At 43.9% G+C, this 116,387-nt stretch overlaps 4 protein-coding genes across 12 annotated transcripts; 1 reads left to right on the forward strand and 3 right to left on the reverse strand.

Annotated features, from left to right (window-relative positions):
• Positions 1-644: 644 nt before the first annotated feature.
• trappc6b (trafficking protein particle complex subunit 6B) lies at positions 645-4,950 on the reverse strand. Of its 2 annotated transcripts, XM_061220295.1 has the most exons (7): positions 4,745-4,950; positions 4,144-4,254; positions 3,798-3,865; positions 3,362-3,479; positions 3,122-3,205; positions 1,298-1,391; positions 645-938 (listed from the first exon to the last, which is right to left on the reverse strand). In XM_061220295.1, the coding sequence occupies exons 2-7, from the start codon at positions 4,222-4,224 to the stop codon at positions 907-909; spliced, it is 477 nt and encodes a 158-aa protein (XP_061076279.1). In that variant the 5' UTR covers positions 4,225-4,254; positions 4,745-4,950; the 3' UTR covers positions 645-906. The 2 variants fall into 2 exon arrangements, with proteins under 2 accessions (XP_061076279.1, XP_061076278.1); XM_061220294.1 differs by lacking the exon at positions 4,745-4,950 and having other exon boundaries at positions 4,144-4,589.
• Positions 4,951-11,634: 6,684 nt separating this feature from the next.
• Positions 11,635-32,549, reverse strand: LOC133109860 (nischarin-like). Of its 5 annotated transcripts, XM_061219564.1 has the most exons (21): positions 32,313-32,549; positions 31,560-31,643; positions 30,826-31,008; positions 30,093-30,141; positions 29,546-29,709; positions 28,961-29,056; positions 28,761-28,856; positions 28,125-28,277; positions 27,890-27,958; positions 27,567-27,752; positions 26,309-26,437; positions 25,630-25,746; positions 23,731-23,839; positions 21,205-21,320; positions 20,913-20,974; positions 19,204-20,454; positions 18,014-18,200; positions 15,994-16,144; positions 15,768-15,896; positions 14,827-14,988; positions 11,635-14,405 (listed from the first exon to the last, which is right to left on the reverse strand). In XM_061219564.1, the coding sequence occupies exons 1-21, from the start codon at positions 32,394-32,396 to the stop codon at positions 13,753-13,755; spliced, it is 4,230 nt and encodes a 1,409-aa protein (XP_061075548.1). In that variant the 5' UTR covers positions 32,397-32,549; the 3' UTR covers positions 11,635-13,752. The 5 variants fall into 5 exon arrangements, 2 of the variants coding, with proteins under 2 accessions (XP_061075548.1, XP_061075549.1); XR_009704796.1 differs by lacking the exons at positions 11,635-14,405; positions 14,827-14,988; positions 15,768-15,896; positions 15,994-16,144; positions 18,014-18,200 and having other exon boundaries at positions 20,340-20,454; positions 20,808-20,974; XR_009704797.1 differs by lacking the exons at positions 11,635-14,405; positions 14,827-14,988; positions 15,768-15,896; ... (2 more) ...; positions 19,204-20,454; positions 20,913-20,974 and adding an exon at positions 24,847-25,523 and having other exon boundaries at positions 21,298-21,320.
• Positions 32,550-34,991: 2,442 nt separating this feature from the next.
• Positions 34,992-36,161, forward strand: wu:fb55g09 (uncharacterized). Its single transcript, XM_061220014.1, has 2 exons — positions 34,992-35,012; positions 35,180-36,161. The coding sequence occupies exons 1-2, from the start codon at positions 34,992-34,994 to the stop codon at positions 35,861-35,863; spliced, it is 705 nt and encodes a 234-aa protein (XP_061075998.1). The 3' UTR covers positions 35,864-36,161.
• A 7,193-nt stretch (positions 36,162-43,354) lies between these two features.
• LOC133109662 (equilibrative nucleobase transporter 1-like) lies at positions 43,355-92,230 on the reverse strand. 4 transcript variants are annotated; one of them, XM_061219118.1, is made up of 17 exons: positions 80,095-83,001; positions 79,302-79,506; positions 78,651-78,780; positions 65,559-65,605; positions 65,348-65,424; positions 64,724-64,816; positions 63,840-63,979; positions 63,558-63,700; positions 60,056-60,196; positions 59,493-59,600; positions 58,812-58,998; positions 57,951-58,074; positions 51,958-54,626; positions 46,834-46,880; positions 46,104-46,166; positions 45,067-45,271; positions 43,355-43,423 (listed from the first exon to the last, which is right to left on the reverse strand). In XM_061219118.1, exons 2-13 carry the CDS (start codon positions 79,480-79,482, stop codon positions 54,447-54,449), a joined length of 1,551 nt encoding a protein of 516 aa, XP_061075102.1. In that variant the 5' UTR covers positions 79,483-79,506; positions 80,095-83,001; the 3' UTR covers positions 43,355-43,423; positions 45,067-45,271; positions 46,104-46,166; positions 46,834-46,880; positions 51,958-54,446. The 4 variants fall into 4 exon arrangements, with proteins under 4 accessions (XP_061075102.1, XP_061075100.1, XP_061075101.1 ...); XM_061219116.1 differs by lacking the exons at positions 43,355-43,423; positions 45,067-45,271; positions 46,104-46,166; positions 46,834-46,880; positions 80,095-83,001 and adding exons at positions 84,059-84,275; positions 92,018-92,230 and having other exon boundaries at positions 49,788-54,626; XM_061219117.1 differs by lacking the exons at positions 43,355-43,423; positions 45,067-45,271; positions 46,104-46,166; positions 46,834-46,880; positions 80,095-83,001 and adding exons at positions 84,059-84,275; positions 92,018-92,230 and having other exon boundaries at positions 54,494-54,626; positions 57,934-58,074.
• Positions 92,231-116,387: the final 24,157 nt, after the last annotated feature.

A 116,387-nucleotide genomic window follows, 5' to 3' on the forward strand; every position in this document is an offset into this window, starting at 1 on the left:
ATCAAAACATCCCAGTAAGAACAGAAAATCAGCAGGACATTTTAAATGAATTTTAAAACCTTGTTAAACCCTTCCATATGAAGTGGCTCTGATGGATTGGTGGAAAAGGTATACGGTCGAGAGTGCCCTATGACCATCTTGGGATTTTACGGTAGTTACGCTTGAGTGCTATATGGCCATAGACCATATAAAAACAAGCTGACACTCATGGGGTTTCGGTCAAGTAGCGTATTGCTGCCACAAGAGTGTGCTAGCCACCTGGGATTTGGGGGGATGGAGGTCTGTAGTGTACAGAAAACCCACCTCAACATTTCAGCTGGTAATTGTTTTGACTTTAATTGTTGCAGATGGGGCAGTTAACACAAATACAGTGCAGCTTGCTTGGTAGCCCTGATGAGTGCACAACTTATCTGGATAAGTTCTATACCAAGCATCCAGCTGTTCTCCGTACATTTTAAAATGGCCAGTTAATCTACCCCTAGTTAGAGGAATGATTTTGGCAGCTACAGATAGAAATAGTAGTGACTAATATCTGAAGGTCAACAACAGCCTTAGAAATGACAGCTGAATCAATGTGCTAAAATGCTTAGATATCAGATATTTCAGGGGTGATGTTACCATGGAGACAACAGGTCTAAAACAGGTAAATTATATTATAATTTAATAAAGGCTCAGTGCAAATCAATAGGCTTTTTTTTTACACAATATTCAAACGATTAAAGGCAAACATGGTCCACGTGGGAAATGATCATAATAATAATAATAATAACGAACATTAAATTAAATTAATACACAGTAGTCCACAACACAGTGTGCATGCAGGAACATTTCAAACACTTAAAAAGGCAGTAAAACTGAGACGTGATTTTTCAAGTGTTTCATGTTGAGTGGGGACTCCTCTGTTCCTCACATCTTCTGGATCATCACCTGGAATTTACCTGCAGAGACAGAGCGGAGTGTGAAGACCTCCTCCACCAGGCTGTGACACTGTAGCTACCTCAGGCCGAAGGGTCTGCCAATAGGCCCTGCACTCACACGCAGGTGAGCCACAACCACAACAAGCGAGCGAGTAAATGCGCAGTTTCAGCATTACAGCAATCATTCTTCCGTTTTCCAGAGGGGTTCATATTCATCGCAATCAGCATCTGCATACGTTATATTAATCTCCTGCATTTTGGGAGGAGGGGGTGGCTCAGGTTCCCATCCCAACCCCAACCCCAACCCCAACCCCCCCCCCCCTTAGCCATGTCTCTGTTTACAGTGGTGCCGTTGTTCTCTTAGATCAGGTGACACTTACAGGCTGGCATGACGGACACCTCTGCCGTGACTATGCTCTTCACACCCAGATTGGCCAGTCCACCCCTCACGAGCCCACAGGTGAATGCCAGGTACTGTGGGAAAAGCACAAACCAAGTGTTACTGCACAGCACACACAAGGCCTTCTCCAAAACATAAGAGGGCTTGTGGGCTTGCCTCAACCTTATCTGTCCGTCTATATGCCTGTATGTTTTTTTTTTTTTTTTTACCTATGTATACAAGTCTCATTTGAAAAAGAGATTCCCATCTCAATGTGACTACCTATTAAAATAAAGGATTAATAATAGATCCATAAAGCACCTCAAAGTAGCACTGAGATTACTGATCTAAGATCAGGTTTCCCTTGTCCATATACTGACTATTCATTATGAGTTAAATGGGTGAATTGATACTTGGTCGCCACTCCAGCTCAGAGACGTTTAATAAACATAAGCCCAGTTGTCACCGTGTAACGTAGACTCACTGAGTACTGAAGACCAAGTTAGCTCACGATGTTCCGAACAGTTCCGAACTTTCATGATGAATAAATCAGAAATGACTTCCAGGTCATCTTTGTTTTTGTGTGTGCGTAGTCTCATTCTTTCCCATTTTTATAAAAACTTGGTATGAGACACGTATTTGATCAGTCTCAGCACACAGTGACATGGTAATGGTGCTTCACAGAGACATTGTGGTGGGGAAGATGTTGCTAACGAGAGACTACGAACCAGGCTGGCTTATACGGCTCTGCCAAAAGTGTTCCTTGTAAGACTGTTCACACACGTGCACTCGCCGTTTTATTTAAATGCCATCAGTTTTTAACTGACGTTAAGATTACCCACATAATGATTTAATAGAGTTTTGCCTAAATAACAGACTTTAGTAGTTGTGCTTCAGGTGCTGTTCAGAAAATCATGAATAGGTGTTCAGAACATCGGGAACTTACGTGGTCTTCCAAACACGAGGAAGTTGTGCAGTTATTTGTTGTTTTCTCTATAATTATTTGTTCAATTCACATCAAAGTGTTTTAGCGTCTGGGATAGGCAATGGGCAACCGTAATCATAAACCACATTCCTTGATATGGTAACACATCTCCAAACTTCAGTGAAATGCTTCCGGGGGAGAAAAAAAACATCACTTGTATCTATTCAATGTTGGTTAACTAGGCCTATTAGTTTTGAAAAACACATTTCTCACATTTTCGCTCCTTATCCTCATGTCTTTATCTACCACATGGAAACAACATGGCCCTGTTGCTGTCATATCAACATTGAAAAGACACGAGTGACGTTTATTTCCCCCCCCCCGTAAGCATTTCGCACTTTGTGAAAAAAAAAAAAAAAAAAAAAAAAAAAAAGACTGAAAGAAATCCTTGCCGGAGATGGTTGCTACTGCGCTTACAAAAAAATTAATTGTTTGGGCTAAAAAAATAAATCATCCGCAATGGCTATATCACTCAGCCCTAGCCCAGATACGTCACATTCTCGCAAGGCAGAACACTACTGAGCCAATCAGAGGCTACTAGGTTGAGCGCGCACTCAATCAGAGGTTACTAGGTTGAGTGCGCACTCAATCAGAGGTTACTAGGTTGAGTGCGCACTGAAAATGCCAAGAGTGGTACAGTGACTAAAGCTGATCAATCTAAGCAATAAAATTTTACACGATTATACAGTAATGCACACAACATACAATATAGTGAATAACTATCAATATAATGCATGAAAAAGCACCATTGCACTGAAAGGCTTCATCCAGATTTTGAGGTGCTCAAGTAACATGGTGGTACTATTCTACCCTTCCCCCCCAATGAATATTTGAACTGACCTTTGGGGCATGTTCTAAATACTGTTTTCCTGTGGAGAGCTGTGTCAGCAAACGGAACTTGTTATCCTGTAGCACATAAATCCCCTGGGAAAAAAACAGAATACATAGTCTGGGTTTTGGGACTGAACAGCATAATGTACATAACTGGGTTTTCAATTTTGTCTTCAGTCAGTCAGTTATGTCATGAGTGCAAGCACACAAGGATTACAGACATGACAACACCAAGTTGGAAGAAATTACCTGGTGATTTGTTCGCAAGTTATCAATTTGCTTTTTGAAAACACTGGTCCAGAAATCTTTGCAGACAAACTTCATAACATCCAGCTCATCCTTGAACCGTGCAGTGTCTCGCGTGAACCTGACAGAGATAATTACACACCTCAGACCTGCAGCACACAATGAAACAGTACAAATCAAGCAACCATGGACACTCTACAGTAGGAGGTGCCATTTTAGGATGAGGTTCTGACTATCCCAGGTCACTAGCTCGCAACCCGACAATCTTGTTACTACTCCATTACCTGACATCACTCAAGCACATCTTACATGTAGGTTAACAGAACATTTCGAAACATGAATTTCTACGTTTAAAATAAATACACCGGTGACACTTCGTGAGCTTATGTGAAGACATTATCTAAATTTTAATTATCCGTTTTGTGTAATTAGGACAGACCTTTCAATTAGCCCTTGGCCAACGCGGAATCCCATGTTCTCCAGCTTTGTAATGCACCTCCCGTTTTCCTCAAGGGGGACGCAAAATTGCCAAAGTTAGTATATATAGTTTATTTAATAATATTATAACCCGCTATTATTTACTTAGCCATAAGACATACATATATATGCATAGAATTGACTGCTCCTGTCAATATCCTTCTAATTAACGTAGAAAAGTATAATAGCTATACCTAGTTACCAATTAAAATAGCGGCGTTAACGTTAAAAAAAAAACGACTGATATAGCTAAATTAGCTAGTCTAGCTAATTCGGCGACAGATCTGCTAGCAATAGCTCCAACTTACCATCTCGCCGTGCTCTGCTGATTTGTACACATACTGTATCAGTTCATTGTGAAGAAATTGAAAAAGTGCCTCGTCCGCCATTCTTGGCAAAATAAATGTCCGCCTCAGACCCTTTGGAAATATACATACATATGTTACCACACAATAATTAGAAAACGGATTATGTGTAGCTAGCTAACGTTGTATACACCGGTCCTAGCTAGCTAGTATGTTTTGGCACTTCTCCGTTGCTTTGATGGCAAAGATTAACTACAGAATGAAGTCACTTGGAGACCTAGCTCGCTGTCGTTTAAATGGCGCTTTAAATGACAAATGTCTGCCGATATGCTAACCCAACACAGAATTAGATTTACAGTTCATATTTATCCAGGTAACACACTAGTAGCTAGACTACTACCAGACAACTGCGGAGTGCGGACCCCGTACTACAGCCGGGTAACGTAGTTTCATAGTCGTAGAAAATGAGTTAGTTGCCTTCTAGTGCGCCTGCGTGTCATTTTATTTTCCCGGTATAAAATATAGCTTTCTAGCTCAATGATGTCTATGCAAAATTGTTCACTTTAACGTTTTATTGTTACACTGTAGAATATTTTGGGTTTACCTTTTCGTGGAGTCTATGTGCTATACCGGGCGGGTACACACACTGGACTATAAAGAAACCTCAGTCATATGACTGCTGGTTGAGGAAGTTGCATGGTCATTAAACTGTAACCATCGCGTATGGCTTTATGGCTCTGGATAGTGGCGTTATATGGAACCACGGAAAACACAGATAGCAAACTTTGCCAAAGAAATATCACACGTTGTGTCCCTTAGCAGATTTATTTGTGAGAGAGATCTCGTGCAGACTGGCGAACAATCGTCCTTCAGGTTAATTCAAACACGTCATCAGCGCACCTGGTTGGGTAACCGCCGTTTGCCGTTTCTAAATATAGCACATCGGGTTTGTACAATAAATATTTATTTTGAAAATAGAGAATAGAGAATTTCAAAATGTGAAACCCAATCTTGATAATTTCAAGGAAAGAAATGTAGGCCTACCAACTACCAACAACCAATGTAACCTTATCATGCCAATAAAAATAATTCATATAATACATACAGCACATCACACTTTTCACTGAACATCTGAATGCAAGCCTTATAAGTCGTTATTTGACCATTTTAGTTTGGAAATATAATGTGATGTAGATACATCACATTGGTGGGGATGATGGCACCAGATATGTTAGGATTGGACTGAACTACAAAGAGGTTCAGAGGTGCTTTGGTGATGGCAGCCAAGACGCAGGTCTAAATATTGTTTGCAGAAGACAAGAGGCTGACTGAGGTCCGCACCATAAACCACACCCTTGAGACACATTTAATAATCATCGCTGTAATATTGCAGTTATTAATCATGCGCACTGTGGCAAATTTAATTTTGACAGCATTTTTGTAATATTGCATAGTAGAAATGTCTGTATCCTCTCCTTGCTCTGCTACTTGTTAAGCCGAACAGGGCATAGCCGATGTGTGTATGGTGCAGTAAGACTTCGACCACGTGTTTGCCTACCCAACGGAAACCATAAGGAAGGTCAATAGATGGCATTTAACAATATTGGTCATATCCATAGATCAGAAAAGTAGGCCTTTTTTAATGCACTTTAACCAAACATACAATATTTACTCGTTTCATTGTGACGGTAGTTCTGGAATGCTGTAATTTTCTAGGTAGTTTCGTTCCAAAATAACTAGAGACACATGGATCTCTTCAAAATATCCCATTTTCGAATTCAGGCAGTCTAAAATATGCAGAACATAGTGTGGAATAGCAAATAATAATTTTCCTAAATAGTTATTCCTAGTAGGCCTAATATGTAGGCATACGGCTATTTAAACTATATGGCTACTGAACCAAAGAAGGTAGACACAGACGCGAAGCATATTTCTGAAAACAAACTTGAAGCCAAAAGTTGAATGTTTTTAAGAAGTAGTATTTTGACCCCTCGTGTTAAACGAAATAAACCTCCCATACCGGTCCTATCCAAAGTTATTTTGTCCGCGTGCAGGCCGGGGTGGGCTAACGGTTAGTTCTCGCTGCCTGCACGTGTGGAGGACGTTTAACGTCTGCCACTTTCATTCATCCAGAATTAATTCAATGACCATCTCTAGCTAGATAACTAATCAACATTAGGTGATTTAACTTTTGCTACCAAAACATAGCTGATGAGAGGAAACTCTAACGAAAAAATATTCAGGTATTAATAACATTTTTATATTCGCATTAACGAATTTATAATGTTTTACCTAAAAGGAAACGCTCGACTAGCTAACACCATCTCATTAGCTAACGTTAGTGGTTAACGTAAAAACTTGCCGTCGTTAGATAACTGGCAACTTTCGTCGGATTGCTAACCGATTCGCAATCTGGCCATTGTCCCTACTCTTTAGAGCCACTGCTGAATGTTTCTGTTTATAAATCCTGTATCCAGCAAATGATAAACAAAGCTTACCCACACAGCAAATTAATCAACAGTGCTTTTTTTCATCGAAACAGATCGAAACATGTATTCCAGCGTGTGGAATATTAAAGAGATTTTAAATGTATCGAATGGGTGAGTAACATTACATGAAAGATCTGCAACCCAGCCAGACTTGATGTTGCAGTTAACCATATTTTTGAAGATGTTACTAAAAATGTGACATTTTAGCTAAATTAGCTAAATTAATTAAATACTTATGATTAGCAATATGATGAATTGCTCTTTTAGCCAACTACTAATGTTCCAAAGTTATTTTTGTTATATTAAGCTTATGTAGGCCTAAAGTTGCTCTAGCTGTGTATAGTAATTCTCAGTGTTTTTGTAAAAACAAAATTTCACAGAGGGAGTAAATCCTCTGGCCGAAGTGGTGCGACCAGCGATTACTCCAGCCTGACAGACTCCCAGTTTTTGTTTGGGTCCCAGTTCTTGTCCGAACAAACTGGCCTGTCCCAGGAAATGAGTCTACAGGCCAGGAACTCCCTGCAAAACTCACAGGAGGTACATTACAGTCTCTGTCCCCTTCTGTACCCATCTGTTCGGTTCTAAAGCCCCTCTGTAGACTATACCCCAACTGAGCTGCACTGATCTCTACGCCACCATGTTCTGTATTTCACCATTTTTGGCTTTTCCCCTCATTTTCTCTGGCAAATGGCATACAGCCATGCTCACACTGCAGTCTCTGCAGCTCACGTTGGCAGAATGACGGAAAGCTTACACACTCCTTAGAACAGGCTCTTCTTGCAGGAGTCTTTTGGCAGAAATGATTATGTGTGAGGGCGGCACGGATGGTGCAGTGGGGTGGGGTGGGGTGGGGTGGGGTGGGGTGGGGGGCGGCACAGATGGCGCAGTGGGTAGCACTGCCGCCTCACAGCAAGGAGGTCCTGGGTTTGAATCCCGGTCGGCCGGGGCCTCTCTGTGTGGAGTTTGCATGTTCTCCCCGTGCCTGCGAGGGTTTCCTCCGGGTACTCCGGTTTCCTCCCAAAGTCCAAAGACATGCAGGTTAGGCTGATTGGAGAGTCTAAATTGCCCTTGGGTATGAGTGTGTGAGTGAATGGTGTGTGTGCCCTGTGATGGACTGGCGACCTGTCCAGGGTGTATTCCTGCCTTTCGCCCAATGTATGCTGGGATAGGCTCCAGCCCCCCTGCGACCCTGTTCAGGATAAGCGCGTTAGGATAATGAATGAATCAATGAATGATTATGTGTGAGTGATGTGTTATGTATGCGGTTGGAAAATAAAGTTTGACGTTTATGGTAAATGAGCCCAAAGTTTCGACAAACTACCGCACCAAGCCGTACTTGTTCGGCGGAGACTCGGCGGACAAGAGCAAGGTGCCTAATTTCACCGGCGGCAAAACCAGAGGAATCCTGGAGCAGTTTGAAGAGGAGAGGAAACAGGCGAAAGAGAAAACTGAAAGGTGACTGTTGTTTTTTAAAGGTACAATGGGCAAGATTTTTGTGTTAAAATATTGTTACAAGACCATTCTACAAGTCCCTTCCTATCATTGAAAAAGGCTCACTGACAAGTTGACTCAGCCTCTGCCTGTGTTTATAGTCCTTAAATTCGGGTTTCAAAATATACAGTTGACGGCCCGACACTGTATATGTACCAAAACATTCTATAACTGTACAATAATTCAAACTCATTGGTTAAAAATTGGTTCCAACTGCCACAGCCAATGGCATTTCAACGTCAGCGCATTTACAGAGAAGGGGGAGGGATAAACAGTGTTGTGGTTTGAAGGTGTTTTTTGGTGCTATTCCTCTCTTGACCGTTAGAAGTCCGAAATTACCTATTGTACCCTTAACATTAGTATGGCGATTGACATCCATCGGTGTACAATACCGGTGCAATGTGTAATCTTTTTTTTTTCTCTATTTTAGTGAGATGCTCATGAGTGAATTATCGCACCTCAAGGAATGCATGGAAAATGTAAGATGTGTAATTGGCATAGCAAAGTAAACTAACTGAATGCTCCACTTACTGTTTTATAAAATCAAGCCTTTAGATTTTCATGAAGTTGGTGAAAAGGTTAACGAGGAGAACGCGGGCTTGTTTCAGATGAAGACTTCTTTGAGCAGCATGGATGGAAACATAAATTCGACTGAAAGAGTTGTGGTGGAAGCCTTGGATGGTTTCATGAAAACATGTAAGTGGTATCGTCTGAACTATAATACAGCAACAAAGCAAGATCTTTGTATTGACACAATTTGTAAAAAGTTTTTTGTGGCTTTTATTCAAGGATAATGCACTTGAGGGTCTTAATATATGTTTTACATTTTGATTATCGTTCACACATGTTGAAATTGTAATCTGAAGGGAGGAGGAGCTAAACCCAGTTTAATATTCTCTCTGTTGCAGCAGTGTCCAAATAAATTAAAATGGTGGCATTGTCATACGTTATTACACAGTATGAGCAGTAGAGGGTGCTGCCTGGGAATATTAAATGAACATACCGGTCTGTGCATCCCACTGGGTGATTTTGGAATAGTAATAGAACTGTTTCAAATACGGTTTGTTTAAATTCTTTGAATTTCACAGTTTTTTTTTTTGTTATCATGTTTGATATGTTTAAAGCCCAAATCAATGACACTGTTCAAATTAAAATGGGAAGTGACATGGCTGCACTGTGTAAAGAGACTGAATGATGTAATTTGCTTTTGCTTTTAGTTCAGGGTGCTGTGGGCAGCACGCAGGAAGGCTTGGCAGAGCAGGTGGGGTCCGCGCTGAACAACCTCAACTGCCAGCTAGAAGCCCTACGAGACATGGAGGACAGGGGGTCCAAGGTGAGCAGGGCAAAATAATAAGCACACAGGGCGACATTGCCTCAGGAGGTAAGAGCAGTCGTCTGGCAGTCGGAGGGCTGCCAGTTCGATCCCGCCCTGGGTGTGTCGAAGTGTCCCTGAGCAAGACACCTAACCCACAAATGCTCCTGACGAGCTGGTTGGTGCCTTGCATGGCAGCCAATTGTCATTGGTGTGTGAGTGTGTGTGTGAATGGGCGAATGAGAAGCATCAATTGTATAGCACTTTGGATAAAGGCGCTATATAAAAAATGCCAACCACATTTGCACTTTGGAGCACCCTCAGATGGTCTCAGAGGTGTTTCTGTTTGCTGTGTCTCAGATGGTCTCAGAGGTGGCCACTCTGGCCACAGGTGTGCACGGCCTGCAGAGGGATCTGGAGAGCTTGAGGACGGAGCAGGCCAGGGGGCAGTGCATGATGGGAGAGATCCTCTCCGTGCTGCAGGCCCTCGCCTCCGCAAAGCCGCCGTCGGCGCCCGTGGCAGACAGCGGGGTACAGACGTCTCCCTGCGCCTGGGAGAGGCTCCGTCTGATCAGCGAGAAAACGCGCTACTTCCAGAGCCTGGAGCTGAGCGCCGGGCCCACACCACAGCCCCAGGGAGAGAGCGCGAACCCCGGGCCACTGCTGCCCGTCGAGCAGGAGCCCGGCCGAACCAGCGCTCCAAACCTCCGGGCAGCTGCCCGCACAGAGCTGGGCCGAACCAGCGCTCCAAACCTCCGGGCAGCAGCCCGCACAGAGCCGGGCCGAGCCGAGGCTCTGGCGGACAGAGCGCACGAGAAGCCCGGGCGGGGAGCGCGCTGCACCCGCTCCGCCACACGGATCCCGGGCGGTGCGGCCGGCACACGGACACCGGACACGCCCGCTTCCTGCAGCCAGCCCGGCGCCGAGCTGGAGAAGCTTGCGGTCCTCACCGAGGCTGGCGGGGGCGCCCCACGCCCTGGAGGAGCCCCGAAGCGCGCTGGCGGGCGGAAGAGAGCCGTCCCGAGAGGGCACAGGACCAGGGTCCCCAAGAGGAGGAGGAAGGCCCTGCCGCTGCCTGGGGGGCGTGGCAACGGCAACAGGGGCGGAGCTATAACGCCCTCCCGCCCCACTTCCTGCCAGATTCCGGCCAATCGTATGTCTGAGAATGCAGGGGCGCCCTTCAACCCCTGCGGTGGCTGGTCCCAGGACAGCAATGGCACACAGTTTGTCTCCGGGTGCGAGACCACCGCGGCATCGTGGGTAATGCCCCTCTCTGAGGTCAACGCTGGGGTCACACAGAAGGGGTTTTGGCAGCTGTTTGACTTCTGTGATGATTCTGACTAGATGCACCGTCTGTAAGCATGCTGATGTGTCTCATTTGAATAGGACCAGTTCATGCCTAGTTACTGGAGGTCAGTGATGGTGTCAAACCTATGTCCTGGAGGCCTGCAGCGTCTGCAGGTTTTTCTGGCTTTTTCCTTTCAATTAGTTCAGGCATTGCAACACGTTACATGGACTCTTTAGCGAATCAGTGTCTTAAATGAATCATTTGACTGCTGAAACATGGCAAAGTCCAGCAAACCCCGCGGCCTACCAGGACTGTTGTAGCTCCCAATAGATGCTGTGCACGGTTATTAGCACAATTTGCTGTCATATGCAAGCCTTACATTACTTGTTCTATGATGATGACTTCCAGGGATTGTTTATATAATATTTAAAAGTAAAATGTTTGGAACCGTAACACGTTCTGTCTTACCATTGCTGTCGTCTCCTTGAAGGCTTTGGGCAAACCACTTTACCTGTGGTAAGACTACTTTTTTATTTATAACGGTACGTTACTGCTTTAAAGGTAACGTTTTTCCTGTGACAGTTCATTTGGAATTCAAGACATGCAGACAGGCTTTTTTCCCCAAGGAATTCATTTGTGTTTGCAGCAGTGTCTGTGGAATTTTATTTCTTGATCAATAAAACTGACCGCATATTTCTCATCTTTGTGCTCAATTTGCTCTTATTGGCTAAACAAATTATACATTTGTGTTGCTGAATCACATACACTCAATAAGAATAATGAATAATGAATTTGTTTTTCATGTGAACAGTGTTACTTGCATCTCAAATGAAAACCTAGTTTATAGCTTGCAGAGATATCTGTATAAAGCCATTCTTATTCAAACCTTTTCTCACAAACATGGCTTTCTCAAGTTTTCAGTTTTGCACCAACTTTATTAGTTGTCGACATGTACAGTACATGGGTGAAAAAACTCCACATGACAAGAAATGGACGTACAATATTTCTGCATGACACCCAGCAATATTATAAAATAACTGCCATTACAATTATACATATGAATTCACCACTGCACTTCTGGAATTCCCACTCGCATTGGTTGAGAACGGATTTGAAAGCGATGCTCCCAAGATCTATGCCAATAGAGGACCGACCGTCCAGTAGATGGATGTGAGATGAGGAGCTTAAGATAGTGTTCCATGATAACAACGATAAGGTTAAGATAATACGCTATACCAATGAGAAGCATGAATCTGGCCTGAATCATATATACTGATGAACGATATACTGCTTTCAGTTCTTGGTGTTCCCAAGTTCACCTGCAACCCCACTGTCTTGGAGCAGGACACATTGCATTGGCTGGTTGGTATCAGGGTGGTGGTCGCCACTCTTTGAGAACTGGCAGTACCTCCGCAAACTCCCTCCTTGGAAAAGCCTCACCTGGCAAGCCAAGGAGATAGAGGCATGGGCCGATAATCACGGCTTGGCATTTCTTCCGAATCAGAATTCTTTCGCGGCCATTGCTTGGTGGTCTCTGGTACATCGGACATAAAATAGGCATACATTTTTTTTTACTTCAAACTTTTATCTTCAGAACCCGACGTATGCTACAAGGACTACTAAAAATGTGTAACGTCGTGTTTAAAGTAATCTAAATAAGTTAAGTTGGTTTTTCGGCAAGGGGAAACGCAAGCTTTTTTTTTCAGCTTTTGACTCAGCCCCGCTGCTGGTGGGTGAGAGGACTGAGAGACCTCCAGGCGTTCCCTGGGAGCGGCCAGCTCAGGCAGTCCCGGTGAGAGGTGGACGTGTGCGGGTTCCTTCTCCCCGACTTCCTCACCAGCGACGGGGGGGAAAAACAGGAAGTGGCAACTGGCAAGGTCAGCGCCAAATAATACTGCAAGCTGGTTTCTCAAATTATCTACAATCAAACCCCCAACCCCCCACCATTCTCAGTTCCCTTAACTGGAAAGATCTATTTGACAGTCAAATCCTCATGATAACTTTAGTTCCCCACCCCCAATCTCAATTTATATATACAAACTGTGAGCAGAAGCGGTGTGCAAATACCCCTTTTGACCTGTCCGTTAAACCCTGACAGACATAAGCGCCCCAAACAACCCCAGGACGAGTAGCACAGACCCCAGCTCGGCTGCTCCATGGCTGAAGTCACGCAGACCGTTTTCACTTGTCCTGTCAGGGGTGTTCTTGAGTGTAGATTAGGCTTTATTTATCGACAATAAAAAAAGAACAAAAAAAAAAAAAGGCATGTTAAATTCCTTATTAATTCAGCGATTGCCAAGGATGCATCGTCTTCAGAACCACTGACCGAAAATATAACCATCTACTCCTTTGTGTAAACGCGTGAAAACGTGCTTGCTTGGGTAGTTTTCATACATTTAGAGATGTATGTATGCAGAGATGAGCTGAAAACTTGGTGAAATAAAATACAAAGTAAAAGTTCCAATAAAGACATTCAAACATGGATGTTTTTTACCTTAAAAAAAAACAAAAAACATAAAAAGTAAAAAAAAAAAAGAGTTGAGACAGCCAACCTTCCTTGAGTCAAAATATAGATAACTGTACTCCATTCAGACTAAAATAATGCTGGTCTACAGAAAACACAATGTAACACACATGGACAAAACATGCTCTCTTGGAATAATTTACATATTGCAGATTGTACACAACGATATATCACGCGGGTAAGAAGCAGCAAGCTATTCGAAGAAGCCGAAGACAGCAATAAATATCAAACTCTTGTGGATTCTTTGTTTAGAAAAAAAAATTATAATAAATCCCAGGATGCACTGTGAGGAAATGTCACATTAAAAAAAATGCGGGAGTCTCTTGAGAAGCGGTTTTGGGCACGAGAAGCCCGGTTTGTTTTGCCTCGCTGTCCTATCGCGTAACGCGCGGCGTCCGTGTCGTGTCCGTGTTCATCCGCGCGGCGTCCGTGTCGTGTCCGTGTTCATCCGTGTTCATCCGCGCGGCGTCCGTGTCGTGTCCGTGTTCATCCGCGCGCGCGTAGCCTCTCAGCCGGTCAGCTCCACCGGCAGCTCCCGGCTACACAGCGCCTCCCACTGGCGAGCCAGGAGCGAGATCAGCCGCTCCCTGCTGTCCGCGCCGGGGACGAACACGCACCACTGCACCTCGCCCTGGTCCCCGCCCCGCGCCCCGCCCCCGGCCCCGCCCCCGCCCCGCTCGTCGGCGAAGTGGTCCATGGTGAGGTGGCAGAGGAGGTCGGGGCCCGGCACGTCGTCGAACACCAGCGTGAGCGCCTGCGGGTAGGTCTGGTACCCCAGGAGCACCCGGTCCAGGTCGCGGATGCGCCGCGCGTCCGTCAGCCGGTACTTGTCGCGCTGCGGCGGCTCCTTGGCGAAGGCGGGCAGCGGGTAGCTGATGTAGTCCTCCTCCAGGAGGAAGACGTCGGAGCTGGTGAGGATGAGCGTCCGGGGCTGCAGGAGCTGCTGCTGCTGCCGCTGCTGCCGGGTTTCCGCGGCGACCGGCGCCAGCCCGCTCTGCACCTGGAAGGCCAGCACGTAGAACAGGATGTTGCAGGAGAGCGAGTGGCCCGGCGCGCCCTTCCTCTCCGCCACGATGAAGGTCAGGTCCCCGATCTCCTCCTCGCTGGGGTACACGAACTTCACCTTGCTGGAGTGGACCAGCTCGTAGTTCTCCATTTTACCTGCACGCGGATGAGAAACGACGCCGTTTTACCTCTTGCGAGCTAATGCTAAACGCTAAAGCTCCCGGCTGCCGCGCCCATCGCAACCTCAGCCGTCTCCCTCCTCAGGAGAACGCCGTGTCAGGGGTCTCTCGTTATGACACTGCGCTGTCACCACGCAAAACAAACGGATGCAAAACTATTACAGAAAAATCATAATATGCATACGATTGTACAATTGTGGTCAGGTAACATGTTCAAAATCCCCAGGGATCTGCAGGAATTTTAGCGGTACTTTAAGAGTTAAAGAATTTCAAATTAGTGTACGTGTTTAGCACAAGAGAGCAGGGTTAGGGTTAGGGTGGGGGAGTGGTAGGACATTAGCACTGAAATAAGCGTGCTGGTGTGTGTGAGAGGCGGCTAGCGGACGCTGTACGCTTGCCTGTGCTCTTGTTGCCGAACTGGGAGTAGAAGTCTGGCTCGGAGGGCTCAGGCGAGGGCAGCTTCTCCAGGAAGGACAGCACGGTCATCAGCTGCTGCAGGAAATGGTGCGTCCCATAGCTGTCCCGGGTCAGACAGGAGATGATATGATCTGCTGACGGACCTGGAAACACAGAGGAGGGTTTACCCAGAAAAGTACTGACAAATGTAATGACATTTCAAAAAAGTTTTGAACAAAAGTGTACGTTTGCAAAAAAATAATAAAAAGAAAGAAAAAACAATCCATAGTTATTCTCATTTTTTAAAATCATTACCATGAACTTATTAAACAGGTCATAACTTGGAACACTACTGTACAACTTGCCCAACTTGTTATTGGACATGGTGGGTAACATTCAGTCCAAAAACATACAACACACTGTAGCATTGGGTTGCCTCTCAGTCAGGTAATAATCCCCAACTGGGAGGAGTGTGGGCTTATGGTGGGAGTGGCTGTCACTCCACTGGACTGATAGAGGACTACACAGACTTTGGGACATAGTTAGAGCATACATGTGCGCAATGAAAGCACTGAAGTTTCTTGTACAAATTGTGTAATGTTATACAATTGTGTAGTGGGGTCCTCTTCCCCTTGACAATTAGCATGTAAATGGTAAATGGTTGGCATTTTTATAGCGCCTTTATCCAAAGCGCTGTACAATTGATGCTTCTCATTCACCCATTCATACACACACTCACACACAGACAGCGATTGGCTGCCATGCAAGGCGCCGACCAGCTCGTCAGGAGCATTTGGGGGTTAGGTGTCTTGCTCAGGGACACTTCGACACACCCAGGGCGGGGGATCGAACCAGCAACCCTCCGACTGCCAGACAACTGCTCTTACTGCCTGAGCCATGTCGCATGTTTTATGGGAGGAAAAAAAACTTCAGTACAACTCACCGACCACTCTGAAGTACTGGTCAAACAGCCCAACGTTGACACTCTGCAGCTCGTTCAGTTTCATGGCAAAGCAGTAGGAAATGATGAAGTCCGTCTCCTCGTAATTCGAAGGGTTCCAGTTCCACAGCACTGTGTGGAGAGACAGAAGAGGCAGCACGCTGCACGTGATGAAGGGAGGGAGGCAGAGAGCGGATTCTGTGTGGGCAGCGGAAGGCTGGTCGCTTACAAGCCTGGTCGCTGAGCGTGGACGCGGTGTCGTCCAGGATGAAGTACAGCGCTTTGGTGGAGAGCATGATGCAGGCCGTCAGCTCCACGTCGGGAGACTTGTAGAAGAGCACGGAGGACCAGAGGATGTGCCTCAGCTCCTCGTTCTCCACCTGCAGTCAGTGCCATTTTACACACCAGCATTTCAGCTCCGCTCCACAACACACACAGAGCTAAGCCCTGGCATGGCACACACAACGTGTGTTTTCACAAATTTCATATAAATTTTTTTTAAAAAAGACAGAACTGAACAAAGTGTGTGTGTGTGTGTGTGAGAGAGAGTGTGTGTGTGTGTGTGTGTGTGTGTGTGAGAGAGTGTGTGCGTGTGTGTGAGTGAGTGTGAGTTTGTGTGTGTGTGTGTGTGTGTGTGAGAGAGTGTGTGTGTGTGTGTGTGTGTGTGAGTGTGTGTGTGTGTGTGTGTGCGTGTGCGTGAGTGTGTGTGTGTGTGTGTGTGTGTGTGAGAATGTGTGTGTGTGTGTGTGCTGTAGAGACTACAACTTCCACATTCCCACAGGAAAATTCCGCGACGTCCACCACGAATGACGTCTAACTTGGTTCAGCCAATCCCGTAATGGCGGGAGCAATAAACGGTCCCGTATAAGAGCAAGACACGTTCTTGGGATCTCTCTTCTGCTTTTTCTGCTTCTTCTGCTTCTTCTCTTCGACGCACCCTTTTTGGCCATTCGCTTCAGCTCATCTGCTCCGAGACTCGGACAGAGGCTGAATGCTGCACAGCGCACTACCAGGCCTACGGACACACCCAGTTACCTCGCGGTAACTTCGTGGCCTATAGCGAGTGGAAACTGGTGTACGCGGAACGCTACATCAGTTTACCCCTGCAAAGCTCACCAAAGAACAACAGCAACGAACTTTTCCACCCGGAAAAGGGACCAACGAACATCCTTCCAGCAACCGAGCGGACCAGACGACAACGCGCGGCTAAGACGCCCCAGCCTGCGCATCTCTCCAGGACACATATTCACAGCACCATCGCGGCTCCTACAAGGACAGCACGTCTTTTGGATCCAATGCGTATGGACTCAGTAAGAGAACAAACATTCAGGCATAGCCAGTGTTTAGTTTAGTCTTAACTGTTTTTGTGAATCTGTGTTTCCATATTTGCCGTCTTATCATTGGAATGTATTTTGTTAGCTATATATGTACGTGAATTGATTCGCCGTCTTTTGCGCATATATAGAGTAAACTACGCAAGTAGTCTTCTCACAGCTAACAATAACTAACACACCCAGAACTCTAGCTTACCCAAGCTAGCTACTCACACTTTTACCTTTCCTTTGTTCAAGCGACACGCGCGCTTGCGCGCGCCACACACACGCACACACACATACCCAACTAAATTTCCTTACTAACTTCCCGTTAGTTTATCTGTTCTGTGTTTTACGTTTGTTTAATAAATATATTTTATTAAACCCCGGTGTCCGTTTTGGAATCACATAGACATGAGAGCCGAGTTAAAGCAGTCTTTCGAAGAACTTCCAACCTTCAGGTTATCGGTATGTTTAATCATTAATATTAAACATATTCGGTTTCGTAGAGAGTAAAATCCCTGCGTTATTTGGCGGCCCGTGCGAGGACCCTACATAATTTGGAGTCCCGCGCGAAAACCCCTACAGTGCGTGTGTGTGTGCGTGTGCATGAGTGTGTGTGTATGTACACTTCCTCTGCTATGGTCCGTGTCTGTGTGTGTGTGTCTGTGTGAGTGTGTGTGTGTGTGTGTGAGAGTGTGTTTGAGAGTGTGTGTGAGTGTGAGAGTGTGTGTGAGTGAGTGAGAGAGTGTGTGTGAGTGTGAGAGTGTGTGTGAGTGTGTGTGTGTGTGTGTGTGAGAGTGTGTGTGAGTGTGTGTGTGTGAGAGTGTGTGTGAGTGTGAGAGTGTGTGTGTGTGTGTCTGTGTGAGTGTGAGAGTGTGTGTGAGTGTGTGTGTGTGAGTGTGAGAGTGTGTGAGTGTGTGTGTACCACACTACCTCTGCGATAGTGTTGTAGAAGAACTCCACCAGCTCCTTCCCCCTGAGGCCAGAGAGGAAGAGCAGGGAGGGGGAGACGGACAGGTGAGCCGGGCACTGGTTCTCCTCGGACAGCTTCTGGATCAGGGGGTCAGCGGGGTACAGCAGGGACAGGGTTAAATGCGGCCTCTGCGGTCCCTGAGGAGCACTATAGGGGAAGAGCAGGAGGAGGAGGAGGAGAGAGCAGGAGGAGGAGGAGAGAGCAGGAGGAGGAGGAGAGAACAGGAGGAGGAGAGAGCAGGAGGAGGAGAAGAGAGGAGGAGGAGGAGAGAGCAGGAGGAGGAGGAGGAGAGAGGAGGAGAGAGAAGGGTCATTCTATTTGATGGGATCTGCCATTGAAAGCATCCGTTTTTATACAAGGCTCCACCCATCACATCAATGGACATATATTTTGAGACACATTTTGAAGGCATTATTAACATATTCGAATAATTTGCTTTTGCTAGTGGAAATGATGTACAAGCCAGTGAGCTGCCCAATTTGTTAGCACTGGTATTCATATCAAATGAAATCAAGCAATTGAGTTGACATGAACGATCAATTCACTTCTCTTAATGGAAAGGTATTTCTTTTTAATTGGGCAATTTTCCCTGACTTTTCAAGGATAGTGGGTTATTCAAATAAACTGCATTAGTAGTAGTAGGTACTTTATTGTCCCCGTGGGGAAATTCGTTTTCGGTAGAAAATCATTGTTGGCGGCGTTGCATAAAAACAGGCACAGTTTTCCATGACTTTCAGTGACTTTCATTAGAATGAAGTACGAAATGAAGCAGAACCAGGAATTTAAGGGCAGCAGAAAGTGGCAACATTAACAGAAGTAAAAGTTCATCGGGGAAACCTCCAACATATTTGTCACCCAAGGGGCGACATTGGCTCAGGCAATAAGAGCAGTCATCTGGCAGTCGGAGGGTTGCCGGTTCGATCCCGCCCTGGGTGTGTCGAAGTGACCCTGAGCAAGACACCTAACCCCCAAATGCTCCTGATGAGCTGTTTGGGGCCTTGCATGGCAGCACTTGGTGTATGAGTGTGTGCATGGGTGAATCAGAAGCATTACTTGTACAGCGCTTTGGATAAAGACACTATATAAATGCCACTTATTTACCATTTACCGTTTACATTTCTGGCGCTGAGTATGAGTCGCCGTACTGTACCTGCTCAGCGGCTCCCTCTGGTGGCCGTTTGTCTTCCTGCGGCAGGGTCCGGCCTGCAGGAAGGCCACGGTCTTGATGTCCCTCAGGCAGGAGCGGAGCTGGCCCAGCAGGCTCAGGAACAGGAACTTGTCGTGCGGGAGAGGGAAGACGGCCGTGACCAGCTCGTGGCCCACCATCAGCTCCAGGGCGTGTCCGTCGCGGAGCCAGTGTCCGGGCGGCGAGGCGGGGCAGCCCCGCTGGGGCCTGGGGAGCACGGCCGCCAGGGGCACGCGGGTCAGCCTGGCCCCGGGCCTCGTCCCGCGCGGGCCCTCCGGGGGCCCGGCCGGCGCGGAGAAGTCCAGCTTCAGGACGCAGAGGTGGCGCAGCGTGAGGAACAGGAAGCAGGGCAGGCAGCGGGGCGGGCCGCCCTCCGTCTCCGCCGCGCTGACGTGCGACAGGATGTCCGGGCGCGGCGAGCCCGGGGCACGCTGGGAGACGGAGTCCGTCGCGGCGGGGTCCAGGAGGTGGGCGGAGAAGGCCCCTTTGACCGCGCAGTCGCTCTCCTCGCACTCCCAGGAGGGCAGCAGCTGGCGGAGGAGCTGCTGGGGCGTGGCCGGGGAGCCGTGCGCGGAGGCGGAGAGGCAGGAGCGCATGTCGCTGAGGCTCTGCGCGTCCGTGAGGAAGTACCAGCGCGTGGCGCCGGCGCGCAGCCTGAGCGACAGGCACAGCTCGGGCACGTCCGCGCGCACGTCCTCCAGCTCGCCGTAGGGCGCCAGCAGCTCGCTCTCCAGACGGCCGGCCAGGTCCCGCGCGCTCACGGGCAGCGCCCCGCCCGCCACGCGGTACGCCGCCAGCACGCCGTCCGTCAGGGCCACGCACACGGGCGCCTGCGCCACGCCCTTCCCCACGCGCACGCAGTGCGCCCACACCACCCTGGACACGCGGAGCAGCTCCGGCCCGCCGTCCCCGTCCTCCGAGGACGCGGAGCACACCTCGCCCTCCTCGCCCTGGGACAGGCCCATCTCGAAGTACCCGTCGCCCGAGCTCTGGCTGCCGCGCTCCTCCTCCTCCTCCTTCCCGCCGTCGCGCTGCGTCTGGCCCCGCTGCGGGGCCCCGGGCCCCTCGGCCTCCAGCGCCGTGCGGGTCACCAGCGCGGCCAGCTGCGCCAGGAAGTCCAGGTTGCCCGCGGTGTAGGCCGCCAGGGAGAAGGGCAGCACGGGGGCCGCCCCGGAGTCCGCCCAGGTGATGCGGTCCTCCGCACGGCAACAGCAGCTGCAGCGTGGAAACACCAATCAGCTCAGCCCGCAGCACACACACACACACACAGACACTCACACACATACACACATCCAAACATTATACTTCCCTGAAATGGGGGGGGGGGGGGCTATGTAGAGAAAGTGCTGCAAATTCTACATGGTGAAACCAAAATGTATATAAAAGCTGCACTTCAAACCATGTGTGAACTGTGTATTACAAACCTAAAATTGTGGATTAATTTGTGGAGTAAATGGGGCCAAATAATGAACATTAATATTTGTCCAAACCGTACAGTTTACACACTCCCATACGGTATATACCTCCATCAGATCATTTAGCAGCATTGAGAATTTAAAACTGGTTACCAGGCAACGAGTACTCCCGAGACCTCAATGAACCATATCTCATTTTTCAAAGGACCTCACAAGCGTCGGGTTTTCCGGAGGGGAAACGCGCACACACTCCCATACCTCATCTGCTGATCACTGCTGATTTTCCGGGACAAACAGGAAGCAAGTGGTTGTGTCTGAATCTGAAACAAAAGGGATCTAGTGTCCAGGATCAACCAAAACACAAAAACATCTATACGCCTGTTATGTACCAGTTAGCAGTTTTGTTTGTAATTAGTGCAGCTTTTTATATTTTTGCAAAATGACATGAGTTATAAATTAGACAAAAATACTGGCACGTGCTAGAAAGAAACCTAAATAAATACATAAAATAATGTATGGTACTTAAATTCATTCATTCAAGTACAAATACCTGTAATGTTTCCTCACAAGTAGTATTTTGTAAATTGTAGCACCTCTGGGTAATTGCAGAATCCACAGGAGTAAGCAGTTTACTGGTAACTAAGGCTTCTTCTATACATATTACTTCTGAAAGGAAATTGCAAAAAAAAAAAAACATTACAACTGCTTTGCAGACAATTTTTTTAAATGAATAACTTAACCCTGCGTATCCAGCAGTAGTGCATTCCTGAACCATTTCTACTCACACAGAACATTTTCATGGCACAGTTTGTGTAACAGGACCGAGTAAATCCAACTGAGCCGAAATCAGATGAGCATGCTATAATGGAGTATGCAGTTATAGCCAGATGAGTGTATACTCATTTTAGCTATTTACACTTGCATACTTCCGTTACGGGCTGGCTTCCCAGATATGGATTAAGCCCAGTATTAGATAGAAGCTTTTATCAATGGAGAATGTTTCTTTTTGTCTAGGACTAGGCTCAATCCGTGTCTGGGAAACAGGCCCCGTGCGATCCGCACTTTGAGTCCTGCTTCACAGTTTGTTTTACTTTCTACAGACATGTCTGCTGCTTAGCAAGAAAGATTCATAATCACCAATCAATCATGCTAGTGGCATTTTTTAAGAATTACCAGAAACTTTCAAGAAAAAAAAAAATATTGAACTGAACCAAATCAAAATGAATAGAAACCACTGGAATGTATGGCTTTGGTCTGATAAGGGAACCGAGTATGATTGTCTCAACAAGTATGGTCACATGCAGAGAAGTTCCATTTTACAGGGATAGTTCACTTTCTGAAGTTTCTTTTCAGCAATGTCATGTCTCCAGAGGCTGTACATTTGAACACATTGGGCCTTATGCAAGAGCCACTTGTATGAACAGATTTGTTCTTAAATCACTCGTAATTTACGTGCGGTAAAAGTCAGCCCAGCTTGCCTGGCTCACATACCTTAGATCAAACTTTCAATTTAGGCATCGCAAATCAAATATGAATCAAGATTCAGCAGCTGCATTGCTTATTTCTCGTCTCAAATGTTTTCAGAAACTTATTTTAGTGGATGGTTTAGGAGAAATAAGCGAAAATGTATCGATGGTCCGCCATATTGTTACGTTTTGCCAAAACCAATGAACCACGGTTGACCCAATCAGGCACCGATTACATCCCATTGTCCATATATCCGACAGAACCCACCTACAGTACTGCATATACTGTAGTATAACGGACATCTTCACTTAGGACAGTTCACTTCTCAAGTTAGGAGTGTTTGTTGAATCCGACGTGGCACACACATAAAGGGATGAGAAATTTACAATAAGAAAAATCTTCTCAGGCAAATTGCACTGAAAGGGCCCTGTATGTATTTGTCTGATACAAGTAGTTATCTTTCTCTCTAACACACGATTTCAAATGATGAGTGACAGACAGACGTTGAAGAGTGTCAATATCTACTGCTCTTGCCTTAAAATGAAGCAGCAACACAATTCATAACACTGTTTTTGTTTTATAGAGTACATTTTCTAAAATGGATTTAATCGACACTTTCAGTCCTTTACTTTGGCAAATAAATGTTTGGTGGGTAAACTTTACCTCGGCGGTAAACCTTGCATTTAATACTTGCATGTATTTGAAAAGAAAACATTTAAAGTTGCAATAAATCGCAACACCAAGTTATGCTCGAGTACTAAACGTACAACTCGTGCTGCACTCTGAATAACACAATTAGAGATATTTAAGTGTCAAAAAAGGCTGTATGAAAGTCGGGTGCAAAGAAGAGTTGGCAAAGTGCAGGTTAGGAAAGCGTGTGGGCCACTTTCACACTGAAATCAAGCTGGCTCCAGCCCTGGCGCAAAGCAGGCGAAAAAGGTGGCTCTTGCTGCAGTCTGAAAGTAGCCTCACACGTCCTCCGGGTGGAAAACAGGGCACGAGACACTTCTGGCGCGCTTTGAGGGGATGAACGCTGCACAGCATCGTAATGTCATTACATTACATTATCGGCATTCTTATCCAGAGCAACTTACAGTTGATTAGACTAAGCAGGAGACAATCCTCCCCTGGAGCAGTGTAGGGTTATGGGCCTTGCTCAAGGGCCCAACGGCTGTGCAGATCATATTGTGGCTTGTTGTGGCTACAGCGGTGATCGAACCGGCGACCTTTGCGGGTCCTAGTCATGTACCTTAACCGCTACGCTACATGCCGCCCACAACAATAGCAAGGAGACCAAAAGGGATTCCTCAGGGATTTATGGGAACTGGCTCCACCTCCTCCTCCTGTCATTCTCCTGAAAATTGGTAGGCTGCCGACTCCTATAGGCTTCAAGTCTTTATGCTAAGCTGACACGTTATGCTAACATAAATGAAAACCTGAGCCAGTAAATTGCACACTTCCACTGAGAGACGCTGAGGTCCTACATACACCACTGCAGCATTCACCCCCCCCCCCCCCCTCCCCGCCCCGGTTTTGAGAGAGCAGCAACAGGTAAAGCAGGCCCCCACACCCACGGCCCTGCCCGTCAGCCTGATACATACATGATTACCTTGGCTGGAGCTGGGCGGGCGGGACAGGGGGGGAGAGGAGGGCGGAGCAGCAAGAGAGGAGGAAGGTGAGGGGGATCCACCACCTGAGGGCCTGGAGTCCTCACAGATCTGACAACGAGATTGTTAAAGGCTTTCTTTAGGGGGGGGAAAATTAAATAAAAACAAGGCTCAATAAGCTTCTGGCTTAAAGCAATTATATGGTGGGGGGGGGGGGGGGGGGGGGTAAATACAGTTAAGTGCTTTGTAAAAACACATATTTTTAAAAATATTAATAATGAATTAATCTTCTATTCAATTATTACTAACTCATTTCTTCATTTGTCCAGCTCCATTTCACGGCATTTAACTGCGAAAAAGAGCCAAAGAAATGAAGAGATGAAGCTCAGCTTGCAGACTTGGCCCTGAGACCTGCAACAAAACCATCTAAAGTGGCGCGGCATTAAAGGAGTACACCAACCTTTTTCCAACTTGTGCAATTCACTGGCTCGGCTTCCATGTTAACATAACATGTTAGCTTAGCATAAAGACTTGAAGCCAGTAGCCTACCTCCTTCAAGAAGGTTGGAACTATAGTTGCTGAAAACACATGTATCTTTCAGTCTTCCGATTAAACATTTTTTTCCTCCTGCACAACTATTTCAAATACACGATACCTTGTGTCACTTTGAAGGAGAGAGCCCACTGACCCCTATATGCTTCAAGTCTTTACGCTAAGCTAACACTTAGCAAAGTCTGGGTAAGTCAGAAAAAAAGGGTATATTGGTGCATTCCTTTAATAAGAAAAATGCATAAGCCATCCGCGGCCAACAGGAGCTGTGAATCCACGTCCCTCCACAAGGTGTCATTAGCAGGCCTCAGGATGTCCCTTCAAATGTAAAAATGGCCTCTAGTCAGGTATGACATGTGCAGAGATGCAGAGAATATTAGCGTTAGCCCAGGGCACACTTTTGTGCCCCATTTGGTAAAAATGACGCTTGCATAAAAGCCCACAGACACCCCCCGCTCGGTCCCACTGTAAATAAGCTGAGCGCGCGTGAGAGGGTCCTGCCCACAAGCAGCCCCGGAGCAGCTGGGCCAGCGTGCGCCTGCCGGTCGGGGAGAAGCGCCTCCACGTACCAATCCAACACAGACGCTAACTGACGCTCGCTTCTGCGGGCGATGAGCAGGTGCTGCCAGAGCCAAAATGGCGTCCGCGAGGGGGGGCTCAGACGGGTGTGGCGGCAGGGCCTCTGTGTTTTAAACCTGAGGAAAGGAACGGCGACGAGAAAGAGCTCTCCTCCTGCAGGCTGGACCCGAAGAGCGCTCCAAGGTCAAATCAGTCACACTACAAGGTCAAATCAGTCACACTCCAAGGTCAAATCAGTCACACTCCAAGGTCAAATCAGTCCGCGGACAGACAGCCCCAGCCTTCATCTCAGGGGCCGAACACGGAGGACAATGCAAAGGAAAACTACCCAAGTGAGTTAAGAGTTCATTACCCAAAGCCTTTCGATCGCTGCATTGTACACTCCCCTATTTTGCCATATTTTAAAATCTCATATTCAAGATGGGAGTTCTCTGATGTTGAAGAAAAAACTACAGCAGTTATACTTGCAAAGAGGCCAGGAAAGGGCCACGTTTGATCCGGCGCTCCTCGTGGAATTGGGTTAACGCTAATGATTCTTCTGAAGCAGAGTATTCAGAGAGGTTTGCATGAAAAGGGACAGTCATACTTCAGTAGTGAACTGGCCTCTCAATAGTGCTGCAGCCGCAGGTTCGAAGTGTGGTGCATTCCGTCCTCTTACCCACACATACTGTGACCGGAAGTAACGGAAAGGTAAAAAATAAAAAACAAATCAAATAAAATTTGAACATTGTTCTCTAGAATAAATGACAGAGGGGTACCAATTAGCAACACACCTTCTTCACTTCACTGTTTGCCATTCTATCCTTGGCTTCTTTGGCTTTCTGTATGGCTTTCAGCACCTCCACCGTGTCCAGCTCCTTTTCGGTTGTTGCGGTACAGTCCAGGCAAACCTGGAACACACAAGATGGAAGGTGCTCCGCTCAGCAGAGCTGAACTTCATTTCTATTTAAAGGTACAACAGGTAATTTCGGACTTCTAACGGTCAAGAGAGGAATAGCAGCAACAAACTACAACACTGTTTATCTCCCCCTTCTCTGTGAATGCGCTGATGTTGAAATGCCATTGGCTGTGCCCATTAGAACCAATTTTCAACCAATGAGCTTGAATCATCATACAGTTATATGTTTTGGTACAAAGTGTCGGGCCGTCAACTGAACATGATAGGAAGGGATTTACAGTAGTCAATGTTTTAACACAAAAGTATTGAATACATATATATATTTTGTTTAAGATTTTTTCCCATTTTCTCCCAATTTGGGTGCCAATTCTACTGTTTATTTTAATCGCCCATTTAGTTGAGGAAGCACTGCTCGGTATGCAAACCCCGGTCCTCGGTGTGCAGCTGCACCGAACTGACACCTGGACCGAGGTCTTCACCTTAGCCGCTCGCCAGCGCGGCACTGCTGAACTTCCATTTCAGTCGGGAGGGGCAGTGCGATCCGAAGGGCCTACCTCTGACGCCCGGTCCCAGAACTGTGCCAGAACCTTCCGCCTGTAGTCCGGGATGATGCTCAGCGGGTTCTTGGTGAGGGAGAGCTTTTCCAAGCACGGCAGCATCCCGATGTGCTTAATCTCCTCAAACTGGGGACAGAAACAAACATTGCCTTAGAATGGGAGGCAGCCATTTTGTGAGGTGGAGAAGCAAGCCCCAGCAGTCAGGTCTCGCCTCTCTCTCGGTTCTGCTGTTCAGACTAATATCATATACAGTACATCTTAAAACCATGACTCAATTAAATGTTTTCCCAAGTTCTTTCCTCTCTCCAGGAAGCCAAATGCAACACTTCCACTAAATAATCATACACATTACAAGCCAGTTCAGTTTACAATTAAATTGTAAATGTTCATTGTACAGCCAATTGGGTTAACAAACGCCTACAACCATCACCTTGGGCATTCCCACTTTGTTGGAATATATTATGAGAAAATTATTATTTCACTTTAACGCATGTCTTGAGAAAGGCTAAGTAGCAACATAATCTTTCTGAGGATATAAATAACAGTACTTGTAATTCTAGGCTCACATGGGTAGGGATTGAAAATGCATAACTGCTTCTGCGGTGAATAAAAGGTAACATACCATCACGTACAGCGCTAATCTTTTTAAAAAGAATTACCTATAGGAACATTAACAAGACCAAACAATAGCCAACACAGAAATTGGCATTTTCTTATTGACCAATTTGGCAGAACTGCAAAATGCTTTATAATTTGCAGACAATGAGCCTCATGCAAGAACCACTTGTACGAACAGATTTGTTCTTATATCTCTTAAAACGAGTGATTTCAGAACAGAACTTTCACAACTTTCATGTTAAACCCATTGGCCATATATCCAATGTAGCCCACCTACAGTACCGTAATGCTGAATTATAACGGACATATTCATTAAGGACAGTTGTCTGAAGTTAGGTGCGTTTGTTGAATCTGACTTGGCACACTCGTATGAGGCCTAAGAATACAAAAACGTTCTTGCATGTGGCCCTTTGTGTGAATACTCTGTTTTCTTTAAAAATAGGCTCTTACTAGCCAAGTATCACACGCTTAATTTAATACCAAATTACTTAGTTCCGTTAAAGATATGATACTTTATAAATGATGGTCTGAAACAATAATTAAAATAGAAAATGGAACATACAGTAGCACAGTAATCACAGAGATGCTGACAAATTTAGTTAGAATTTCTCCCCCTATCAAAGAGGGGAACCAATACCTGTGATAGTTTGTTGTTGCTCAAGTCCAAATTTACAAGGGAGTAAAGTTTATTAAGACCAGAGAGACTTTCCAGCTGATTCCCAGCCAAGTTGAGGGTTTTGATGTTCCCAAGCTTTGTATGAACTCCCTCTAGCACAGTGAGCTTATTGTAGGACAGGTCCAAGTGAATCAGATTATACAGATGCTGTAACGAAAAATCACAATTGCCAAAACAAAACCAGTTATATACACACGTTCTTCCATTATTGTTTGTCCTAGGCTTAAATCGTACATTCAAATGTAAAAATCGTTGCATTAATATTAATATAAAGCGTGTATTACCTGCAAGTTTTCCACTCGAGAAAGTTCATTGTAACTTAGGTCTAGGAATTCTACTTTTGGTATTAATTTCTGTAGAAAAAGAGTGAAGCAAGAAATACCCAAGTCATTCAGGGCCTAAATTTAACAAATGTATTTTTGCACATTTATATTGGCAAACTGCAAAACGTGTTAAGCACCAAGAAGCAAATTACAGCTTACACTTGGACCGATGGAGCAGTCGGGCAGATCCACTTACCACTGACTCATCAATGCAGTTTATGTGATTGTGGCTCATGTCCAGGGTGGTCAGTGTTCCCCATGTAGGAATGATGGCAGTGACAGGGCAGTCAGTGGCCACGCCCTCTGCTTCCCACTGGGCGAACTCAGCAGATTCGGGAACCAGGATGTCCTGGAAGCGCAGCAGCGGAGTTAGTGATGAACAGCAACAGCTGAGTGTGCGCAAGACCACCTCGTGCCTTTCTCCCCTCCCCCCCTCCCTCACGCATCACACACTGTCTGTATTTCCAACTTCCACATTTCACCCATTACATTAGATTACATTAGATTACATCACAAAGCTTTTTACATTACATTACATCAATGGCATTTGGCAGACGCTCTTTATCCAGAGCGACGTACAGTTGATTCGACTAAGCAGGAGACAACCCTCCCCTGGAGCAATGCAGGTTTAAGAGCCTTGCTCAAGGGCCCTGACGGCTGTGCGGATCTTATTGTGGCCAGACTGGGGATCGAACCACCAACCTTGCGGGTCCCAGTCATGTACCTTAACCACTACCACTGCAGGCCGCCCATTTTGCAGATATTCTTATCCAGAGCGACTTACGACGAAGAGCTCAACCCGAGTGGACCTAATGCGCGATAAGGGCTATACCTTCATCGACTCCGCCGAATAGTGGACGCTCATTGTGGCCAGAGATGTTCGTAAAGAGGGAAGCCCTACGACCCGTTTGGACTCACACTGGCTGATCTGCAACGAACAGAACACGTTTATTGCAGTACATTTCAGAGCGATCATGTCCACAGCCAGCGAGATGCGTGCGGATGAAGCGGTTGCACAGGTTCTGCGACTACCTCGATCTGCAGGAGGGATTTGAAGACTGACAAGTCAAACGAGAGAAGGTGTTCCTGAATGTTGCTGGTGCCAACCACTCCCCGTGTGCCTGGTATCTGGAGATTAAAAAAACAAGACAAGACAAGGACACGTATATGTGGATTATCAAGCTGAAAAAGTGAAATCACTAAAGATGTAGGTTTACTTTTTGCAAATTTGATCTAAAGTATGTTGTTCCTAAATAGAAGGGCTGGGGACTGGCCTATTCACATCTGATTGACTGCCTACTTTATGGATGCGCCATTGATAAATTAAATGTAGACATCATGACACACAAAAAACATTGTATCTAATTTACTAAGGCAAAATCACAGAGCACAAGCAAAAGAATTTAGTTGCTTTCCGGATTTATGAAAAAAATTAATCCGGAAATAGGCTCATCACAACTGAATAAAATAAGTGTTTGGTTTATTTGGTTCTTTGTAACGCAAGGTGACTACGGAAAAAATAAATCCTCTGCAACTGTTTAAAATAATGGATTTGGATTGAAGGTGACCAACTGACTTAAAATTCATCTTTGATCAGAGTAAAGGAGTAAACGCTACCTTTAGATATTTCAGTCGACAGGTGAAGTCCAGAATGTGTCCGAGGTCTGCCTTGGCGTCTCCATTTGCGCAGGTGGGCTTGGCGAGCTTCAGCTGCTGGGTGATAGCGTACAGCTGCAGGGGCCGCAGCAGGTACACTTCCCCCACAAGCAGGAGCTGCTCTCCTGGAAACCACGAGTTACACACAACCGGGCCAACGCACGTGTGAAAAACTGCAATCAAACTAAAACCCAGCCGTCATGTCAGGCGAAACCAGATGCTGACCCTCTGTGCTCATTACAGATCCCACGGCACTTTTTTTTTAGCAGTGTTTTATTCCAATTCCACAAAAATGCCTCTCTATGTGTACAATCTGCATGAATTTCATTGTGTATCAAAGTATTTCAAGTATTTCAAATGGACTATTTGACCCATCTCAGGGTGAAACAACTTTCTCAATTTGGGGATATTTTTACACCCTCTTGAGCTTTCTCAGGAAAAAATTAATTACATGCTATGTGTTTTAAATAGTACTGATTGACATTTTGTAGCATTTAGGTTGTTGCACCTTTATGAAACAGTTCCTCTGCCAGTGCAGCTGTTATCCCATTGATTTCCTGAAAAAAATGGGCAGAAAAAAAAGTCATGCTTTTAATATCACAAAATCTAAAGGGGAAAAAAAACCTCAAACTGCTTTACACAAGTCAAGCAGTCTTACTTATCTGGTTGCTAAAGATCAAATGCTTGCTTCCAGAAAATAAATACACAAATAAAGAAATACAATCAGTAACCTTAGGCACTGCACATTTTTACATCAGAATTAAAGGCAATAACAAAAGCAGCAAGAAAGATTTATTAACTATATTCATCCATGTCACATGCCAGTTCACCCAGTAACCCCTTCAGCAGTGATGTATTAACAAAGTCGCTCTCTGTAGCAATCCACAGTCCAGTGTCCCTACAGTATGTGCTCAATGATAGCAGGTTAACATGCAGTATAGATCACTATCAAAGACATGGTAACAGAGAATGTTAACTAACACAATGTCAAACGGAGGAATGAACTCTGCTGATAACGTCAGCGGATTAGTGTTAACGGAAGATTGCACTGTTCCAATCTGCCACACAGGATAAGATGAGCCATTCTCCTGATTAAAAGGACAGATGTCATTCATGAAAATGTGATTAACAATTTGCACACAGTGAATGAAACAAAAGCAACTGAGAATTTGAAAATCTCTGTGAAGGAGAGGTGTACAGCATGAATAGCATAAATATATATTTTTTCAAAACATACTTACGTATAAATGAAAATGCAGAAAACAGGATAAGACTTTGGGAGCAGCCAAAGGGAATTTCACAAGGAGCGTTTGGAGGTAGACCTCTAGTTCCTTTTGTCGTTTCTCCACCAAGCTTTTGGAATTCTTGCCGATCATCTTCTTGGGTGGTAGTAGATTTTTGTCAATTTTATTTTCTGCAGTGAGCTTTTTTTTGTGTGTGTGGGGGGGGGGGGGGAGAGAGAGAGTTACATTTTTATTTATGCAAGTCTACGCACGTTACATCAGTACTGAATACTCAACAGCAGCATACACCTCTTTCCTCTAACACAGTGGTTCTTAACCTGGGTTCGATCGAACCCCAGGGGCTCGTTGCGACAGTCTCAGGGGTTCAGCAGGGGTCATAAAATATATACCTACGTTTTGAAGAAATCATATTTTATTTTTCCAATTACGAAGGGTTCGGTGAATAGAACCACTGCTCTAACACAAACTGGATTTACAAGCAGTAAGATATCTACAACATCAATAACTATATTTTAGGTACATTGTATGACATTGTATGGGGGGGGTCTTCCTTCTTTACCATAATATAGCTATCGTGATGCATTACCGAATTCTCATCTCTGCCCATCTTTTGCGTTCCTGCGCATTTATACCCATTCTAATCTTGGAATAAGCAGACTACACTATGGCAGCATTTAGTCAAATTTGGGGTGTTGTGAAATTCTGTGATAATAAAAATGTGGAACATTCACCTTTTCGTGGAGATCATGGAAATCACTGTAGCGATGCTTTATTGTCCACTGGTGATCCCCAACTGTCACTTCAATGATGTAGACCTGAAGGTAGTTGAAAGGGATTGTAGGAACACACAAAAACGCGTAGCTACTTGTTTCAGACAAGCAGTTTGCTATGTATTATGGCTATACTAAATATAATATCAGTTGTGTAGCCAAATACGGAAAGAGTTAAAAATATGATAAGGAGAAAAAGAATAACACAATGATTAGTTATTAATAATAATAATGATGATTCGATCTAATTCATAAATACGTAGATATTAGCTCGTTAGCTTAGAAGCATAAAATCATTAAGAGTCCACAGCATATCAGAGATTATAAGATGAATGCTTGCTAATAACGTAAATCATGTACCCAGCGTCCTAGCAAGGCGGTTAGCTCAGTTATGTAATATTTACATTAGTTGTTAACTATTTTGCTAGCCCAAGATAACACTAGCTTAATATGATCTTAAAAGTCAGTTTAGATAGCTGGCTAGGTAAAGTTAACAAGCCAGGCCATATAGCTAACAAGTTTTGGAATACTGTAAGAACTAGCTAGCTACGTGAGTGTTTGCATCCAAATAGCTAGCCAACCCAAATACGTTAAGTATTATATAAGAAATAGAAATTCAGTACATTAGCACTGTATTTGGCTAGCTAGATTTGGCTTCTGGTTAACAACATTAGCTAATATTAGCATCATTACTGTAAGCGAACAGTGACATACAGTGTAGTTCTCCACAAGCTCCGATCCGACGATGCGGATCTTCTTCTGTTCAGTGATGTCCTCAGGGAACAAAGCAGAATCCATTGTCAGTGCCAAATGTGAAAACCCGTGTAGGAACTAAACTGACGAATGTATTGTGTCGTTAGGATCCTCGGTCGACATCGCTTGATTCGCTTGTGGTTATGTCACGGAGCTTTTAGTTTCGTCCACTCCATCTTCATGTTGTGTTTTCTTGCAGCAGTCTGGTTCAATCGAGGAAAACTTTATTCACAGCATACGTCATAGGACATGAACAATGAGCGTTCGGAACAAATCGGCAGTGGACGAACGAACGATCGAGGCATTCGGGATAACATGATTGAGTTTGAACGGCTCATCCTGCCCATATAGAAAAATATCCAATCTACAAGGTTGAATTGTAAGTGAATTTGCGCTGGTGGCACACATCTCTGACTTTTGGAGGCGCTTGACATATATGCATACATTAGATGGATTACAATATATTTTATATTAGAAATTATGTATAGTATTTCCATTCATAGACTGTTACATATATGCCCAAATACCTTCAAATGTATTAATAAAAATAAGACATGTAGCAAATTAATTAATAAACCACAAAACTGTTTATTCATATAGTCTAATGCTGACTACAGTCCCAGACTTAAATGTCAAAGAACCAAGTATTCATGTTTGTTTGCGGTGATTGTGGTGGCCCTGGCTAGACCCAAATTTATGTTATAAAAATGACAATAGTATGGATTTTACAAATTACACGATGCCTGTTCATTTCGCAACTTTGCAGGTCCCAAACTTAGCCTGCTGTTAGTGAGTAATGAACAGCTAAGGGTAGTTTTTTCCCCTTTTTTATTTTTGGAAATTGTTTGACAGGTTTTTTTGTTTTGGTTTTTTGTGTTGGATGTCTAATTCTGTGGATTACAGCCATATGTGGGTAAATGGTTGGAATTTATATAGCACCTTCATGCAAAGCGCTGTAGAATTGATGCTTCTCATTCACCCATTCATACACAAACTCACACACCAAAGGCAACAGTACAATGAATTTCCACTGACAGACAGTTAAAAGACCCTATGCAATCACCTATCCCATGCATCAAACATATTCATTATGCCACAAGATATTGTATACTTCTTTAAAATGTATACACAGGACAATAAGGCAAGTAAACTTGAATATAAAAGTATGCTCTCGTGGAGAATATAATAATTCATTTCAGACTTAAGAAAAAAACTCTTTTCAAAACTCAAACAGGCTTGATATCATAATGTTTTATTTCGTTTTTTATATATAACTTTCATATATAATTATTTTTAGATTATTTTGATTGCACTGGGTTGTAAACCCCAAATCACAAATCCCCCTAAGAGAAGTCAACCAGTAAACTGCTGAGTCCACTGGGGAAGCTCGTGAGTTAATCACTTGAGACTGTGTGTCTGAAAATAAGGAACAAGACCGGGCGAGTCCGTTTTAGCCAGACCCTGATGTAGCTAACTGTATGTGTAGCAGAAACTACATGGGATGTCAACGTAGAAAGTGGAACTGGACCCTCTCTCACTTTAGGAACAGGATGTAATGAAATAAGGGGGATTATTTTGAGATGATTAGGGCTTTAATTTTAAGGTAATGAATAGGAATTAATGAATGAGTACTGCTAGCTGCTGGAAGAACGGGGGTTAGCACCTGTTATATGCGTCCGTGATAACTACTATTATTAACAATGACTTCAACCTGTTTACAACACCCCTACATCTTATGTAACGATTATTGCAAACAATTATCTATTAGGACGAATATAAATTCGTAATTCACACAGAACCGTAGCTTCTATCAAATCACTCATTTCCTTTGTATTCTCCAAGCAACATAGTGATATATTTTAGGACTTTATTACACGGTTTATGAATCTAGTTGATTGTGTATGAGCAATCGGGGAAGAACGCCGTCTCCTCCCCATCTGCGCGAACGATTCACTTTCAGCAAACGCCAATTCCTTCTGTTATTCCGAAATGTGCGTACACTGTATAGTGGCGTTTCATACGGAGTGTTTCAATCGTTACGCATAAAACAACGCTAAAAGAAAAGAAGTTACCGTACAGGCCCTTTGGAACGTCAAACAAGAACAGATCGTTCCATTACAACGATCTGTTCCATTACATAGAGATTACTAGATGTGGTAATAATGTCATAAAACGTTTGCAATGGAGATTATCAAAATAATGATTTCAATAAAAGCTACATTATTTACAGATTCAGAGAAATGTGTGTTCGTAGTTTACGTTTTTTTAAATGTAATCTTAGCTGCGAGACACTTGTGTACACCCCCGTATTTCCAGCATCGATTGGAAGGATCCAACTGAATATAGCTGGAAGTAAGCGTCCTGTCCGTTAAACTGCTAAGTGTGTCGTATCAGGGTGAGTGTAGGATTACATAATCGCGGAGGTGTAAATGAACACCAATGCGGTTCAATAAACATTTAATGAGTATAAACATTTTAAACAAGCATATCCACAGTGTCTATTCACGCATTATCTAAAATCGATTTCTAAAGTATTCGACGAAAGAAAAGCAGCAGCAGAAGAAAAGAGGTGTGACTGTCACCGTAATAGACAGCTGCGAGCGCGTCAAGCTGCCTGTGATACAGGAGGCACTACAGGCTATGTCCTACCGAAAGTCTGTGGTAAAGAAAAAAACGAAAAAGACTGTAAAAAGGTAGACTACTCGTGGACTCGTGTGGTTACACACAATAGACGAAGTCCCTCAACAGAGAAATAATTTCTTTGTTAGCTCTCAGCTGGCTGCAGCGGAGAAGATTATGTGACAGAGTAGGTAGCTAACGGGAGCTAGCCTGTGCTTTTCGACGAAGAAATGTGTGGTAAAGGCATGATGTGCCAATGGCAAATTTACACCAGCAGACCTGCATTTAGCGACGTGCAAAGTCTGGGGTTCAAGGATGACTCAAGGAGAGGGAGCAACAAGCATAGCTGGCACAAGTGTGGTGGAAAGAAACCAGGTTATCGTGGGAAGAGGGGCAGGGCGCACGGCCACCCTTACAACAAACACGATCGACCAGATCCTCAGCCTCCAGGGACGCCGTCGCTCCGTCCTGTCAACATTCAAGGCAACATAGCGCCAGGCATGAGAGCCCCAAGAAACACAAATCAATTCTTAATGCACGAGAAATACCAGATGATGCATATGCGATCAGACTCAATTGGCACAGACAGCGGCTCGGACTGCGAGATGGACTTCGCGGACATGGACTCTTATCTCGGTGTGCTGGAAAACGCCAGAGGCGCTCTGATGGACAGTCCCGATCCACCTCTGGCACCGTCTGCCCGGTTTTGTTCGCGACAGTTGGCGAAGCACCAACAGTTTAGGTTCTTCAGCTTCGGCGAGGTGCACCAGGAGGAGAGTATGCCGTATTTCCCTTCAGAACACGACGTAATGCAAAGTGAGGATTTCATGCAAAAAGACTTCAATGAGTTCTGCAGTGCAATAGCCACAGTACCGCCCTATGCTGTTGCATAAGGGACCACAAGATAGCCAAGATAACAAAACTTGGCTGTGTTTTTATACAGACCAACGGGTGTACTTAATGTATTCTAGTAACATGTCTGATTGTTATTTTGGCAAATGTTACATATGATTTATTTTTTCTGTATGTTATTGTCTAACGGAGAACGAAAGGGTGGAGTAGGAGTTCGCCCTAACAGCCAATCATACTCGGGCTCGTGAAATTATTGACTCTGGTAATAATACGCCATTGCCTAGTGCTTTCATTGTAAATACTGTACACAATTTTTGAAAATAAATGTGACAAACTGTTTATTGAGCTTTGCTTCCTCTTTTTTTTGTTAGTTTAACGAATTGTAGTTATGTAATTTTGTAATCATATAGATTTGTCGGATTTGCAATTTACATCACAATGAATAAGGTTTCAGCATAAACCTAGGTAAAGTAGGATTTGTACATTGAAGAGTATAATGCGACTGACACTTTAATAACATCGTTTGAATTGTAGTGTGCCATTACAGCAGAGCAATCATGTAATGTAAATTCAGTTTTATTTTTTTAATCCAATCAATAAACTATTACATTCAAGAAAACGATGCAGATGCAGCTTTAAAAACATCAACAAATTCAAGGTGAATATACAAATATCAATAAATGCCATTCTTGCATTGTCTCTTATCTAATTTACGAATAGAACATTTGAGTAAAAACCCATTCAATTATTTCTTCCTTTTAGACTACAGAATTCAAGGCAAATATATTAACATATTCAAAGTTACAAGGAAATTAACAAGCATTTGAAGTTCATGTGTCAGGTTGTCATATGCCTGTGAAAAAGGCTAAACCTGGCTTTGTAGCATTAAAAGCATTAAAAATCATACTTAATATGATTCATAATGTATCATTCCTCACAAATAAACATGTTTCATACAGCATGCAAGTGTCTTAAGAGATAATATATGAAAACCATTTCCAATCAAAAATATATTTAATGTATGCTATATGTCTGACTCTTTCTGAACACAAGCACTTAGGAGCAAATAAAAAAATCACACTGGCGTATTTTTATGCTGCTGTAGTTATCTGCAGTCTTTTGCATATCCCACCATTAATCATTGTAGAGTATTTACAGGATTTGTGTTTAGACATGTTTTTAGAAAATTAATCTGTGTGGGTGTTGCTTGTGGTCTGCTTTAAATGTGCCCCGAAAAAGGCCCATTAGATCTGGGTATGTGTGTTTACACATGCTACTGAAAGGAGCATTGTGCCCGATTTGAAGTCTTTTGGACAGGAGGTTGGGGGTGGAAACCCCAGCCTTCGTCCTGGATGCTTTTCTTCAACACACGAAGGCCTGAATACCCCTACCATGTTTCTTTTTTTGTCACACTTTCCTCCTACTTACCTACTTTCCATTACAGTAAGTTGCTTCACAGTTTATACGTGCCTTTTTGCACAAAGCTTTAAGGAGCTGGCGTCGAGGTGCAGCTTGTCAGCCGTTACAGGAAGTAACTGCGGACAGCAGCTGTGTGACTTTGCAGAAGCTACTCAAAATGTGTCTTTTATGACACGTTATGTATGATGAATATGAAGATTATTATAATAAAATCTTTACAGATTTAACAGCAGCAATTCAATCGTAATTTTCATAATTTCAAGTATCTTCCAGATTGTCTCTCCTTGGGTTCCAGGAGGAGTGTAAAGCACATACTTGCTTTAACTTGTTCGTTTAAAAAAAAGTTGAAACCGCAACAAATTAACACCAATGCTGATGCGCCTAGGAACCAGAGCCAATGTTTGTCCAAGAGATTGCGCACATACAGTATAACCAGAGAAAGCCTTAACTCAAAATGGATCCAAAAATATTTTTAAATGACCTGGTGTTTGTCAGTATACATTCAGCTGTAAGCATGTCCATTCCTCATCAAATGCTCCAATGAGCTTAACCTTGAAGCCAGATGTCAGAAAGCTTCTGATAGCTAATTATTCCACAGGTCTGATAGTGTTATTTTGACCTTGTCAAAGTGGTACAGAGGATATAGGACAGAATTGTGCTTATCTTTATTTTCCATAGTACTTTACAAAGCAAAGGGAACATGCAGAAGGAAAGATTGTTACGTAATAATGTTAGAGCAGGTGTGTTCAGAGACATAGTCCCTCACCTTAGCTTCCACTAATACTTAGGTTAATTAAATATATTGTGTTCTGGCATAGAGATAACTTGCACAGCATATATAGTATATTCTCCCACATAATTATTTTAATTGTATTATCCCATTAAAATAATTTTAAAAAACTGAGGCATAGCATTTTCACAGATGATTATTTATATTAATTGGTCATAAAGCATACAGACCTTACTGCTCGATGTAAACAGTTTTAGTAATTGTTCTTCAATGACAGTGACAAGTGTAACTGTATGCTAATTACTCTAAAAATCATCAGCAGTGGTTTATTTGGTCAAGGGGTTCTCACAGACTTGCAATTGCTAACTTACCTTATCCTTCAGAATTTAAGTCTGGGTGTTGACTTTGGTCTGTGGAACAGTGTGATTTTTTTGTTTTTGTTTTGCAGTTTTCACAGTATATAATTTTTACAGGAACAGGATTGTCAAATCAATAAAGGAAGCAAAGCAATAAAACATTAAGAGATTATTTATAATGTTATTTTATTGTTCACTGCTCATAATCTGTACACCTTGATATTTGTGAGGAAGGCCAGGGTGGCCAAAGCATGTCTTTAATAAACATTTATTTTATTTTAAGTGTCATATCTTTCATTTAGGGCTCAAGCCTTCATACCCACAAATTAAATTCTTAATCAAATATAGTTCAGTGAGAATTCCCTTTCATTCCTGTATCAACCGCAACTCCAAGGTGTTAAGCATTTAAACGCCAGCTTCTGATAGAGAGCAACGTAACAAAAGGGCACCTCCGAGAGTGTAAACAGTGTCGCAACGACAGACGGAAAGAGTGCACTTTCCCTTTAAGACCAGTGGCTGCTCAAGAGACGGCAGACTGAACACTTTCCCTTTAACTGCAGGGGCTGCTCGAGAGACGGCATACTGAACAGGCCCCGAGAGGGAGGGAGGGAGGGGGGGGGGGGGGGGGCGGGGAATGAGAGAGTGATGTGGGGGATGGGACTGTCTGCATTTATATTACATTGCTATTGCTATATTCTGTACTGCATGTCTCTGCACAGAGGTGTGTGTGTGTGGGGGGGGGGGGATGACAACATCAGAAATAGACAACTGAACAGTGTCTTGTCAAATTACGGTCTAATGCTGCAGAGAGGAGTATCAATAGGGGCCAATATGGCATCGCGAATGTGTGAATGTACACGGCTGTAGCATGGTAAGAAATGCAGTAGTCGCACTGGATGTTAGGAACATTAGCTGCAATGAGAGAATATACAGCAGCTGACATGATTTCAGCTTTACCTCCCTGCCGCAGCAGCGAATCATTGGAAGCTTCTGAAGAAGCCTGGAGCAGGTTTATACACAGTGTTAACATTATAAAGGCAAGACTCAATAATCCCAATAAAGCCCTCTCAAAGGTCTCTCTCTCTCCCCTCTCTCTCTCTCTCCCTCTCTCTCCTTCTCTCTCTGTCTCTCTCCCCCCTCTCTCTCTCCCCCTCTCTCTCCTTCTCTCTCTCTCTCTCTCTCTCTCTCTCTCATGCTCCCTCCCTCTTTCTCTCTCTGTAACAGAAATCACCAGGTTCCGCCCCCGCACTTGCTCAACAACCAATCAGGGGGTCAAGCAGGTGAACGCGGAGCAGTTAAAAACGACAGTCTTTACATTCTGACTGCTCTAATGTTGCTGACCCAGGCGTAATTTGAGCTCTTATTTAAACTTGAACTGCCTTGGAGCCTTGGATAGATAGACTCACAAACAAGTACAGCAGAATGCATGCAGGGAGGGGAGGAGAAGGGGTGGGACGTCGGGGGAAGGGGGGGGGGGGTTGGGTACGACAGAAGCAAGGGAGACGTGCAACTTGCAAGTGTGGAAAAGTACAGGGAGTGTGTTTTTAACTTGTAGGGGGTGTGTAGCCATTGTGAGCACAGAAGCATGCTACGATGTGTTTACTAAATCATAGGGAACAAAACTCATGCAACGAGATCACTGGGATCTTTCTGTTTTCTGATGTCAAAAACATGTAGTTTTGTGTCAGAACTTTTTTTGCAGATTATAAAGCTTTCCAGAAAAGCTCCTCTCCCAATTCAAAATGTTAGACGGCATGAAAAAAACTCACTCCATGTTTTACATGAGAATCTGCTTACTTTACTAAATGTGTGCTTAAAAAACTGTCTCAACACAAACAAAAATTTGCTGTCAACCTAAATGTTATTAGCAATATTGTTCTCTAAATGAATGGCAGCATATTCCTTAACTGCCATTAAAAGTCCACCCTGAAATTCCCTACATGGTCAATATTTTGACATGGTGTGAACCAATAGCCATTCATCAAATGTTGTCTATGGCGCATAGTTAAATATCTGCCTCTTTTTCTTTTTTTTGGTTACAGCAATAAGCACCCGTTGGGCTCAGACTCCATGTTCAGCAATGTTTTACTCTAAGGAGAGTAGGCTGTATATTTTCTTACAGACTGTCCTATAAATACTGGGAAGGTCACATGGATAACATCGTTGTCCAAGTTGTGAGAGCTCCTGTGGAATTAAGTTTAAAATAAACATCCTGTACGATCACGTAACAAATCACTAAACCAGCTCATGATCGATAATAATAATTTTACTTAAGGTGTAAAGTTAACTCAAAAAGTTTCAAACCATCACAACTTGAGTTACTGGGCTAAACCAAATACCTGGCAATAACTAAACGCTCCCTTAAACAAATGTCATTATCAGTAAGCGACAAGCAGGAGATGGAATTTGCCCAGCAACTCGCTTGAAGGAGTACAGGCTAGCATATTTGTTTCTGTACGAACGTGTTTCTCTGTCCTGGGGCCTAATTTATAAATGTTGCGTATGCACAAAAGAATGTGTACGCCACTTTCTAAGCAAACTTTGGCATTTATAAAAAACGAACTTGACGGGAAAATGTGCGGTCCTCCACGGAAACTCTGACCCATGCGTATACGCACATTATTAACTGGAGAAATGAGAAACTGCGACTCCGATGGCAATGGGATGAAACGCGAGAAATGGTGTGAAATTGATACCACTGTATAAAATAAATCGAAATATTACCTCTCACATATCATATATGAAGATTTAATTTGCAAAAACGGATAAAAGCCTCTCTTACAACGAATAAACAAACAGCTGTTTGATTGATGCTCCCTGGAGTGCCCAAAAAATATGATTTAGGATGATAACTATAAACGTTGTTATTTGTAATATAAATGTTGTTGTAAAATCATCCCTCAAATATGTAGAGGAATTGTTAAACAATACTTCATGTTATTTAATGTATTCTCATAAATAATATGGTGAAAAGTCGGACAAATTACGCTGCACTGATGCCGATTACAATGAGTCAGTCGGGCAGATACGAGTGCATAGTTTCATATATTGTTATCATATTCATATATTATGTTTTATAATGTGTTTATTGTTATGGATTTTTGTTCGTTTTATCTCTTAATTTTGTAAGTGTGTTTTCAATGGTACTAGACAAATAACGTGTATTATTATTATTATTATTATTATTATTATTATTATTATCATCGTCATCATCACATTCGTTGTGCAGAACTGTTCGTCATTTACAATCAATCAGGATAATATCCCACACCTGTAGCTTTTCAGAGGCAATCAAATGGCTGAAATCCCTTTTCTTGGCCTTCTTTTCAGCGTTTGCCATTGTCGTATCGGGCTTGTGCTGCCGCACAGCGGGCGCTTGAAAAGGCACAGTCGAAAATGAAAAAATTGTTTAACCGCAAAGCTAAAAACCGAAGCTTTAAACTAGGGGACCATGTTTAGGCTTTGTTGCCGCTGCAAGTAAAATGTATGGGTCCATATGTTATCGACAAACAACTTTCTGAGGTCAATTATCTTATCCGTACACCGGATCGCCGAAAGAAAGTTCAGTTGTGCCATATAAATATTTTAAAACCGTACTGTGCCCGAATTCCTGAACCTGCTGTACCCCCCGATGTTCGTGTATGTGCCAAGTCTGAGTCCACAGTTGTTCCTGTGTCTCCAGTCTGCAGTGTTGTGACATCTTCATTTTCTCCTGTGAGTGAGCCCGTGGCTGTGGAGGACTTGAGTGAGGCTGAAATCCAAACACCGGGAGAAGGTATATTACGGGGCAGGTTGGGAAACTCGGCCTACTTAAACTTTAAACTCAATTTGACTGTTTAACTAAGGAACACCGTAATTATCTAGTCCAGTTCCTTGGCTCATGTCCCTGTTTTCCCTTGTCTCTCTCTCTCCTCTGATTGTATCCGCCTTGTTGGGTGCGCAACTGCAAGTGTGGAGTTTGAGCTGGCTGTTGGAGAAACTTTGGAACAAAAGAGGCGTGGGTTAAGTAAGCGGGAATTAAAAGGGAAGTATCTTTGTTATTGGTTTTTGTGTGTAAATATTGTATATAAATTTGGTGTTAAATGGTTTTGACGGGCCACGGAGGCTCCGTCTTTGTGGGGGAGGTGTTACGACCCAGGTTCGCGATCCGCTCTGGGTTTTTCCCCTCTGCTCGTGTGCTCTGATTGCAGGAACGGAAAGGTGGGCGGAGCCAAGGAGAACTGAGCCAGCGGTGATTGTTGGATTTGACGCACCTGGAAGCTGGGGGTGGGGGTGAAACGCAGCTTCACCATTCTGGAGCTAGCATTCGGGAGCTAGCTCACGTTAGCTCATGGCTGCGCTGCGAATGCTCCTTCCTCTCTCTGGCATTGTGTTTTGTATTTGGTTGTTGGCTTTGACACTTGTTTAAAAGGCTTGCATAAGTCTTCAATAAAAGAAAGTAATTAATAAATTATTAAATATTTAATTTATAAGTCTTATAAATTTATAAGACTTTCATATTAAAGTCCACTGTATATAAATTAGAGATTTCAGTTTTTCATTTGTAATAAATTTGCTAACATTTCTGAAAACATGTTTTCACTTTGTCATTATGTGGTTATTGAAGTCTGAATACTTTCTGAATCTACTGTAAATGACAGTACCCTAGACATAGGCGGTTGGCTGGAGTTGGCACTCAGTGTATCCGTTGGCTTTGGTTGCTGCAGCTTTGGTTGGCCCAGCTAACGGGAAAGTTTGTTGTCTCCATGTAAAAACTGAAATAATGTATTTGACGTTAATTAATTAATTCATGAAAAGTTAATAATTGTCTGACTTGACTCCAGAGTCCTCCTGCTGAGGGGACTCAAGTCAGAATGCAGGAATTACATGCATGATGTTCTGTATTCTCTGTTCTGGAATAGTGGTAGAGACTTCAACAAAATGTTACCCTTGGGGATCCAAGGGCAGCTGGTTCATACCCAAGTGTAGCCCTCAGGGAGGGGGTAGGGGATGTGCCTCTTTGGCATGAGGATGAAGGTTCTCATGAGGTGGATTATGCTGCATGCCGACAAGAAGAAAAAAGAGTGGTGCAGAGAGATTCCTCTCTCAGATGCCACCTGTAACCACAGATGGAGAGGGTCATCATAATCACTATTGGCACAGATTGGCCACTTGGTGGCACAACAGCGATAGTTCAATATTCAGTAATGAAACACCCATAACTTTTGACTGTCCTAGTAAAATAGGACCAAGGTTTGTAGATTTTTCTCCTCACAAAGACCAAGTCTCTTGGACCATATACACTCACTAAGGACTTTATTAGAATCACCTGTACACCTACTTATTAATGCAATGATATAAGCAGCCAATTGTGTAGCAGCAGTGCAATGCATAAAATCATGCAGATTTTGTCTTGGCACACTTTAGGCCAGTTAATACCAACTGCGTTGAACTCGTAGTTGGTCTCATACATGGGACAGAGGCTATTTGTATTACATATTTGAATATATCTTTTTAACTGAAAAACAAACATTGGTTGCCTCACCAAATGCCACTTTGGCCCAACCAATGGTTGCTTTTACTTTTTACATTACATAAAAAAAAGATCACACAATACATTCCTTGCATTAATACAAAATGTTATTTTGTTAATAAAAAATATTCTAGCCTTTTAAGGACAGGAAGCAAAACCACCGTAAGGAAAGTTAGGTTGGAAACCATGAACAGTGCACAAGCTAATTGTTGTGTTAAGGAATTCCTAGTGCATTATAAAACATAATATTCTAAGCGAGGTTGTATTGATATAATGAAATGTACAGTACTGTACAGAAGTCTTAGGCACCTGTATAACATTCTGTACAGATATGATTCTTTCAAAAATATCAAAATAATATTAATAAAAAATAATTCAATGATAGGTCCTAAATTAACGTACTATGCATTTTACATTGTATTTTAGTAATTTGGCAGAATAGTTCAAAACTGAATCAAATCAATATTCGGCATTAAAACTGCATCACTTCAGCAGGGAGGTTGTTCCAAGCATGTTCTTCTGCAGACTTTGGTTGGCTCCTTGCTTCTGATGTCAGACAGCCTTGATCAAGTTTTTATGTATTAGGGGGCGGCCTGTAGCATAGTGGTCAAGGTAAATGACTAGGACACCCAAGGTCGGTGGTTCTAATCCCGGTGTAGCCACAATAAGATCCGCACAGCCGTTGGGCCCTTGAGCAAGGCCCTTAACCCTGCATTGCTCCAGGGGAGGATTGTCTCCTACTTAGTCTAATCAGCTGTACGTCGCTCTGGATAAGAGCGTCTGCCAAATGCCATTAATGTAATGTGTTTATACAAACACACACAAAAAATAAACGTATATATAATAAAGTCTAGGGTGCCTAAGACTTCTGCACAGTGCTGTATATGTACAGTGCCATGAAAATATATTAGTCTCCTTTCTTATTTGCTCTATAATTGCATATTTGTCACACTGAATGATTTCAGATCTTGAGACAAAATGTAGTATCAGACAAATATAGACATTTCAAAACAAGACACATGGTAATTCTATCTGTGCCTTTACTTTCTTTTAAAATGTGTCTTTCAATGTACAAGTTCTGAAAAAGTTGCAAGATTAAGTGCAGCCATATTACTTGGAGCAAACCATATTATTCCCTTATTTTTCAGCATTGTTGGTTCTTGGAACAGAATGACTCGCCGTCATTATATTTATTAACATTATTATTGGCTGTAATATTGGCATTACCTTTATTGCATGAACTGCACATCCTCTGATTTTCTACAAGTTGGTGCTGTTACTCTAGAAGCTGCTCGAGCAGTGGATTCCCAGGACACATTTTTCATTTGCTATTTAATGTCTGTTATCTTGATGATGAGGAAGATGATGGCAGAGGAATCGTAGGCTCCATTGTACAAGGTGATGATGGTGAGGTGTCAAAGAGGCTCCCCACCTGTTGAAAGAGTCAAAAATGCACAACCACAACTCCACAGAGAGCCCACGATTGTATGCTGTATTTTCAGTTCATACATCTAGGTGGGGCTAGAGAAGCCATTGATTGCTGTGGTTAATCGAGTGATCTGATACACCAGTATTTCAAAATGTTTAATCTGGATCAGAATTATTCACATTTTAAAATCTTTTCTGATATGTCAGAGTGCAGGCTTTTAGTGAAATCGAGAGAAAAGTGCAAGGTGGTTTGTCGATACAGATGCTACACAAGCGTCACAACTCTACTGGTGGTCAGAAGACCATTCAAGTCATTTAACTCTGACATCCAGATATCTGTTCAGAAAAAGTAACACAAATAATGCAGTACAATATAACAAGCTTTCCATAGCTAAACTTCAAGTTCAGATGTGTCATGTTCAAACACTGGAATAAAACATCTTTTACATCCTCGACATTCACATAAGGTGCGTGTTTAACATAGGATTGATACATTTGCAACGATAAAACAACATTTAATAGCTAACCGAATTGAAATCAAACAGGATAGTGCAATGCTATTTTGACATGAACATCAATATGAACAACATAGGAGGCTTCGCTGCTCGTTCACTATAGTTTTGTTATTCAACGTAATTCAACCCAAACCGAGCTCATTTTCATTTAGTTGACTCGAACCAGACTGCCCATCACTAGTACCTGGTGATTGGTTGAGCCCTCTGGTTTCTATTCCAAGCCATAGGACATTCTTTGGTGATGATAATATTTCCCCTAAATATTTTATTTTCCCTTGTAAGTCTTGTCTTGCATATGATTCATTGAGAATGGGGACAAACCTGAAGGTTTGTGATGAGTAACATTAAGCCTCCAACTGAAATGCAGATCAGAGCTGGATACTTCTGCAGGAAAATGGGATAAAAAATGAGAGGCTAAGCATTCATTGACAGACAAACCTACAGTGGGCTCCGGAATTACTGGACCCTTGATAAATATGCACAAAGAAATAATACAGTTATTGACATAAGCTTTATTTTCCAACATATGTAGAGTATTGGGCTTTATTAAAGATTCAATGGAATAAACCAAAGTTAAACATTTATTTCCCAGAAAAACAGGTTCCACAATTATTAGCACCAGAGGTTTAGTATTTTCTGCAATGTACTGGCAAAGGTGACAGCCAGCTATTATTTGTGATAGTTAGAGAACACACTTGGATGGATTTTTGACCATTCGTCCATGCACAACTTTTGAAAAGAATTTATATCCTTGGGATACCCCACTCTTCAGTTCAGACCATAGGTTTTTCCATGGGATTTATGTCTGGGGACATAAATTGTTGTTGTTTTTACTTAACCATTTCTGTGTGGATTTTGATGTATGCTTGTCCTGCTGGACAATCCCCCTATGACCAAGACGCAGCTTCCTAGTAGAGGCCACCAGGTTTCCTGACAAGATTTCCTGGTACTTATTATGTGCAGGCTTTTTTAAATTAAGGGTGCCAATAATTCTGGAGCCCACTGTGTATGGCTTGCTAACTGCCACTGTGTCAGGTGAAAGACACTTTACCTGGATGTGAAAAAGCAATCATCAAGGTTCCAATGGTGTACAGTATTCTGGGAAAAGAAAAAAGAAAACACAAATCACACAAATGAGTTTAATCACTGAAAGCACAGGAGTTGGGGGGCTTGATTTCTGGGGGTCAGAGTGAAAGTTTTAGTTTGTATATATGCAAAGAATTGATGTACAGTTCAGCATAATTACAGTCCCCCAAATAGTATTGGAACAGCAAGGTCAGTTCCTTTGTTTTTGCTACACAGACAATTGGGTTTGTGATCAAAAGATTTACATGAGATGACAGATCAGAATTTCAGCTTTTATTTGGTATTTTTTACTTAGAACATGTCACCTTGAATCAGACTGCCCAATTTTTACGTGAGAAAAAGTATTGGAACATGTGACTGGCAGGTGTTTCTTTTTGTTCAGATGTGTCCTGTTAGATTGATTGGTTAAACAATAAATAGTTCTGAATGTCTACTCTTGGTCTTAGCCTTGGGTTTTGCCTGTGAAGACTGCATTTGTGTCTTTGGGAAAAAAGCAAGCCATTGGGGATAGCTTGTACAACAACTTGGAATGACCTGAAAAGAAAGAAACCACTGGCATATTGAGCAACAGACAGAGTTCTGGAAAAAGGTCTTGTGGACAGATGAGACCCAGATTGACCTATCAGAGTGATGGCTGAAGATCAAAGTGTAGAGGCCAAAAGCAACTGCCCAAGAACCATCTGAAACATGGTGGTGGGGGTATTATAGTTTGGGCAATTATGGCTGCCACAGGTGCTGGCTCACTTGTCTTCATTGATATTGTAACTGCTAATAGCAGCAGCAGAATGAATTCTGAAGTGTACTGAAGCATCTTATTGGCTCAAGATCACTCAAATGCCTCCAAGCACATTGGATGGTGCTTCATCCCACAGTAACACAATAATCCCAATCAAACTTTTTTTCATCACTTTTCTCCCGAATGCCACATTAAGTCCAGCTCAGTGTTATTTTCTTGACTGACAGGTAAGATATTTTCCTACGTAGGTCATCCTGGTAGGATTGGTAGTTTTTCCTTTTATCAAAAAGACTTGCATGTGAAGAAATTGTCCTATATATATATATATATATATATATATATATATATATATATATATACACACACACACACATACTCTCATTGCTGCTGCATACCACTGTGGTATTGCGTGGTTATTTGCGTTACTGTATCGTTCCTGTCAGCTTTGACCAGTCTGGCCATTCTCCTCGGACATCTCTCATTAACAAGGTGTTTCTGTCTGCTGAACTGCTGCTCACTGGATGTTTTGTGTTTTTTTGCACCATTCTTTGCAAACTCTAGACTAGTGTGCGTGAAAATCCAAGGAGATCAGCAGTTTCAGAGATACTCAAAACACCCTGTGTGCCACCAACAATCATTCAATGGTCAAAGTCACTTAGATCACATTTTTTCCCCATTCTGATGGTTGATGTGAACATTACCTGAAGCTCCTGACCCGTATCTACATGATTGCATGCATTGCACTGCTGCCACACAATTGGCTGATTAGATGATCGCATTAATAAGTAGGTGTAATAAAGTAAAAATGTTCCTAATAAAGTGCTCAGTGAGTGTGTGTAAATATATATTTAAAATTATTTAAGTTCAGGGATTCCACCTATCCCGGAAAGGGAGTCTCCTGGAATTTGTCACCCGGTCCCTGGTACCCTAGTATCTTATGCAATGTGCACATGATTCACCTGCTCCTTGGTACCTGCGCCTGCAGTACTGCCCCAAGTGGACAGAAATCTCCTGATGTGGATAGTTTCAAAATCAATCTGGATCCATTCATGATTAATTGTCATAATAAACTTTGAAGGCAGGGGAATTTACAGGAGTTTCCCCGGAGAAACAACAAAATGGGAGACCACCAATAGACAGCCTTAAAATACAGTAGGAAGCTGGGAAAAGACGGAAGAGTTTGGTTTTCCCTCAGAAGCTGACATCATCAGCCAATATTGCATCAAGCACTGCCTACATGCCATTCATTCCAGTCAGATAACCTGATTTACCTGCATAGGACATTGAAGCATGTGAGCGGTTTGCAGGATGGAAGCAGGGCAATCCGAGCATGCCTACTGGTTAAGCAGGCACACCTGGATGGCATTAAGGCTGTGACATTTTGGTGCTGAGATGTCAAACATCATTTGACTCCCTTGGGAAGAGCTAGACACACGGAGATATGCCAAAATGCATACACAAAAGCAAACATTAACTCAATTGACCAGCTGACAGACAACATAAATGACATACTTTTCAGAACCCTGGATACTATTGCACCTCTTAAGAAGAGGAAAGTCTGCCAAAGGAAATTAGCACCTTGGTACATTGACCATACTCATGCTCTCAAGCAAGCTTCATGCCAACTCGAGCGCAAATGGTGTTCTACCAAATTGCAGGTATTCCTCCATACCTGGAAAGACAGCCTACTAACCTATAAACATACCCTCTTCCACAGCACCTTCCTCATATTTCTCTACCTTAATTGACAAAAATAGAACAATCCACCCATTTCCCTGACTGATCCCAGTGTTTCAATATCATTTAGCAGCAATGATTTTATGAATTTCTTTGATGACAAAATTATAAAAATCAGGGACAAGATTCAAAGTTCTTCTACCACCCCTCATATAGGGTCTGCCCTTCCATTAACTCAACACATGCAGAATCTTCAGAAGGACGGGTGGCCTATCTGCTCCAATAGATCTCATGAAGTTTAATACCATAGTTCATTTTTCAAAATCTTCTACTTGTCTTCTATGTTTGTAGGTCTTACAGTGAGTTCTTAAAATTAATGTAGCACAGACATTGTTCTGTCAATATTGACACTGAGAATGTTGCACTGATAATGCATTGAAATCAGCTGATCCTGAGACGGGTGCGTGGGGGGTTGGACCCAAAATGCACGACTCAGACAAAAGGGGTGAAATAAAGTCCCGTCAGGGCTTTATTCAGGGAATGTCCAGTGAGAGTAGTCAAAAAACAAGCAATGTTCATACACGTAAAATCCAGCCAAAACCAAAGTACAGTACCGAGGGAGAAGGCAGTCTCGTAATCGGTACATCATGCAAAAAGTCCAGTCGCCAAGAAAGCTGTCAGCAGGGCAGAAGTATAGGCGGACAGTAGGCAGGCTCAGAGTTGATGGCGGCGCAAGAGTCAAGACCGAAGTCTGCTCCACGGGGCAAAAGCACAAAGACAGCAGGCAAAGTCGTGGTATAGGCAGGCAATTGTCAACAAAACAGAAGTCAATAATCTTTGGTCAATAAACAGGCTTGGATCGTAACGGGTAATAACGGGTTAGTAATAAACCTATCCTGTCCTAGCGTTAGTAAATTAGTAAATGACATGCACAAGAAACGTAAGGTAACATGAACACATGGTTTAAATGTTAGTATTACCCAATCCTGATCTAAAGTTAGTAGATTAGTAAGAAGACAAGGAAAATTGAAACAATTAGGGAAGTGTGAGTGACAGAAAGGGAGAGAGAGAAAAAGCATGAATGCAAGGTCTGCAGAAAGACACAAAAAAGTGTATGCTAATCAATGAACAGAACATGAAACAAACAAAAATCGTGACATAACAAGTTTGCGAAATGTGACATGAATAAACTACATAACGTGACATGACAAGACTAACAATTAAATCGTGACAACTAAACGAAATGATGAAACGTAACATGACATGAAAATAAAATGTAACGAAATAAAACATAAAAACATGGCGAGACTATCCATCCATCCATCCATTATCTGAACCCGCTTATCCTGAACAGGGTCGCAGGGGGGCTGGAGCCTATCCCAGCATACATTGGGCGAAAGGCAGGAATACACCCTGGACAGGTCGCCAGTCCATCGCAGGGCACACACACCATTCACTCACACACTCATACCTACGGGCAATTTTAGACTCTCCAATCAGCCTAACATGCATGTCTTTGGACTGTGGGAGGAAACCGGAGTACCCGGAGGAAACCCACGCAGACACGGGGAGAACATGCAAACTCCACACAGAGAGGCCCCGGCCGACAGGGATTCGAACCCAGGACCTCCTTGCTGTGAGGCGGCAGTGCTACCCACTGCACCATCCGTGCCGCCCATGGCGAGACTAGACTAACATAATACGTGACATGACAATGACGTAACAAAGACAATGACTAAACATGAAACATGACGTGACAAACATGAAACGTGACAGATCCAATGGTATAAAGTCTGTGTGAGAGCAAACAATGTATTCAAATAGGCTATTGTGTACCAAAAATGTAGGCTAAACAAACATCCCTTCTTTCTTACCACCAACTCACTTTTAATGCATTTTGAACCATTCCTGTAAAATCAGTAAGAGTCTTCTTGTGAGCAAAGATGTTTCCGTTATGGAGATGAATGGGATGAGATGAAAAAGACAGTGGCCTGAGGTGACCGAAGTTATCTGTCCAATCTTAACTAGCTAACCCTGAGTACTGTAAGTTGGACCACATTGAACAGGTACCGTTAATTTTAAACTGTCATACATAACATAATTCGACCGTTAAACTGTCGAATTATGAGGCTATCCAGTGCTTTAAGATAAAATCACATTGACAAGAAGCAGAGTACCACTTGTGATGACTGATGAGATTGTTATAGTTTGATTAACGTTACAAGCTAGCTAGCTGTTTCAGAGACGTTTGACAATTGCCTCACTGTTGCTTGGCAGCAGAGCTACATGCTTGGCAGCAGAGCTACATACTACCACTCTCTCCCCCACTCTTTCCTCAGCAAACACAGTTTTTCGAACTTTTAGGCAGGCTCTTCCTGAATCACTTTTTGTCAATTCGTAAACCATACATGCAGTATTATATTTACCGTTTGATAACAGTGAGTGTTAGCAAGTCTAGCTGACGTTAGATTGCATTAGCTAACGCTAGCTAATTAGCTAACGTAGTGGATACAAAATGATGCGGAATGACATTCTCGAGCGCTGCTGTCCCACAGGTAGTGAACGGACCGGTTCAACAGATAGCTTGTGTGAACATGGTAAATATATAAATTGTATATTTACCAAGGGTGACCATATTTCGGTTTTCAAAAAAAAGGACACTAAAACGTTACTCACTGCTGGCAGGCTCTCATTGTTCTTATCCCTCCGACTATCAGACGTGAGAGAAACACGGTCGCTTATCATTGAGGAATAAGTTCTAATTGGCTAAAAGTCTCGATACGACCATTCCTACAGAAAATTCTCTCAGATTTGTTGACTGTTGCGTCGGAAAGGGGAATTAATACCGAAGTCAAAACACTTAAAAATATTAAATCAAATCATGTTAATTCACGCACACCTATAATGCTAAATGTCAGCGTGAGAGAGAAGAAATTGCCGAGGCCCAGACCTCGGTGACCTCATAGCTGGCTACGGGGGTGATTCCATGTTAGGAAAGGCGTCGTGCAGATGGTAGCCGATAGCTACTAAGGAATACAAAAATTAATTTAGTTTTTTGTATTTATTATTATAATAGGCCAAATAATAAAAAAATATGTTTTTTAAAAAGGAATAATGTTCGTTCATCAAATAGGCTTAGGGGTATCAGAGTGTTTGAATTTACTTAATGCCAGGAAGTAGAGCTGACTTTTTATTTTCCAAGGAAACTACATTGGCAACTAAAACAAAACTCAGTTTTAAACTGAAAACTGTAAAAATTTTGAGGTCCCTAACTGCCGGAATTCTAGGACACGTTATTGAGGATGATCTGAGACAATCATTTTTGGTTGTGCTCTGGACTGGCATGACAGCTGTTAGGATGGCCCTGGTGCGTTATACCTTTCCCAAAACTTGAAAAACGGACAAAACATCTAAAAAGGCATTGGTTGTCAGATCAAACATCTCACCTCCCCTGCCAAAAGCCAAGTTTGGCCGGCTCATGTGGAGCGGCATTAATTGGCTCGCCGCTCCAGAGGGAGGGTCTTGGCAGGGTTAGCTGATCAACAATAAGCGCCTCGGACGCCTTGGAACCACAGACACGATTAGAGAGATGAGACGTCTTGAAGAAGACGTGTCACTCTTCCTCGGCCCGCCAGCGGGCGGGGTGCGGACGGTGTATCTAACACTAACTCGAATTGAATTAGAGGAGGGTACAATTGGCTACTAAATTGGGAGAAAAAAAAAAAAAAAACCTCACCTCCTTGGTACCGGAGGGGTTAAGATAGCACTGTCACAAATTCAGGGGGCCATTGATGTCCTGCTCATAGAAATCACAGAGGCAACATGTGTCAGAGAGAATCTCTGTCCTGAAAAGTTATATCATTATCATGTTTGTACAAGATAAAATAAAATTGTCAAACTGACCATCATCTTGCCTGTGTGCTTTGTTGCCTACTACACAGCAGCACCATTGGCCATTTTTTTACATAGTTATGTTAGCCTACTGTATGAGCGATACAGTATATTCAGTTAGCTAGCTACACCCTGGTCATATAAAGAAGTACAATGAGGAAGCCAAAACTGACAGCAAAAAAAAGTGTTTGGCTTCATCATTGAGATTCCTAGATAGCAAGGAGAGACCAGGAGACATCAGGGAAGTCCCAAACAGCAAGGTAAAAGAACCGGTCCCAAGTTGCTTGCTATCTGGGCCTGAGGCTGAGTTTGGACAAATTAAAATAATCATAGATTAAATTGTAATTTTCTTATACTTGGTTGCATATCCTTTGCATGCCATGACTTCCTGATGTCCGTGACCTATCAACGTCATTAGAGTCCGGATATCTTATTTTCAGGTTGTCCTACAAGGGATTGGGGGGTGGGCCTAGATTCAACTAAAAATTATGCTTATACAGCATGGAACACATTTGTTGGCTAAATTGTTTTAAGTCGTAAAGGGTCCAAGGTATCCTAGTATCCTAATTTTTCCATTGGTTGCAGTAGGACAACCAAAAAGCCACAAAACACGAAACACTCCAACATTCTGTCTGTAGTAATAGACGTAGCCTACGGAGATGGAAATGCCTCAATGAAGGAAGTAAATGCAAGTAAATGGGAAATGGGAATGGGAAAATGGGAAAAACGGGAGTATATTTAACATCGCTTCTGGTTTCATGGGGGAGCCATTTTATCACCTATATAATGTTTTATATTTTTATTCATAAAAAGGTGAAATAGGGTCCAGTTCCATTTCTGCGTTGACAGGCATGGGTCAACCCAACCTGTTTCTGCCACACATGCCCCCCCCCCTTAGCTGCAGGGTCAGCCAAAACCAGGCTCACTTGGTCTTGTTTCTTAATTTTCATACATAGCTGTTTAATAAAGGAGTACATGGGACTTTTATTGATATGCAATTTATATCTGCATAATTTATTAGGTATCGAGAGTCATGGAATTTTTCTGGTATTGGTATCAACTACCAAAATGCTTACCACCCCCAGTACATTCAATGTGTCAATTGTATTCATGAATGCAGTTTTTGATGAGATGCTCTTTACAGAAACAGGAAAGAAGAAGCCAAGACCAAGCCTGAACCCTCCCCAAAAAATCCTGACATAGCCACCATTGTCATGAACCAGTGGGTCGGGGAAAGGAGAGGGGATATTGTGAGTGTCCCTTTTTGGGGGTGTCTAAGAGGAGCCTGGGACATCCTGGGGTTGGTCTTCATTGTCTCCAGAGAAGGCGTTCTCATCGTTGGGAGGTGGCTGGGCGGCGCGTCTTCTCTGATTGGCCAATCTGCGCCAGCGGATATAGACATAGGCCGGGTGAATGAACATGGCCAGGCACAGGATGCACAGGGCTATGTTTATCTGCAGAGGGAGTAAGAGAAGAGACTGGAACAGCTATGCATATATATTTTCGTTTTTTGGTGCTGTAAAAACACACCTCCAGAGTATTCAGTGAAACATGCTCTTTTTAAATTGTTTGTAGGACATTTAGGCAGCAATGTAACATACAATTACGTCTTCTCATAGACCGACAAAAACAAATCTTGTTGGCCTAAGTGGACAGGCCCTCTCCTGGTTCAGGTCCTATCTATCATTTGTTTATACTACAAATTTGTCCATATATCGCTCTAGAGTAAGATATGGAATACCACAAGGATCTGTGCTCAGACCTCTGCTCTTCCCCTTATATATGTTACCTTTTAGCAACCATAGCATTACGTTCCACTGTTATGCAAATGATACCGAGCTGTACATATCAGCCAGACCTGAGACCATTGTGAAACTATCAAACATGGAAGCCTGCCTCAAAGCCATAAAGGACTCTTAACTCTGGTAAAACAGAATATTGGTTGTTGGCCCAAAGTCCATCGGAAACAAAATGCCTGACAGTTCATTACACCTTGGTGTCTCTATGGCTTCGAATACAGTCATCAAAAACCTTGGTGTCACTTTTGATCCTGAGCTCTCCTTCAAAACGCATAAAAAGCACTTCATTATATAGGCAAGAGAAATATTGGCAAAATTTGGAAAATGCTTTTAGTATATGATGCTGAAAAGCATTTGTTCCATCCAGATTGGATTATTGTAATGCCCTCTTGTCAGAATGTTCAAATATCTCCTTAAAGCCCCTGTAGCTTGTTCAAAATGCAGCTGCTTGTATTCTAATTAGAGCAAAATGCTTTGAGCACATTACCCCAGTATTATCATCTCTCCATTGGCAATCTATTAAATTTTGCATTGATTTCAAACTACTCCTCACATTTAAGGCCGTAATGTGGCTCCCCCATCTTAAGGACCTCCTCCACCCATACATTCCTCCACAAACTCTTTGTTCCCAAAATGCAGGACTCCTCATCGTTCCAAGAGTGGCTACTGTAAGCGGAAGAGCCTTCACCTATCGAGCCCCTCTCTTATGGATTTACCCATTGAGCAGACACACTTCCTATATTTAAGTCTAGGCTCAAATTTTACCTATATAGCAAATCCTTTAGTTGAGGGACACGGTTTGGTGTTGGCATGAATGATTTAACTCATTAATTTTATGTATTTACAGTGGTGTGAAAAAGTGTTTGCCCCCTTCCTGATTTCTTATTTTTTTGCATGTTTGTCACACTTAAATGTTTCAGATCATCAAACAAATGTAAATATTAGTCAAAGACAACACAAGTAAACACAAAATGCAGTTTTTAAATGAAGGTTTTTATTATTATTATTAAGGAAGAAAAAAAATCCAAACCTACATGGCCCTGTGTGAAAAAGTGATTGCCCCCCCTGTTAAAACATAACTTAACTGTGGTTTATCAAACCTGAGTTCAATTTCTCTAGCCACACCCAGGCCTGATTACTGCCACACCTGTTCTCAATCAATAAATCACTTAAATAGGACCTGCCTGACAAAGTGAAGTGGACCAAATGATCCAGCTAGACATCATGCCTAGATCTAAAGAAATTCAGAAACAAATGAGAAAGAAAGTAATTGAGATCTATCAGTCTGGAAAAGGTTATAAAGCCATTTCTAAAGCTTTGGCCGGCCGACCAAAATTACCCCAAGAGCGCAGCGACGACTCATCCAAGAGGTCACAAAAGACCCCACAACAACATCCAAAGAACTGCAGGCCTCACTTGCCTCAGTTAAGGTCAGTGTTCATGACTCCACCATAAGAAAGAGACTGGGCAAAAATGGCCTGCATGGCAGAGTTCCAAGACGAAAACCACTGCTGAGCAAAAAGAACATTAAGGCTCATCTCAATTTTGCCAGAAAACATCTTGATGATCCCCAAGACTTTTGGGAAAATAATCTGTGGTCTGATGAGACAAAAGTTTAACTTTTTGGAAGGTGTGTGTCCCATTACATCTGGCGTAAAAGTAACACCGCATTTCAGAAAAAGAACATCATACCAACAGTAAAATATGGTGGTGGTAGTGTGATGGCCTGGGGCTGTTTTGCTGCTTCAGGACCTGGAAGACTTGCTGTGATAAATGGAACCATGAATTCTGCTGTCTACCAAAAAATCCTGAAGGAGAATGTCCGGCCATCTGTTTGTGACCTCAAGCTGAAACGAACTTGGGTTCTGCAGCAGGACAATGATCCAAAACACACCAGCAAGTCCACCTCTGAATGGCTGAAGAAAAAAAAAAAATGAAGACTTTGGAGTGGTCTAGTCAAAGTCCTGACCTGAATCCTATTGAGATGCTGTGGCATGACCTTAAAAAGGCGGTTCATGCTCGAAAACCCTCCAATGTGGCTGAATTACAACAATTCTGCAAAGATGAGTGGGCCAAAATTCCTCCACGGCGCTGTAAGAGACTCATTGCAAGGGTGGCCCAACCAGTTATTAGGTTTAGGGGGCAATCACTTTTTCACACAGGGCCATGTAGGTTTGGATTTTTTTTCTCCCTTAATAATAAAAACCTTCATTTAAAAACTGCATTTTGTGTTTACTTGTGTTGTCTTTGACTAATATTTAAATTTGTTTGATGATCTGAAACATTTAAGTGTGACAAACATGCAAAAAAATAAGAAATCAGGAAGGGGGCAAACACTTTTTCACACCACTGTATATATTACATATAACACTACTGTTAAACTCACTGTTTGCCCATTGCCAAAGTTTTGTCCTGTTAGTGAGGGAGTTTTTCCATGCCACTGTTGCCCTAGGCTTGCTCTGAGGGGGTCTCAGGCCTGGGCTCTTTGTAAAGCTGTTTTGTGACAATCTTGCGTTGTAAAAAGCACTATATAAAGAAAATGTAATTGATGGGGAAGTATCACAGGTGGTAAGGAGTCTGAATTCTTAATTCTTAAATATTTCAGAATAACACCAAAAACACAGAATTGAGAGTACCTCTGACAAAGGATATGCAAGGGAATTCCACAGACTCGAAAATGTGTGTGCATGGGTCACAGTTCACATAAATGTTTTGACATCAAGCTCATTTTCATAAATCACACAATCTGCAGGGAAAGTGATGTCCCTATTCTCCAAAGTGCTACTTTTAATTTTAAAATGGAACAAAAGGCTGACAAAGGTATCAACTAATTTTAATGGGAAATATCAGCAACTGAACGTTGCACATATCTTCACATATCTTCACTGGCCACTAAGCGAAAAGTGATTAATATTATGATTCTGCTGTGACTGGATGCTGGGTGTGTGGGTGCGGTGCTCACAGTGGTGCGGTGCTCACATATAAGGGGTCTCCATCCAACACCTCATTCACCAGGATGATGTAGGGGAATTGCAGGAGCAACACCACAGTCACTGTAGCATTAGCCACACCGATTAGCTTACCAAAGTGACAGACTGGAAAACTGTACAGACAAGAGGAGAGTATGATTAGAAAAAAATGGTTGAATAGAGGACAGGAGAATGATAGGATAGGGGGAAAAGTGGAAAGAATAGGGGTAAAACAGAGGGGTATGACAGAGAATGAGGGAAAGGAAGAGAGACATCCTGGCTGCACTGCTACTCAATAATCATGACAATTTCATCCATCCATCAATTATCTTAACCCGCTTATCCTGAACAGGGTCGCAGGGGGGCTGGAGCCCATCCCAGGATACATTGGGCGAAAAGCAGGAATACACCCTGGACAGCCAGTCCATCGCAGGGCACACATACCATTCACTCACACACTCATACCCATGGGCAATTTAGACTCTCCAATCAACCTAATCTGCATGTCTTTGGACAGTGGGAGGAAACCGGAGTGCCCGGAGGAAACCCACGCGAACACGGGGAGAACATGCAAACTCCACACACAGAGGCCCCGGCCGACCGGGATTCGAACCCAGGACCGCCTTGCTGTGAGGCATCATGACAATTAGCAACAACAATTATTCAGAGCTCTCAAGTACGAGTACGAGAGTACGAGCATCTGCTAAATGACTGAATATGAATGTATGTTATGCTCACACAGAGAACGGCCCCAGGCTGGGAACATTCTGGATAAGCAGTTCTGAAAAACTGTATGTGACTCTGGACATGTGATGCTTCATATATTCCTCTGGATAAGAGGGCTGCTAAATGAGTGGATTTGGTCACTCACGCAATGCTGATGAAGGCTGCTTTCCCTCCAATCGAGAAGGCACGGTTGAGCACTTGCAGGACGAAAGTCAGGTACTGCAGCGGGAGCACAGGTATGGTGGCGCAGATGGAGAATAAGAGGCACTGCAGGGCAGTGAGGAAGAGGGAGAGCACCACAGAGTGCAGGTTACTCTCCTCCTCCGTCTCTCCTGTGGCAGAGGCAAGAGCTAGGTTAGCAGAGTTAGAGGCAGCTACAGGCAGCCCCCAAACACTTAACTGCTGCGATATTCTGATTTCAGAATCTAGTGTTGATTCTAGGCTTTCGAGTGCCTTTATAGTCTGTTATTAGTGTTTGTCAACATGAAGCCAAGATTTGTGCCATGAACAGTCAAGGAAGCCATTATTGTTCCCTCTCCCAGTAGTTTTCTCCAATTGCTGTGTAAAGTGTAGTAGCCTTCCGGATGAAATGTCTGATTTGAACATGTGAAGCTTCTTTCCAAAAGCAACCAGTTTTTTTGTTCCTCCCTTGCAGCTGAATGTTTAATGCATTCAGGTAACAAAATATGTCCAGCAAAAAAATCCCTGGTTTTGTAAACATTTTCACACAGTGATATTCACCATCATGATTTCCATATCTTGTGGCACTGCTGTATTTGCATTCCCTGCTGCAGCACACCTGTGGGAAGGTAACACAGGTACCTACCTTCGGCCCGTTGCTTGGCCTTGTATCTGTCAATGATCAGGCCATTCAAGGGGGCGCACAGTATGCCAAATAACTGTGTGTAGGCGAAGACGTTGGTGTAGTGGCTCACTGAGACAGAGGGAGAGCAGAGCAGAGGATTAGCATACAGCAGCACACCATAGCATGGCCTCACACACTACTTCAGCTCCTCAGCCTGTCTCTCTTCTGCTCATTGTCTCACAGAAAAGCACCATTAAGCTGGATTCCATATTTCTCCTTCACTTTATCTAAATGCAATTCAAAAATGCTTTTCCCTTTTCTCTCCAAATTGGAATTAGCAATTGTATACAATAAGATTCGCACAGCCGTTGGGCCCTTGAGCAAGGCCCTTAACCCTGGGGATGGATTGCTCCAGGGGAGGATTGTCTTCTGCTTAGTCTAATCAACTGTACGTCTGCCAAATGCCAGTAATGTAATGTAATCTAATGCCAGATCACGGGGCCCATTCCTGCACTAGAACAGTGCCTTGACTAGATGAGTTATCTCGTAGACGTCTGAGCAGCAGACTGAAGACAGGGGATTACCTTGGGCTGTGTCTCCGTGAGCCAGCAGGGTCAGCATGGGGTTCAGGGTGCTAATGAACAGGATATGCCGCAGAGCCGTAACAGACAACCACACCAGGTGCCACAGAAAAAGCCAGCTGAGCACACACTGCTTAAAACTGTCTACAGGGAGAGGGTGAACAGAGAGATCGAGAAGGAGAGAGGGGCAGACAGATATATAGTGGCACACAGCGAGTCAGAGAGGACACACTCCTATCAATCTATACTCAAACAATGACCTGTAATAACAAAGTAAAAAAATGTTTTTGCAAATGTATTAAAAATCAAACACTGAAAACTCTCATTTACATAATTATTCAGAACCTTTACTGTGGCACTCCAAATTGTTGTCAGGTGCATCCTATTTGCCTTAATTATCCTGTGTCTAGAACTTGATTGTCCACATATGGCTAATTTAATTGCCGATTAATACATTTCCCTGCACAGAGGGAAATGTCCATCCATCCATCCATCTTCATCTGCTTATCCGGAGTCAGGTCGCGGTGGCAGTAGGCTAAGCTGGGTATTCCAGGCGTCCCTCTCCCCAGCAACACATTCCAGGTGTTCCCAGGCCAGGAGAGATATATAATCTCTCCAGCGGGTTCTGGGTCTACCGCGGGGTCTCCGCTCAGTTGGATGAGCCCGGAAAACCTCCGAAGGGAGGCACCCAGGAGGCATTCTGATCAGATGCCCGAACCACCTCAATTGGCTCCTTTCGACACGAAGGAGCAGCGGCTCTACTCTGAGCTCCCTCCGGATGTCTGAGAACCATGGCCTCGGATTTGGAGGTGCTGACTCTCATCCCAGCCACTTCACACTCGGCTGCAAACCGCTCCAGTGCGTGCTGAAGGCCACGGTCCGATGAAGCCAGCAGAACCACGTCGTCTGCAAAAAGCAGAGACGCAATTCTGAGGTCACCAAACCGGACACTCTCCTCACCTCGGCTGCGCCTTGAGATCCTGTCCGTTAATATCACAAACAGGACCGGTGACAAGGGGCAACCTTGGCGGTGTCCCACACTCACTGGAAACGTGCTTGACTTTGTGCCGAGGATGCGGACACAGCTCTCACTTTGGTTATACAGGGACCGGATGGCTTCCCCGGGGGACACGGTCGAAAGCCTTCTCCAAGTCCACAAAGCATATGTGGACTGGATGGGCAAACTCCCATGACCCCGGCAGCAACCCCGCTGTTAAAGAGCTGGTCCACTGTTCCATGACCAGGAAGGAAGCCACATTGCTCCTCCTGAATCCGAGGTTCGACCGTCGGTCGGAGCCTCCTTTCCAGCACCCTAGAGTAAACTTTCCCGGGGAGGCTGAGGAGTGTGATACCCCGATAATTGGAGCACACCCTTCGGTCCCCCTTCTTGAAAATGGGGACCACCACCCCGGTCTGCCACTCTGCAGGTACTGTCTCTGACCTCCCCGCGACACTGAAGAGGCGTGTCAGCCAAGACAGCCCAACAATGTCCAGAGCCTTCAGCATCTCATCCACACCTGGCGACTTGCCACTGAGGAGCTTTTTGACTACATCAGCAACTTCCACCAAGGATATAGGTGCAGATTGCCCCGAGTCTTGGGGCTCTGCCTCTTCCACAGAGGACGTGTTGTTTGGGTTCAGGAGCTCCTCGAAGTGCTCTTTCCACCGCCCGACAACATCCCCAGTCCGGGTCAGTCCGAGTCCGAGTCGTCGGATGGTTTGCCAGAACTTCCTTGAGGCCAACCGAAAGTCCTTCTTCATAGCCTCCCCGAACTCCTCCTATAGCCAGGTTTTTGCTTCAGTGACTGCCGAAGCCGCAGCCCTTCTGGCCACCCGGTACCTGTCTGCTGCTTCGGGGGACCCCCAGGCCAGCCAAGCATGAAAGGCCTCCTTCTTCAGTTTGACGGCCTCCCTCACCGCTGGTGTCCGCCAGCGGGTTCTTGGGTTGCCGCCCCGACAGGCACCAATGACCTTCTGGCCACAGCTCCTGCTTGCCGCCTCTGCAATGGAAGCTTGGAACATGGCCCATTCGGACTCCATGTCCCCAGCCTCCCCCAGGATGCACGAGAAGTTCCTCCGGAGGTGGGAGTTGAAGACCTCCTGGACGGGGGCCTCCGCCAGACATTCCCAGTTCACCCTCACTACACGTTTGGGTTTACCGGGTCTGTCCGGCAGCCTCCCCGCCCACTTGATCCAACTCACCACCAGGTGGTGATCAGTTGACAGCTCTGCTCCTCTCTTCACCCGAGTGTCCAAGACATACGGCCGCAGGTCTGATGATACGACCACAAAGTCAATCATTGATCTTTGGCCTAAGGTGCTCTGGTACCAAGTACACTTATGAGCTACCCTATGCTCAAACATGGTGTTCGTTATGGACAATCCAAGTCCAATAACAAGACACCGCTCGGGTTAAGATCAGGCAGGCCATTCCTCCCAATCACCCCCTTCCAGGTTTCTCTGTCCTAGCCCACGTGATCGTTGAAGTCGCCCAGCAGAACTATGGAGTCTCCGGGCGGCACCCTTTCCAGGATGCTGCCCAGTGACTCCAAGAAGGCCGGATACTCTGAACTGCCATTTGGTGCATAAGCACAAATGGCAGTCAGAGCTTTCCCCCCAGCGACACGTAGTCGCAGAGGGGCGACCCTCTCGTTCCCTGGGTGAAAGTCCAACCCAGTGGCACTCAGCCGGTGGCTTGTGAGTATCCCCACACCTGCCCGGCACCTCTCACCCTGAGCAACTCCAGAAAAGAACAGAGTCCAGCCCCTCTCCAGGAGTTTGGTTCCGGAACCAGTGCTATGCGTGGAGGTGAGCCCAACTATATCTAGTTGGTACCGCTCCGCCTCCCACACTAGCTCCGGTTCCTTCCCCACCAGAGAGGTGACATTCCACGTCCCCAGAACCAGTCTGCGACGCTGAGTATCAGCACGCCCGGATCCCCGCCTTCGCCCACTGCCCGTTGTGCAAAGCATCGATGCCGACCCCTGCAAGTGGTGAGCCCACAGGGCGGCAACCCCGCGTTACCAGTTCAGGCTGTGCCCGGCCGGGCCCCATGGGATAAGGCCCGGCCACCAGACGCTCGCCGACGAGCTTCCCTCCCGGGTCTGGCTCCAGAAGGGGGCCCCGGTTTCCCTTTTTCCGGGTGAGGTAGCTGGGTATCTGTGAGGCCATGTCATGGAGTTTTTTAATCTTAGTCTGGCCCCTCACCCGGGACCAATTTGCCTTGGGAGACCCTACTGGGGGCTAATGCTAATGCCCCCGACAACATAGCTCCCAGGATCACCAGGACACACAAACCCCTCCACCACGTTAAGGTGGCGATTCCTTGGAGAGGGAAATATAACACACCCAATGTGGATGTGAACACCCTTATATTAAAGATGACAGTCTCCATTTTAACGTCATTATCCATTGCTTGATTTCAAATCCAATGTGAATCCAAATTGTACCATTGTCCAAATACTTACAGACTTCACAGTATGTCTACTGCATGGCAGAGCCATACCTGTCTGTGGGGTCTGCTGGGGGTTTCCTTGTTCAGATGTTGCGTTCTCTATCCCTTCCTCTCCCTGCACAGGCTCTGTGTTGTCTGTCTGTGCTTTTTCTGTGAAGCAATGGGTGTTACATTTGCTCTGTCCACAGCTCCTCCTGTAACAGAAACCAGGATTTAATACCTTTGTGAAAGCCGGCTACACCACTGTCAGTCAGCCAGCCAGCTGTTAGGCCACTGGTCTAGTCTACCCTTGTGGATGTAAGCCTCCCTTTCCCCTGTGAAGCTGGTTCATACCCATAAGTGTAGCCCTCAGGGACGGGGTAGGGGATGTGCCTCTTTGGCATGAGGATGAAGGTTCTCATGAGGTGGATTATGCTGCATGCTGACAAGAAGAAAAAAGCATGGTGCAGAGAGATCCCTCTTTCAGATGCCACCTGTAACCAAAGATGGAGAGGATCATCATTATCCATATAATGATTCTGCTACAGTACCTCAGAGTGCCTGCACTTCCAAGTGTTCTGTCAGTTCTGGCCAGTTGGTTTGCACTTTCCACAGTCCTCAACAAATCTGCCAACTCTCAGAAAATGTGGTAAATATTTTCCACTCCTGAAAAGCTACTAATTTCCTTCATTATGAAAACATTCCTGGTGATAGGTTCCCAGTTTTATTATCTGTAGCTTCATCAGTACCACAAAAATTGTGGATATATGTTCCATGTCCTGTGGGACGCAGTGGCTGCAGCTATTTGTTCCTACCGTGTGCTACAGCACCTGATTTCACTAATTATTTCACCTGCCTGGTTCAGATAATAAGCTCATTCATGAAATCAGGTGGTGTAACGAGCAGTTGAAGCAAATGCCTGAAGACACTGTGACCTGCTGGACGTGGAGTTGAGTAGCGCTGTACTAGGAATTATTCAGTGAGCAATGGAAACCCTCTGACCACAGCAAGGTGGCAATTCACTGCCCATTATAGATGGTCTAGTGATAGGATTATTATTATTATTCCCCTTAATATTATTTTATATTATGATTCTTTTATGGCATGAACTTCACATAATCTCTTTTCTGCAAATGTTTCTGCTGTTACTCTAGCAGCTGCCTTCACCTGTTTTTCTCCAGTAGAGCAGCACATACCTCTCAGAACACATTTTTGGTTTGTTATTTAACTGCCGTTACCTTGATTATGAGGAAGATTATGGCAGAGGAGCTGTAGGCTCCAATATACAAGGTGATGACAGTGGAACGATGGGTGTCAAAGAGGTTCCCCACCTGGATGATAGAGAGGGTCAAAGAAACACTTCTTTAAGCAGCAATCTCAAACTATACCTGGGAGGCTACAATGTGTCTGTTGGTTTTCAGCCCACAAGTATTTCATCCACAAATCTTGTTTTAAGGACTTTCTGAAATAGTCCCCCTTGTTGATACACTTCTTGGAGGAAACTACTCATATACAGAACAGGGTCAACTATGGCTCTCTATTATAACTAATGTCATTTTTCTTTCCCGCCATCTGTGATTAATCAGAACATCACATTTTTGTGACCTGAGCCAATCAATTCATAGATAAAATGTACATTTTAGCTGATTTCCAATTAATCCCTGCATTACTTGATCTCAAATGTGCCTTGCAATTGGTTGAGCTTATCTGGATTCTATTATTTTCTATTCTTCGCAAAAGTTAGTAATCATAGAGCATTCTATGGTGATGATGCCAGGTCCCATCCCTATTTCATAACTCATTTAAGTTGTAGCCAACTTTCATCCCATGCATATGATTGAGCAGTGATAATGGGGACACACCTGCATGTTTGTGAGCAATAACATGTCACTTCCAACTGCAATGAAGGCCAGACCTGGAAACAGTATATTGGATATCTCTGCAGGAGAAAGAGGGGGAGATAAAGAGATAGGGAAACTGAGAAAGGGTTACTCATATACTGACACAGAAGCCTGCATGGAAAACTGCCACTGTGTCAGGGTGAGTGTCAGTTAAAGGCCCAGAACACTTTACCTGGATGTGAAAAAGCAATCAGCAAGGTGCCAGTGGTGTACAGTATTCTGGGAAAGGAAAAAAGAACACAAATCACACAAATGAGTTTAATCATTGGAAGAAAATTCCGAAAAGGTCTGACCAGGTCTGGGGTAAAGGAGTTCAGAAAGTTAGGTGATGGGCTTGGTGTGGGGGGACACATTTTATCTGCAGTGGGCTCCAGAATTATTGGCATACTTGATAAAAATTGAGAAAAAGGCTGCATATAAACAAGATAATGGGAGATGGGAGAAGCTGCCGGAAGGATCACCAACTCAGCAGCAGTCCATTAATCAAGCTTTTATAGTAGTGGCTATACGGAGGCAACTTGACAGCCCGCTTGGAATCAAAAGACATTTAAAGGAATTTTGTGGCATGAGGAAAGATATTCTCTGGTATGATGAGACAAAAATGTAACACAATGGGCAGAACTCCAAGCACTATATCTGGGCACTGCTCATCACCAGGCTAATACCATTCCTACGGTGAAGCATGGTGGTAGCAGCATCATGCTATGGGCGTGCTTCTCAGCGGCAGGGACAGGGAAGCTGGTCAGAATTGAGTGAAAGATGAATGCAGCCAAATACAGAGAGGTCCTTGAAGAAAATAACGCCACCTCCGACTCAGACCTCTGCTAGTGATAACACTTCAGATTCTTATTTGCAAAGCAGGGCAATAAAACACCAGGCACCCTCATGCCATGTTAACGGCTTAACAAGTCACAGACTGAGACAAGAAAAGGCATAAAAGGCATATTCTAACAATCCTTGATACCATTTCACTACGTCAAAAAATCATGTTCCAATATACAAACAAAAAATACAATTCAGAAGTTGCATGGATAAACGCACAGTTTTTTTCTCTTAGCTCAGTTTTATTGATGGAAATAAAAGTTTGTTTTGCTAATTATTAAATGCAGACACATTTATGGAACCAAATATCCCACCTGGTTATGAAGCTACGACTCTTTTCTGACAAAGTTTATTTCATAATCGGTTCAGCCAATTTCGAGAAATCTATGTTTTTGCCGGAACTATACCAAAGCAAATGCCGTCCTGAACGACTTGTTGTTGTTGCATAAATACATTGCTAGGTCATTTCCCTACAGAACTCATTTAAACCATAATGATCTTCTTGTAGAGGGTTTCCTACATTATACCTTCCAGCAAGGTATAATGTGTCATATTCAGATGACAGTTTAGGAATATTGCTGCATTTATTAAATTAATTAGTGCATTAATAATTCATTTGTAAATTAATTATTTAATGATTTATTTTCATTTTCTTTATATAAATGATGGGCTGTAAATTTACAAAACAATAAAAACAAACATTGTAATTCTTAGTTTACAGAGCACCGCTGAAAGTCTAACACAGGTCATACTTTACATTTCCTGGTTCACCCACCACCTGGCCACATGAGTACAAAATTTGAGAAAGAGACGTAAAACTACCGAGGTTCTACAAGGTCATTTGTAAACAGTGTATCTTGGCATCCCTTAGCCTCTTAGCATCTCCAAATCTATCCAAAATGGATAAGATATGCATTATAGTAAATCAAGAGATAATAACTTATTTTTACAGATACAGTATTCTGGCTCATAGAAAACCATTTCTACCCATTACATCAGGTAAATTGTAAATAAATAAATATTTTTCCAAAGAAATGGGTTGGATATACACCAACCTGCCTAATATTGTGTAGGTCCCCCTTGTACCTCCAAAACAGCTCTAACCCGTCGAGGCATGGACTCCACAAGACCTCAGAAGGTGTCCTATGGTATTTGGCACCAAGACGTTAGCAGTAGAAGACCAATAAGTTTAAAAAAAAGTCTGATAAATACCAAATAAAGTCTGCACTGAGTGCATATTGAGGTCAGAAAACCTATCCAAACCCATCTGAATATGACTACAATGCTTTTTTTCTCCATATGAAGCATATTAGTGTGTCCTTTTTGGTAGTAAGATAAGACATCACATTTAGAAGGTGATCAATTTCTTATCTCTTATTATCATTTGAGTTCATTCTGCCTAAAAGGTATTTTTACAGACTGCTGGGACAGCTTATCGGAGTGCACGACACCGAACTCTGCTCCTTGAAAGAGAGTGGGGCCAACTTACTCCACCAGGTTTACATGTTGGCAAATTCTCTGGCCAGCACCCTCATCTCCACGCCTCAACATGTTCCTGCTTCTGAACCAGTCTGGTCCCAGCCAGAGCCCTGTCTGCCACCGCTGGAGCACTATGACAGCAAACTCAAAGACTGTGCCTCCTTCCTGTCCCAGTGCTTGCTCATGTTCGAGCTCCAACCTTCCACCTTCCCCACCGAACAATCCAAGGTGTCATCACTCTCCTGTCCGGCCGAGCCCAGGAGTGAGGAACCGCTTTCTTGGCCTCTGGTGCCCCAGAATGCTACAAACTCTTCTCCACTGCCATGAATAGGGTGTTCGACCAGGCCATCTCCGGAGCAGCGGCTTCCTGTGAGCTGTCCTGAATCCGCCAGGGTTCTCGTTCCGTCTCTGATTGTCCCAACGAGTTCCGGACCCTGGTGGCCTCAGCTCGGTGGTCCCTGTTTTTCAATCGCTGCGATTTCACTCTGACCTACTGGCCTGGCTCACCTGACACATTTTCCCGTCTGCACTCACCTCCTCAATTAGACGAAGAGCCCACCACCATCCTGCCTCCCTGCACCCTGGTCACTGCCACACAGCTTGACATCACTAGCAAGGTGGAGGAAGCCCTGAGGAGCTGTCCTGTTCCTGATGACACTCCGGCCAACCGCCTGTTCATCCCTGAAGTGGTCCGTCTGCTTGTCCTGGAGTGGGCTCACTCATCCCATCTCGCCTATCATTCTGGGGTCAGCCATACGGTGGCTGTTCAGGATCGCCGCTTCTGGTAGCCATCGGTGAAATGTGGCTGAATTCATCGCTGCCTGTCCTGAATGCAAGTCCAGCAACCAGTGGCCCCAGGGACTCCTCCACCTGAATGTTCCCCTCGCAAGTACCGAGCTACCTAGGAAAAGGGAAACCGGGGCCCCCTTCCGGAGCCAGACCCAGGAGGCGAGCTTGTCGGTGAGCGTCTGGTGGCCAGGCCTTATCCTATGGGGCCCGACCGGGCACAGCCTGAATTGGTAACGTGGGGTCGCTGCCCTGTGGGCTCACCACCAGCAGGGGTCGGCATCGGAGTCGGATGCTTTGCTCCATAGTTCTGCTGGGCGACTTCAACGCTCACATGGGCAATGATGGAGAAACCATGTGTACTTGGTACCAGAGCACCTTAGGCCAAAGATCGATGATCGACTTTGTGGTCGTATCATCAGACCTGTGGCCATACGTCTTAGACACTCGGGTGAAGAGAGGAGCAGAGCTGTCAACTGATCACCACCTGGTGGTGAGTTGGATCAAGTGGCCGGGGAGCCTGCAGGACAGACCCGGTAAACCCAAATGTGTAGTGAGGGTGAACTGGGAACGTCTGGCGGAGGCCTCCGTCCCCGAGGTCTTCAACTCCCACCTCCAAAGGAACTTCTCACGCATCCCGTCCCAGTTTGTTATGTTATGTTTCACCCCATCCCAGTCTGCTCTCTCCCTTGCAGAAGACACCCCCTGCGACATGGGCCTCCATGGAGTCGGAACCCCTCCAACCTCAGCTACCCCCCGACTTCATCCCTCCATCCAGTCCCTACAATTCCTTGCCCTAACTGAGACCTGGATCACACCTGACAACACTTCCACTCCCGCTGCCCTCTCATCCTCCTTCTCCTTCTCTCACACTCCCCGGTCATCCGGCCGTAGCGGTGGTACTGGATTGTTAATTTCCCCCTGATGGAAATTCTCTGTTCTCCCCCCCTCTGACCTGTCCATATCCACTTTTGAATACCATTCTGTTGCAGTATCCTACCCTACTACACTCTTTATTGCAGTTATCTATCGTCCTCCAGGGCCCCTGGGAAGTTTCCTTGATGAGCTAGACACCCTTCTCAGCTCCTTCCCTGAGGATGGCACCCCACTGATTCTCCTTGGAGACTTCAACATCCACCTTGAAGCCTCCCAGGCTGCTGCCTTCCTACCACTAGTCCACTCCTTCGACCTCCCCCTGCAACACTCTCCTCCAACCCACAAGGCGGGCAATGTCCTAGACCTTGTCTTCGTGAGGAACTGCTCATGCTCCAATTTCATGGTTACCCCTCTGCATACATCTGATCACCACTTCATCTCATTCTCCCTCCCTCTTCCTCCCCCCCACTCACACTTCCTCAGCCCGCCGTAACCTCCACTCCCTCTCACCCACTTCGTTTGCCACCACTGTCACCGCCTCACTCCCCCCTCTCGAATCCTTCTCCAAACTTCCCACTGACTCGGCATCTGCCACCCTCCTTTCATCTCTCTCCTCCGCCTTTGACTCTCTCTGTCCCCTTGTCTCACAGCCACCTCACACATCTCCTCCCATTCCTTGGATATCTGACACCCTCCATACCTCCAGGGCCAGCCTCCGCACAGCGGAGAGGAAGTGGGGAAAATCCAGAGACCCATCAGACCTCACAACCTACCACTCTCTCCTGGCGTTACTGCCACCAAGGTAAAATACTATCAAACACAAATTCAGAACTCCACTTCTAACCCCCGGAAACTGTTCTATTTTTTCCTCTCTCCTCAGCACGCCGCCTCCTCCACCTCAGTCATCCTTCGCTGCTGATGACTTCGCTGAGTTTTTTTAGATGAGAAGGTCACAGACATCCGCAGATCCTTTGCAACCACCGCCCCCTTCTCTGTGCCCTTCCTCCCTTCTAGGCCCATCCCTTCCTTTTCTACTTTCTCTCCCCTTACAGACTCTGATGTTTCTGAACTCCTGCTCTCCCACTGCCCTACAACCTGTGCCCTTGACCCTATCCCCTCTTCTCCCCTCCAGACTATCACACCTGACATTCTCCCATTTGTCCCCTCCCTTGTCAACTCATCTTTATCTTCTGGCTGTTTTCCATCATCCTCCATGAGGGCCCACATCACTCCGCTGCTAAAAAATCATTATCCAGAACTACCGCCCTGTATCTCTTCTTCCTTTTCCATCTAAAACAATAGAACGATCTGCTTCTATTCAACTTTCTTCTTTATTTTCTCCGTCAGTGAATCACTCCGTGCTGCACGAGCAGCCTCCCTCTCTACTGTCCTCATTCTTCTAGACCTCTCGGCTGCCTTCGACACTGTGGATCACTCCATTCTTCTGTCCTCCCTGTCAGCAATGGGGATCTGTGGCACAGCTCTGGACTGGATTGAATCCTACCTCTCTGGTCACTCCTTCCAGGTTGCCTGGGCTGGTACGGTATCGACACCTCGGACCCTTGCTACCCTTGCTTGCCGCTTCTTTTCTCTCTTTACATTCGTTCCCTTGGCCCTGTTGTCACTGCATATAGTCTATCCTACCATTGCTATTTGGACGATACCTCTTCATCTCATTCCCACCACCTGATACACAGGTTTCAGCCTATATCTCTGCTTTCCTGAGTGACATCCAGAGCTGGATGGACAACCACCATCTAAAGCTCAACCCAGGTAAGACTGAAATGATATTCATCCCTGCTCTTACCTCACCCCATCTGGATCTCTCCATTTCCCTACCACACTGACACCATCACCCTGTGCCAGGAACCTCAGCGTGGTGATGGACAGCAGACTGTCCCTCTCCAAGAACATTTTGGCGGTGACTATACAACATACGGAGAATCCGCCCCTTTCTCACCCCCTACTCGACCCAGCTCCTGGTCCAAGCAATGGTTTTGTCCCACTTCGACTAATGCAACTCCCTCTTGGCTGGCCTCCCAGCGTCCACCATCAGACCCCTCCAACGTATCCAGAATGCAGCAGCTTGTCTGGTCTTCAACCTTCCAAAACACTCACATATCACCCCCCTGCTTACTTCCCTCCACTGTCTGCCTGTCATGGCTCGCATCAAATTCAAAACATTGGTGCTAGCCTTCCAAGCAGCTGCCCCAGCTTACCTCCAAAAAATCATCAGACCCTACACCCCTGCCAGACTTCTTCATTCGGCCTCCACAGGCTGCTTGGCGCCTCCCTCTCTCTGAACTTCCACCTCCCACTCACGACTACTGTCTGTTCTGGCTCCACGGTGGTGGAATGAACTCCCTGTTGAAGTCAGAACAGTAGAATCTCTTTCCATCTTCAAGCACAAACTGAAGACGCACCTCTTCAAGCTGCACCTCATCCTGTCTCTCCCTACCTCCCTGTAAACCTTAATTGTTGTCTTTCTGTGATATTTACTTGTGTATCAGGATGTTTAGTTTGGCTAGGTAAGCAGTGTTTGGCTAGGTAAGCGGTTTGTTCTTACATTTGCGTGTATTACGAAAAAAAAAAAGGAAAGATGATCAAATAAGCCCTGGTTCTTATCTTTGTTGCGCAGGTGGCAGTTGAAATTGTACTTCCCTCTAGCACACTTATCCGTGGTTATAGGTATGCACTTTGCACTTTGTTGTACGTCGCTCTGGATAAGAGCGTCTGCTAAATGCCATTAATGTAATGTGTATTTCAACAAGACAATGACCCTAAACACACGAGTAAGCGAGCAACATCTTGGTTCCAGACAAAAAGGATTGAGGTAATGGAGTGGCCAGCTCAATCAGTCAACCTCAACCCCATTGAAAACTTGTGGGGTGACATAAAAAATGCAGTTTCTGAAGCAAAACCCATCCTTCATCCTGGGCTGAAATACCTGTTTCTAGGTGCCAGAAGTTGGTTGACTCGATGCAACACAGATGCACAGCAGTTATCAAAAACAATGGTTATGCAACTGTAGCGTGGGAAGCTAAGCGGAGAGCCAGGGGCGACCAAAGGTAGAACCTTTTTTTACCAACACGCGAACGTGTCAGTCACTAAATCCCAGGGAGAACCGAAATAGGGATACCCAGCTAGGAACAGGACTTCTCCCGGAACAATGGGAGGAAGGAAATTAAACAAACCAAACTTAGAAATCGCAAACAGAGAAGTAGCTCAAAAACGGCTAGCGAACGTAAAACAACCCTTAAATAACTAGGGCGAACCAATAACTTTGGTACCGTGCCAAATAGCTGGGCACTGAGTGAAAACCAAAAGAAAATACAACCTAGCGAGAAAAGCTAGGCACGAAAATAAAAACCTCGAGGCGCAGCTCGGGACAAAAATGCAAACCAAAATACAACACCGGGGACAACGTCCCTCTACCATCAACTCACACGAAAAACAAAACCCTTGAGGAAGGCGCCAGCACACACAACACTTCCAGCTGTACGCCTTCCTTACCTTTTAGATATTTCTCCTTTTTAGCAATGAGAGAATTATCCACCAGCACCGAACCTGACTCGTATAGGTTTAGAGTCTACCGGGCGCTTTACCGGCTTTGTGCCAAGGGCGAACGGTTGAACACAAAAGCACTGAAAACTAGTCAATGCTGGTCTTAAATACTCTCCCGGGAGGTAATTCCCCTGGAGAATACGAGGAACGGGTGGAAACAATATCCTCGGCCATCTAGTGGCACCAGTGAGAATTACCTCCCACCATGACAGGACCCCCCTACTAAGGAGCGACCCCAGACGCCTGTGAAACTCACGAATCAGTTCGGGGTCTAAAATATCCCTAGAGGGAACCCAACAGCGTTCCTCCGGCCCGAAACCCTCCCAATCTATAAGGTATTGTCTCCCTCTGCCTACGCGACGTTCCGCCAGGATGCGACGGACGGTGTAGACCGGGCCCCCGTCAATTAATCGAGGAGGTGGCGGAGGAACTTCCGCAGGTGCCAGTACGCTCGTCGACACGGGCTTGAGACGGGAAACATGGAAGGTAGGGTGGATCCTCATAGAGCGAGGCAACTGGAGGCGCACCGTGACGGGGTTGATCCTCCTAATAATTTTAAAAGGTCCCATGTATCGAGGGGCAAGCTTACGCGACTCGACCCTCAATGGCAGATCGCGTGTGGACAGCCATACCCGCTGCCCCACCCTATAGCAGGGCGCTGCTCGACGACGCCTGTCGGCCAGCCTTTTCTGGTTGGCCGTAGCTCTTAAAAGGGCCACTCGCACTTTCCTCCATGTGGCCCGGCACCGCCGAACAAAGGCTTCAGCAGAGGGCACTTCACCCCCTCTCTCTAGCTCAGGGAACAGAGGCGGGGGATAGCCAAATTGTACCTCAAACGGTGAGAGACCTGTGGACACATTTAGTAACGTATTGTGGGCGTACTCCGCCCATGTGAGCTGGCGGCTCCATGACGTGGGGTTGTCCATAGCCAGACACCGGAGCGTGTTCTCGAGAGTTTGGTTAGTGCGTTCTGTCTGCCCGTTGGTCTCTGGGTGGAAGCCAGACGAAAGGCTCACCGAGGCCCCCAACAGAGAACAGAACGCACGCCAGAACCGGGAAGCGAACTGGGGTCCGCGATCAGAAACCACGTCCTGTGGGAGACCGTGAAGTCTAAACACATGATCTACCACCAACCTAGCGGTCTCCCCTGCCGATGGTAATCTTGGCAGTGCCACAAAATGAGCCGCATTGGAAAAACGGTCCACCACCACTAGAATGACCGTTTTACCATCCGATGGTGGCAACCCCGTGATAAAGTCTAGCGCGATGTGACTCCATGGGCGCTTCGGGATGGGTAACGGACGTAGCCACCCTGATGGTGGTCGGTGGGAGCCCTTGCTGCGTGCGCAAACTGGACACGCGGCTACGAATTCACGGACATCCTTTTCCATCCCGGGCCACCAGAACCGTCGAGACACCAAATCTTTGGTGCGGTGGACCCCGGGATGCCCCGCCAGCCGTGAGGAATTTCCCCATTGTAGTACTTGGGAACGGACCCCCGCAGGCACAAAAAGGCTACTAGGTGGACCCCCCCCTGGACCCGGATCTTGGCGCAGTGCTCTCCGCACTGCCGACTCCACCTTCCAAACCACAGGCGCCACAATTTGAACCCCCGACAGAATGGGTTCAGGCTCGTGCTCCCTATCTGCCTTGTCAAAAACCCGTGAGAGGGCATCTGGCTTGGTGTTCTTGGATCCGGGGCGGTACGTCATAGTAAATGAAAATCGCGCAAAAAACAGCGCCCAGCGGGCCTGGCGCGAGTTGCGAGTCTTAGCCGATTTAATATATTCCAAGTTCTTATGATCCGTCCACACTGTGAACGGATGCTCCGCCCCCTCCAGCCAATGCCGCCACTCCTCCAAAGCTAGTTTGACCGCTAGCAGCTCCCTGTCCCCCACATCGTAGTTTCTCTCGGGTTGGGACAGCGACCGCGAGAAAAACGCACAAGGGTGCACCTTTTGGTCTTGGGGGGACCGTTGAGACAAAATAGCCCCTACCCCCAGCTCAGAGGCGTCAACCTCTACAATGAATGGTAGGGAGGGGTTCGGAGTTATTAAAATAGGTTCCGAACAGAACCTATTCTTCAACTCAATGAATGCAGCTTCCGCACGAGCTGTCCATACAAAACGCGTTGGGGCCTTCTTTGTGAGCGGTGCCACTACGGTGCTAAAATTACGGATAAAACGACGATAAAAATTGGCGAAGCCTAGGAACCTCTGCACTTGCTTAACCGATTCTGGGGTAGGCCAATTTTTTACAGCAGAGATTTTATTCTGGTCCATCTCTGTTTTACCCGCAGATACAATGAACCCCAGGAAAGATACCGAATTAGCGTGAAACACGCACTTTTCAGCCTTTGCAAAAAGGCGAGCCTCCAAAAGACACGTGGCGAATATGCTCAGAGATAGTGGCGGAGAAGATCAGGATATCATCCAGATAGACGAATACAAACCTCTCCAGCATTTCTCTGAGCACATCATTAACTAATGCCTGAAACACAGCGGGGGCGTTGGTAAGACCGAATGGCATGACGCGATACTCATAATGGCCAGAGTGTGTGTTAAACGCGGTCTTCCATTCGTCGCCCTCTCGTATGCGTACCAAATTGTACGCATTACGGAGATCTAATTTTGTGAACACCGATGCCGCCTGCAGGCGCTCAAACGCAGAGTTCATCAGCGGTAAGGGATATCTATTTTTAACTGTGATCGCGTTTAGTCCCCGGTAATCAATACATGGCCTAAGACTGCCATCCTTTTTTTTAACAAAAAAAAATCCCGCTCCCGCTGGTGACGAAGATGGTCTGATAAAACCATTCGCTAAGGCTTCGCGAATGTATTCTTTCATTGCCTTGCTCTCAGGCACTGACAAAGAATAGAGTGCGCCCCGGGCTGGGACTGTCCCGGGGTGGGACTGTCCCTGGGTGTAACTCGATCACACAGTCGTATGACCGATGCGGAGGTAGTGTGGTCGCGCGCTGCTTGCTGAATACTTCTGCCAGCTCGCCATATACCCTCGGAACGTTGGTTGGTAGCGGAAATTCGATAGCCCCAACCATACGTTCCTCACCCCCACTACCCGTGGTCTGAAAAAAGCTCTCAGTGTCCCAATCAGAGCCCTCACTGCCCTCCCCGTCGTCAGTAAGACGATTCCAATCACACATGGAGTCCCACTCCAGGCTCCCCTCCTGCTCCTCCTCCCCCTCAGGCACCCTGACACTAGGATTATGGGGCTCCCTAGCCTCCTCCTCGTCCAATTCGGACCCTATGTCAGTCTCAATAGGAGGGGTCGAGGAGTTATACACATGATTGGAGTGCTCATCACACTGCGGACCCCACCGGGACACCGGGTTGCTCCCGTTACCCAAGTTTATTTGTGGCTGATGCTTTACCAACCAGACATGTCCTAAAATTACCGAATAAACCGGAGATTCCACCAAATAAAAATATATACGTTCCCGGCGCCCCCCAAACGGCATACGCATAACCACTCGCTCCGTTTTGTGACGAACCACCCCGGAACCCAATGGGCGGCCGTCCAGCGCCGTAATGGATTGGGGCTGCGGTACAGACCGAACCGGCAGATTATTTTGCCTAGCCCACTGACGGTCAACAAAGTTGTCCACTGCCCCAGAGTCGATAAAGGCTTCTGTCCTCACTACGGCCCCCTTCCACGTCAGTTCGACGGGAAGCACTGTGCGAAAGCTAATACCTGCACCTGGTCCCACTAGTGACTCTCGCTCCACTAGTGGGACTGCTCTTTTGCTTTCCGGTCAGGACAGTTTTTTATTAAGTGCCCTGGACGTTTACAGAAGAAGCACAACCATTCTCTCCCAGGCCGCCTCCTAGGACGCGCCAGCGTGGTGCTGTCAAGCTGCATGGGTTCCTCCAATTTGTGTACCCCCTGTCTCCGCTCCGCCTCTGTAAACTGGCTCAGGGAGGGCGGAACCGGCCAATTGAAACTGCCCATTCTGCCGGCTCTCTCTCGCTCACGTTCCCGAACCCGGTTGTCAATGCGAATCGCTGTCGATATTAGCGAGCCTAAATTCCCCGGTGGCTCCACTGTGGCCAGCGCGTCCCTGACCGGGTCTGACAGTGCGCACGTAAAAAGTGTCATTAGCGGTTCGTCCGCCCACCCCGTCTCCCCTGCCAGAGCCTGGAACGCCACTGAGAACTCTGCCACACTCTGAGTTCCCTGCCTCATCCACGTTAATCGGGCCGCCGCCTCTTTACCCGTGACATTGTGGTCGAATACTCTTGTCATCTCCTGCATTAGGAGCTGGGTGCTGCTCATTAGGGCGGATTGTGCCCGAATCAGCGGATCTGCCCAGGCCAGAGCGGTCCCGGTCAACAGGGATAAAATAAACGCTACTTGGGAATCCTCGGTTGAGAATCGTGAGGGTTGGGCTTTTAAAAAAATTAAGCACTGGGAAAGAAACCCCCTACATCTACCCGCCTCTCCCCCGTACCGCAACGGCAACTGTAACTTAGGTTCCCTTATTAGTGGTGAAATGGGCTGGGATGCGGATCCCGTAGATGGGGAGGAAGTGAGTGGCTGGGGGTTGTAGGGATGTGGTGCCTGTGCTTGTGGGGAATGGAACTCGCTTGCCAGTAATCGAAAACTACCATCGACTCACACGAGTCCAAAAGAAAAACAAAACCCTTGAGGAAGGCGCCAGCACACACAACACTTCCAGCTGTACGCCTTCCTTACCTTTTAGATATTTCTCCTTTTTAGCAATGAGAGAATTATCCACCAGCACCGTACCTGACTCGTATAGGTTTAGATTCTACCGGGCGCTTTACCGGCTTTGTGCCAAGGGCGAACGGTTGAACACAAAAGCACTGAAAACTAGTCGATGCTGGTCTTAAATACTCTCCCGGGAGGTAATTCCCCTGGAGAAAACGAGGAACAGGTGGAAACAATATCCTCGGCCATCTAGTGGCACCAGTGAGAATTACCTCCCACCATGACAGCAACTAAATATTAGTTCAGTAAGTGAAGTTAAATCTTGAAAAACTTCTTCAGTTTATACAGTTTGAAGAGTTTGAAGAGAAATTTCAACATTTTTTTGAACAGATTAATATTCCTTTTCTTTGCTTCCTGTAATGAGTAACACAGACTTGTTCAAATTTGCTAATGCTTTGATTTGGAATATGAATGTGTAATGTTTCCACTACATTTGAAATGAAAGCTATTAAAATTTTTTTTGGCACTTTATTCACTTTTTTTAACGCACTGCTATTTATTTGAACACAACTGTATCTAGCTACTTTTTCTTTCAGCAGGGAACAACAAACCTCAGTGGGCTTAATGCCCTGACATTGTTACTGTGTCTTCTTATGTTCATATTCTTAGGCTGTAGGCCAATTAGAAGACATTGCATTCATTTTGCAGTAACTTGCAGTGTAAGAAAGCATAAGTGCATCCAGCTAGTTCTGTGGGCAGCAGGGACAGACCTGCCTGCATTTCCATTTGCTTGAACATATTGTAATTTGCCCAGTTCTAGGACCTATTTTCATCTGCTTGCACACAGACCTCTCATCACCTTTGTTCACAATGACAACCATTTAATTCATGCACAGAAGATTTTGATTTGTTCATGTGCAGTATGTCCATCTCTTTTGTCCAGAATGCCACCTCAGGTCCAGCTCCTTTAGTTCAATCGCATATTAAATCTTGAGCTACCTGTCTTACATGTACTGTTCTTTACACCTCAACAACGTCTGAAACTCACATTGCCAGCAGTCTGGATGTCATGGTACCGAAGCGGTCAAAGAAGAATCCATTGAGAAGACTGAGGAAGTTCTGTAAGAAGGCGGCAATAGTGAAAACCAGGGAGAAGAGCTCATCCTGTTTGCTACAGTCTGGGGAAAGTAGAGGGAAGAGAGGTGTTCACACCACAAGCGTTTTTAAAAACTTCCATTTCAATTTCAGTTCACTGCATGTCATCATCTGCATTGTCTTTTATCATGTACTCTCACCGAGCACTTTATTAGGTTATAGCCTGTCCACTTAGAGTTATGATGCGTTGTGTGTTCAGAGATGCTCTTCTCCAAACCACTGTTGTAATGTGTGGTTATTTGTGTTACTGCCACCTTCTTGTCAGCCTTGACCAGTCTGGCCCTTCGCTGTCCAACTGCAGCGAACTGCAACCGCAATTCTGCTGCATCTTAGCCTGTTGCGCCACCGTGGCCCCGCTTTCACATATTTTTTAAATGGCAATTGTATTATTTGTGCAAGAAATGTTTCCTTAAATGTTTCATAAAAAATACAAACATCACAATTGATAGTCATTAGCCTGTCTTCTAGTGGCAAAAAATAAATGAAACAGTGAATTAAGTTTTTGTACTTTTCATCAAATATTTAAGTAAACAGTCACACTCACCCATGTACTGTGTGTCATTGGGTCCTGTGGCATTCACACACTGGTCTCTGAAATACCCACTGGCTTTCAGGATAAACACCAGGGAGGGCCACCCATAAACAACCCCAGTAAAACACAGGCACTCCACCAGTCCTGTGGCCAGGGTGAGCCAGAAGCGCAGACTCACTCCACGTAGCATCATGTGAATACAGTTCTCAGTAATTGCCTTGTAATGAAAATGAAAATAATTCACCATACAAAATTAGAATTTGTGTTGATAAAGTGTAAATTTTTTAACAAATTCACTATCACAACTTAAAACACAAGATTAAACACTCACCAAGCACTTTATTAGGTATTTATTAAACTTATTTTTCTGAATTCTACTGCTGTCGCCTATCCACTTAGAGTTATGATTGATGCGTTGTGTGTTCAGAGATGCTCTCCTGCATACCACTTTTGTAATGGTGTGGTTATTTGCATTACTGTCACCTTCCTGTCAGCTTTGTCCAGTCTGGCCCTTCTCCTCTAATCTCTCATTAGCAAGGCGTTTCTGTCTGCAGAACTGCTGCTCACTGCATTTTTTTTCTTCTTTGCAAACTCTAGAGACCAGTGTGCGTGAAAATCGATCCACGGTCTAAGTAACTTAGATCACATTTTTTCCCCAACTGACAATTGATGTCAACATTAACTGAAGCTGCTCGGTGAGTGTATATATAACGTTATGACCGCAAACTAATTCATGATGAACTTATTCACTAAATGATCTGACAACAACCTGGTGGCAATTCACAATAATAACTACTAGACATACCTGTGTGCTCTCTGCACCTGTGCCTAGGTCTTCTTTTATTGCTTCTGTTCCTTCCTTTCATTCCCTCCATCTTATAAGCCCTCTACTCATCCCTCCTCCTCCCTTTCCTCCTCCCTATACTGAATAATTGAATTTGAACTTTCACATCAAAACAGGTTTTTATCTTATCAGAAATGTATGGACCACATTCCAAAGCATGTACTGGATGGGCTGGATCAGGCTGTTCTTGTTATAATCCTGGTACAGGACAGGGAAGGACACACGTCACCCCCCTGCTTACTTCCCTCCACTGGCTGTCTGTTATGGCTCGCATCAAATTCAAAACATTGGTGCTAGCCTTCCAAGCAGTTAAGGGGTCTTCCCCAGCTTACCTACAAAAAATCATCAGACCCTACACCCCTGCCAGACCTCTTCGTTCAGCCTTCACATGCCGCTTGGCACCTCCCCCTCTCCAAACCTCCACCTCACGCTCACAACTACCGTCTGTTCTGGCTCCACGGTGGTGGAACGAACTCCCTGTTGAGGTCAGAACTGTAGAATCTCTCCCCACCTTCAAACGCAAACGGAAGACGACCCTCTTCAAGCAGCACCTCTCCCCGTCCCTCCCTACCTCCCTGTGAACCTTAATTGTTGTCTTTGTGATTTACTTTGTGTATCGGTATTTTTAGTTGGCTAGGTAAGCAGTGTTTGGATAGTTAAGTTTGGTCACTTTTGCTTTGTTTGTTTGTTTATTTGTTTGTTTAAAAAATAAATAAATAATAATAATAATAATTTCAAATAGGCCCTGGTCCTTATCTTTGTTGTACAGGTAGCAGTTGAATAGGGTCTTTCAGCACACTTATCCCTGGTTATGGGTATGCACTTTGTTGTACGTCGCTCTGGATAAGAGAGTCTGCCAAATGCCATTAATGTAATGTAATGTAATGTAATGTAATGACAGAATACAGTATGTGGACACAGGGTTAAATTCAATGAAACTGCAACAGTTGTGCAGATATCCTCCTGCCAGGCACCAGGAGGAGATGGGTTGCCATCTGAGTTTTATGGGGAGGACTTTCATCATGTGCAGCTGGAGTCCTTTCAGGGGAGCCTGCTCCCTGCTAGCCACCAATGGGCCATTCTCTCCCTTTTACCGAAGACACTTGGGACTGTCATAAAGAATGGTCACTAGCCAGTAGGTTTTGCAAAGATAGCCACTTGGAAAACAAGCAGAAGAATAATGTTCGGGATGCTGGCTGCTTGCCTCAGGACTACTATGGCAGTCGCTATACTCCCTGCACTATATACTCACTCTTTTGTTGCCTTAGATTTACCTTAGAGTCTTTGTCCATGTGGTCAGAGCACTCAGGTCCTTTTCGGTCCATTACATTACAAGCATGGCCACCTTAACCACTACGCTACAGGCTGCCCCAGGTCCCTTTTACTACATCTTCAGTCACTGGTCGTTGAGGTCAGGATCTCTCTGTCTTTCGCTTATAATCAGGAATGGAATGTACAGCAGGTGCTGGGACTTCAAGGTCTTTGGCATGAAGCCACTGGCACCTGGGCAGGGCTGGGCACTCTGGGAGTAATCAGCGGGATGCTAGGCTTAGAGATGCTTGCCAGCGTGGAGGATGGTAACTGCTGGGTGCATTCTAATGGGGGTGACCAATGATTGTCAATAAAGACAGAAGTATCATGAAGTGGCTTTAGTTCTGTAGTAGAGTTCTCTTGGAGAAGCTCTCCCTGTGTACATTGTAGCTGATTGGACCGGCTGTGGTCATCTCTCGTCTTGGGGTTCTTAAGTCTGTTACTGGAGAGTTGGTCACCACATCAGACAGATTTCCCGACTGGACCACTGGGCTAAAGGAGTTTGCTAGCCATCTAGCTATAGCAGGTCCACCTGTTACCACCTTGAATTTCGCTCTTTTCAAAAAACTTCCAACTTCCAAAAATTCAAAAAATCAATCCAACTTTGATAACTTGGTGACCTTTCTGTTGGTCTGTTTTCTCTAGAGATCCTCTTTTGTGTTTTATGGCATTTTAATTGTCTTTGGTGTTGTTCACTCATCCATGCTATTTTCTTAACTACTGACACTGACAAAACTATCTACGGTTAGATTTTGGACAATGACATACACAGGCATGTTTCCCAGAAATATTATCAGAAAAGAAGACACTACTTCTTTCAAAGAATGTACACTACCACTGAAATGAATTAAGAGTGTTTGCAATATTAGCATTCTCTGCACGTGTGACTAGGAACAGTTACAGATCTAGAACAATAATTGAAGAATGTACCAACGGTTCAACATAACATGATATCTCTGATACCATGTCTGCTGGTCACATTTTGGCTTGATCTAGTCACAATTGCAATGCAGTTGGTACACACTGATTAGCCTATGTTGCACCGAAAATGCATCTTTGCATTATATCTTCCAGATAATTTCAGAGGTATATACTTCAATTATCGTGAGGTATGGACTTGAAAAGATACATTCCAACAAAATATGTAAATTAGCTCATTTGCATACTTTCTTTCAGATTGTAAATAAGACATGTTTGCATTTATCAACACAGATCTTTCATGAATAAAAATTATGAAATTTCAGGATCTAATAATGAGATTTGTGATGCTGTATCTGCCTCTAAAGCTTATAACAAAAATGATTGGTCCTGTAATACCATCCAAAATCAGGTTTCGAGAAAATCGACTCCAAAGATATGGTAAATAATTATACTGATTTCACTATACACCCAGGGGCGTGTCTAGAACATTTTGAATGGGGGGGCCAGGCTGGGGCACAGACCCAGAGGAGGGGGGCCAGCCATCAAGGCTTACCATATATATTGTTTGCTGCGTACAATGGCCTATCATATTCCAGTTCTGGTAGGGGGGGCACCAGGGGTGGCCAATCAGATTCCAGGGGGGGCCAGTGCCACCCCTGGCCCCCCCCGGCCCCGCCCCTGTATACACCATACCCATGGCATAACACAAACAAAATAATATGTATTATCTTTGAAATGTATGAATTTGCCTTTACGTTCAGATGTGGATATTTTTATTCTGCGATGAAATTAAAGGAGGGACCTAAAAGGAAATAAGGTGCAACAGGGTTTAATATTAAACTGAGCTGAATGCATTCAAGTGCAAAATTAAAGTGTAATTAAGAGCATTATAATATTTTTAAATGAAAGCCGGTCAAAATACCCCACAGTGCATGGCAATATAAATTACATTACATTATTGGCATTTGGCAGACGCTCTTATCCAGAGCGACGTACAGTTGATTAGACTAAGCAGGAGACAATCCTCCCCTGGAGCAATGCAGGGTTAAGGGCCTTGCTCAAGGGCCCAACGGCTGTGCGGATCTTATTGTGGCTACACCGGGGATTAGAACCACCGACCTTGCGTGTCCCAGTCATTTACCTTAACCACTACGCTACAGGCCGCTACAGGCCGCTACAGGCCGCTACAGGCCGCTACAGGCCGCTACAGGCCGCTACAGGCCGCTACAGGCCGCTACAGGCCGCTACAGGCCGCTACAGGCCGCTACAGGCCGCTACAGGCCGCTACAGGCCGCTACAGGCCGCTTTCCTTTACTTGCAGATAACATACAGTAGTGTGCAAAGATTTGGGCACCCCAGGTCAAAAACCCTTTTAGAGTTAATATCTAATTGAACAGAAGCAAACCTGACATCTAAATGGTACAACCTCAAACACATTGAATGTACTGGGTGGAGCGGGTACACAGTATATATATAAATATACATATATATATACTGTGTACCTGCTCCACCCAGTACATTCAATGTGTCAATTTTACTTGGAAGGTTTTTTCAGAGACACTGTCACTGTAACCTGATAGGAATAGCCAAGCCTGAACCCCCCAAAAATCCTTTCTTTAACAAGCATGGCCACCATTTATCACCATGAACCCGTGGGTTGGGGAAAGAGGAGCACCCTCAGAAAACAGCAGACCTTCTGAGTGTCATTTTTAGGGGTGCCTAAGTGTCCTTTGTAGGGGAGCCTGGGACATCCTGGGGTTGGTCTGCATTGTCTCCAGAGAAGGGGTCTCATCGTTGGGAGGTGGCTGGGCGGAGCGTCTTCTCTGATTGGCCAATCTGCGCCAGCGGATATAGACATAGGCCGGGTGAATGAACGTGGCCAGGCACAGGATGCACAGGGCTATGTTTATCTGCAGAGGGAGTAAGAGAAGAGACTGGAACAGCTGTGCATATATTATTTGTCAGAACAGATCTGTGTCATTCTCCCTCCCTCTTCCTCCCCATCCTCCTCCCCCTCCTCCAACCCACACTTCCTCAGCCCGCCGTAACCTCCACTCCCTCTCACCCTCTTCCTTTGCCAGCACCGTCACCGCCTCACTCCCCCCTCTCGAATCCTCCTTCAAACTCCCCACTCACTCTGCATCTGTCACCCTCCTTTCATCTCTCTCCTCCACCTTTGACTCTCTCTGTCTACCTGTCTCAAAGCCACCTCGCACATCCCCTCCCAGTCCTTGGATATCTGACACCCTCCGTACCTCCAGGGCCAGCCTCCGTGCAGCGGAGAGGAAGTGGGGGAAATCCAGAGACGCTTCAGACCTCACGACTTACCAGTCTCTCCTGGCGGCATTCTCTTCCGCTGTCACTGCCGCCAAAGCAAAATACTATCAAACACAAATTCAGAACTCCGCTTCTAACCCCTGGAAACTTTTCTCTATGCACCGCCTCCTCCTCCTCAGTCCTCCTTCGCTGCTGATGACTTTGCTGATTTCTTCGATGAGACGGTCACAGTCATCCGCAGATCCTTTACAACCACCTCCCCCCTCACTGTGCCCATCCCCCCTCTAGGCCCATCCCTTCCTTTTCCACTTTCTCCCCCCTTACAGACTCTGATGTTTCTCAACTCCTGCTCTCCCACCGCCCTACAACCTGTGCCCTTGACCCTATCCCTTCTTCTCTTCTACAAACTATCACACCTGACATTCTCCCATTTGTCACCTCCCTTGTCAACTCCTCCCTGTCTTCCGGCTGTTTTCCGGCATCCTCCAAGAGGGCCCACATCACTCCGCTGCTAAAAAAGCCTACTCTGGATCCCTCCATCATCCAGAACTACCGCCCGGCATCTCTTCTTCCTTTCCTTTCTAAAACTATAGAACGAGCCGCTTCTACTCAACTTTCTTCTTTCTTTTCTAACAACAACCTGCTAGATCCCCATCAGTCTGGCTTCAGATCGGGCCACTCGACAGAGACTGCTCCTCTCCATCAGTGAGTCAACCCATGCCGCACGAGCAGCCTCCCTCTCCTCTGTCCTCATTCTTCTAGACCTCTCGGCTGCCTTCGACACTGCGGATCACTCCATCCTCCTGTCCTCCCTGTCAGCAACGGGCATCTGTGGCACAGCCCTGGACTGGATTGAGTCCTACCTCTCTGGTCGCTCCTTCCAGGTTGCCTGGGCTGGTTCGGTATCGACACCTCGGCCCCTCGCCACAGGAGTTCCCCAGGGCTCAGTCCTTGGCCCGCTTCCTTTTTTCTCTTTACACTCGCTCCCTTGGCCCTGTGATCACTGCACATGGGCTATCCTACTACTGCTATGCGGACGATACCCAACTCTTCGTTTCGTTCCCGCCGTCTGATACGCAGGTTTCAGCCCGTATCTCTGCTTGCCTGAGGGACATCCAGAGCTGGATGAACAACCACCATCTAAAGCTCAACCCAGGCAAGACTGAAATGATATTCATCCCTGGTAATAGCTCTCCCCATCTGCATCTCTCCATTTCCCTCGGGGATACCACACTCACGCCGTCACCCAGTGCAAGGAACCTCGGCGTGGTGATGGACAGCAGACTGTCCCTTTCCGAGAACATTGCAGCGGTGACCCAGTCTTGCAGGTTGTTCCTATACAACATACGGAGAATCTGCCCCTTTCTCACCCCCTACTCGACCCAGCTCCTGGTCCAAGCAATGGTTCTGTCCCGCCTGGACTACTGCAATTCCCTCTTGGCTGGCCTCCCAGCGTCCGCCATCAGACCCCTCCAACTCATCCAGAATGCAGCAGCTCGTCTGGTCTTCAACCTTCCCAAATACTCACACGTCACCCCCCTGCTTACTTCCCTCCACTGGCTGCCTGTCATGGCTCGCATCAAATTCAAAACATTGGTGCTAGCCTTCCAAGCAGTTAAAGGGTCTTCCCCAGCTTATCTACAAAAAAATCATCAGACCCTACACCCCTGCCAGACCTCTTCGTTCAGCCTCCACAGGCCGCTTGGCACCTCCCCCTCTCCAAACCTCCACCTCACGCTCACGACTACCGTCTGTTCTGGCTCCACGGTGGTGGAACGAACTCCCCGTTGAGGTCAGAACTGTAGAATCTCTCCCCACCTTCAAGCGCAAGCTGAAGACACACCTCTTCAAGCAGCACCTCTCCCCATCCCTCCCTACCTCCCTGTGAACCTTAATTGTTGTCTCTGTGACTTGCTTTGTGTATCGGTATTTTTAGTTGGCTAGGTAAGCAGTGTCTGGATAGTTAACTTTGGTCTCTTTTGCTCTGTTTCTTTGTATAAGAATAATAATCCTTATCTTTGTTGTACAGGTAGCAGTTGAAATTGTACTTCCCTCTAGGGTCTTTCAGCGAACTTATCCCTGGTTATGGGTATGCACTTTGTTGTACGTCGCTCTGGATAAGAGTGTCTGCCAAATGCCAATAATGTAATGTAATGTAATGTAACACAGACCTAAACATTATCAGTAAAGCACTAGCCACCAGAATGGAAACCGTTAACTCATCCATCCAGATCAAACCGTATTCATCAAAGGCCGACACTCATCAAATAGCATGCGCGGATTAGTTAATTTAATTCACGTATCAAAACAAAACAAATTGAAAACACTAATTGTACCATTAGACGCAGAAAAAGCTTTTGATAGAGTAAAATGGAAGTTCTTTCTTGGAACGCTGCACAAATTTGGTTTCAGAGAATTGTTCATTCACTGGATAAGAATTCTGTATAGTACACCAATGGCCAGTTGTTACTAACGGATTAACGTCACAGAGTTTCACACTGCACAGGGGTACCAGGCAAGGCTGCCCACTCTCTCCTTCCCTTTTTGCTCTGTTCATCAAACCCCTTGTCGCTGCAATACGTCAAAACATCAACATCAAGGGAATCCAAACCCTCAACACTCACCACAAGATTAGCCTATACACGGGTCATGTGTTGCTGTATCTACAAGAACCATCAAACTCTCCACAAGAAACCATCATTAATTCATTCTCCAACATTTCCTATGCTATAAATTGGACAAAATCAACAATTCTACCCATATATGGTGATGACTGGAATGCTGCAGCTCAAAACCCACCACTCCCCATTCAAACTGGTAACATTAAGTGTCTGGGCATAAATATTTCCGCCAGACTGTCACAGTTGTTTCACCTAAACTTCACTCCATTATTAAAAACAATAGAAGATGACCGCTGGATAAACGTACCCCTCTCATTAATTGGCAGAATAGCTACTGTAAAAATGATCATAATACCCTAAATTAATGACCTCTTCACAATGACTCCGACCCAGCCCACCACAAAATGGTTTAATTCACAAAATTCACTAAATGTGATCAAATTGGTCACATTGCAGAAGCTCAAAACTCAAGGAGGATTAGAATTAATTTTCAGAATTATTATTTGGCAAATCAACTACAATAGAAAATAGAACAATCACAATGTAAAGACATCTCAGTCTCCGATTTACTATTTCTCAACAACACAATAAAACACCATAATTGCTTTAATAACACCGTAATTTCAACAACCCTGACAGCCTGGTGGAAAATCAACAAAATCTTCAAATCTACAATGAAACCCTGGAAACCCTTCAACACACGGAAGCAAAGTGGTATCATACACCTCCACCACTTTGTCGAGGACCCGGCCCTAGGCCCGCCTGATGAGAGATTGACAGAAGATGGGTTAGGCAGGAATGCATTGTTAACCCCTCGCACATGCCAATGGGGTAGGAGTAAAAGCTCCCGTAAGAGGAGAAGTATATGGTACAAGATAAATGTACAACCGTATATGGACACTGAGGAGTCTGAAGTCAGAGGACTTAGATTCAGGGTTTTAGAGAGCAAGGCTAAAGGCCTGACTGAGGCCATGCATAGAATGTGTTCTAGCATGACCATGGAAGATGCTGAACAGGCTGAACGGGAAATTGGTGACCCAGGGAGTCTGGCATTCAAGGAGACGGTAGATGTGATAACATACTTAGTTGACACGTGTGGGCTTGCTCCTACAGGGGAGGAGCACAAGGCCTGGTTAAAGCAACAGGATGAGAAAAACAATGAAGATAATTGGGAGATCAAAGAGTATGAGGAGATGGAAAAATGTAGGAGAGGGATGTCAATACCGAAAGAAGATTAAGAGGCTTCAAGGGCCTTCCTGATTATAGCACAAATAATTTATCGGATAGATTCAAAGGACTAACAGTGGAGGAGTTAAATGATGAATTACACTCAGCTATTAGCTGGATGTCCTTTGTAGATCCCTTAAGGTGCCACAAAAAGGGGCACCTGAAGAGTGTATTGAGATGGTGGCAGGCACTAACTTCTGGCTTGCATGAGGTCAAGGTGTGGAGGAAGTCAAGGAGAGACTATGAAATTGAAACAGACACCAGTGATGAATAGGTTCCTTAAAAAAAATACAAAAAAGCTAGTGTTTTTCCACTCGTATATTGAGATGGTGGAAATTCCCAACCGGAGGGGCACATGAGATAAAGTATTGGGGAAATTGCTTTTGAGGTATGAGAAAATGACAGTGGGACAAACAGAAGTGATGAATATGGTCATTAAAAAGTTGCATAAGAGATAAATGTCTTCCCGCTTGATATATTGGGGACATTTCTTATCAAAAAGGTACACTCTTATACGCAAAAAGGATATATAAGGAATAAGCTTTTAGACCTTAGGATAGCATCTTAGAATTTTGCTTCACAAGATATCTATGAGCTGTTGAAGAAAGAGTCACGCAGAACAACTATAATCAAGCTTGAGTGGTAATTATAATCTATATTACTTGTAGAAGTAGGAAAAGTAATACATAGAAGTAATACATTATAAGTTTCCTTTTAATATTATGTCTTTTATTTCTCATTAAGGTACTGTATAAGGTAGAAAAATGTAGAGAAGTTTTTATAGTTAGATAAATATAATATTCTAGGAATAGTTTCTTTTAAACATCCAGAAGGGGGAGCCATAGGATAAGGCTAAGGCCAAAGAGGATGGGTATATGAGGGGTGTACCTTGATTTTTAAACATCATGGTGGAAAGGTAAATTAGAAAGAGCTAAAGGGGTATATGTAACTTGCATGTGATCAGCAAACTGAAAGATGATATTTACACTGTAATCTGTATAACTCTATTCTTTTGATTGATTATAATAAAGTATGTCTTACTATAATCATATGTGATAAAAATTCTTTAGAGGAATACATTGAATACAGGACATCGAATACCAGATTTGCATCACACCCTTCACTTCGAGACTGGGCTGGAAGTTCAGTAGAACTTACCAGGGCTCCAGAACGTTCGGAGTACTTGAGTTCGTCCCCGAGACACCTCATGGTGAGGTACTGCTCGTGGGAACGTGAGGTCTGAGCTCGGCAAGGGGTCCGTGGCTCACGACAATTTTGGCGCCCAACATGGGGCACGAGTAGTTGAGAACTGCTCACGGCCTATTGAGGCACTGCCCGAGTAGATTCCTACTTGTGAGGCTCGAGTCAATTACTGGCACTGACGAGAAAGGTGCTGGACACCTAAGTAGTGAAACCGTAATACTCGAACTCGAAAGGAATCGAGGTAATTTAGAATAAGTTACAATATTAGAAGACTGTATAGGACAGAAAATTCTAATAAAGTAATAGTATAAATAGAAATTTATAACTAGGTGGGAAAATGGCTGTTAGTGATATGCCAGACCCACATATAGAAGTATATTTCGGAGCGGTTGAATCACTGTTCCATGAAGTGCAGAGGCCTTTTCCTTGGCCGCTGCACTTAGCGGATCCATGCAACCTTGGCCAGAGTGCTGGAGCAGGTGTGTCATGGGCAATTAGTAGAATATTAGATGGGCATAATCAAAGGGGAGGATGGTATGAACGGAGATTACTGTTGGCTCAGCAGGATACGGCACGTCAGGTGATAATCTCCCAAGCAGCAGATTGGGTCCCGCTCAATTGGGTCCAAATATAACTGCAATTTTGCAGAGTCATGTGCCCCCTTATGGGCAACACCCTACTAGATCGAAGGCCCTGTTGTACAGTTACTATATGAGATTAATACGAGCCTCAGAGACAATTGGGGATGGGGGAATAGTAGCCACAACCTTAGCAGGAAGTGGGAACTTCGGTGGCAGTAGTAAAGATACCTTAGAGGCGTTAATGGGGGTAGCTCAGGCTATCAATGTCAATTCCATCGGTTCCCCGGTGTTCCTGATAATATGGAATCGCGCCGAGGATGAAATGGGGAGGTTGTATCGAGGCTGTAAACCATATCGTATGCCTTCTCAATACGCAATGCAAGCTGAGTACTTTGAAAAAGGCACTGAACCGACAGATAAAATAGAAAGAAAATTGTTAAATGAAATCTGGGATATGGCCTATCCAGGCCTAGGAGGGCCAGGCGATTCCAGAAGGGCCGGAGGCCGGAGGAGGGACTCCTTGATTTCTATGACAGGGCTCAGAGAAGACCTTGAAGACTGGGATGGAATAGCCTGATCGGTCTGAACATCCCCCTGGTTGGGAGGGGATTCCTTGGCAACTTTTCCAGAATAATGAATTCATTACTTTTCAGAATTAGCTCCAGAAGTTCAACATCGGGAAATAACAATACCTTCAATACTTCCAACGAAAGTTTGTTCTAAAATCTAAAATCTAAAATCTACAATTTACTCCCACCCCCACTAGTAGAAGAAATCAGCAAAATCTCCAACCCAAGGAAAATTCTTTCAAAATTATATAAACTAATATCCACCATAGACTCAACAATTTCCATCCCAATCAAAGCATGGGAAAAAGACCTGTCATTTACCGCCAAAACCGAATTCTGGACCCAAATCTGCAGGAACACCTTCACAATGACTAACAATACTAACTTGCAACTAATACAGTGCAAAGTAATCCACAGAGCACATATCACTCAGCACAAGATATATAGGGTGGGACATACAGACTGTGATGCATGCTCTCACTGCACACTAAACACACCAGACAATTACTTCCACTCCACCTGGCTCTGCCCACCAACTCAACGCTTTTGGCAAGAAGTTATCAAAAGAATTCATCTCATTTTGAGCTGCAGCATTCCAGTATCTCTATCCCTCTGCCTGCTCGGAGATCTCTCGGTAATAAAACCACCAATCCAAAACTGAAAACCAATACTCAGCGCCTTATCTGCCACCAAGAAAACTATTCTGCTAAACTGGCAAACTGGCATTAAACATCACACAATGGTTAAACCTCCTCAAATAACACGTATCCATGGAACAAATTACACTCCGGCACCAAACCTCATTCTTTAAAACAGTTTGGGGCCCCTTCATCATCTCATTAGACCTGCCTGTCACCTGTTTTGCGAAAATTTTCTTAATAGAACACTACAAATAGACGGCAGGCTCTGTTGCGTTTGTCACTGTCAGCTTTCCAAAACAGTGCACAAGAGCATGGAACTGTATAATAACACTTTATATTTTTGATGCTTTAGCTTGTGGAAGAACCTATGCACTTGTAAGTCGCTTTGGATTAAAAGCACCTGCCAAATTATTAAAATGTAAAATGTAAAAAAAAAAATATTACGCGTTATATTCAAAGACTGTGGGAACAGTGTTGTGGTTTGAGGTTGTTTGTTGCTGCAATTCCTCTCTTGACCATTAGGAGTACTGTACCTTTAAAGCAGTCAAACTCCAGTGCCGGAGGTCCACAGAGTCCGCAGATTTGTTATTTATTATATGTTGGAAGTATTAACTTAAGTGCTTGACTTAAGTTAAGCACAAGTGCTGAAAGACAATAAAAGACAAAAAATAAAAATAAAAGGTTTGGTAGTCACCATGGTGTACCTATTGCTTGTTCACCTCGTTCATTGTATTCTGGCATCGTCAGTCGAGTTGGAGGTTGTGTCGGCTTTGTTTATCTCACCAAACAATTACCTCCACTCCACCTGGCTCTGCCCACCAACTCAACACTTTTGGCAAGAAGTTATCAAAAGAATTCATCTCATTTTGAGCTGCAGCATTCCAGTATCTCTATCCCTCTGCCTGCTCGGAGATCTCTCGGTAATAAAACCACCAATCCAAAACTGAAAACCAATACTCAGCGCCTTATCTGCCACCAAGAAAACTATTCTGCTAAACTGGCAAACTGGCATTAAACATCTCACAATGGTTAAACCTCCTCAAATAACACGTATCCATGGAACAAATTACACTCCGGCACCAAACCTCATTCTTTAAAACAGTTTGGGGCCCCTTCATCATCTCATTAGACCTGCCTGTCACCTGTTTTGCGAAAATTTTCTTAATAGAATACTACAAATAGACGGCAGGCTCTGTTGCGTTTGTCACTGTCAGCTTTCCAAAACAGTGCACAAGAGCATGGAACTATATAATAACACTTTATATTTTTGATGCTTTAGCTTGTGGAAGAACCTATGCACTTGTAAGTCGCTTTGGATTAAAAGCATCTGCCAAATTATTAAAATGTAAAATGTAAAAAAAAAAATATTACGCGTTATATTCAAAGACTGTGGGAACAGTGTTGTGGTTTGAGGTTGTTTGTTGCTGCAATTCCTCTCTTGACCATTAGGAGTACTGTACCTTTAAAGCAGTCAAACTCCAGTGCTGGAGGTCCACAGAGTCCGCAGATTTGTTATTTATTATATGTTGGAAGTATTAACTTAAGTGCTTGACTTAAGTTAAGCACAAGTGCCGAAAGACAATAAAAGACAAAAAATAAAAATAAAAGGTTTGGTAGTCGCCATGGTGTACCTATTGCTTGTTCACCTCGTTCATTGTATTCTGGCATCGTCAGTCGAGTTGGAGGTTGTGTCGGCTTTGTTTATCTCACCATTAGGTCTGAATTACCTTGCCCGAGTCGGTGGAGACTGTCGTATGTGATAATAGATCATGTTACCAAGGCAGCAATATAGTGCCCTCCTGTATGGCAACTTAGGATGTAATATACAGTACTGTGCAAAAGTCTTAGTCACCTGTATAACATTCTGTACAGATAAGATCCTTTCAAAAATAATTCCATAGGTCCACTGCAACGTTACTAAATAAAGTTCCTGGAACTTTCTAGAAACATGTGATGTAAGAATGTTTCTTTTTCTTCATCATGTTTTCAGAACATTGCTCACATAACGTACCCAAGATAATGTCACTGCAGTGTTCTGGAAACATGTGATTTAAGAATGTTTTACTTTACAACGTTTTTAGAATGTTGCACGGAAGAGAAATTACATTCCGAAAATGCTGAAGTAACCTACAATACGGTTCATGTATCATTGTTGTGAGAATGTTAAGAAATGTTACATACAAACTTTATAAAAACTCTTGACACATTTATCAGTATTTTCGTAAATCCATGTGTAAATATTTGTGATCGAAACCAAACTAACGAATTTCAGCAGGATTTATCAAACGCGCGTAGATACAACATTTTTTTTGTATCCACGCATGTATGTGGATAAATACCAATCAATCGTAAACAAAAAGCTTGTGCACAGCACTTATGATTAGCATAAATTAACGCCCCTAAAATACCTAATAAGGACCAAGGAATTCAATGCCAGGCAGTTTAAAGAGATGGTCGAGAAATGATGAAAGAGCTTTGCTTTAGAATGCTGTGTAGCCTACACATGATCTGATTTTTAAAAATCATTATATGACTGTGTGCTACAGCTACTTTGTAGCATATTGTCTTTGCGATTGTAGCAGGGTAGAGGTTGCCTCTCTCCCTGTTGTTCTCTCTGCCGTCCACTTGAACTCTCTCACCCTGGCCCTCCCCTTTTTCTCCCTCTGCACTGCTTCGGCTTCGGTAGCCGAATTAGCATACGAGATTGGCACATTTTAGTATTTTGTTTATAAAAGTCCCATGCAAACCTCACCTGAACGTATGCCTTGCAAGTGCCTCCCTGTTTGCCACCTGACTTCTGCTGCTCGAGAGCTTGTCCTGGGAAGCTGCGGTTCTTGTCCGTGTTGCTTGACACCAATAGTTCAGGTCGGCTTCATTTTAGTTTAGTAATCCAGTCCGTTCATATCTTATCTTTGCAATGATTGTGGTGAAATTTTTTGTTTTTACCTCACGTGGCCCAACATCCTCCTTTAGCATCACTAGCCAGCACATAGTTTTATTTACGCAATCTCACTGCTGGTATGTAAACATAGCCACGTCAGAAATGTTCTTAGGCTGTACACTTTGGTTGTAATCTTGTCACCTTATCTTGCAGGGAGCTCGAGGCCAAATATCTATTGCTTGTCAGCCAATGAAGAGTGGGAAGGCTGCTGTTTTGTCTCTAGTTTGAATGGTTTTGTCTCAATCTTTTATTTTTTTGTTTTGGTTCCAATGGGAAATAAGTGTATGTGTTTTATTATTTCTAGTTCTTATGGTTTGGTATTGCTTCTTTAATATTGCCCCTTTTTGGGCGTTGTCTGTGTACATGGTTTACTTATAGCAAACTAATTAGTATTGATTAATTGTTTTTATTTCTGTGCATGGTTAAGTTTCCCTTTGGCACATGGTACCAACTGGTACATTTAGATTTTTGCCCTTGTGTGTTTGGTTCTCTGCTCATTATTTCCCCCCTTTTTCTTTAGCAATGACTGTGTGCCCCTGAGGAGGCTAGGCACCTGGTGGTGGTTTCCTGCACTGCATGTGACTTAACAGCACGTAGGTCGGTTGATCTCTGAGGTTTATTTCCCTGGGTAAAATTCCCAGGGTGGCATAAGTATACTAGCACACCATTCCTGGTTACCCTCATGCCACACAAACATAAAAATATACAGTAATATACAGCAATTAGTGTGTCAGTTGAAAAGAGCAAATTTGTCATTTTTGTATGTATTTCTTTAAATAAATTAATGTAACATATTAAGCAATCGACCACTATCCTGATAAAAACTTGATTGAGGCTGGGATTACCCGGAGAGCTAAAAGGAAGTGAAAGAGCCTGCAGAAGAACTGTGGCAAGTTATCTGATAGTACAGTACTGTGCAAAAGTCTTAGGCACCTGTATAACATTCTGTACAGATAAGATTCTTTCAAAAATAACACAATGAAATGTCCTAAATAAACCGACTATACATTTTACATTACATTTTAGTAATTTTGCAGAACAGTTAAAAACTAAATCAAATCAATATTTTTTGTGACCACCCATGGCGTTAAAACTGCATCAATTCTCTGAGATAGACAACGCTGTCCTGCAGTTCTATAAGACAATCAGCAGGGAGATTGTTCCAAGCATGTTGGAGAACTTGGATACTGTAAGCATGTTACAGTAGGGAATTGCTTCCAGTAATATGTTACTTTTTTAATTCAATACAAAAATGTCTCTGTAAAATCTTTTGGAAAATGAATATTTGGTAATCTCAAATGTGTTTCTTTATACTAGCATACACAAAAAAAGAAACATATATATAATAAAGTCTAGGGTGCCTAAGACTTCTGCACAGTACTGTATATTAACATGTATTTAGGAGTTGTTTATTCTGTTAAAAAATGGACAAGGAAAAACTGATCGTCCTCATGGAGAAATAGAAGAGCTATAGCTAAGACCCACAGAACCTGCTGTAAAAAGACAACATTGAAAAATATACTATTTGGGGCGCCGTCACCATTGCCATCAGAGCTTCTGATAAGTAACCAATTTCAATGTGCCAAACTAACATCTAAACGTATCTCACCTACTTTTGTTTACATAGGCAACATAAACTAGGTATGTGCCATGCAGGACTGGAATAAAACAAAGGCAGGCGGTGTAAAACGTGGTGCAGCGTCCTACATGCTTATTATTGAATAAATATAAGTTCATATTATTGATTAAATTGGTATAACATGTAATATTATTGATTAATCTGTTCACTTACCTTAATTTAATTGAGTAAATAGAGGTGCAGAGCCATGCAGTGTTGGGAGTAAGCAGTGCAATGTCAGGGCCAGGGAAGATACTGCAGTTGTTGGAAAACTGTTCAATTCATGTTCCAGTTTAAAAAAAATGGTTTGGCATTAGAGTGGCAAAGTTATAAAATCATAAGAGAGACATTGCTGTCTGGAATTACCCAGGAGGGCAACAGCGATATTTTCACTGTCCTGTACTAGTCCAAGAAGCTGAGGACGGAAAGCACCAGAACATGCTCTGGAATTGGACAGGAACGGTGTGTGGATCTTCTGAGTTCTGGCTCCAGTGTGTTGCATAAACTCAAAAGGAGGTGTCTGGGCAGTCAGAACTATTTTCATAATATCTATAGTCAGAAACAACTTGTGAGCCTCACCAAAGAAACTGGTTCAGTCTCTGAAGATGCGCTCTCTCCAAAGAGTGAAACATCACCCATTTTATGTTTCTATATGATATGAATAATAATGATATTAATTTACCTTACTAAAACGATCTTGCCTCTCTAAATAAAAAAAATAAAAAAAGAATGGAATAAGAAAAGCACAAAACAAGCTTGTGTGTATACATCACGTAGGACGCAACACCACGACTCCATTTTATACACCAACTCCATTTGTTTTTACTTCAGTCTTATGTGGCACCAACGTAGTTTATGTAGCCTATATAAACAAAAGTAGGAATTAACAACAAACTATGTTTAGATGTTAGTTTGGTACATCTCTTTATGTTTCTCCACCAGGACAATCAGCTTTCATTCGTCCAATTTTTTTACAGAATAAACAACAAACAATAATGGCAAACTGTTAACTAAACACATTTTAATGTTTGCAAAGACAAGATGTTACAAAGATATAATGATTTTATAATGATTAAAAAAGAAAAGATAATCTTTTCTCTGCCATCTCTTTAAATTGCCAGAAATTGAATGCCGTTATTTTAGGGGTGTCAATTTATGCTAATTACAAATTTGGTGCACACGCTTTTTGTTTACGATTGATTGGTATGTATCAACATAAACACGTGGATACAAAAAAAACCTGTGTCTACGCGTGCTTCTGAAATCTGGTGGAATTTGTCCATTTGGTTCCGATCACACATATATTTATACTGAAATTTACAAAAATATTGATAGATGAGGCCCATTCTATATAAGCAGTTCTGGAGTGTGACACTAAACATTTTCCTCTGGTTAAATGAGTGAATGTGAAAATAAATCACATCATGCTCACTCACACAATGCTGATGAAGGCTACATTCCCTCCAAATATGAAGGCGCGGTTGAGCACTTGCAGGACGAAAGTCAGGTACTGCAGTGGGAGCACAGGTATGGTGGCGCAGATGGAGAATAAGAGGCACTGCAGGGCAGTGAGGAAGAGAGAGAGCACCACAGAGCGCAGGTTACTCTCCTCCTCCGTCTCTCCTGTGGCAGAGGCAAGAGCTGGGTTTCAAGCAAAGGCCCACATGCTGTAAGATTCCTATGTAAGTATATTCCATTATAATACAGTATATACGGTACTGTAGGTGGCTTCTGTTAGATAGATGGCCATCGGGATTAACAGGAACAAGGGACAACTGATACCTGACTATGTTTTTGTAAAAACATAATATGGCGGACTATTGATAAACTTTTTCTTTTTCCCCCTGAACAATCCACTAAAATATGATTCTTAAAACATTTGAGGTGAGAAATAATCATTGCAGTTGGTGAACCATATTCATATTTGATCTGCAATGGCTAGTTTGATCAGAGTTCTGTGTGCCAGACGAGCTGCACTGACATGAACCGCAAGGCTCTTGTTTAAATGACTTGTACGACATTGTTGGAAAGTGTTTCCAAAATTATATTGATATTCTTTAACTTATTTACGATATTGGTAAATCACTGGACAAAATACATTTTAGCCTATTTTTACCAACATATACAGCTGCAAGAGATTTCATTGTTTTGATTTAGCCTTATTTTGTACACAAAATATAATTATACATTGTCAATGACTGGTACGCAGTAATTACTGGTGATGACTGCATTGCAGATGGGAATCACATGATGCTTCCGTAGTTCGCTGTACTGCTGCAACACACCTGCGGGCAGATAATGCAGGTACCCACCTACCTGTCGCGTGCCCTTGTATCTGTCAATGATCAGGCTGTTCCAGATGGCGCACAGTATCCCACATAACTGTGTGTAGGCGAAGTCGTTGGTGTAGTGGCTCACTGAGACAGAGGGAGAGGAGAGCAGAGGATTAGCATACAGCAGCACACCATAGCATGGCCTCACACACTACTACAGCTCCTCAGCCTGTCTCCTTCAGCTCTTTGTCTCACACTGAAAAGCACAATTAAGCTGGATTCAATCATTATTTCTCCTTGACTTCATCTAAATGCAATTTTTCTAAATGATTTCCCCCTTTTCTCCTAAATGTGTATGCATATACAGTGGTCTCCATAATTATTTGCACCCTAGATAAATATACACAAACAATACTGTAAACAAAAAAATAATACCGCTATTTTTCAACAGGTGTAAAATACCTTGGGCTGGGTCTCCTTCAGTCAGCTGGGTCAACATGGGGTTCAGGGTGGCAATGAACAGGTAGTGTCGCAGGATCATGACTGACAGCCACACCAGGTGCCACAGAAAAAACCAGCTGAGCACACACTGCTTAAAACTGTGTACAGGGAGCGAGCAAGCTGAGAAAGTGAGGGAGAGAGATGGATAGAGGGAGATAATGTTTTTCTTTAACCCTTTCCATTTTGCCCCACTAGGGGGCAATTTCCACCTATTTTGTAATTGTTATATCAATATCTCAAAAACGATTTACTGCACACGTTTGAAGACTTAAATGAAAGAACAGGGTTGTTAATTGTTAAAAGATGAATTCAAATCCCCAAAATTACAAAACACCTTACATTCTTATAGTTTATAGCACAGAATATCTCAATTTACAAACAAGGCCCAAGCCGGAACTACTTAACTATTGAACTACTTAATATTTGTGCACAAACTGCACCCAGATGTCCTCAAGTATCCCCAAATCTCTCCAAATACAAAACATCAGCAGATCTTTTGTCCGGACTCATGATCAGAAAAGCGTATTTTTGTATTAAAACTGATTTTTTGATACAAAATGTAAAGCCAAACGCTAGGTTCTGGGGCTTAGGCGGGACTGACGCAGTGCCTCGGACTTCTTCATTAAGTTTCGGACCCTGGCGGACTCTTCTGGTTCTAACAGGGACGCTCTGTACAACACGTTTTTGCATGGTCTTTCTGACCTTATTCAGGACGAGTTACCATGTGTGATCTGCCGCTGGATTTGGATGGGCTAGTGGACCTAGCTATATGCATCGACACCCGCCACAAAAAACGTGCTTCACATCACCCCTGTTTCATCACTTCATGCTCGGACCCCTAATAAAAATCTGAACAAGCACAATAGGGTTCCAGCTCAACATAAATAAAATGCTAAGTCTGTGGGGCCAGCTGCTGTGTGCTCCCTCCTTCAGAAATCACATCCTTCCTCCCCTCGTCTCCAAGCTCAAGCCCTATAGTGCCTCCTCGGGTGTTGCCCATGTTCATGAGTCCATCCTGTAACAGAAACAAGAAAGGATTTAAAACCAGCTGCACCATTGTCAGCCAGCCAGCTAGCTGTTACACCACTGCTCCCCCTGTTCTGAGGAAGCATTTGAAACAATTAATTACATTACATTAAAGGCATTTGGCAGACGCTCTTATCCTGAGCGACGTACAGTTGATTAGACCAAACAGGAGACAATCCTCCCCTGGAGCAATGCAGGGTCCCTCGTCCCAAATTTTCGAGTGTGCCCTCTGAGTATGCGGAGCTGAGAGAGGACCACCACTCTCTTTCCTCATCAGCTGTATGATTGTGCCATTGACCTCCTCCCTGGCACTTGCACCCCTCGAGGACGTCTCTTCTCTCTCTCTGCCCCTGAGATGGTGGCCATGGAGGAATACATCCAGGACGCACTCCACCCTTCCACCTCCGCAGCGTGCAGGCTTCTTCTTTGTGGGCGAGGGAGATGGAGATCTGCGTCCCAGCATTGACTATCGTGGTCTAAACAAGATCACGGTGAAGAAACGCTACCCTCTCCCACTCGTATCCACAACTCCAGGGGACCACTATCTTCACGAAACGAGATAATGATCGTTTCGAACGAGAATCGTCAGGATCCGTAAGGGGGATATGTGGACAACCGCCTTTAACACCCTCACAAGCCAATATCAATACCTGGTGATACCTTTTGGATTGGCTAACGCACGCCCTGCTGTCTTCCAAGTCCTTATTAATAACATCCTCCGTGTTGGACCGCTCCGTGTTTGTCTACCCCAGAGGTCGGCAACCCTGGTCCTGGAGAGCTACAGGGTGTGCTGGTTTTTGTTTTCGCCTTAATACCAGCAACTGATTCATACCCAAAAAACCAGGTGAGGCCAGTTAACTGAGTAATCGACTGCTTTAATTGATCAATTAAGTGCTGAGTAACAACAATAACCAGCACACCCTGCGGCTCTCCAGAACCAGGATTGCCGACCCCTGGTCTACCCTGACAATATTCTCATCTCCTCCAGGATCCCTGGGTCCTCATGGCTGTCAACTTTGCCAGGGGTGTGTGCACAAAGTATTAAACCAGGAGTGCCAATAATCATGGAACCTATTTTTTGGGGAAATAAATGTTTTATTGGGAAAATGTAAAACTTTGGTTCATTCCATTGAGACATTAATAAAGCACACTACTTTATGCATGTTGGAAAATACAGCTTATGTCAATAATTGTGTTTTTAGTGTACAGCACTTTTTGTGCATATTTATCAACAGTGCCAATAATTCTTGAGTCCACTGTATATCAATTAGAGATTTCAGTTCTTCATTTGTAATAAATTTGCTAAAATTTCTGAAAACATGTTTTCACTTTGTCATTATGTGGTTATTGAAGTCTGAATACTTTCTGAATCTATTGTAAATGACAGTACCCTAGACATAGGCGGTTGGTTGGAGTTGACACTCAGTGTATCCGTTGGCTTTGGTTGCTGCAGCGGGTGTGTGAAGGCTACGGGTGGCTAACGGGAAAGCTTGTTATCTCCATGTAAAAACTGAAATAACGTATTTGACGTTTTAATTCATGAAAATCACAAGTTAATAATTGTCTGACTTGACTCCAGAGTCCACATGCTGAGGGGACTCAAGTCAGAGTGCAGGAATTACATGCATGGTGTTCTGTATTCTCTGTTCTGGAATAGTGGTAGAGACTTCAACAAAATGTCACCCTTGGGGATCGAAGGGCAGCTGGTTCATACCCATAAGTGTAGCCCTCAGGGAGGGGGTAGGGGATGTGCCTCTTTGGCATGAGGATGAAGGTTCTCATGAGGTGGATTATGCTGCATGCCGACAAGAAGAAAAAAGTGTGGTGCAGAGAGATCCCTCTTTCAGATGCCACCTGTAACCACAGATGGAGAGGGTCATCATTATCACTTTTGGCACAGATTGGCCACTTGGTGGCACAACAGTTCAATATTCAGTAATGAAACAGCCATAACTTTTGACTGTCTTAGTAAAATAGGACCAAGGTTTGTAGATTTCTCTCCTCACAAAGACCAAGTCTCTTGGACCATATACACTCACTAAGGACTTTATTAGGAACACCTGTACACCTACGTATTAATGCAATGATATAAGCAGCCAATTGTGTAGCAGCAGTGCAATGCATAAAATCATGCAGATACGGGTCAGCAGCTTCAGTTAATGTTCACATCAACCATCAAAATGGGTAAAAATATGATCTCACAGTCTTCAACCGTGCCATGATTGTTGGTGCCAGACGGGCAGGATTGGGATTTTTACGCACAACAGTCTTTTGAGTTTACTCAGAATGGTGCGAAAAACAAAAAACATTCAGTGAGTGGCAGTTCTGTGGACAGAAATGCCTTGTTGATGAGAGAGGTCAACGGAGAATGACCAGACTGGTTTGAGCTGACAGAAAGGCTACGCTAACTCAGATAACCACTGTACAATTGTGAGTGAGCAGAAAAACATCTCAGAATTGGCTACAACAGCAGAACTTCTGTCAGCCAAGAACAGAAAGCTGAGGCTGCAGTGGGCACAGGCTCACCAAAACTGGACAATTGAAAAGTTGATGAATCTCAATTTCTGCTGAGGCGCACAAATGGTAGGGTCAGAATTTTCCGCCAACAGCATGAATCCATGGACCCAACCTGCCTTGTGTCAACAGTCCAGTCTGGTGGCGGTGGTGTAATGGTGTGGGGAATTTTGTCTTGGCACACTTTGGGCCAGTTAATACCAACTGCGTTGAACTCGTAGTTGGTCTCATACATGGGACAGAGGCTATTTGTATTACATATTTGAATATATCGTTTTAACCTAAAAACAAACATTGGTTGCCTCACCAAAATGCCACTTGGGCTGGGCCTGCTTTTACTTTTTACATTACAATAAAAAAAGATCACACAATACATACCTTGCATTAATACAAAATGTTATTTTGTTAATAAAACATATTCTAGCCTTTTAAAGACAAGAAGCAAAAAGTTAGGTTGGAAACCATGAACAGTGCACAAGCTAATTGTTGTGCTAAGGAATTCCTAGTGTATTATAAAACTTAATATTCTAAGCGAGGTTGTATTGATATAATGAAATGTACAGTACTATGCAGAAGTCTTAGGCACCTGTATAACATACTGTACAGATATGATTCTTTCAAAAATATCAAAATAATAATATTAATAAAAAATAATTCAATGAAAGGTCCTAAATTAACGTACTATACATTTTACATTGTATTTTAGTAATTTGGCAGAATAGTTAAAAACTGAATCAAATCAATATTTTTTGTGACCACCCTTCGGCGTTAAAACTGCATCACTTCAGCAGGGAGGTTGCATGTTCCAAGCATGTTGGAGAACTTGCCATAGTTCTTCTGCAGACATTGGTTGGCTCCTTGCTTCTGATCTCAGACAGCCTTGATCAAGTTTTTATGTAAAAAGTAATCAATTGCTTACAGTAATATGTTACTTTTTTAATTAAATACAAAAATGTCTCTGTAAAATTAAATCTTTTGGAAAATGAATATTTGGAAATCTCAAATGTGTTCTTTTATACAAACATACACACACAAAAAAAACATATATATAATAAAGTCTAGGGTGCCTAAGACTTCTGCACAGTGCTGTATATGTACAGTGCCATGAAAATATATTAGTCTCCTTTTTTATTTGCTCTATAATTGCATATTTGTCACACTGAATGGTTTCAGATTTTGAGACAAAATGTAATATCAGACAAATACAGACATTTCAAAACAAGACACATGGTAATTCTATCTGTGCCTTTACTTTCTTTTAAAATGTGTCTTTCAATGTACAAGTTCTGAAAAAGTTGCAAGATTAAGTGCAGCCATATTACCTTGGAGCAAACCATATTATTCCCTTATTTTTCAGCATTGTTGGTGCTTGGAACAGAATGACTCGCCATCATTATATTTATTAACATTATTATTGGCTGTAATATTGGCATTACCTTTATTGCATGAACTGCACATCCTCTGATTTTCTACAAGTTGGTGCTGTTACTCTAGAAGCTGCTCGAGCAGTGGATTCTCAGGACACATTTTTCATTTGCTATTTAATGCCTGTTACCTTGATGATGAGGAAGATGATGGCAGAGGAATCGTAGGCTCCATTGTACAAGGTGATGATGGTGGGGTGTCAAAGAGGCTCCCCACCTGTTGAAAGAGTCAAAAATGCACAACCACAACTCCACAGAGAGCCCACGATTGTATGCTGTATTTTCAGTTCATGCATCTAGGTGGGGCTAGAGAAGCCATTGATTGCTGTGGTTAATCGAGTGATCTGATACACCAGTATTTCAAAATGTTTAATCTGGATCAGAATTATTCACATTTTAAAAGTGCAAGGTGGTTTGTCGGATACAAATGCTACACAAGCATCACAACTCTGCTGGTGGTCAGAAGACCATTCAAGTCATTTAACTCTGACATCCAGATATCTGTTCAGAAAAAGTAACACAAATAATGCAGTACAATATAACAAGCTTTCCATAGCTAAACTTCAAGTTCAGATGTGTCATGTTCAAACACTGGAATAAAACATCTTTTACATCCTCAACGTTCACATAAGGTGCGTGTTTAACATAGGATTGATACATTTGCAACGATAAAACAACATTTAATAGCTAACCGAATTGAAATCAAAGAGGATAGTGCAATGCTATTTTGACATGAACATCAATATGAACAACATAGGAGGCTTCCCTGCTCGTTCACTATAGTTTTGTTATTCAACGTAATTCAATCCAAACCGAGCTCTTTTTCATTTTTTTTTTTAAAGATAGTTTTTAGGCCTTTTTCAGCTTTATTGGACAGTATACAGTACAGAGAGACAGGAAGAATGGGAGCGAGAGAGAGGGGAAGACATGCGGCAAATGTCAGACGGACAGATTCGAACCGCTGATGTCGCGGCTCGCAATGAGCGTGCTGTCAGTGCTCTACAGGCTGCGCCACCGAGACACCCCAAGCTCTTTTTCATTTAGTTGACTCGAACCAGACTGCCCATCACTAGTACCTGGTGATTGGTTGAGCCCTCTGGTTTCTATTCCAAGCCATAGGACATTCTTTGGTGATGATAATATTTCCCATAAATATTTTATTGCAATGCAGATCAGAGCTGGATACTTCTGCAGGAAAATGGGATAAAAAATGAGAGGCTAAGCATTCATTGACAGACAAACCTACAGTGGGCTCCGGAATTACTGGACCCTTGATAAATATGCACAAAGAAATAATACAGTTATTGACATAAGCTTTATTTTCCAACATACGTAGAGTATTGGGCTTTATTAAATATTCAATGGAATAAACCAAAGTTAAACATTTATTTCCCAGAAAAACAGGTTCCACAATTATTAGCACCAGAGGTTTAGTATTTTCTGCAATGTACTGGCAAGGGTGACAGCCAGCTATTATCTGTGATACAGTTAGAGAACACACTTGGATGAATTTTTGACCATTCCTCCATGCAGAACTTTTGAAAAGAATTTATATCCTTGGGATACCCCACTCTTCAGTTCAGACCACAGGTTTTTCATGGGATTTATGTCTGGGGACATAAATTGTTGTTGTTTTTACTTAACCACTTCTGTGTGGATTTTGATGTATGCTTGTCCTGCTGGACAATCCCCCTATGACCAAGACGCAGCTTCCTAGTAGAGGCCACCAGGTTTCCTGACAAGATTTCCTGGTACTTTGTTGAATTCTTTGTGCCATTGATCTTAAATAGTACCCTTGAACCACTGCCAGCAAAAATCTCCAACACATCAATGAACCACTGCCATATTTGTCAGCAGTATTGAGGTGCTTCTCATTGTATGCATTCCACTTTGCGATCAAACATATCGATATATAGCCATGTATCGTGTATAGCCAAAACGTTCAATTTTAGTCTCAATTTCGGCCAATTTCACTTTGTTACAATCATTATTAGGGGTGCCAATAAGTTATAAAAAATGAGATACATAAAAAACATTGAAACATCAGTAAATGTATGCAAATAAAAGTGTACAGTTTTCCCATATGTTTGAAAATAAAATATAAATGTTGTTTATTATGTGCAGGCTTTTTTTAATTCAGGGTGCCAATAATTCTGGAGCCCACTGTGTATGGCTTGCTAACTGCCACTGTGTCAGGTGAAAGACACTTTACCTGGATGTGAAAAAGCAATCATCAAGGTTCCAATGGTGTACAGTATTCTGGGAAAAGAAAAAAGAAAACACAAATCACACAAATGAGTTTAATCACTGAAAGCACAGGAGCTGGGGGGCTTGATTTCTGGGGGTCAGAGTGAAAGTTTTAGTTTGTATATATGCAAAGAATTGATGTACAGTTCAGCATAATTACAGTCCCCCAAATAGTATTGGAACAGCAAGGTCAGTTCCTTTGTTTTTGCTGTACACTGAAGACAATTGAGTTTGTGATCAAAAGATGTACATGAGATGACAGATCTGAATTTCAGCTTTTATTTGGTATTTTTTACTTAGAACATGTCACCTTGAATCAGACTGCCCAATTTTTATCTGAGAAAAAGTATCGGAACTTGGTGACTGGCAGGTGTTTCTTTTTGTTCAGATGTGTCCTGTTAGAATGATTGGTTAAACAATAAATAGTTCTGAATGTCTACTCTTGGTCTTAGCCTTGGGTTTTGCCTGTCAAGACTGCATTTGTGTCTTTGGGAAAAAAGCAAGCCATTGGGGATAGCTTGTACAACAACTTGGAATGACCTGAAAAGAAAGAAACCACTGGCATATTGAGCAACAGACAGAGTTCTGGAAAAAGGTCTTGTGGACGGATGAGACCCAGATTGACCTATCAGAGTGATGGCTGAAGATCAAAGTGTAGAGGCCAAAAGCAACTGCCCAAGAACCAAAGCACCCCCTCTCATCTGAAACATGGTGGTGGGGGTATTATAGTTTGGGCAATTATGGCTGCCACAGGTGCTGGCTCACTTGTCTTCATTGATATTGTAACTGCTAATAGCAGCAGCAGCAGAATGAATTCTGAAGTGTACTGAAGCATCTTATTGGCTCAAGATCACTCAAATGCCTCCAAGCACATTGGATGGTGCTTCATCCCACAGTAACACAATAATCCCAATCAAACTTTTTTTTCATCACTTTTCTCCCGAATGCCACATTAAGTCCAGCTCAGTGTTATTTTCTTGACTGACAGGTAAGATATTTTCCTACGTAGGTCATCCTGGTAGGATTGGTAGTTTTTCCTGTTTTACTGGAGGGATAATTATTTATTGAGTTTAATCTACTAAATTAACACCTTAAGTGTCACCGACCCAGGGCTGTTTGAAAGTGTTAAAACTTACGCTTCTATGAAGATGCTATTATTGTGATTATTGTACTTCTTTTTTACAATCTTCTCAATTGTTGCTGGCTGAGGACAGCACAAGGAGGTTGAGAGGGTGAGGTAGGGGGAGAGTGACAGGTGTGGGACAGTGCAAACACTTCTTTCAGTGTTAGATACTTTGGGAAGCAAAATATTTTATTATTTTACACTTTTCTTCAGTTTAGTAAGCAAAATGCAGTGTTTACACCTCATAAGACCCATAATATCATTCGGTTTCCATGTTGAAGTTTGCAAATTTCTTTTTGGAAAACTGCCTAGACATAACATGGAAAAGCAATGCAGAATGCAGAATTTGATGATATTGTCATCATATTTGAAAGGGGATTTGTCTGGTCTTGTGGCTGTGGCATTGTGTTTCTAAGAGCAGGCACAGCCACTATGAACACAAGAGTTATCTTTAAGAAGAGACCAAGATTATGCCTGTAGTCAAAAGGGCTCAAGAATAGTAACCATTTTATTTTGGGTATGTAAATTTCAAGCTTGTGTTAAGAAAAGAGGCAATACTTAAGGGGTTAAAGCCCATTTATCAAAAAAACTTGCATGTGAAGAAATTGTCCTATATATATATATATATATATTGTGGCGCCCCTGCTCCTGCATGTTGCACCACGTGGGTAGAGAACCCCAGAAGGGCCCGCACAACGCAACCCTGCAACCGTTACGCATTGGGAGAGGTATGCGAAGGGGTCTATTTTCCTAGGGAAGTGATGGGGAGATCAGCACCATGGAGAGAGAACCCTCTACCTGCAGTCCAGGACCCCGGACAGCGCACGTAAGTGAACACTGTGGAAAACTACTGACTCAGCTGCAGCCCTTTTCCCTAATGAGCAGGGGAAGATATTTAAGGCGCGGTCGAGGCTGCAAATGGAGTCAGTCGGCGCCTATGCTGAGGAAGGAAGAGCAGGGGAAAGAGCCTCTGCCGGACTCACCTGGAGGATTGAACCTAAAAGGAGGCCCCACCTTTACCAACGGACACGTGAGGATAATTGAGCACCCTGACCTTACCCTATCTCTGTGTGCTTCCCCCAGCCCTGACGCGGCCCCGGAGGGAAGAAGGAAGGAGGCCCTGAAGAATACCCCGGTCTGGGAAGAACCTAATTTAGTTTTGCCTCAACGGCCCTTTTATTTTCTCCCGTTTTACTACCCTTGCCCTGAGGGGGGGCGCTATCAGCAATACGAAAAAAAAAAAGAAAACAGAAAAAATAAAGACTAATTTTTTCTGGATTACTGACTCCTGTGTCTTGGATTTCAGCTGGGCCCACCCACGGCCTCAGGATCTACCCCAAGGCACCACTATATACACACACACACACACACACACACACACACACACACACACACACACATACTCTCATTGCTGCTGCATACCACTGTTGTATTGTGTGGCCATTCTCCTCGGACATCTCTCATTAACAAGGTGTTTCTGTCTGCTGAACTGCTGCTCACTGGATGTTTTGTGTTTTTTTGCACCATTCTTTGCAAACTCTAGCCTAGTGTGCGTGAAAATCCAAGGAGATCAGCAGTTTCAGAGACACTCAAAACACCTTGTGTGCCACCAACAATCATTCAATGGTCAAAGTCACTTAGATCACATTTTTTCCCCATTCTGATGGTTGATGTGAACATTACCTGAAGCTCCTGACCTGTATCTACATGATAGCATGCATTGCACTGCTGCCACACAATTGGCTGATTAGATGATCGCATTAATAAGTAGGTGTAATAAAGTAAAAATGTTCCTAATAAAGTGCTCAGTGAGTGTGTGTATGTATATATATATTTAAAATTATTTAAGTTCAGGGATTCCACCTATCCCGGAAAGGGAGTCTCCTGGAATTTGTCACCCGGTCCCTGGTACCCTAGTATCTTATGCAATGTGCACATGATTCACCTGCTCCTTGGTACCTGCGCCTGCAGTACTGCCCCAAGTGGACAGAAATCTCCTGATGTGGATAGTTTCAAAATCAATCTGGATCCATTCATGATTAATTGTCATAATAAACTTTGAAGGCAGGGGAATTTACAGGAGTTTCCCCGGAGAAACAACAAAATGGGAGACCACCAATAGACAGCCTTAAAATACAGTAGGAAGCTGGGAAAAGACGGGAGAGTTTGGTTTTTCGCTCAGAAGCTGATCATCAGCCAGTATTGCATCAAGCACTGCCTACATGCCATTCATTCCAGTCAGATAACCTGATTTACCTGCATAGGACATTGAAGCATGTGAGCGGTTTGCAGGATGGAAGCAGGGCAATCCGAGCGTGCCTACTGGTTAAGCAGGCACACCTGGATGGCATTAAGGCTGTGACATTTTGGTGCTGAGATGTCAAACATCATTTGACTCCCTTGGGAAGAGCTAGACACACGGAGATATGCCAAAATGCATACACAAAAGCAAACATTAACTCAATTGACCAGCTGACAGACAACATGAAATGATATTCATCCCTGCTAATACGTCTCCCCATCTGGATCTCTCCATTTCCCTCGGGGATACCACACTCACGCCGTCACCCAGTGCAAGGAACCTCGGCGTGGTGATGGACAGCAGACTGTCCCTTTCCGAGAACATTGCGGCGGTGACCCGGTCTTGCAGGTTCTTCCTCTACAACATACGGAGAATCCGCCCCTTTCTCACCCCCTACTCGACTCAGCTCCTGGTCCAAGCGATGGTTCTGTCCCGCCTGGACTACTGCAATTCCCTCTTGGCTGGCCTCCCAGCGTCCGCCATCAGACCCCTCCAACTCATCCAGAATGCAGCAGCTCGTCTGGTCTTCAACCTTCCCAAATACTCACACGTCACCCCCCTGCTTACTTCCCTCCACTGGCTGCCTGTCATGGCTCGCATCAAATTCAAAACATTGGTGCTAGCCTTCCAAGCAGTTAAAGGGTCTTCCCCAGATAATCTACAAAAAATCATCAGACCCTACACCCCTGCCAGACCTCTTCGTTCATCCTCCACAGGCCGCTTGGCACCTCCCCCTCTCAGAACCTCCACCTCACGCTCACGACTACTGTCTGTTCTGGCTCCACGGTGGTGGAACGAACTCCCCGTTGAGGTCAGAACTATAGAATCTCTCCCCACCTTCAAGCGCAAGCTGAAGACACACCTCTTCAAGCAGCACCTCTCCCCATCCCTCCCTACCTCCCTGTGAACCTTAATTGTTGTCTCTGTGACTTGCTTTGTGTATCGGTATTTTTAGTTGGCTAGGTAAGCAGTGTTTGGATAGTTAACTTTGGTCACTTTTGCTCTGTTTGTTTGTTTGTTTGTTCAAAAAAAAAATATATAATAATAATAATAATAATAAACAAAAAAAATATGGCCCTTGTCCTTATCTTTGTTGTACAGGTAGCAGTTGAAATTGTACTTCCCTCTAGGGTCTTTCAGCGAACTTATCCCTGGTTATGGGTATGCACTTTGTTGTACGTCGCTCTGGATAAGAGCGTCTGCCAAATGCCAATAATGTAATAATGTAACAACATAAATTACGTACTTTTCAGAACCCTGGATACTATTGCACCTCTTAAGAAGAGGAAAGTCTGCCAAAGGAAATTAGCACCTTGGTACATTGACCATACTCATGCTCTCAAGCAAGCTTCATGCCAACTCGAGCGCAAATGGTGTTCTACCAAATTGCAGGTATTCCTCCATACCTGGAAAGACAGCCTACTAACCTATAAACATACCCTCTTCCACAGCACCTTCCTCATATTTCTCTACCTTAATTGACAAAAATAGAACAATCCACCTGTTTCCCTGACTGATCCCAGTGTTTCAATATCATTTAGCAGCAATGATTTTATGAATTTCTTTGATGACAAAATTATAAAAATCAGGGACAAGATTCAAAGTTCTTCTACCACCCCTCATGTAGGGTCTGCCCTTCCATTCACTCAACACATGGAGAATCTTCAGAAGGACGGGTGGCCTATCTGCTCCAATAGATCTCATGAAGTTTAATACCATAGTTCATTTTTCAAAATCTTCTACTTGTCTTCTATGTTTGTAGGTCTTACAGTGAGTTCTTAAAATTAATGTAGCACAGACATTGTTCTGTCAATATTGACACTGAGAATGTTGCACTGATAATGCATTGAAATCAGCTGATCCTGAGACGGGTGCGTGGGGGGTTGGACCCAAAATGCACGACTCAGACAAAAGGGGTGAAATAAAGTCCCGTCAGGGCTTTATTCAGGGAATGTCCAGTGAGAGTAGTCAAAAAACAAGCAATATTCATACACGTAAAATCAGTACAGTACAGTACAGTACTGTACAGTACAGTACCGAGGGAGAAGGCAGTCTCGTAATCGGTACACCATGCAAAAAGTCCAGTTGCCAGGAAAGCTGTAAGCAGGGCAGAAGTACAGGCGGACGGTAGGCAGGCTCAGGGTCGATGATGGCGCAAGAGTCAAGACCGAAGTCTGCTTCCCGGGGCAAAAGCACAAAGACAGCAGGCAAAGTCACATGGTTAGAATGTTAATATTACCAAATCCTGATCTAAAGTTAGTAGATTAGTAAGAAGACAAGGGAAATTGAACCAATTAGGGAAGTGTGAGTGACAGAAAGGTTTGCAGAAAGACACAAAAAAGTGCATGCTAATCAATGAACAGAACATGAAACAAACATAAATCATGACATAAGTTTGCAAAATGTGACATGAATAAACTACATAACATGACATGACAAGACTAACAATTAAATCGTGACAACTAAACATGAAACGTAACATGTCATGAAAATAAAATGTAAAAAGAAATAAAACATAAAAACATGGCGAGACTAGACTAACATAATGCGTGACATGACAATAACGTAACTAAAACAATGACTAAACATGAAACATGACGTGACAAACATGAAACGTGACAGATCCAATGGTATAAAGTCTGTGAGAGCAAACAATGTATTCAAATAGGCGATTGTGTACCAAAAATGTAGGCTAAGCAAACATCCTTTCTTTCTTACCACCAACTCACTTTTAAGGCATTTTAAAAAGAAAAGTGGCCTGAGGTGACCAAAGTTATCTGTCCAATCTTAACAAGCTAACCCTGAGTTCTGTAAGTTAGTTTATATATTGATTAATTTATCAGATGCTCATATACTGAGGTGCAGAGAATCAGAAATAACTACAATTATTCTGAGTAATCATGGTTATTTTGAGCAGTAGTGCTGCCAGGATGTCTCCGACTATACAGTTTCTCTAACCCCCCTCAGTCTTCCTGTTTGTCTTTCCTCTTTTACCCTATTCTGTCATTTTCCTGTCCTCTATTCATGCGCTTTATTATAATCATACTCTCCTCTTGTTTCTACAGTTTCCAGTCTGCCACTTTGGTAAGCTCAATGGTGTGGTTAATGCTGTATTGTCTGCGGTGTTGCTCCTGCAATTCCCCTGCATCATCCTAGTGAATGAGGTGTTGGATGGAGACCCCTTATACATGAGTACTGCACCACTATGCTCCGCACCTACACACCCAACATCCATTCACAGGAGAATCATAACATGAATCACTCTTCACTTGGCGGCCGTTGATGATATTTGTACCATTCAGTTGTGAATATTTCCCATTGGAATTAGCAAATGTAATTGTGACACGTTAGGCAGACCTGGTCGCAGTCAGTTTGATTCCCTGCCCTGGAACTTTCTGTGCTGTGATCCCATTTCTATGTACATCCATTCTGCATTCCTCCATAAGGGGGTTAGGCTGCCTGCTCTCCTTACATCTGGCATTAAAGACTGTGGCCCCTCTTAAAAAAGAGCAAACTGGACACTCCCATACAAAGCAATTACAAACCCATTTCAAATCTCCCATTCATAAGTAAGATTATTGAAAAAGCTGTTTATAATAAACTTCTTTTTATTTTTATATTCTACATAACCAATCCTAAACTCCTTTGTTGTGTGTCCACTATCTTCATTCTTTGACTAAAATAAGGTTAAACATAACTTTTAAAAAATGTCATTGACTTGCTTGACCAAGGCTAATTAGTTTTCTAATATTATTTCATTTGTTTAATGACAAAAAATGACAAATACCAGTAATACCCATATAATAGTAATTGCCTTATTAAAAGTATTAACAGGTTGTACCAATTGAAAAAATCATTTTAATCTATCTCAACCACAGCTAGCTTAATCTGCCCTGGAGAATCCAAACAATCCTCCTCAGATTGAATTTGTATAGTGTCATGAAAATTCCCCAAATTCCAGGAACATTGCTGACAATATGAGAAAATTCTGTAGGTCTCCAAGTTTCCTGGAAAATTTCCTTCCTGTGCAACTCTAGTTTTGACAAATACATGCAAATGAGTGTTCCAGTCTCTTCTCTTACTCCCTCTGCAGATAAACATAGCCCTGTGCATCCTGTGCCTGGCCACGTTCATTCACCCGGCATAGGTCTATATCCGCTGGCGCAGATTGGCCAATCAGAGAAGACGCTCCGCCCCGCCACCTCCCAAAGATGAGAACGCCTTCTCTGGAGACAATGAAGACCAACCCCAGGATGTCCTAGGCTCCTCTTAGACACCCCCAAAATAAACACTCACAATACCTCAGGCCTACTGTTTTATGAGGGCCCATTCTTTCCCCAACTGAGTGTTTCATGAAAATATTGGTCATGTTTGTTAAATAATAAAACAAACATGACCATGTTGGCTTCTTCTTTCCTGCTTCTGTAAACTGTCTTTGTGACATATGTTCTTAACGAACAGTGGCGGCTGGTGGTGATACTGGATACGGGGGGATAAAAACTAAAAGTCTGATCACTATCAATAGCTCACACTCCAGCATTGCATTTGAATGCTATTTGATGAATACTTTTATTCAAAGCACCTTACAATACCATGAGCTCATACATTTTTCAGTGGGAATTGATTCCATCACCAGTGGGTGCCATGCACTACCAGTTGAGCTACAGGGAGTGACATGGCTCAGGCAGTAAGAGCAGTTGTCTGGCAGTCGGAGGGTAGTCGAAGTGTCTCTGAACAAGACACCTAACCCCCAGTTGCTCCTGGTGGGCTGGTCGGCACCTTGCACGGCAGCCGGTCGCTGTCAGTGTGTGAGCGTGTGTATGAATGTAAAAAAAAACAAACAAAAAAACATGCAGTGTCCATCTTCGTTCATGTTACTTTACCTAATGGTAACATCAATGTAAGCGCCACTGTCCATCGTAGCCAACGTAGCACATCGTATTCATTTGTTGAAACCAACCCGTTTCTAAACAGATTGGAATAAAACTGATTAAAAACGGCATCTTAAACAAGCAATACGGGAGACCTACATTTTTGCTCTTGTTGTGGTGGGCGATAATTTCTTCAAAGGGAAAACATTATCCAGTCATAGAGCTTGGTCTCGACAAAAGTTTGAACAGACAGACCACTTTTTACTGGACTATCCGGCAGGTAATCTGTCATGATGATTATAGTATCCATCCATGCTAAAAAGACAATCCTTTCTTTTTAGATGGCAATATAATTGTGTTGACGGGCAAGGCCTTGTGTTGTTGTTGCTCAGTAACACGCACACACACAGGGGCGTGCACACACACACACACACAAAGACCAAAGACCTCAACAGAAACATACCTTCGGACAGACCTTTGGACAGAAACATACTTTTTGTTGTGTTCACTGAACAACAGCAAAAAAGACCAGTTCAAATAAAACAACCAACAACATTGATTAATGTGCAGACTTTCAGCTTTAATTTGATGGTTTTTACATCCATATTGGGTAAACCGTGTAGGAATTACAGCCCCTTTCATCGATAGTCCCCACTAGTTTTTATAATATAGGGCATGAAGTTAGAAATATAACTGAACAATATTACATGCACATACCAGGCGACAACGACAACAAGCGACAAGTTACATTATCCATTGTTACGGAAACAGGGAAGGACACATGGCATTGGGCCTAGTTGTGTGCACATTCACAGTGTAAAATCATTTCATTCACAATTCATATAAAACATGAAGACAGGCATCGCAGATAAAACATACTTAAGTCCAAAGATCACAGACAATTGTTTAAAGGTACAATAGGTAAGATTTTTGTGTTAAAGCAGTGAGAGGATGAGGAAGTGGTCAGTGGAATGGCAGAAGCAAGTGGGGGACCACTCAGAGAGGTGGCCTTGGTCCTCGCCTTGGAGGCCGGGGGAGGACAGTGCCTTTCACTGCAGTTGAGGATTTAGCAGCTTGGCACAATAGTTGATTTCATCCACACAATGGACCAAAAGTACCAAAACACTGCAAAATCATTCGATCAAAACACCAGCACTAGCTTTCTTCCAACAAGATTTTTTGGTCAATCATCTAAAAAACACTAAACCAGTGGCATTATAATAGCTGCACTCTTTTCTGTCAGTTATTTGCAAATTTGGCTGTAGAAATATACCGTTTTTTGGTGGTTCAACCTGACTGAGAAAGTTTGTCAAAAAGTAATTCACAGGTTGGTCTACAAAAGCTTGTGAGCAAAACAAATATGAAACAAACGTGTTGTAATTGTAACTGTTCCCACTATTCCCTTTATTTAGAACCACAAAAAAGAACCATATTGAAGCTATAGGTATCGTGTGTGTGGGCGAGCTAAACAAATGTTCCTCCCAATGAGTTTGGCAGTGCAAGATTGCTTCAAAGACATGAATACATAATGGTTTTGAAAATTGCGCACAGACTTCTGAGATTAGCGCCAAAGTGGTTTAAAAAAACTGTAATAGGGAGCAGAGTCCCGGAAGTGTCGTTCCTGAAATATCTGCTTTACCTCCCTATGGAACAGGCAGGTTAAGGACATTCACAAGAAAATTCTAATTGGACTTTTTTAAACATGCTTTCTTGATACACTCATCCACAGCCCTCTATAAGTGTTTCAGAGAGAGGAGACAGCACAGAAGAGTGCTGGTGGGCACCAGAGTTAACATCAGCTCAGAGCTAAAATACACATTTCAGAGATCACATAACATTACCCAATTGAATGAATGTAAAACCTTTCGTTTCAGAGAAGATGCATGAGTTTCTGAATGAATGCTACAGTGCACTGCGCACCATATTAACTAGCTAGCAACCCCTCGCGCTTCCCGCCTCTCCAGTTCATTCCATTTGAAAAAACGGTCACCAGCTTGGTAAGTTAGCTACTTAGCTAACTAGCTAATTGAAGCTTCGCTGTTGGAACTTGATTTTTATATTCT

Source organism: Conger conger, chromosome 14, assembly GCF_963514075.1.
Source record: "Conger conger chromosome 14, fConCon1.1, whole genome shotgun sequence".
Taxonomy (NCBI): Eukaryota; Metazoa; Chordata; class Actinopteri; order Anguilliformes; family Congridae; genus Conger; species Conger conger.

Bases quoted from the DNA above. Each gene is read 5' to 3' on its own strand.
- LOC133109662 (XM_061219116.1), bottom strand. From the start codon at position 84,223: ATGTCTATATCCGCTGGCGCAGATTGGCCAATCAGAGAAGACGCTCCG. The intron at 60,197-63,557 runs GTATGGCTCTGC...CTCTCCCTGTAG, and splicing joins CCAGCAGACCCCACAGACAG to ACAGTTTTAAGCAGTGTGTG. The intron at 59,601-60,055 runs GTAATCCCCTGT...CCTCTGTCTCAG, and splicing joins TCACGGAGACACAGCCCAAG to TGAGCCACTACACCAACGTC.
- wu:fb55g09 (XM_061220014.1), top strand. From the start codon at position 34,992: ATGTCCTACCGAAAGTCTGTG. The intron at 35,013-35,179 runs GTAAAGAAAAAA...AACGGGAGCTAG, and splicing joins TGTCCTACCGAAAGTCTGTG to CCTGTGCTTTTCGACGAAGA.
- LOC133109860 (XM_061219564.1), bottom strand. From the start codon at position 32,396: ATGGATTCTGCTTTGTTCCCTGAGGACATCACTGAACAGAAGAAGATC. The intron at 20,455-20,912 runs GTATGGGAGTGT...TCCACGCTGCAG, and splicing joins AGCAGTGATCAGCAGATGAG to CTGCTGTTGCCGTGCGGAGG. The intron at 16,145-18,013 runs GTAGTGTGGTAC...CACTGACTGCAG, and splicing joins TCTACAACACTATCGCAGAG to GTGGAGAACGAGGAGCTGAG.
- trappc6b (XM_061220295.1), bottom strand. From the start codon at position 4,224: ATGGCGGACGAGGCACTTTTTCAATTTCTTCACAATGAACTGATACAG. The intron at 3,480-3,797 runs GTCTGTCCTAAT...TATCTCTGTCAG, and splicing joins GGCCAAGGGCTAATTGAAAG to GTTCACGCGAGACACTGCAC. The intron at 1,392-3,121 runs GTCAGTTCAAAT...CTTTTCCCACAG, and splicing joins ATTTAGAACATGCCCCAAAG to TACCTGGCATTCACCTGTGG.